At 39.3% G+C, this 105363-nt stretch overlaps 1 protein-coding gene and 1 long non-coding RNA gene across 3 annotated transcripts; one reads left to right on the top strand and one right to left on the bottom strand.

Annotated features, from left to right (window-relative positions):
* Positions 1 to 17751: 17751 nt before the first annotated feature.
* Positions 17752 to 56408, bottom strand: Heca (hdc homolog, cell cycle regulator). Its single transcript, XM_027401964.2, is given in 5 exon segments — positions 17752 to 21200; positions 23894 to 24048; positions 31116 to 32156; positions 55996 to 56053; positions 56055 to 56408. Coding segments are annotated over 5 exon segments (1635 nt in total). The 5' UTR covers positions 56271 to 56408; the 3' UTR covers positions 17752 to 21035.
* Positions 56409 to 56715: 307 nt separating this feature from the next.
* LOC107979524 lies at positions 56716 to 96198 on the top strand. 2 transcript variants are annotated; one of them, XR_003482610.2, is made up of 4 exons: positions 56716 to 56807; positions 85874 to 86169; positions 91770 to 91805; positions 95351 to 96198. It is a non-coding gene; the product is annotated as an uncharacterized LOC107979524 (long non-coding RNA). The 2 variants fall into 2 exon arrangements; XR_004768463.1 differs by having other exon boundaries at positions 56758 to 56884.
* Positions 96199 to 105363: the final 9165 nt, after the last annotated feature.

The following is a 105363-nucleotide window of genomic DNA, read 5'->3' as shown; positions in this document are numbered from 1 at the left end:
TGTTAGTTCTCTAACACACACACACACACACACACACACACACACACACACACACACACACACGGACCCCACAATGGCTCTTAATTTTTCTTCTCCCATATCAGTTATTAATCTGTCCCTGCATTCATGACAATACTTTTACCATGTTCATAAAATCTAATGCAAATCATTGTCAAATTTCTTGTTGAAAGACATATTCAGTATTTATTAACCATACACAAAACCACCTAATTAACAACCTATTAAGAAACAAAGTAAGCCAGGTAGGGTTCCACATACCTTTAATCCCATCACTTAGAGGCAGGCGAATCTATATTTTTGAGGCCAGTCTGGTCTATACAGAGAAACTCTATCTTGAACTAAAATATGAAAAGAAATTTAGTAGTAAGTACCTGCCCAGCATGCACGAGGCTCTAGGCTAAGTTCACAGGACCAACAATACAAAATAAAGTAATAACATGAGAAATAGAATGATGGGCTGGAGAGATGGCTCAGTAGTTAAGCGTGCACACTGCTCCTGCAGAGGACTCACATACTCATGCCCACACAGATACACACACATAATTTAAACTAAAATCTTTTTAAAAATGAAATAGAATGAGATCAACTTTCCATTATTTCTCCTTGAATTCTTCCTGACTACTGGAATTATCAAATATTCACAATTCACTCAGGCAAGGATACCTTTCTATGTTCATCCAGAAGAATGTAAAAGCTGACATATTAATAGCTATTCTATTTCCCACAGGGAGAGAGAAGCATTAGAGCAAAGAATAGTTGTAATAAAAAGCAAGACTTTGAGCCAGATTTGTATAACAGGACAATAAATGAGAACTTTTTTTTGCCCCAATTCCATGTAATGTCTCAAAGCTGATTTTCACACATGCCAAGGTCCAGGCTGCCACATTTTAAAAAGCAGAGTTACAATATTTTCACAGAACTTTTTTGGGTGTCCTTAAATGACTACCAGAAGTCTGTTGAACACCTTTATCCTACACGTGAGGAAAATAGAGTTATGAAGAGAGATAGTCTTGATGGGTGCAAATACCCTGGACTGGAACAAAAAAGGGAAAAAAGAGAGATTCAGCTGCATACCTGCATTTTGCTGGTTATGTATCCTCATCTCCCAGATTAAAGCAAGCAGCCTCACACCTGCCATCATACCTTCCTGCCATAATGGACTATGACATTAAACCATGATTCTTCTCGATTAAGTTGGCTATTTGGTCTTAGCGACGAGAAAAGTAACTAATGTAGTATACCAGGAGCCACTTCTGACTACCCTTAGCTTTTCAGCCTATGGACCAAGCAGGCTGTCTGTCATTCATGCCAGAGACTCCTTAGTTTGTATAAATTGAGATGGTTGAAGTTGAAGGTGGGGGTTCTATCTCCAGTGAGTTGGGGTATGGGAGGGGCAGGTGAATTCTGAGATCTATTACTGGAGGATGTGTCTCAATGCTTTCTGATCCTTTCCTACAGGAGGAAGGATGCTGTGGGTATTGTATAATAAACCCGAGCTTTAGAGTTCTCAGTCCTGTTATTAGAAAACCAGATGGCTTCCTGATGAGTTCAAGCAGTGTCTCAGTTACTTTTCTATTGCTGTGATATAACACCATGGCTAAGGCAACTTACAAAAGAAAGCATTTAATTGGGCTTACAGTTTCAGAGGGTTGAAGTCTATGTTGGCAGAGCAAAGGAATGGCTGCTGAGGGCTTAAACTACAAGGAAGTCAAGACAGACACTAGGAATGGTGCAAATCTTTTCAAACATCAAGCCCACCTCCAGGGACACTTCTCTTCCAAAAAGGCTACATCTCATAATCCTTCTCAAACAGTTCCACCAGCTGGAACACTAGTGTTTAAACATAGACTATGGGGGCCACTATCATTCAAACCATCCCAAACAGTTTTGCTAACCTCTGGCCCAGGGATAGGCAGTTTTCAAAGCAATTGTTCTTTTTCTCTATCAAAGAGGGGGTAGCTACTGACTAATGATCTCTTACTACCCAACCTTCCCACCACCTGAACTTTCCAAGTATTTACATTCAGCCCTCCTCCAGTAGTGAAATCATCATGAAGTCATCCCTCAATCAGGGGCTACATCAGTTACTTTTTAGACTCCCTAGCTTATGAGTGTTCCTTGTCATCAGGTCCCTACAGTATATCAGTCTTAAACAATAGGTTCCCTCCCAAATGGCATGAAGCCATAGCCCTTCCACACATGAGTACCAAAACAAACCTCCTCTCTACTGCTGCCCATCTTTGGATGACTCACCGTCTAAATAGAATTCCCAACAGGATTCTAACCTTAAAGAATTTTGGGCTTACCCTTACTATTCTCTTTTCACTGGGGTCTTTGGCTTACCTCTTGGATAAGTCACAGGACTTTTATTTACTAAAGTTTATCTCCAGTGAATGAGTGGAGGAACTGGCAGGTAATGTTTAAAGTGAACAGAAAGGAGTTAAAAACAAAGACAAAACAAGCTGTGAAGAATAAGAGAAGGAAACAAGTCAAAAGGAGTATGATGTGGTACAGTTATAAATAAAAATGAGATCATGACATTTGTAAGAAAATGGATGCAATTGGAAGCCATTATGTTAAATGAAACAAGTCAGACTCAGAAAGACAAACCACATTTTTCTTTTATATACAGACACTAGATTTACATCTGTGTGAATGTGTAAGTGTGTGTGTGTGTGTGTGTGTGTGTGTGTGTATCTGTCTGTCTGTCTGCAAGCCATAAAAATAGAAGGGGCCATGAGAGAGAAGAAGATATCATAAGCCCCTGTTGCTTTTGCTTGCTCTCAATCTTTCCATGCTGTGTCAACATGTTAGCCTAGTATGGAAATCCTTCAAATATACTGCATAGGACATGCTTCATCCTTCCCTTACTCTTCAGGATGACCTATCTAACATGCCCCAATTAAAAATGCCTCTCTTAAAATATATCAGCCAGATCCTACACGGCCAAACACAAGTAAATATTCAAGGACACTACTAGAAAAATGAGCTCATGGAGAGAACAGGAAGAGGCAGTCAGAAGAGGCCAGGAGAGCTGTCAACCCATGGCACAAGCCTGGTTCCAAGTAAAGGAGAAAGGAAAGGAAGGTGAGTAAAAGTACCCAGAGTTTCACTATGTCAAAGAAAAATAAGATGAGGACACAGGGAAGTGCTTGCACTCCTTGGTAACATCACTGGCTGCAGCTTCTGTGCAAGCCTTATAGCAAACAGCTTGATTCTGAGTAGCTAGCTACTTGGCCCTGGGATGATTAATTTCATTCCTTATCACTAGACATCTGAGTGGCACAGCCCTATGGTTATCACACATAAGTTCCCATAACCCTTTGGCTAAAGTCTAAAATCATTTAAAAAGTCTTATCAATCCTATACACCAGGCCTCTAGATATACAACCCCAGTCTTATTGTAGCCATTTTATTCTGTTCCAAAATTATGAGTTATCTTAATCCCGAAGAAACCTATCACACTCAAGTTTCTCCCACCAAGGTTTTTCATGCTGCATCCCCTGACAGGAACTCACCCAGATACCATCTTTATCATGACCTGTTTGTAAACTCAGCCTTTAATTCATCTGTTTGCTCAATGCCTCTCCCAAGTCTCCTATATTCTCCACCATGGAGTATACGTTGTGGTCAGTTCTTCATTTATTACAGGTTACACTAGTAAAGGTCTGGCTAGTGTTTGACTTCCCTAGTAAATGAGTTAGCATCCTGACAGCAGAGACTGTCTTGCTCTGGACTCTAGGGCCTAACACAGGGTGATGAAGTAACAGAGAGGGGTAAATTTCACCTATGTCATATGCACAAACATCAAAATTAAACTCATTATGCCTTAGTCTATACTGTCAACACACACCATTACTGTTATTCAAATGTCCCCATTAAAAGTTCAATAAGCCATTTTGACTGAGTAGAAAAAGTATATCAGATAGAAGTGGATTGCTGGCAAGAAATTAGTCTCTTAAGTGTAAGATAAGGTTAGAGATTAAGAAGGAAAACTGAGAGACACCTAGAACAAGAGAATTGGGCCTTAAAAAAAAAAAACATTTATTTTGTAGAGGAAAAATTAAGGCAAAGATCAGACTCAAAAAGTGATCATTCTGTGAACTATGTGTAAATCTAAAGTCTAAATATAGTTACTTTTCAAATCACTTGGCTCCTTAGTCTGTCACAGTCAAGATTAAATTTAGCACACAGCAGAGAACCTAAATACAAAGCTCTATTGGTAGGGGATCCCAGCATGACACATATGACGCATTCAAAGGGGTTTAACCAGAGCAAAGTTTTAAGAAGCCACTATTTATAGATGTAGATGATGCTAAAGAAAGCAAGGCAGAGTGGTGGAAGCTCCCTGGAGCTGACCAGCAGGAAGCCATTGCCTCTCCTACCCAGGCTGAAGGGACATAAGGATAGCTTTACTGCCCATCAAGACCTGAAGACTTGCAGAAGGAGCCTCTGGGCAGGCACCTGTGGCCACCAGAGGAACAGAGCTGACAGGCCTGACAGAAACAATGCAATCAGAGGAAGTAGGGGAAATAATCATTCTCACTTCCCAGTGATCCCTGTCAGGTGCCTCATTTGGTCAAATCCAACCAGATGCTAGATAGCAAGCCTAGGTCATGAAAGAGAGGATGAGAGTGGATCTTTGGGAGAGAAGAACAAAAGGGAAAGAATTAGTGCAGTGTGTTGTTTAGCTCACATTATAACAAGTCTAGAGGTAGGCACCCCAGAATTGAGATGCTGCTGCTAGGCATCAGTTCCTTACAGCCATCTCTCATTTCAGAATGACCTCTGGAGCCCTTGCCATCCAAATTTTATTCTAGGACAAAATGAGCAAAGGGAAAATCCCAAAGAGGCACCTTCCAGCTGAGGAACGCCTTTAAGGAGCTGCACAGTAGCCCTGCATGTACTAGTTCCCCAGAGCTGCAAGAGGAGTCAGAAAATGGCTTCCCTCTGTGGTATTTTGCTGAGCATGTGCTTCCCAGAAACAAATCATATAGGGATGGGGTTTGCTTACTTTGTAAAGAAAGTTTGGAATATATAATGAGTGGGCCTCCCTGAAACAAAAACTTAGTCAAGTATGACAAGAGATGGCCTCAATGAAAGATGGGGAAGGGTGGTTATAGCAAAGAGCTAGGTGAAGTCTTCTGAAGTAGCATAAAAGACAGAAAATCCCCCTCACACACAACAAAGGTTTCTATGCCTTTAAACCTCAGCACACGTGAGACTTATTGACACTAAACAATCAGAGGTGTCTCCTGACTGTAGAGGCTTCCCCAGATTCTAGTTAGATAAGTAAGTCAAAACCAAAAGTCAGATTTCATTTATTTTGTTGTTATGTTTAGAATGATTCAATTAGCATTGTAATCTATCAGAACCACTCAACAAGGAAAACTGACCTTGGATTAAGTTCAATAGGTCCAAAAAGGACAACTTTAAAAAGACAACAATATTATATTAAAAGCTGGGTTAATGGTATGCTCAAACCTTTGTAGAAGAGGGCAGATTGAGCAGTTATGTTTAAAATGCTATAGCATAAGGGAGTTACTTTTGGTTGAAAAAGATCTGAATTAACTTCGCATTTCTCCCAAGGTAGATAAGGACCAAATTAAGCCCTTCCCTATTCTGCAAGAAAAACTTAGTATTGTGATTGCACACTTAGTGTCTGAAACAACTGGGCACCTTCATAAGTGTTCTAGGACAACCATGATCTGTGTTTGTTTCCTTTCTATATGTTATAGTAAGAGGATTAACAAAGCAATCTTTAAGGTGTTTTCTGATATTCCATAGTTCATTTAATCTTAACTAAGATAACCCTATACAGAATCTAGATGTTTATGTGATCCTCAAATTCATACTTTGGAACCTAATCTCAATGGTGATAGCATTAAGAGACCTTCAGGATATTATTAGAAAACAGAGGCAGAACCTTCATAAGTGGAATTAGGGCCTTCATAATGCGGTCCATGGGAACTTGTGCACTCCTGCCATCTGTGAAGAACGGGTCCCTACCAGATACCACATCTGATGGCAGCTTGATCCTATATTTAAGCTCTGGAATATAAGCAATAACTTTTATTTATAAATCACACAGTCTAAGGATGGAGAAAGGGCTCAGCAGTTAAAAAAAAAAAAACAGCAGTTAAAAGCATTGCTATTATTCCAGAAGAGCCACATTCAGTTCTCAGCATCCACATGGAAGCACACAACTGTCTAATTCCAGTTCCAGAGATTCTGATACCGTCTTCTGGGCTTCATGAACACCTGGCATGTGCACAGTGCACATACATACATACATAATACATACAGGTATGCACTCTTTTTTTTTACCTTTTCATTCAAATTATTAATCTTTTTTTAATATGGTAATTTCTTTTTAAAATTTTTTATTTATTTTTTATATATTTGAATTACAAACAAGATTGAATTACAAACAAGATTGAATTACATGATGATCCCAGTTCTCCTCACTTTCTCCTCTACCACCCCGCCCAACTAAAATCCTATCTGTCATATGTCCTTTCTTCTAATCTACACCTGACTCAAAATTTCTGCTTCCTCATGACCTCTGCATCCTTCCTTTTCTTCCCTTCTCACTCTCGTAGCTTCCTCCCCCCTCTTCCCATGTTCACAATTTGCTCAGGGGATGGTGACCCTTTCCCCTTCTCCAGGGGACAAAGTTTGTCTCTTTTAGGGTCTTCTTTGCTTACTAGTATCTCTGGCAGTATTGATTGTAGGATGGTAATCCCTTACTCTATGTCTAAAATCCACATATGAGTGAGTACATATCATGTTTGTCTTTTTGTGATTGGGTTACGTCACTCAGAATGGTTTCTTCGAGTTCCATCCATTTTCCTGCAAATTTCAAGATTCCATTGTTTTTTTTTCTGCTAAGTAGTACTCCATTGTGTAAAAGTACCACATTTTCTCTATCCATTCTTCAGTTGAGGGCATCTAGGCTGCTTCCAGTTTCTGGCTATTACAAATAATGCTGCTATGAACATGGTTGAACAGATGTCCTTGTTGTATGAATACAGGCACACACTCTTACACATAAAAATGTTGTCTAATACCAAGATAGTCACCTATTTTAATTGGGTAAGAGATAAAGAGATCTTTACCAATCTCCAAGAATAGTAGTTAGGTCTTATGATTCAGGTATTTTCTTTCCTGTTAGTTACCAATTTGGCACCGGATTTTCTAAAAGAAATCCCCAAAGGAGATTCTAAAGGCACTGACTGCCACAGCTGTGAGAAATCAGGACAGTGGAAAAGAACTGCCCTTAGTGGAGCTCTTCTCCTCCAGAAAGAGTCAAATCACTCTAAGAAATGATGTTCCCACCTCCTGAAGGTAGAATGGGCTTTGCACTCTAGTGATGGCTGTGGTTGAAGACAGCAGCTGCTGAAGGCTTCCTGGTGGATACTCTTTGAGCAACTGTAGACAACCATCTAGGCCTCAGGTAATTCTCATTGTGACAGGGTGAATACAGACCTATCCCAACCAGACTGAAAGAGTTCAAAAGAATGCATGAATTTGGATGCAGTAGTGTATCAACTTCTCTGCACACTACTTTTAAGTGGCCTAATCCCCTACCAAAATTGCAAAGACAGTACAGTTAGTCATCTACATCCATAATTCTACATTCATAGATTCAACCAACTACATATTGAAAATATTCAGGAAAATAATTTGTCTGTACTGAAATAGATTTCCCCTTGTTATTACTTATTATTACCTCAGTAATAAAAAATGACTTCTATTTTCATAGCACTTCTACTGGGCATGCTAAGTGACCAAGAAATGGTTTAAAGTATGCAGAAAGAAGGGGAAGAGACTGCTCAGCAGTTGAGTGCTAGTTGCTCCTACAGAGCACCAGAGTTCACCCACACCAATGCTCACAATCCCGTGACTCCAGCTCCATAGGATCTTATGTCCTTTTCTGGCCTTGGCAGGCAACCAAAACCCCGAGCAAATGTGTATTACTGACAAGGACCCCAATTCCTCAGACCCATGGGTATTTGAAAAGCTTTCCCCAGGTCAGGCTCAGAGAATTGACAAAGCCTCCTGTAGTCAATGTGTGAATATTGACAGCATATACAAAAGCTAGCAACAACAGACTCTTCCTCCAGAATGAGTGCAACTGAAGACTGTTCTTCACAGATTTCCTGCTGAGTCTAGCTAACTTCTTCTTGCATGTATGTAATAAACATACTGAGTTTCCAGGTTGCATGCTGGCATATCAACACAAGAACATGCTCAGCCTTCTTAATCCCAGATTTTCTGTACATGCCTGTGTATCTATCCTTTCTTCATTACCCCGTCTAAGTCATGCTAAACACAGTGCATATTCATACACATATTAAACAAAACACATATGTAAAGCATGAAGTAGGAGCATGTAGAACAGACACATACTATGTGGTTTTGTAAGGACTGGAGCATCTGTGGATTTGGGTACCCACAAAGAGTTCTGGAACCAATGCCCTATAATACACAGGGTTGATTTTATTGTCTTTGAAGGAGTGAAATATACTTCTTTGAGCCAAATCTGGAAGTCTGTATTTTCAAGAGACAAATCGAAACAAGCTGAGAATTACATTTATTTCAAGACCTTTCTGGTTTCCTTTCTTTGATGTTCTGAAATGAATAGTTCTGAAATCTTCAGATTTTGTTATTTAAAAATTGTATATAAACCAAAACTTTCAGCTAAAGTACTTGCTCTAACTTTAAAATACAGGCAATGATAATAAAAAAAATCAATTTGACTATTTTAACAATTATTCTTCTTAGAGAAAAACTGTCACCTCTGAATTTTGATGCTAAGCAGTTTTGAATATACATTCTCATTCACTGTAAGATGACTTGCTAGTGACATGTACTTTTAACCAATGTAACTCAAATGCACAGCATTAAAAGTATCAGGTTTAAAATAGATCATAGTTTTCAGTAACATAATATGCTTATCACCTCCACTGCAACATTTTTACTGTGAAACCTACAGTAAAACATTAATATTTCTTACATGAAATATCATATGAATGCTTAATGTTCAAACCTCAATTTCAAAAGAACATTTGTATATTCTTCACAGCTCATGCTCTACCAACATAGAAGACCAGATTAAAGACATCTGGAAAATAGAGCCGGGCGGTGGTGGCACACGCCTTTAATCCCAGCACTCGGGAGGCAGAGGCAGGCGGATCTCTGAGAGTTCGAGACCAGCCAGCTCTATAAGAGCTAGTTCCAGGACAGCCTCCAAAGCCACAGAGAAACCCTGTCTCGAAAAACGAAAACAAAAAAACAAACAAACAAACAAAAAAAGACATCTGGAAAATAACAGAGATTCCAACATCACTCTTCACAAAGCTCCTGCTTTCCTGCACAGCAAGTGTTACATATTTATCAACAAACCTAACCAAAGGTAATTTAGAGACATGTCTGTCCCGCGCCCGCTCTGTATTCCTCGCCAGCAAGAAATACACGCAGGACACTCGGATCCTTCTGCAGACAAGCTTTAATGCATTTTACCAGAGTGGAGACTGAGCAGAGACTGAGCAGAGACTGAGCAGAGACACTAAACCAAGAAAACCATCCCTATATAAAGGCTGACCAGCCGCCTGGGACGTGTTACCCTAAGAATGGCTTCAGCTCCTCAGGCAAAAATGAGCCACGGGATAGGCAGAGATCAAAGGAATGGAGATTACCCAGCGCCTGTGAAGTAATTCACATCTTGGTGTCTTCAGGCACCATTATAATGTAGGAACCGGCTTCCTACACATGTCAGAAATTAAATAATTCTTTCAGTCAAAAAAATTCTTCTTAACCTAAAAGTAAAAATCTTATAAGTAAAATTTTGGTTAGACATTCAAATAGGTTTTTTTTTAAATGAATCTAATTAAAATTTTCTTTCAGAAAGGAAGATCACAGATGAGCACAGAAATCCCCAGCAAGAACTATGTTAACTCTATACACCTCTGGGAATCTTGAAATCTCTTCAAAGAATTCAGCTATGTCAAGACTAGAATACAACGTACATTCAGGAAATGTTTTTAAAGACAATGAAAATGATAAGCATTCTGAAAAAAATTGGTGTATTTTAACTCTTAGAACTGCAGATAGTATTATATAATGAATTGAAATGCTCAATTGAATAGCATTTGGATTGTTGAGTGTGACATGTGAAAAGAATAATTGGAAAGACAAGCATAAATGTTTAAACCCAAGGGTCAGAAGTATCTGAACCATATGCTACTTTCTAAAAGAGAAATAAAGGGAACAACTAAATTATGTTTTCATAATTCCACTGGTCTATTTCTCATAGCAAGTTAAATCTATTTTTGCCTATGTTTTATGATTCTTTCTGGGAAGTTATGAGCAAATATCTATTCATCTCAAGATAGGGTAGCAACAACATACCAAAGAAACAATTCTACCCAAGCCTAGCTTATTGAACTAGTGAGGGTTTTTTGATGGTACTTTCAGGAGCACTGGTGAGGAGTTAGTTACTTAGAGGTAACATTAGTGATTCAAAAGCAGATGCATCACTGATACAGCATGGGTGATAACCCATGAGTGTTGCATCCTTGGAGCTGCATCTTTGGAACTCCTTATACCACTTTCAGGTAACTTAGGGGGTCCTAACGTCATCTCCTCTTCTCAGCAACTGTTTTTCATAACCTTTGAGAGGGAATTTGTCAACCTATTAATTTCAGGAGCTTCCTGAACCTTGCATGTCTTAATTACTTCTAGAATCTTCCTCCTCCTTCAATTCAGAGGAAATAGCTACAAAAAAGCCTGTGTCTTTACCAGTTAGCCATGCTTGCTCCCAAGTTTATTGATAAGCCAGTTATGCTTGTCATTTCAACAATGAAATGTAATAAAAAATGAATAACCAAAGAAAGAGAAGAATGAAATATTATCAGTGACTCAGTAGGATGCTTTGAATGAATAAAGCAAAACACAGGATTCCATTTATGTAAAACTCGTCAAGCACCTCTAACAAAAGATGCGTACTTGCCTGGAGAAATGATATTAATCTGGACAAGAATTCTTGGGGTTGACTGTTACCAGTCATCTCTGTGGTGATGGTTTCACAAAAATATGCATCTGTCAAAACTTAGGAAATTATTATGTGTCAAACCCTCCATAGAGTAGAATAAATTACCACAGACATTTAAATTTAGCTGGGCAGTAGTGGCCCACATCATTATTCCCAGCACTTGAGAGGCAGAGGCAAGTGGGTCTCTGTGAGCTCTAAGCCAATCTGGTCTACAGAGTGAATTCCAGGACAGCCAGAGAAACCCTATTTTGAAAAACCAACCAACCAAAGAAACAAAAAAACTAAATGTAAATAAATCAGTGATATATAGTGACTGTTTTCATGGTCCTTATATGACCATAATGGCTTTCTTGCAAAATCTTCACTTATGATGCATTTCAAAATATGTTATATCTATGAGTGTGCATATGTGTGCACACATGCCGTGACATGTTTGTGGAGGTCAGAGGAATGAATTCAGGTCATCAGGCTTGACAGCCAGTAGTCCTGTCAGCTGTGCCATTTTGATGGCCCTTAGGCATTTTAAAAGACTATTTCCTGTTTAGTTATCAAGACATGAGAATGGCATTTAAAATGTCTACCTAAATTCCTAGTATTTCTACTGACAAATGTTTTCTCTCCCATTAATTCCACTCCTGTATTGCTTTTACTCCTGTATTGCTACTTTTGGATTCATTCATGTTATTGACCAAGAGCTTGTTTCTTTTTGTTGCTTGGTGCTCTATGTTATGGATATTATACATTTGTTCATTCTTCTGTAGATGAATGCTTGTGTGGTTTCTGCTTGAGATGATTACAAAGTTGCTAGAAATATTTCCATTTTCTCTTGACTAAATCCATGGGTAAAATAGTTGGAGCACAGGTGAGGCCTAATAGTTAAACTTGTTTCCCATTAACAGTACTCTAGCATTCCAGTTACTTTACATCTTTGCCTGCACTTGGTATTCTTAGACTTTTTAGAGAGTGCAAGGTATGTGAGTTATCTCACTATGCTTTAAATTGCATTTCCCTGGTGACTAATTATGTCTAGAATCTCATTTGTAACTGATTTCATTTTGGAAAACTTAAAAAATCATTTTCTACTACTACCTTTAAGTGGGTCATTTTGTCTATTATTACATGTTGGGAGTTATTTGCTATTCTAGATAAAATCCTCTTCCAGTCTGTCTTCATTCTCTTGGTAGTATCTTTCAGGAAGTTAATTTTAATAAAGTCTAATTTTATTTAAGTGTTTTATATCTGTATCTGCATATGATTCTCTTTCACTTATTTTTACTTTAAGTATGGTATATGAATCCAGCACTGGATTTTAATTTTTTGGGTGTATGGATATTAAATAGTTGCAGCACCATCTGTTATATAGCCTTTATCTACTGAATGCTCTTCCTGTGTCTTTAAAACCCCTACTGACAAAGTAAGTGTGTGGGGGTATATTTTATACCTCTTATTCCACTGGTCTTACTTCTTAATTTTAACTAATTTCTTAAAACTTTCTGTCCAACTAACATCTGGTCTTATATTGTACAGCAATTTTCTCTGAGATTAAATCCTTCCATTTTGGAAAGACGCTTCTTAAAACGAGGATATTAAAGCTCAAGTGAAGAAATAGGATATTTTAAGATAGTGTGTTAAAAGGGAAGTCCAAGAGCAGGATGTTCTAAGGATGAAGCTTTTTGAGATGTGTAATATTTACACAGAGGTAAAACAACAAAAATATTCTAAGGTTCTTGGCCTGTCATGACCTCTTGGGATCACATATCTGATATCCTGCATAACAAATACTTATATTATGATTCCTTACAGTAGAAAAATTACAAATATGAAATAGCAATGAAATAATTTTATGGTTGGGTGTTATAACAAAATGAGGAATTATATTAAAGGATCACAGCATTAGGAAGGTTGAGAACCACTGTTCTAAAGGGAGGTGAAACATTCCATCCTGCAAGGAAATTCCTTGAGAACAGAAGGCAAAGTTAAAAGCTTCAGGAACTTGAAGCTGACCCAGATTTGTGTGTGTGTGTGTGGGGGGGGGTCCTCATCCTCTCTTGGCCTGTTGGCCACCAGGCTGAGAGGGGAAAAGAGGCAGAAGGGGAAACAAAAATCTTTGTACATGGCCCATGAGCATGAACAGAGACAGCCCTCTGCGAGACAGACTTCCATGAATCAGCTCAACTTTATTTCAGAGTATGAGGAATATATAGGATTGGAAGCCTGGGGACAAATCTTAATTTACATTAAGTGGCATGTTCCTATCATAAGACTCCTAGTAGGTGAAGAAAAGAAGGCTTCTAGTAGGGAGGGTTCTATGCCAGGGTTCAAGCTAAAGTAAGTCAAGCATCTGGTTTAGAGACAACTTTCAGATAAAGGTCCTCCAGGCCCAGGGACAGTCTCCAGATAAGGGCAGGTAGAGGCAGGCAGGAAGCTTTGCTGGAAAGAGGGAGGAGGGAGGGAGGGAGGGAGGGAGGGAGGGAGGGGGGGAGGGAGGGAGGGAGGGAGGGAGGGAGGGAGGGAGGGAGGAGGGGGAGGGAGGGAGGGAGGCTCATGTTGCAATTGAGATAAGCTGACAGGCCATGGGGAGACTGCAACTTCTACAAGTCAGCAAAAACCTTTCAACACAGAATCACTAGGCCCTTCTATCCCCAAGCATATACAAGTAAGGACAGCTGAGAGAGACTCTCAGACAAAGAAAGTTGCCTAAAAGAAACAGAAACCAGCTGAGCTGTCTGAAAGGGACCCATATCAACTGAACTACTTGGAACGAATACTCTCCAACCTGTAGAACTGCCTTCGTATTGTGCTGTATGCTCTAGGTTTCCAGATTTTGTGAGCTGTCTCACCTATCCTGGGGTGGGCTTTTGGCTTTGCATCACTTTGCTCCTGTAACTCCAATAAAACTCAATGGTTTGCTAAGTTGGACTTGGATGTTATTTGTACTTTGGTTGTCACTGGTTCCCTATTTGGGGTGAGTAGGGGTTTATTCCTGTCTCTTCAGGAATAGTGCCACACAACAGCTTATCTGGGAACTTTTACCATATGCTGAAGATCAGGAAACTTGATGCAACAAGAAAGGAAGGAGAAACGACAGGAGAAAGATGGTAGGTAAGGAAAACATATGATAAACATTTCGATAAATGAAAGGGAGTAGAAAAAAGTGGGAACACAGGAATGGCATTTGTCAACTCTTGCATCAGCAAAACCTATCCTCCCACTCAACATACCATGTTCACATTTTGAAAGGAGAGGTCTACAAAACTATCAGTAATTATTAATAATTTATGTTCTTATATATTATCCATCAAAAGCACTTCTCCCAGTGCTTCTCCACCACTGTAGACAGTCATAGTTGCTATAATCCTTGTGCAAAGTGAAATGACCTTTCAGACATCCTGTGCAGGCCTGTGGTAACCTTATCATCTCCACTAAGCTCTCTAAAATATTCAGTCATCTCGGACTCCTTCCCAAATTACTCTTTTTAGGAGCATGGGGTTCTGAGGCATCAAAGAAATGCTTGTCCATGACCTTCCTCTAGCCTTATTTCCCTAATCAACCTGCTATAATATTGGAGCTTCAGAACAACCGGACTAGTTAATGTGATGAACAAGATACACAACACTGATGGCCACCCCATAGATTTGCAGTTACTAACACTATCAACAATTATTCTCTGGTGGTTTGAATGAGAACAAGTGGGAAGAGATGCCAACAAATTAATCATTGAAAAATAAATAAAAGCCACAATTATCTCAATCATTTTTTGTTTTCCTCTCTAAAACTTCGTACAGAATGTTTTCGAACATGCTTGCTTTATGTGAATATATCAGCCCAAACCTATACGTTAGGTATTTCACCTCATGCAACACTGCTAGAAGGTGGAACTTACCTTACTGAGGTGATCCTCCTATAGGATTAATGCTGCTTTTCACAGTAGGCTCACTTTCTTCGTTTGGAGTTTGCCTGGTTGGTTTTCAGTCTTGCTTTGTTCCAGTATTTTCTATGTTCCCTTTCCTCCCTTTTGGAATGGTAACGTATATATACCCTGTGCCATTGTATCTTTGAAGCATATGATCTTCTTTTTTCCCTCTAGGGGATTACAGTTAAGAGACTGACATGAATCTCAGAAGAAACTTTGGACTTTCAAATAGTGTTGAGACTACTGTAGATCATGGGGACTTTTGAAGTTGGACTGAATGCATTTTTGCATTATGATATGGCTACAAGCCTATGGGGGCCAAGAAGTGGAATGTGGTGGCTTGAACAGGAATGGCCTCCAAGGGCTCATATATTTAATTGCTTGATAATTAGTAAGTAGCACTACTTGAGAGAGATTGAGAGATGTGGCCTTGTTGAAGGAAATGTGTCACTGCGGTTGGGCTTTGGGGATTCCAAAGCTCAAGCCAGGCCTAGTATCTTTCTGCTGCCTGTGGATCCAGTTGTAGAACTCTTAACTCCTCCAGTACCATGTCTTCCTGCTTGCTGTCAGGCTCCCCACCATGATGACAGTGGACCTCTGAAACTGTAAGCAAGCCCAAATTAAAAGCTTTCCTTTATAAGAGTTGGCATGGTTATGGTGTATCTTCACAGTTAATAGGACACTGCTGGTTTATAGGAAGGTGGTTTATATGGTTACAGAAAACAGGAGGAAAAATTGGATATGCCATCTAGACATATGTCAACTTCAAATTCTTTGGGCCTCCATATATCTCTAAAATGAAACACAGGCAATGTCATTTAATAAACAGTGACCACGTACATATAATGAAAAGCCCAGCCCTTGTTCTAAACTCTCACATCTCTAAATTCTATCATTCCTACAGCTATTGACTTTTCCACATCAATAGTAATTGTGTTATGAAAATAATCAAGATAGTTCTACGCTTGATTTCAAGGTATTATCAAGTATTATCAACATTTTAAGTCAAGTACTATCAGAACACTTGATATGGTATCCATAAAGAAATGGGGTCATAACCCACAATTTCACTAACAGTTAAGTGTTAAGTGACCAGTTTTGTACTGAACTCCATGAAACAAATTCCTTTACTTTATTTTGTTTTTGTTATTCTCATGGCTTGACAATACCAGCTCAAGTTTATAAAATTATCAGAAGTATACATTAAAATAAATTATTTCAAATATTACATCTATATAATATTGTCTTTATGCACATTTCACATTCATCAGATTCTCCTACCCCCAGTATGAAAAGCTAAGAGAACAGGAAAACATGAATGCTTAAGACAAGCTTTTTCCTTCTAAATTTAACTCTTTACTAAGCCACGCATATAATGAACAATCTAATTATTTGTAGAATTTGTCAAATTTAAATCAAAACAGCAGGTAAGATTTAAAGTGGTAATCACTGAGAATAGGAAAGAGTTTTCTACTGCTAAACTCAACTGCCACCACTGTGGAACAGCTTTTTTCTCCATTGGAGTAAGAACTGAGGTCCCTACTTTGCTGACATGGGTTCCACACAGCAGAGATCACAGCACCTGGAATCCAGCAAAGATCCAAGAGGAAGTGTAGGAAGGCAGTTCAAAGCCATCACAGCATCTTTTACAGAGCATAATGGTTTTGCCCTCTTGTGTTACTGGTTGTTACACAGTCTTTCTGTGACAGCTGGGTTAATCTCAACCAAGTCATGCTGATGCAGACATAAAGCATGTTTTGTCGTTACAACTAACATTCAGGAAAAACCAAGATAACTTTTAAGTTTTGACTACATGTCTGTGGTGATTTGAGTAACAATGGTCCCGATAGGCTCACATATTTGAATGCTTGGTCACCAAAGAGTAGAACTGTTTGAAAGAATTAGAAGGATTAGGAAGTGTAGCCCTGTTGGAGGAAGTGTGTTACTGGGGTGGGTTTTGAGATTTCACAAGCCCATGCCAGGACCAGTCTCATCTCTTTCTCCCTACCTGCTGCCTGCAGACCGGGGTGTGAAGTTCTCAGCACTGCTCCAGTGCCTGCCTGCCTGCAGCCATGCTCCCAGCCATGGAAACTGTAAACAAGCCTCAATTAAATGCTTTCCTTTATAAAAGCTGCCTTGATCATGGGTCTCTTCATGGCAACAGAGCACTGACTAAGACAATGTCTATGGTGGCTGGTCTGCTGTGTATCAAAACCACTTTCAATTTTTCTTTAACACTCTTTACACTATAGAATTCTTTATAAACAGAACAATAATTTTATACTACCCACATGAGACAAGGGGGAAGGCAGATTTGCTATTATTTGATTGCATGTAATACACACTTGTAAGCAGTGGAAAATTTGTAATTGTGGGTTTCTCCTCCTTTTTTCTTTCTCTTTCTTTCTTTTCTATCTTTCTTCTTTTTTTTTTTTTTTTTTTACATTTATGTATCACATGAGCACACACCACAGCATACATGTTCTGGTCAGAGGACAACTTTCTGGAGTAAGTCTCTCCTTCTACCATGTGTTCTTCAGATAAAACTCAGGTTGTTAAATTTGGTAACAGGTACCTTTGCCTGCTGAGCCATCTCACTAGCCCAGAATTCATAATTTTGATTAGTTAAGTAACTTTGGAATGGTTTTCTGGATATTATTTTAACTCCTAAGAATATCCCTACTTCTTTACTGTCTTTTCTTAGCAAACAACCCCATTCCTCAAAAAATACAACAAAATCTAGTAACACATTAAAGCCAAGTTCAGTGTTTGTTTTTAAAATTTTATTATTTGTAATACATACCTTTCACATATAGAAACCCTCTAATACCACACATGATTCCATAACCCAAATGCTTCAATTTTACCAACATTCTTAAAGTATTTACACCGGCTTCCCTCAACAAAAGTGCAATCCAAACATCTTGACAAGAAATCTTTATAGACAACAACATATTTTTGAGCTGGTTTTCATGGTGTCCATTCATTATATTTTCTTTCAATTACCTGGAAAAATAACAAAGTCAACAAAGCATGAAAGCTAACTGGGCTATGCAGCATCCTGTTATGGGAACCATACCCTAAACAAAAGTGCTTTCTCCTCACCTCTTCCCCAATCTTCCAACTACAATTACTCAACAAGTGCTTCCTAAAAGGAATTCAACAAAAAAAACAAACAGGATAGAAAACAGGCATAGAGCAGACTGCACAGTCAGCACTGGTGTGGTGAGACGACATGAAGAACTCAGAAAGGTCATCTAGCAAGTTATGGGTCAATCTGTTAAGTTTAAGCATTTAAACATGTAATATTCTTCCTCCATAAGTTAATTTCTCCCAGAAAGGTATGGAAATTTCCTTTACTTACAAAAATGAACCCCTTTTACAAAAAAATTGGAAATTACAGGATGCTGGGGAAGCTCCTTTGTATAAAGAACAATCTGCTCATCCCTCCAATTTATAGGATAAAGTCTACCTTTAAAGGAATAAGCCCAAGGTTACCAAGTGCTTCCATGTGATCGGGTGATCAGATGAAAGCGGAGAGTTGAGATGGCCTGAAGAGAAAATGATAAAAAATTAGCTTCTCTCAAGATGGGAACAGGCAGTTTTAATTGCTCAAAGTATGGAACTCTTTAAAAATAAATGATTAAAAATGTTAAAGTAGATAAAAATCACTTTACTACTCATGAGAAAAACAGAAGTTAGATCTCCTGGATGACTGATGCCTTTTAATAAAAGCCCAACTTCAATAAAAACGGTGATCTTTCCTGACACATTCCAATAATAACCAATATGTTCACCCAAAGTTTGGTGAAAACATTAAGGTCAGCAGATTTCCAAACTAAGATTTATCTTTAAAGCAATTACTGTATACTCAACTGTATTTTGTTCTCAAATCAGCCAAGTTTTTCCTTTCAGACAAAAATGTAATCAATGCACTAAAAGGCAAAAAATAATTATTAGAGTACGGGGCTCATGCTTCTCTTTTTATATCACTACATACAACTATAGTCCTCATTTTATCATCAACATAACATCAAAAGCAAATGTTATCCAATTATAGTGAAACTTCTTCATTGGGGAGGGGCAGAAAACAATCTAAGAAACAAGAACAGAATGTGGCTTACAGCCCATAGTGTTTTGGTTTTTTGCTTCTTTTTTCTTTTTCTTTTTAATCTAAAGAACTCACTGGGTGCAATGGCTAGATTGACTTCCGAACAATAATGAAGTTTTATAGAAAATGTCAATAGGTTAAAGAACAGCATTACAAGTATTTATTTTAAAAATCAGAAACAAACAGAAATATGGAATTTGAATAGAAGCTTACCAAAATTTTAACTTGAGTATACAACAGATTCATAGGTGTACAATAGATTCATAGGGAAACAGCTAACTCATAATTGCAGCTTTGTGCATCACAGACAAATTTGCAAGTATTATGTCCTATAGACCTCACGAAATTGCATTAAACACCATCTGACCAATGATGATTTCTGCTTGTCCTAGGCAACCTGAGCATTTCTTGTAGATGTGAAACTTTTCAGATCATCAAACACCAAACCACAAGTTGGTGTAACAAACCAACTGATGAAGAGTTTTAGTTTAGCACAGGTTCTTTAATGCTATGGTTTCAAACAAAACAAGCACTTGTGTAGAACTTAAAACTCATTGGCAATAATGCTTAGACAATTATGAAAAGAAAATCCCCTGGGGGATGGCATAAACCAAGTAATCAATATAAAATATTTACATGAACCCCACATTGCCTACTCATGAAATGATTATTTCATTCTTTTAATGAAATATTAAGTATTCTTTTAATGTGTATTTCTGCATCATACTTGAAATTATCAAATTCCTTCATGAGAAGTAATTCTCTAATTCTAATTCTACAAGGATGTCTTCAGCACATTGAAGCCTCAAGTTCTAGTAAACAGGGGCTGTTTTTGGAATACCTGGTATTCTGTATGTAATTTTAAAAAAACAATAAGAGATTATAGGAATCTTCAGGATAATCTATTTTCAAATATGCTCTTTGCATTACTGCTACCAAAACAAAACGCACTTTTAAAAGAATAAAAGCTGTTCTTCATCATTCTAACCAATTTCCCCTTTCTTCTTCAGGTCAACTCTGATTTTGGAAACTCAGTATTAACTGTGTTTATGTGGCAGTAGATAAATGAGACGTGTGGCCTGACTGGTTCTGTAGCACAGTTAGGCTAGAGGTTTATCTCTGAGAAGATCTGGATACCAAACAATTACTTCAGCCATGCAAGCTGTAAACCATGCCCACCAAAACCACAGCATGTGCAGATTTTCTGTAGGTTTTTTGACTAGTGTCTAGAGAAACAATTCAAATAACCAAGTTCTGTCTTTCTGCTCTCTTGATTCAGTGTGCATCATTTCCAATTTCACTTCATAAGACCTGTTATATTCAGCTCACCTAAAACATTTGCATCAGCAACAGTTTTTTTCAAGTTTCATATAATTTGGATATTACTTTCAGTATGAAAACTGTTAAATTTTATAAACAAAGAAAGAGCACTCAACTTTACTCTCAAATCACTTGTCAGTGGAGTAAATTGCACCTCAACCTGAACTGAAGAACAGAGTCTTCAGGCTCAGACCTACATTCACTTGTCACTCATTTTCCCCAAGGCCCAAGCATCTAACAGCAGGTCTTTACTAGAGAGCTAAGTAAAAGCTTCCTCCCCACTTCCACCACACCTTTAGTCTCACCACAGAACCCACACCTAAATGTCACCCATTCTTCCTACTACCTCAGAACTGTGTCAGAGATTCTGCAGGAGACTGAAACCCTACCAAAATCTGCATGACTTCCCATTTAGGCTCCAGTCTTAACCACACACTGACATTTGGGAATCAAGACAGGGCAAGGGGCAGCCCTCATTTTAGTGGCACAAATATACAAAGTAAACTCTGCTTTAAATTAGAAAAGAAATTAATGTCACAGAATGTTCCCCTATAAAAGATATGTAGTAAAGTAATTATATCAATAAAATAGCTATTACTAAAGCAAAGCTTTCATCAATAAGCTTCGAGAACTTTGAAGGAAGAGAATGGCTTCACAAAATGGTAGTCCAGGTTCCCACAGTGTGGACACTGCTGGACATTGCTGTACTCAGAGAAGTACTGCATCCCGATCCGTACATCGATCACAGGCTTGCCACAATGCTTGCAGTTCAGACGGGCCTGGAGAAACAGACATCATGAGCCACAATGCCATTGGCTTCACAACACTAGTCAAAAACCATCTAATCAAAGTGCTGGGAGCTGATTGAAATTCAGTGATGCATCACTATTTTTAACAGAATAAGGGTATACACATCTAAGACACACACTCTGGCATTCATTATCATCCTTCTAAAGATTACAGTCTCCCAAGTTCTCTCCTAATATGTGGTGCCTATCAATGAGAGAATTCTAAACTGTACCACCTGAACATTTCCACTAGTTACCTAATAGCAACCACCTACCCCCTAGATTTTTAGTAAGTGGCTGAAACTGGCTCCCCCACAGCCAAACCTACATGAAAAACTTCCCTGAAGAGTTCAAGTTATTTCAAAAGCTCATATACACTTTCATTTGATTCCACGTAACACTGTTAGATACAAAAATAAAATTTCTCTAAAATATCCAATCAAAATTGGTTTGGCTATCTAGGCTCGAGTGCTTTGTATATCTTGAGACTTCTGGAACTCACTAGCATATGACACCTTCATCTGTACCTGGGCCTCTCAAAGCATGATCATGGAGCCCTTCAGCAATAGATCTGGGAGTGAAGTGGATAGGCAGAAGTTACAGATCAAACAGTCTTAATTTAGACACTTCCTAAAAATGTGCTAACAAATTTGTCCTCAAAGCATTCCTGTGAGGGAGTATAATCTACATTTCAGATGATGAAAAGGGGCACACAGTGATAAATACCATGCCCAAGAAAACGGAAAGCAGTACAGCTGGGATTTAAACTAAATGTGCTCCAGAGTGCACATTTCAGCAACACAGACTATCTTTCTACAACCTAAAATGAACTCCCGTTTAACTACTTCATCCCTCTCTGCGTCTGGAGTGTAAAGTTCTCTCTAACCTGTTGTTCCTTTCTGATAGCCAATTACTGCTTATTTTTGCCTCAGACTTACCTGGAATCCTTAGTAGTATCTACTACTATATCCCCACAGTGAATACTTTCAATTGATTGATAATAAATAGTAATCAAAGGCTGGGCGTTGGTGGCACACGCCTTTAATCCCAGCACTCAGGAGGCAGAGGCAGGCAGATCTCTGAGTTCAAGGCCAGCCTGGTCTCCAGAGTGAGTGCCAGGATAGGCTCCAAAGGTACACAGAGAAACCCTGTCTCGAAAAACCAAAAAAAAAAAAAAAAAAAAAGTAATCAAACAGGTTTTCCATTTCAGTTGGGGCCATTAACTATAGTCTTGGCATATATCCATATATGCAGTGTATACTAAAGTGCTGGTGGGCAGGATGCCATTATATATTTCTCTTTGAAGATATGGGAATCCTATGTAGTAAAAAGAAGACCAGAAGAGGAATCGCAGCTTTTAGTCACAACTGTGACACAATTTGTAGACCTGAACAAAACATTCAAAAATTTGAGTCATCCATTATAAGGAACAACTCAGCAGGCTGAGTGAGCCATGCAAGGTCCCATGCAACACTAAGTAAGATACCATGAGTTTTAAGAGGCCCAAACCTCTGTTCACTTCTCTATTTCCTTAATTAAAAGGCTAATGCTCATGCAACATCACACATGTGCAGAGAAAGGTGCCACTTCCTTTGGTTTTTCTCATCTTAGAAGTGGACACTAAGGTACACTAGTAACCATAAAACATGATAATGATTAACTAGCTAACACTGAATCTGTAAATGTAGTCAGTATGCCACAAAAGCAGAAAACTAATCAACCTTATCAAAAACCAAAAGACAGAAAAAGAAGACTGTCCACCTCTCTTGTGACCATATTTCTCCTCTGGAAAATACTCAAATGGCTAAAATAAAATAAAATAAAGAGCTGAAGAACTGTCTCTGTCAGCCTTTGAACTCAACAGAAACTGGTCATCTGAACAAACTGGTAATAGAAGAAAATGTCTCTGCTACCCAGGACTACCTATCATGGAATTATGTAGCAAGTTCTTCCTCAAGCATGTGGAATAATAAATTCAGGTTTTACTGGGGATTTTTATCTTAGTTTCTTATTTAATGGGGTTCTGTGTCAACACCTCCCTCCTCTCCTTTTGACAGTTACACTTCAGGTGCTCCTAAGAGTCGGAGAAGAATGTTGCTCTTCAGTACTTTAAGCATTACAAATCTTTCTGGTCAACCTCACACAACTTAAAGAATGAGAGGCTAGTGTTTTGCTAACTCTCACAGACAGTAAGTAAGAGGAAATTTAGTCTGTTCTAGAAAATAAAACTTTCCTTTTCATTTCAAATTGTAACCTTTTGCTACAACTGCAGTACAAATTAGTCACACAAAATGAGACAATTACAAACAAAAAGCAAACTAAAGAAACCACGCATATAAATCGAACCCCCGGCCACCTGACCATCTGCAGAGCTCAGCAGCACTTTTCATGCTTAGTTACAAATGGAAGCAAGGTGTTATGATATTTTTTAGCTTTTTTTTTTTTTTCTGACATAACTCATGGCAAATACTCCAAGTCTATTGTTGTATATATCCCTTTGACTACATAGTGTTCTATCTCAAGGTAACAACTTGGGTACCTGAATTCCTTACCCTCAGAAGAACCTTCTTCAAGCCCTCAAAACTCCCTCAAGAGAACCAAAAGGCAGCCTTTAACTCTCTAAGTTACCTTGGTGACAGAAGCCCAATGTCACCCACTGCACTCTCACTTCAGTTGATACCAACCTGACAGCAGGGAGAGGCAGCCAGGATGTCGTAGGTGTACATGGTACCCAGCTGGTGCCAGCTGCCATCCCACCGGGACTTGCACTTGATGCAGACAATCTTGTGAACCCCTTCCAGGCAGTCCACACACACTGCATACAGATGCATGAGTCTCCCTGCATACAGAAAGCACAAGGCTGAGGGTGGGTATGGCGGAAAGCACCTTAATCTCCAGTGACAATAAAAATTCCCCCATCAACAACAAAAAGCAAACATTTTATCATTTGAATAAATAGAAAAAGCAAGGCAGATGGCTTCTATCATACATCCGTAAGCTGTCCTGTTAGGATAACAGTGAATGATTGCTACCAATATAACAAATTCAAATTTATTCAAAATAGACACTTGCTTTAATTGACTTTTCTAAAATGTGCTGCCCAGCTTACAATGTCTATCCATCCAAATCCAAACAATAAAGCTACATGCTTATAACCAGCCTATAATCACCAGGATTCTCTAGAGTCTATGTGTGGCATAACAACATGAACCAACAACACTGGTCTGATGAGCTGTAACCCAACCAATTTCATCCAAAAATTCCTGACTTTGTATTGATAGCCCAGAATTTTACCAAAGCCATAATTACTATGTTAACTTCCTCATTCCCAAAACTGCTCAGCTATCACCACAACTAATTTAGTAACTAGAATTATATATTACTTGATACGTTAGAAGTCCAACATATTACTTACTGGGCTTTTAAAAGTCACAACCTCATTCCTTCACTGTTTATCAAGGACTTAATATTTATAAAGGAAAGAGGTCATCCAATTGTATGAAAGGGTAAATGTTCAAATAATTGGCATGTGCAGGATGACTAATTCCTGGGCAATATGTAACAGCAACACTGCTGAGAACAGAGAGCACTCTGGAACACCGCTGAGAACAGGGAACAGTACCCCAGAATGCTGCACAGTAGCTTCTTATTCAGAATGTGCTGCTCTCTGCCAAAAGTCAGCTCTTGGTTTTCTAGTGTAAAGGCATCTAATGGTCCTTAGAGGGAACGTTTTCATTGCATTTGCTTACATGAACCTCTTTTTCCTTCAGAGCAGGAACCATACCTGATTCATCCTGTCAACTCGGTGTCCAGCACAATGTCAGGAATGTGAAAAGTTCTATGTGCTAAATGAATGGATGGAGCATGTTAACAGCCAGTGACACTATAAACTGGAGGGGGGGGCAGTTCTAGGCCAAAACCAGGAAGAGAAGGGAGGGCTTCTTGCAATACACCCACCTGTTCTAAAATGGTGAAAACACAGTCTCATACACCTTACCCACTGAGTGCCTGGGACCATATCCAAAAGTTAATTCAATTATCTATGAGCCACTGGCATGTTCAGTCTCCTCCTTGGTCCTACTTGTTACATTCAATGACATCATGCTGCTAGTGGAAGTTAATGCCAGACATAGAAGTTGTCTGTAACAATGGCTGTGATGATGAAGACAAGGAACGTTCACTGTGCACTATCAAGGGTCTGCCCTGTACTGTGAGCGCTCTATCAATTCATTTAACCCTCACTGCAATGCTACAAAGGACTTGTAGCATTGATTGCTATCCCCATTTCAAACAGGAGGCACAGATACTTAAAGAGCCTGAGTGGCTTGTGAAAACTTACAAAGAAAATAAGGAGCCAAGACCAAACCCAATGCATGTCTATCTTGACTCTTACCCTATAGGCAAGCAAACTCTTGGAAGTCTGAGTGCACACTTTAGTTTCTGGACTTGTTTTCCATTACTATTCCACCATGTCCTATCCAGAGAATTTCTGAGCCATAGGAAAGATGATTCTACTAGCAGAGCCCTAATGGGGCAATCACATATAATACACAGCAGTAAAGAAGTTAAACAAGTCCCTCTTAACTACACCAACCTTACTTATGAAGAGCAGAGCAGAGCAGAGCAGAGCAGAGCAGAGCTGGGGAGGGCCAGGAGTAAGGGGCAGAGCAAGGGAATAACAATCCAATAAACACAGCAAACATCTCAGCAACATATAATCAACTGTGAACTGGAGAATCCCATGGCCAAGAATGTGGCCATTCTATTGGAACTGAAAATGCTTTAAAGTGTGGTTGGGATAAGAGTTTGCTATAAATAAGATCACCCAGACTTCTGAGGTGCAGCAATAGAAACACTGACCCATGACTAATGCCTTATTTGTGGTACTGCTGACTTCTCTAGTATTCATTAAACTCCTGACCACAGATTCTAAAACCAGAAGTTGGTTGTCAGTACCTCTGTAGAGTGAACTGAACACAACCATTATCTGTGTATGCTTACATACAGTGTGAGTACAGACTTACAACTAATTCAGGCCTAATTTTTGCCTTTCTCCATCCCCTCCCTGATCAATACCCTCAGGATTTACTTGAACTCTATACAGCCAATTCCTCTTCTCTTTTCATTTAAGAGCTTTTTATTGACAAGATTTAGTCACTGATGTTAAAATAAGTTCCTACATGCTCACCCCAAATGTTTGTTTCTAACAGTGCTTGTTAGACACCTCCATAGAAAATTAAACATATATAAAAGATCTCACCTTCTTTCCTATGAAATCAGGTCTTTTTCCCAACCTCATCTACTCCTGCCTGTGAAAGCATCGTTTATCTGGTCTGGAATCAAGGTGAATTAAAAAAAGACCCTCCATTTTTACAGTCAGAGTCTCCAAATCTGTAATCTCCCTTTTAAAAAGTCTCCTGCAGGTGTCTCTTCCTTTGTATTTTCAGACAATAGTTTTTCATCTTCATGCATACAGCTGTGACAAAGTTTCAACTCTGTCTCTGGGTCCCAAGCCTTTCAAGCAACTTCTTTGGGCATATTGTTTGCTTTTAAATGCTGAAAAAAACCTCAATTCATAATTACATGACAAAGAGTTTCTACAATTGCTTGAAATTATGCACAGCTGGGCATTGGTGGCACACGCCTTTAATCCCAGTACTCGGGAGGCAGAGGCAGCCGGTCTCCAGAACGAGTACCAGGATAGGCTCCAAAGCTACACAGAAAAACCCTGTCTCGGGGAAAAAAAAAGAAAAAAAGAAAAAAAAAGAAAAGAAAGAAAATATGCACACACACCCTGTGCCCCAGCCTGCTCTCCACATCTCCTATTAATTTTCTACTCTACAACATTTCCAACCAAACATCTCCTGATCACAACTTAGTTGGTTTTCTCTTAACTGCTGTCCCTCACACTGCCTTCATCCTGCCTCCTGAACAACCAAGCCCAAGTGGCCCTTTTGTCCTTGAAAATCTCAGAATGTCCAATGTAATACATGTGTTATTTACTAATTCCATGTGTGATGCTATTATTCACAGCCTTGGGCTTAGTACAGTTAGTTACATTTTATAAAATGCATTTTATATACCAATATTTTACATTGGTGACCTCACCTAGCACATGTGCAGAGTTTGATTGACAAATGAATGCTTGATGGACATAAAAATAAATGTGCCCATCATCAGGAACCTAGTTCATTTCTATAAAGTATGGTGCAAGTTTTAAGGTGTAGAAATAAAGGTATTTTTACCCATTTCCTCCTAAAATTACTGGCAATTACGCTAAATGAGAAACAAAAATATAAACTACACCTCTACAAAACAGAAAAAAAATCTAACTCCCATCAAACTGTATTTCTACCATTGACCATTCTCTTTCCTAACCTGGGAAGGGTGTCCCCTACCTTTCCCGATCTTAGTCAAACACCTTCCAATCTATACTTCTGAAAACAGTTGTTTTCAGCTCTGCAGCTGAATGAGATCATATGGTTTCATCTTTCTGTGCTTGGCTTATTTAGTTATGTCCTCCAGCTTCATCCACTTGAGTTAAGTTCAAGGTGAATCTTCACCCACTACCAATGGGATGTAGTACAGCCATGACAGAAAAACTACAGTAGAGTTCCCTCAAAAAAATTAAAAATTGAGCCAGGCATGGTAGCTCACACCTTTAAGTTCAGCACTCTGGAGGCAGAGCTAGCCTAATCTCTGAGGTCCCAGTTCCAGGCCAGCCAAAGCTACACAGTGTTTCAAAAATAAATACATAAACAAAAATTATAAATTACCTAATAATAATAATAATTAATAATAATAATAATAATAGAATATGTGATGACTTGTGTAAAAAATTTTTAATTAAAATTATCATATGATCCAGAAATCACAACAGCCAAAGGAAATGAAATATGTCAGAGGTGCTTGTACTCCCATAGGCACTGCAGCAATACTCGCAACAGCTACAGAATCAAACTAAGAGTCCATCAAAATGATGAATGGACAAAGAAAACACTTTTGTGTATGTACATACAGACACATATTTAGCCAAAAGGAAATTTAATCATACTGCCATAAAATGGATAAGCCTGAACATTGCATTAAGTAATAAAAAAATATGCCAGGGGCAGAAAGACTAATACCATGTGATCCACAAAGCTGTGGCATGTAAAAAGATACTGATAGAAGTACAGAGTAAGAACAATTGTTACCTAAGGCTAGGAAAGGAAGGTAGGGTGGGGTAGGTGTGAAGAAGCTGTTTAAAGGACACACAACTAGTTACAGTTAGGAGGAGTAAAAGTTCTAATGTCTCACTGTTCTGTAGCAACTATAGTCAACAGTATTATGTAGTGGTTTTCAAAGTAACTAGGGTTTTGAATGTTCTTACCAGAGATTATAAATATGAGGTGAATGGTATTTTCAGTACCTTAATTTTATCATTACACAATATAAACAGGCATCAAAACATTACACTACAATCCATAAATATGTACAATTGTGTTTCAATTAAAAACACATCTTTAAAAAATCCCAAATTAACCTAGTAGAAAATGAAAGTGAACATGGGTAATAGAGAGCCCATTCCAGCTAAGGCATCAGAAGCCAACCAGACCCTGTTGGATGTGTAGCAGAAGCCATACTATCTAACCCTGCCCCTACCATGGAACTGTGAAAGGGCTTTAAATCCCATGAGGCCACTAGGCTTTGGGTGTCCCACTTTATAACAAAAGCTCAAGGACTCCAGAGAATCAGGCAAAAAAGACAACTCCTAACTATAGCTCCTTTTTCTTACTCTGAAATCTAACAAAAGAAATTGCATCTGAGAAACAAGGATATGTTACTATTAAAAAGCCCCTGGAACTAGGTTTGGTAGTACAAGCCTTTATACCCAGCATTTGGGGGACAGCCTGATCTACATAGGGAATATATATATATATATGTATATATGTTTATATATATATATGTATATATGTATATATATGTATATATATGAATGACAGAATAATAGAGATGAGTACAGATTAACAAAGGATTTTCTCTCCCATCAAAGGGGAGTCGAGTCGGGAATGTCAACCTAAGAGGTACAGTGTCACATGAACAGGAGTCTCAGTATTTTTTAAGTATAAAGAGAGGAATTTATCAAAGAAATAAAGCAAAAGCAAAGTTTCTCCAAAGTGAGGATCTAAGTTTATATACTCAATGATCCAAGACAGCCCACAGGAAATGAAGGGGGAGGGGCTGAGGAACCACATCATGGTGGGATTTCAGAACACCGGAGATGTTAAGAGAAAAACAAAACCCTTTAGAGAAGATAAAGATGGGGGGATGGATAATAAGAGTATCAGACAGTAACAATGTAAGATAGGAAAAAGTGAAGAAACACTTTACAAGTTTCTAAAGGAAAATATTTGTAATTTAAAGGGCTATATGACCCAGCTAGGTAACAAACAATCTCAAAGTGTGAAGAACAAATAAGGTTATTCTCAAACTTGTAATGTCTAAGCTTCTGAGGATGACTGATGGGGGAAATAAAGAGAAGAAACTATGGGATTAGGAGACAAGACTTAAAACATGGGAAATAACAATAGCTGTCTCCAGCAGGTCCTGAGTGTTTCAGAACAGAATAGAGCATGGGGATGAAAGCCTTCAGAAGTTCACAGAAGGAGAAAAAAAATCTTCAAAAACTATGCTAAGTGCACAGAAGTGGTTTACAAAGCTGCTGGGAGACAGCAATCTTCCAGAGTTAAAACAAAAATTGAAAGCCCCACTCTCAGGCACTCGGACCTTCAGATTCTACACAAACAGCTGGAAATGAACTCTAATTTTAAGTGTCCTTGATAGAATTGTTTCTACAATGGGACTACAAATCCTGGTTCAACACTACTAACACGAAGCAAAAACACTAGGGATTTATCCCCAGAGGGAGATAATGTAGTCACTTACCTTAAATACCAGTCTAGTCAAAAGACAGTACCTGACACTGGAGAATAAAAACAACTATTTAAAATTGTGGTGTCAAAAACCTTGAGGGGAAAAAAAAAAAAAAAACCCAAAACCTTGAGGAATCAGCATTTCTAAGTGCTTGGCTCTTGGGGAGGAGACAGCAGGGTTTAGTGGGAAGACAGGAGTCATTTTTATGTGACATTGTAGCATTTTGTTAAAGTTATAAACTGTTATATATCATGCATTTCTTCCTTTTGGAAATTCAACAGTTTTAGTTTCACACCTATACTGACCAACTCCTTACCATTCAAGTTACGGCTAAAATGTGCTCAAGTCTTTGCCATACACATAAGCTGACCACTACACTCCCCCAACCAAGGTCATGTCTGGGCTTTCAATCATACCCCATTTTCCTTTTCAACAGTCTCATCTTTCACAATTTTAAAATTAATTCAATTAATAAGAAGTCATACAGTCTTGTTCCTGCTTTCCTTGTTTATAAGGATCACAGCCTGCTGGGCACATTAAAGGATTTAAACTAACTATTTCACAGCAAAGACAATAATGTAATTCCTTCTCTTAAATTTTCACCCAGTTGTGAAAAGCTAAACATCAGTGATCCCTTCTTCAAATTATCACAGGACAAAAACACAGAATTACAGAGAGGAAGAAGGAATTGACATGTGAAGCAAGCTTGTTCCTAATTTGAAATAATTAAAAAAAAAAACAACACATAGAATTACCCAACTGTACCCAGTATAGTGACATCAGAGTACAAAAACCACCAGCCCACTGGGTGAAGCTGAAATACTCATGTTACCTAGCCCTTGGCTAGAACAAAAACACATCAGTTACAATTAAATTTAAAAAAAAAAAAAAAAAAAAAAAAAACACAATTCCATCTTGTTTTTTTTTTTTTTTTTTTTTTTTTTTTGTTATAACAAACAGAAAACAGGCAAGGTGAATCAACACCTATACCTTGAAGGTGACAAGGAACATCATATTCAATCTCATCATGTCTTGAGGGACTTAAGAACAGAGTTCCATCCACTAGTGGGAACTGTTCAAACACAGGAAGTGCCCGGTGGCACAAAGCGCAGTTTACAACATTTCTGTGGCTGGCACTGAGGGCTGCAAGAATGAACTTCCTTAGATCCTCGCCTTGGCCTACTTGGGCGTCATCTTCCATCCGAACATGGAAAGTGTTCAGCTTATGCCTGGGGATGTGAGCGAGCAGTTCAGAGAGGTCCAGTCGCCGCAGAAACTGTACAGGGGTGTCAAAGTGCCCTGCCCTGTGTACAGACAGCCCAGCTGAACTGTAATCAAAATGGGCATTTCTGAACACATGGCCCCCAGACATGGCCTTTTTGTGAGGCTCAAGATGAATGGCATTCTTTAAGAACTCTCCAAGGTATCTGGAGGAGCGGGGACCACTAAAGTGGGCTGGGGAAAGGATAGAGTAACCAGAGGGTGGGGACTGGCCAGGGGAGCCACAGGGGGAGCGGGCCCCATAGGCTGCAGCACTGACTGTTTTTTCTTGGGAGTTCTGCCTGTCCATGGAATGCCGCCGGGGAAGGTCATGGTTCAGGCCTTTCTGGGGCTTGTTCAGGGGTCTGCATTTTTTTGCCTCCTCCCCAGCATCTCCTGGAGGCCTTGCTGTGTTCTTCTCTGACCCAGACTTCTTCTTTTTTTCATCTTGCATCCGCTTTACCTGGTACCAGTCTGTGTCCTTTTTTAAGTGGCCCTGCCCACAGCGACAGGAACAGAAGCGGAAGGCCAGGTCGTAGCCCTTCTTGGTCCACATATTCTGGCGGCACTGCTTCTCATTCCAGCTGCGGGCCCTGCCAATGCAGTTGAACTGCACCAGGATGCTGCTCTCCCACTCATAAAAGCACTGCAGGTGCATCCAAGTGCTGCAGGGGCAGTGCTCATTGTTGCATACCACCTTTTGGTAGTCATCCTTCTCCAGGTCCACTGGCCTCCCAAAGCTGCAGATCAGAGGCGTGGCACAGGGAGCTTCTAGAAAAAGAATAAAAGAGAATCAGTACACAGGATATGAGGACTCCAGAGGGCACCCATCCATTCCTGTTGGCTCATTCATGACAGTTATACCACCACTGGAAAAAATATCAGGCAGATTTAGAAACATTCATCATTTTCTTTTAATATGATACAGTCCCAAAGAAATTTATTTTCTATTATTATCTGCTGAAAAACATTCTGGTAAGTTTCAAGAAGTCCAAATCTTCACAGTTCAATTGTGTTTCAGGCCTTATGACAGTATAAATTTTCTCACAATGTGGGTGTAATAACAGGCAGTTCCAGAGTTCCTTTAAAAATGAGTCACTACAGAGCAACTAGGAGTTAATATGAAGCTACTAAACCAACCAGTTCAGGTGGCATCTTTGAATGCTTTATCAGGGATCTTAGATTGTCCTGAAAAGAAATAGCACTGTGAAAATAGACCAGCCTCATCTTAACTTTTCTTCTAGACTCATCAGACACTAATGGCAGAATGTCTGATCAAACTAACTATTGGCCTACACAGAACTCCACTGTCCGGTTGTGAGAGAAACAACCATCTTATTAAAGTAGACCGACAGAAAGCAACAAGGAGGTATTTCTGCAGTCTTGCACATTACCCACACAGGGTCCAAACAGCTAACAGATTCCCAAAATAAAGAAATCAGACCCATTTCTTAAGAGGTAAATGTGTGCAAGGAGACTGACAGACAATGAATTCTTACAGCTTCTCAACAACCACCTAGTATCTGGGCTTAGAATGTTTTTAAAACATCAAGACCACCTGTGATAGAGACACTCAACAAGATCAGTGGCTACCAGGGAAGGGAGGAAGGATGAAAGTGTTTCTAGGATGGTGTAGCTACTCTGTATGATATACTACGACAGAAGTTGTATATCATTACACCCTTGTCAAAATCCACAGCACATAAACACCAGCCGAACCCTAAAGACTAGCTACAGAATTGAGAGCTACTATGTAGCAACAGAGGTTCAGGACCCAATTTATGTGCAGAACCTGCTGAGTTGGGTGATAAGCTCTGTTTAGGGGCAATATAGGGACTATACACAAATTCACTGTACTTTCAATTTTGTTGCAACCAGCTCTAAAAAAAAAAATCTATTTTTTTAATATGGGGGATGAGGAAAATGAGCAAATCTCAATTCCAAGGAATACAAGCCCTGAGAAAGTAGGATGCTATCTTACTTTTATAAATGTGTATAATGTGTATATTTATATAGTATAGGTTATAATTTTTAGTGAGAAATAATGCTTAGAGTTCACAGTATCTAGCACAGAAAGCTTACTAATGTTGTATTATCATTAACAGGGCTCTCTCTACACAGTTTATTACATTTTTATTTGTTAAAGAAGCTTTGTAAGGTAATAGCTGAAGGTCTAAACAAGTAAAATTAGCAAAAAGTGTATCCAAAGTCAGAAATTAAGAGCCTAGCAGGGCAGGAACTATGTACATGCAGTTCTGGCTATATCATAGAAAGAGACACGATGCCACAGGCACAAACCAGCAGCTGCCATTTATGTGGGCAGGGGCTAAGTGTGACTACTTGTCCAGAAAAGACCAGCACAGCAAACAACAAACCAACAGGCTAGCCCAATTGGTCTCTTTGCACTTGTACAATTTTCAACATAATTCATTAACTCCCCCCTCTTAAATTCCAGTCTGCATTTTTATGCATTTCTCTCTTCACTTCCCTAAGTAAAACTAAAAGCAAATTTTGCTATTCTTTAAAAAGGGCACTACCAGCATTTAGATAATTCTTTGTGGAGTGTGACTGTTCAGTGTATTACAGGAAGTTAACATCACTGGATCCTGATCGTTTGATTTGTATAACCACACCCACCTCAACTTCCTATGATTTGGGGGTGGGCTACTGGGGCTAAATTCCAGGCCTTGGTCCATGCTAGCAAATTGTTCTACCAGTGTGATGAACCCCTAGATCTACCCAACTGAGAATCACTAGGCTTGATCACAAAGGTTCCAAGTGCTACACAGAGGCATGTAAAACACATTCTATAAATGAGATTCTAAGGAAGCACTGAGACTCAAAAGTTGTTTTAGATTCCATACCTACGGTGGTGGCACTGTGAAACTTAGGGATAGGGAGGAAAGGAATGTATTGAGCATATGGGAATGTGAGAGCCTAAACTCAGGGAGCAGTGTCAAAAGAACAATGATCTGTCTGATTTCCCTGTTTGGGACCTGATGAGCAGGAAGTACCTGTGTGATGGAGAAAGAAGAATATGACCAGAGCTCCAGAGAGTTCAAACACAGAGTACAGATGGAGTCATACATTCAGAGAAGTGGGTTAAATTCCTGGGACCCAAGAGACATGCAAAGAGAATATGAAACATGAACATAAACTAGGGATTGGGAAGAGAATTGTGAGCAGTAATTACTAGCATCAAGGATGGTACAAAAGAGTTCCAAACAGAGAACAGTAAGGCAGAAACAAAATTTACTGAAGACAAGTCAAGAGAGAATTACACCAAATCAGTCATGAGAAATGTTTAAGAATGGAGGTTAATGGTATATCCTTGAACAAGACCAGTATTTCTCAGCCTGTGCACTACTGATTTGGGGACTAGCTAACTCCTGAGGTAGGAGCTATCCTGTGCTTTATAAAATACCTAGCTACATTCTTGCCTTCCTCCTCAGGGTTACTAGTAGCATTCCTTACCTCAATTTTAAAAACCAGAATGTCTCAGACATCTCCAGATATTCCTTGCAGGGCAAATGGCTGGTTGAGAACTACTAGTAAGGTCAGGCCTAAATGCTTACAGAAGGAACAGTGACTCACACACTGCCATCCCTCAGAGGACTGTCCTCATGGTGTTATGAGGGAGTTGAAAGAGGCAAATGGGGAGCAAATGGTGGGCAAGATAAAAAACAATAGCTACTATGTGCAGATAACTCTCCTAGAAACTTGAGGAGTGTGGACACAAAAGGAAGAAAAGAGAATGGGAATGGTACAGAGGACAGAGAAGGCTGCCAGCAGGGCATTCTAGGAATTTAGGATCCAGCAGCTTGAAAACAACGCAGGGAACAAACAAGGAGAAATCCTATCTTCCTCAGAAGCTTTCACAACCTCACTGCTGACTACTGAGTAACTAATACAACATCCCACCAAATCCAATCGCACAGGTGGACAGACCCTTAAAGCAAGTGCAAATACTAGCTATGTTTGACTCCTGCATTCCAATTATCTCCTTCAAAGTTGGGTGACAAGGCCTCAGCCAAAGACCCAAATGACTACTATGGTTTCTCCATCTGACTCCTAGAAGTCTAAATCCTTAATCATCATTTATCTAAATCCTATTTAGTATAGGAGAGCAAGTCATAGCATTAATTCTGCCACAAGAATGCCTGCATTTCAGTGCCATTTCTTACAGTGTTTCTCAACCTTCCTAATGCTGTGACCCTGTAATACAGTTCCTCATACTGTGGTGATCCCCAACCATAATTTTGCTACTGTTATGAATCATAATGTAAAATCTGTGTTTTCCAATGGTCTTAGGTGACCCCTGTGAAATGGTCATTTGAGTCCCAAAGGAGTTGAAATCCACAAATTGACAACATCTGATTTACAAGTTAGGTACCCTTGGCCAAATTACTTCTTTTCTTATCAGTTTTTTTTTCTGTGAAAAAATGCAGATTAAAAACAATACATTGGTTGTTGATGATGAAAAATACATGCATGTACACATGGTGTTTAAAACAGACAGGGCATGACATCTACTAAACCTTAGTTCCTCCTGCCTGCTACACTTCAAGGCCTACCTCCAGACACCACTGCACCACCTAGCCCACCCAGGTCATTTATAATCAGGAGCTGAATAAAGTTACATTAAAAGACACTGGCATATAAACTCACACATGACAAAATCAAAAGGAAGAGCTGTAATCCTATATGGAAAAAATTTCCAAATATACTAAAGTACACTGAAAAAATTACAAGAATGATTCATACTAAGTAAACTAACTACAGTCACCTGGACTGTGTCCTTTAAATGCTAATTAATCAATTAAACAAGTTCAGTTGCTTTAATCTTTAATTCTTCATATCTCTGAAATATAATAGTAATAATCAAGATATATGAACTCAGAATTAATTAAGGGTGGCTGATCTTTACATTCACAATATTCAGAATGTAAACCCTGAGAACCATTTGCCAAAAAAAAAAAAAAAAGGAAAAAAGAAAAAAAGGACAGACTAAGGTGGACTAATAGGGAGAAATTATATTTACATCATTTTCAAAAGCAGCAGATATACTTAAATCTGAATATCAATCACCTCCTACATAACAGATCCTTGAAGCTGGAATTGTCAGCAAATTGTACTAAGAGCTCAATACAAATAGATGGAAGTCCTAACCTCTGCCCACACATTCCTGTCACTCTAGCACCATCACTCATTACAGCTAGTCTCACCTGTTTTCTACCTCCAAGTTTCTACATTGAAAGCCCTGCCATAGTGTAGACATGGTTGGGTGCTCTCCAAGTATTCATTCATGTGTTGGAGATTGGTATCTTCTAGAGATGGAGCCTAACAGGTGCCCTGTGGAAGGAAACTCTGGTCTCTGGAGCTAGAGTATGGTCACTGGGTTGCTCCCTTTCTTGACTTTGTCTTCAGATCGTTAGGAATACTTCTGAAATGTCATTACAGTAACCTACCTGAATGTTAACCTGTTCCTGTACTATTTCTGCCATTGCCATATGCCATAATGTGATACAGTCCTAAGGGCCCTGCACAGAACTAGGTCCATGCAAGTATCAAGTTTGGCCTGGAACGTCCAAACCTATGAGACAAATAAGTAAGATCTTCCTAAGTAGCCTACCTCAGGTATTTCATTAAAGCAATGAAAACCTAATACAGGTCACCACTCAACCATATCAGTCCTGCATGTTTACACATCTACACATCAGCCACTGTAATGTGGCCTTGTAGCTAGGCCACAAAAACAAACACAAAGTCAAGAGCCTGCTTCATACTGAGTAATAAATTCAGCAGATACTTCACTCGATGACACACCTCCAACCTTAGAGTGAGGAAGGGAGGAAGGTAGGAGATTAAGCAATAGGGTGATTAGAAATAGTGAACGGAAGAGCACATGGAGTGCATGTGCTAATTCTGCTGCTGACCAACACTGAGCCATTCATCATCTGTGAAGATAAAAATATCTGTCTATTTACCTCTAATGAATGTAGACTTTATAAACTATAAAGTTCCACTATATTGTGCATTGTTTTTTATTACTTCTACTATAATTTTTACATGTATGGCTAGCTCCCCAACTAAATGCAAACTGACCCCACTGTATTTCCTACTATTTCTATTTTGGACTTAACAAACAGTAAGTGTGTAGAAATTAATTGGGTGATGCCACACTATTCTCCATTTCCTAGCTAAAACATCTAAGAAAAGATTCTGTGACTCTTAAGAAAACAACACTATAGCATTCTAAATCATATCTACAATAAATTAATTGTATTATAAAATCCCTAACTCTTGAGGCAGGGTCTCACTATGTATCCCTAGCTATCTTGGAACTTGTTACACAAACCAAGGCACGCCTCAAACTCAAGAGATTAAACTCAAACTCAAGAGATGAAAAGGTCTGTGACACTTAAAATATCTAATTCTTAATAGCAGTTCTGCAAAGATATAAATGGGATGAACTAATCAGACACAGCAAAAAAAAAAAAAACCTTTAGTAAAGAAGAGTATCCCTATATTCAGCAAGAGCATGTGTCACAACCATCTCCTGGGACATAAAGTGGAGCCTGATAAAGACTCCCAAGGCTAACTTCTGGCTTCTACATGCACATAGGTGCATACACACAAATTTGTATGTACACATACCACACACACATCACACATCATATATACTACCCCTCACTCCATACACACAACAAAAACACATATATAATCTTCCAGGACTGTTTTCACAGGTTTACCATCAAGTATTCAGGACCCAACTTCTATTTCTCCCTATTCAAAAAAACACATGCAACGGTCAGGTCATTCTGAGCAAAACCCTGAAGAAGTTTCAAGTCTCTACAACAGTAACAGGGCTAAGGTTACTTCACAATCTGTGTTCTCTCCCCAAACTCCTCATCTTATACACTGCCCCTACTTCAGGCCTAACAGTCTTTTAAAGGGTCTGGTAAACTGGTCAAAATGCAGAGAACAGCTGACTCTGTGGTACCCACCCCCAATTAATACATCTACAACACAACTTCTACATCTAAAGGTTGGGAGTACTGTAGATAATAGGGGCAGAAGAGCCAATGAGCAGGATGTCTTCTGTGAAACAGTTTCTTCTATTCTTTATATCCATGAAACCTCAACAATATGGTCCCTAAACAAAACCTACATAATGACAACACTATCTGTCATGCCAATATGGGTGGGGGAAATCTTATAGGCTCCACCCTTAAATGAAAGGCTACAGGCAATCAATGGCTGCTAAGAGCAAGAGAATCCATCTTTGCCAGGCACAAGCCTCCTGATAGATTTATCTAATCCCAAGTGGTCAAGCCTAAATACACATACATGAGAGCAATACTAAATGAACTCAGCAGTCTGTATGTGTTAGTGTATGGTTTCTGTGTGTTAGTGCATGTGCATACACATATATGCATGTTACACAATAATCAATGTATATGTATATATGTATATACATATATATGTAACATAGATGTCTAACAATAATTAAAGAAGTGGTCATGAATGTGAGAGTAGGGGGTACAAAGGAGCAGTTGGAGGGGAGAGAGGCCGGGGTAGAAATGATACAGAACTTATGTATTAGATTCTCAAAAATAAAAACAAATTTAAATTTGAAACAATAAAGTAGTCATTTACTACTCACCTATAAACCCCATCTGACAAAACCTTAAAGCTTCCATTCATACTGTGTCACAAATAAAGCACTACACTGTTTTCAGGATTTTAGCTGTAAAATGAGTTCTCTCCACCACTCTTAAAACAATTTCAAGCATCCAAAGCAGACATACAGCTAGGTGGGTCTGGGTGAGGAAGATCATCTTAAGTTATAAAGGCTTTCTAGACCTTTAAAGTCTCCAGTCAAGACAAGGTCTTATATAACCCTGTATACCTGTGACTACGAAAGTGTAGTGGCTATGCAATAAATGTTCTGTTGATGGAAGGAATAGACCAAGATACAGTACTTGGGAACAGCTGAGGTACTGGTAAACAGAGACAAGAAGGAGAACAGTGTAATACCCTTTGTAGGTGTACATATGTTGGAGCATGCCTGCGAAAGGCATGGTAATTTAAAATTCTCTTTTAGCCTTTACTCCCAGATCCTGCAGAACCTAGAGGTTAGTCTGACAGAATTGGGGCCTTATTTTAAAGGTTTTCAAGACATGCATACTTCCCTGTCCATAGAACGGTTTTCAAGAATTTTAGGATTATACATGAAATCGTAAGATCCCCTAGGGGCACTTCATTCCCCAAATTTTCTTTTTTAAGTTTCATGGACCAATTTTTGTTGGCCCCAACTATTATTATTGCCACCTTCAGCAGCTACAATAATAAATAACTGCTGGCAACTGTTTTCAAAAGACATCTCAAGAACAAGGCTTTTCACTAATGGGTGAACTCTGAGCAGGTCAAGAGAACATGCCCTACCAGACAGCTTCTAGACCAGTAATTCTCAACCTGTGAGTCACCACCCCTCTAAGAGTAGCATATCAGATATCTTGTATCATATATGTACATTATGTTTCATAACAGTAGCAAAATTACAGTTATGAAGTAGCACTGGAATAGTTTTATGATTGGGGATCACCACTGAAGCCCACTGGTGTCCATGCATACCTCAAACTTACTGGTAAGCTTTTGAAAAGTGAAAACTTTAAAACTTAAATTTTAAAAAATAAGTTTGAGTAATCTTTTCTCCACTTAAAAATAAAACACTAAACTTGACACATAAAGGGAAACTAGCAGTTACAAAAATATTTTGTTAATTTGTTTCAATTAGTGTAGGGGCTACAATAAGGCCACTTAAACTATCTGTCTTAGCCTCTGGTTGAGTTTAACCTCTCATGCCATGTTAATATAAGGAAGTGATACAAAGTAGGTAGCAAAATGAATATATAAAATTATGTCTGATAACCATGATTTTTGCTTAGATTTATACAAGGTTATTACTAAAGCAACCGATTCGATACAAATAAACATGGAAGCTTCATATACCAAATAAACAGAAACAAGAAACCTGAGGCCAAGCACATCTTCAACTGTATTTAACATCATAGACTTTTAATGTTATCTCAGTATATCCTCTCTATTCTTTATATAGACCTACTCCTTTCTTAGATTCAATTAAAACCTAAAAGCCAATCTAGCTTCAAATTCAAACTAAATACAGAAAGATATTTTATCCATTTTTAAATTCCCATTTGGGTTCCAACATGCTGACATCAGTAAGAAAGACACATCAATAACCTCCCTATGATGGAAAATTCCAATTTTCTTTTCTAGGATAAGCCCTGTTAAGAACCAAATGGACATAGACCCAAAATATGATCCATGTTTTTTTCTGAATGTTTCTTTAAAAATAACATAGTTCCAAAGAATAGTAATGAGATCCCTTTATGCAGAGTCTACAAACAATTCCTGAACACAGAGAGGACCCTTCCATCATATACTCAAGGGCATTCAGCTTCTCAGTGGCCTTCCTTCTTCCAACACTACACATCAGCACACAGATTAATAAAGAGTATAGATAGAGCTAGGGAATGGGTGTGGCTTAGTGGTAAAATACTTATTATAATGTGCTCATGGCCCTGGTTTGAATCCCCAGCGCCACTTAAAATAAAGAGCACAGAGACAGTGGCCAATAATATTGAGTAACCAGACAGACTATGGTACATAAAGTTCTGTAACTAATAAGTCATTTCAAAATGTTCAGTGTTCATACTTAACACTCAAACTCACTAAACTGCTAAGCTAAGTCACATTAAAGAACTATTTAAACCCAATTACAGCACAAATGCTCCCTGACCTATCCTTTAATTTCATATAAACAAAAAAGACAAGGAGGTAAATCTATGCTAGCTAATAGAGTTCAAAAGACAAGGGGGGGGGGAATTGCAAACAATGGCACTCATCATTCAGTGGAGAGAAAAAGCAATTTTCCTCAGAAAGAAAGTCAAGAAACACCATTCTGTCGGTATGGAGAATATCAAATCAGACACTAGAAAAAAGCAATGGGCACTGAGACCAAGTTTAGCCTCTTTAGGGTGTATCCTGTTGGATTAACACACCAACTCTAAAGATGATTTAAGTTTAAACCAATAAATACAATCTTATCACAACATAGCTAATTTCTTTCCTCTACCCTATACCCATATCCTAAAATAAACAATTTTATTTATTTACTTGTATTTTTGAGCTGAAAGCTCAAAGATAATATACTTTCAACTCCATTTTCCCTTCAGAATAACCTGGTAAGACACTTTTTAGCAATCACCCTAACAGTCATTCTACTAAGATACAGGGAGGATAAGCCTTTGCCTAGAGCCAAACTGAACAGAACAGTTCTCAAAGGCTCTATCAGAAACCAGAAAATTCTATGGAATATGTTACAACAAGAAAAGGCTTGTAGAAATGAGAGGGCATGTCTAAGTCTTAAACATACTTCAATGAATGTGAAAGCAACCCAAGAATCAGTCATGACTATGTCTCCTTGACCTAGCCATTTACCACACACATATACACTGAATGTGGCCAGCTATGATACAAACTTTTAATAGTACCTAAAATGTTCTAAGGAAAACTAAAAGTGCCAGCTTACAGACTCCCACTGATTGTTTAACCTAGGGAGGCTACAATAACTAAACATTGATTTTTCTGACTTCTTCAAAACAGATTTAGTTTGGTGCTATGGCCATTCTCCAACATTCAAAATTATTCATTTCAAAACTGAAGGGAAAAATGAAGTATCATGTATAAACTAATTAAAAAATCTAGAAGTTAAATTATAGCATAAGGTCTTTTGCAGAAATTCTAGAAACTCTCAAGTAACCTGGTTTTGCCTGAGACCAACAGGAAGGTTCTCTAGGGAAATCTACACAATAAGAGCTCTCATACCCAAATCTGTAGAGAAACAAAGTCCCCTTCCCTCCTACAAAAGCAATGCATGAATTTTGAAAGATTAGCATTCCCTGTGAACTCTTTGGAGGAAGGCCAACGTCTGTCCTGGATACGTCCAACAAATCAGAGTATGCATTCATCACTAGTTGGAAAGCAGCCACCCTCCTTCACAAACTGAGAAGGAAAGATCCATCTAGAAAGCACTAAAACCCCAAGTCATGTCACAACAAATTGCTTTTTCAAACAGCTTTATGGTTTGCAGAGAATTCATCCCAAGCAATATCATGTTTCTCTATATAAAATTCGAGTTTAGGATCAGTGAGATAGCTCAGTGGGTAAAGGTGATTGCCACCCAATGATACAAGCCTGATGACCTGAATTTGATCCCAGAAACTAATACAAAGATTTAAGGAGAGAACCCACAGAGTTGTCCTCTGACCTATGTGTGCTATAGAAGAATGCACAACACACTACGCCACATCAGAAAATACACACACACACACACACACACACACACACACACACACACACACACAGAGAGAGAGAGAGAGAGAGAGAGAGAGAGAGAGAGAGAGAGGCATGTACAACTTTAAAAAAAGTAGGGTTGAAAAGGTTCAGTAATCTTTGCAAAGTTTGCAATGGCAAGGTCAACGTACAACTCTAACCTGTACTCTCAATCTTACACTCTTTGAGAATACTCAGTGGGTCTGAGAGCCTTTTCCAAATCCCTGACATTTAAGATGTAGAGCTGCCTGATCAGCATCATGCACAGTGTATGAATAAACCCTAGATTCAACTTAACACATGTTATTATTTTATTAACATACACATGCCATTTCTGTTCAAGTGCCTGAATGAGAAAATTGAAACTTTCTTCTGACTGTGAATTTAAGTTTGTTATCATAACCAAAACAGGCAATTTGGCCTTAAGAGGCCTCAGTTTGCAACCTGGTTCATGAGAAGAGGAAATAGAAGCCTTGATCTACCCACTGCAGCATGCTACTTAGATGGCATAAAACTGCAGCGAATCTGAGAGTCAGGTGTTGAGCACTGAGTTCAGCTGTCCACTAGACTGTAGTGGCCAGGGATGAATAGAATCACAAAGGAGGGCAGTAGGAACTGCAGTCAGATCACTAACTAGCTCGGACATACCCAAAGTATTCAGAAATCCATGAACTTAAAAGCATAACTGTGCGGCCAGTGTCCAAAGGTCTCAAGTGCATTAACTTTATGCACAAATTTTCAAAATTTCCCATTTTTCCAGAGGCTCTGTCTCTATATAAATAGTATATAACCATACAAAAACATTTCTAGCTAGTATAGACCAACTTAAAGCTGAAAGGCAAACAGTAAAAGAGAACAAACATATGTGAAATAAAATCCTGACTATACAAAGACTGTGAAAATCAATAAAACACAAAAACTTGTAAATAAAAGAAAAAAAGCAAACATATCAGAGTATGCATTCAAGGGACTTCATTCACACTCACCCGTGGGGGGAGGGGAAACAAAAAAAATCCTCCTAACAGAAAAAGAGAAATGACCAATATACAGACAAAATGTTCACTCATTGATGATACTACAAATGCAAATGGGATGCGATTTTTTTCATTTATGTGACTGCCAAAGATAAAAATGGTGTTCAAATCTAATTATTAAATTTTGCAGGGCTGGAAACATGGCTCGGTGGTTAAAAGCACTGGTTGCTCTTCCAAAGGATCTGGGTTCAATTCCTAACACCCACATGGCAGCTCACAACTGTCTGTAACCCCAGGTCCAGGGAATTCAACACCCTTACACAGATACACATGCGGTCAGAACAGCAATGCAAATAAAATAAAAATAAATCATTATTTAAAAATTTCCAATCTATGAACAGTGAATGACTTTCACTGTTACTTTTTCACTGTTACTGTTTCACTTTTACTTGTCTTCTTTATCTTTTTTGTAGCAATGTTTAGTGATTTTTTTCAGACTATAATCTTTTATTCTCCTCAGTGAAACTTATTTTATAAATACTGAAATTCTTTTATGGTATTTTAAGTGGATTTTTTTCTTAATTTCCTTTTTAGTTTGTTCATTGCTAGTGTATAAACATGCAAGTATTCAATGTGCTGATCTTATGTTCTGAAACTCTGTTGAATTCATTTACTAACTTTAATTTTTGGTATGTAGTCATTAGGGTTTTCCCATATACAAGGCCATGTTGTCAATGTTCAGGGACATTTTCCCTTCCTTTCCAATTTGGATGACTGTTATTTCTCAAAGTGACTGGAACTCCATGTCAGTGTTGAAAAGTGGTGAAATTTTTAAAACAGTGTTCAAAATTCATGCCAGATAATGCAAAGAAATAAATATTCCACAGACTAGGGTATAGCTTATTGGCACATGGTTACCTTGCAAATATGAGGAGGCATTGGGTTCAATCCCAGCAAGGGAGGAGAGACAGGGGTAGAGAAAGGAGAAAAGACAAGATTCTATTCTCTTGACTGGAAGCTTTCCCTTAATGGACCTTTACTGCCACTTTACCATAAGTACTGCAGGGTAAGAGCACACACATAGAGCTAAAAACCCTTTGGAAGGAGAATTTTGAGCTGCCCTGTATGTTAGATATGCACATTTCTTCTTCAAGCACTGAAGGGCACTTCTACTTCTCAATGTCAGGCTCTCTCTGTGACTTCTGGTATCACTGCTCTAGACTCACCATATTTGTTCATTAACAACTGCTGCCAACTATCCCAGGCTCACTCTCTCAGATTACAGACCACATCTGCTGCCAATAAAAAACAGCTAGAACTTAATTCTGTACATTGCCCAGTTTCCATTTCTGTCCAGACACTGTGTTAGTCATAACAAGTAGTAAGTTTTATTATATAGAATTCTATGAAATGGCACGTCAAAATGATCTTCACACTCAGAAATGCTCACTAAGTAATGTCAAACAGAGCTTGTGATTCCATCTCAACACCAGCAAGGAGCTCCAGATATGTCGTTATAACTTGAAGAACTATGACCTAAAGTATAAACAAACCTGTACTTACCTCTAGGAAAAAACATACATTAAAGTATGCCTTGATTTACAATAGTAATCTGATGCCCTGTTTATTTTTACCAGAATCCATCCTCCTGATTTGTTTTATACAGGCTTATACCTTAAGGCATTCTGCACCTAGTGAATTGTCAATGAAATGAAAGAAATAAAATTATGAATTATAACATATGTGTTATCTTTTACTATCTGTAATTGCTCTTTTTGGAGGGCTGATATAATTTAAGTGCCAATATATTTTGAAAGTCCAGAGTATGCCATTATGGCCAAAAGTTTTTCTTTATGAAAGTATTTTGAGTTGAAAGCTTTCAGTTTTGGAAATCTCTTATCTGCCTAGAAGCAGAGCAATCCCCTTTTCCCACCAAAAGAACTCAATTATAACAATCTCCTTACTGAGACTGATTCTTACTACCAGAAGTGAGAGATCTTTACACCACACAAAAGAGACACATCACAAATCTATGACATCCTCCACATATTGTAAGAGCCCATTTATCATTCTACAAAATACACGACTTCCCCCAGAAGTGCCCCTCCACCACTTACTCCTTTACCATTAAATTGGTAAGTAAGCCTCAAATTCTATCCGTGACTTTGTTCCACATATTTCTGTGACAATCTAGTTTGTAGTCCCTCAAGGCCTGAACCTAAGAAGGTAGAGGAAATGCTTATCCTTCCTAACAATTTCACCCTGAACTGCACTTTATTGAGAACCATGCTAAATTATCAAATGCAGTCTAAGGAATTATATGGTTAACATTTCACACTTCCTTATCAAGTCATCTTCCTAAAGCTCCCTTTCAATATGTTTTCTTAGATTAGTCTCAAGTTTTATTTTCTTTAGTATAACAGTACAAATAATTTGTTTCCCCTTTCCACAACTGATAAATTACAACATAATTTATAAGTATTATAAACACTACCCATTTTACCAGTTTAAAAAAGATCTCAAGCTAAAGCATACTAACGATAAGATAAAATAAACTGCTATTCTACTAAACACAGAAATGGAAGCTTCCAAAATAAAGTTAAAATACATACACACACAAAACCACTCTTTACAAAACAGTGGCACTCCCTCTCACCAGTATTTACTATTTTAGATCTAATAAGATGATAATAAAAATGACAAATTAATCCAACCATTCACAAGTATAACCGCCTTCTAGGAAGGTCAGAAAAACATACACCAAAAGGACAAGCCCCTCCTCTGTGTCCTAGGCTTCTGGCGTTAACCTCAACTAGCTAACCTTTCATGGGTCAGAGAACACAGGGATGTCACAAGTCTACTGCCATTCTGGAAAGTCACAAAGAGCCATGGCAGATTTGACTTCCAAATCCCAACCTATTATATCCACCTTGTTAAAATACACAATTACATATGACCTGTGGTTATGTCTTTCTGCAGCTGTCCCTGGTTAAAATCTTTGGTAGATTCTGGGTAGTTCACTGGCTACCAAATAACCAAATTGACTATTCAGCCCCATACTTTCACAGCCTCATCAAGTGACAGCAAGCAAGGCCTTTCTCAAGATGTTCTCCTACTTGGCACATCTTCAAGAGTATGGTGCTCCCAGGTATAATTCAAGAGTATACTTCCAGTCTTACAATACTGTGTCTAGTAGATGGGTGAATGAACAAAACAATGAGTATGCTAATGGAATGAACTCTGGTTGTTACTTAAATAGATCAGTCTTCATCAACTCCACATGCTCCTTTCACCTCTCCATCTTTACTTCCAGTCCCCATAGTTACAGCAATACTATACTACACATGCTCCTGCTCTTCATTTCACAGCTGCTGCTGTAGTACAATGCAACAACTTACTTGTATTTATTTTTGTGCAAGAAAGATATAACTGTTTCACTAAGTCATCTGATTTGTTTCCAGTTAAACTAGAGAGAAATGATGGCAGAAGGAAAGATTATTTATAGTCAAAGCATTGCTTAAATAAAAACCTATATAATGCCAAAGTCATCTTCAACATTAACATTAGAATGGTGCAAGACATAATTTCATTGTCTGTCCTTGCATCTTCATTATCACCAGTTACTAGTTATCTGCCATTAGTACATAATTTGTTGAATCCCTATAAGCTACTGAATCCCTAACCCCCCCTAAGCAGGTCAGCATCTGTTTTAAGCACTAAGTCCATCCAGCACTCTCCTGTTGTTGAGACCTTCATGGGTATGAGAAATTCTCCAGCATGTTTGTAAAACTAAGAACTAGACTAGAAAGACCACGGAGAAAAGGCATCGTGCAAAGCAATATCAAACTGACACAATTCTACTATGGTAAAATCTGTGTATTAAAATTCATTTAAAAATGGGCTTACTTTGTTTTTAAAGGCTGTGTCTCACTTTATAGCCTGGGCTGGCCTTAAACCCACAGAAATCTGCCTAGCTCTACTCTCTGAGTGCTGGGATTAAAGGTGTGCACCAACATACCTGGAATGATTACCTTGTGACATACCTAGTCCATTAGTAAACCAGAGATGTATTTTAAAAACACAGGTCTCCCCTAAAACTTTTGTTGAAATTTAATTCCCAGTGTATCAGCATTAAGAGGCCTAAGAAGCTGGCTAGTGTTTAGGAGGTGATCAACCATATAGAGGAGATTAATAACTTTAGAAAAATGGCTTTGAATAAGTGTAAAGTGTACCCTTTCTATCTTTTCTGCCCTTTGAGGAGGCTTTGATTTAAAAAAAGCAATCCATAGAGCAGACCCTGGCCAGAAATTATCCAAGAGACTCCCCAAACATTACAAACTGTTGCTATTGCCACTGGTTGTTCCTAGAGGTAGAAGGTTAAGTTCCTATTACTGAAGACACCAGGCATTTCCTGGGCTGGAACTGACCTGAATGCTTCTTCCCTGAGGACTAGTACCAGAAGTCACCATGAAAGCTTCCAAAGGAGCAAAGCAAACAACAGTTATGCCCAGCTATGACATCTATGAATGACATCAACAACCAATATGGCACGATAACCTTAAGGGTCAGTAGTATCACTCATCCCTTGGCAGTAACCAACAGCTCTCAAGTTGGACTTAAGATTTGTTCTTAAGTGAAATCATGCTTGGTATTGGAAACCTAGCCAACTACTCGGGGCTAGTGAAGTCATAGAACTTGGAGAACCTACATCCATCACTTTACTTAATCAGAATAATCTCTAACACATTCTAAATATTTGTCCTTATATCCACAAGTAAGTATAGAGTTTACCCCTCATCAAGGAAACTTCTCTTTGCAATAGATGAAGACCATAACAGAAGTCCACAACCAATCAAAATGCTGTTGTGGAGGCCAGTCCCAGCAGATAGATCAACAAAACAAATCCCACACCTAAGGCTCAGAAGCAGGGGCAGAAAGACAGTAAGAGCCAGAGGATCAGAAAGTTTGCTCTGAAATTGTGTCTCCTAGCAATGTCAGAAACTACACCCATACAATCTCACCAACATGAGCTGAACAAGAACAAGAGATATACCAAAGTGTATGGGGAAGGGTGAGGGCTGATCATAGGGCCTCAGCCCTACATAAAGAACTAAGGAATGCTGAAGTGCAGGAAATAGTCTTTCCTGGGACAGAGTGAACCCAACTGGTTATCCAATTCCAAATGGTCAGTCCTAAAAACATATATACAACTAACATTATACTAAGAAGGTTGTATTAAAGAATATATATGTATATACATATATACAGGATGGGAGATGTCCTTCTGTATATGTTTATCTTAGTGGTTCATGAATAAAACACTGATTGACTGGCCAGGCAGGAAGTACAGGCAGGGCTAGGAGATGAGGAGAATTCTGGGAAATATAGGCAGATGGGATCACCATGTGGAGCCCGGGAGGGTAGGATGCACCAGGTGTTCTCCAGTAAGTTAAGGCCATGTAGGGATACATAGATTAATAGAAATGGGTTAATAATTCAGACAGAGCTAGCCAATAAGAAGCCCTAGACACTGGCCAACAATTTCATAATTAATATAGTGTCTGTGTGTTTATTTGGGGCTGAGAAGGGCAGCAGGACCTGGTGGGACAAAGAACCTCTCGTTACATATGCATGCAACAACAATTACCAATTATTGTTTCATTATTAGATCTTAGACATTTCACATTGGCCAATATCATAAGATAGATTTGTTAATAAATGAGCATTTTTACTAAGCTCCCAGTGAATAGACCCTGATGGCTATACTACTACTTTGAAGAATAACACACAACTATGTGGCACAAAGTTAATATGGTAATTATAGTATGGGTAAATTTGGCTTTCAGAATAATAAGGAACAATAAAGAAACTATATACACAAAAGCTCTTGTTTTCCTTATAAGGGCACAGAAGGATTACTTTGCTGAAGGTAAAACTTACTGGTTTCCTTAGAACTAAAAAAGAAAACAGAATAGTAGTTGACCAATAGTGTTGGAACTTAATGACATTCATCAACTAGTTCTTAGTCCCATAAAATATTTTCTTATGAATTAAGCATTTCATGCAATCACAAACATATTTTGCTTACAAATAAATAAAACAATTGTAGGGTCTGGAGAGATGGCTCAGCTGTTAAGAGCGCCAGCTGCTCTTCCAGAGGTCCCAGATTTGATCTCCAGCACCCACACAGCAGCTCACAACTGTCCTTAACTCCTGTTCCTGAGGATCAAATGACTCTTTTTTGCCATCTTCAGGCACCAGGCATGCAAATGATATACAAACATACACATAAACAAAACATCCATATATGTAAAAATAAAATTTAAATTAAAAAATAAAATCTTGGGGTGAGGATTACACCTGAACACAGACTTATTTTTAAAATGAATTTATAAACCTGAGCCTTTCATTATTGTATTTTTCTTTTTCGTGTATTTAATTTCTGCATTAACCTTCCTAATTCTTCTAATTCTACTATTATTTTTTATGACAGATATGGGATTAAAATGACTTTTGAAAAAATCTTTTAAGAGAAAACTTAAATAGCTCTATCTAGGGAAAAAAACCTGTATGAAAAAAAAAGTAAGCTTGAAAGATATGTCAAAAAAACTAACATTTGTGATCTCTCAGTGGAGGGATTATAAGTTTGATATATGTGAAAAGAATTTGTGAATTCTAGATATGTGAAAAGATAGATATGTGAAAAGAATTTGGAATATCACTTTTTTCTTTCTTAAACTTTTTTTTAGATTTATGTATTTTTAATTTAGTATGTGGGTGTTTGGGTGGCTTGAATGTCTGTGTACCTCATGTATACAGTGGCCACAGAGACCAGAAGAGGGTGTCAGATCCTCTGGAAGTGGAGTTACAGACAGTGGTGGGCCATCATGTGGGTGCTGAGAACCAAAGATAGATCCTTTGCAAGAACAACTTACCCACTAAGTCATCTCTCCAGGCTCTCTTTTCTTTCTTTCTCCTTTTCCCCTTCCTTCCACAGGTGCTCTAGCACTGAGCTACATCCCCAAGCTAGCACAATACTTTAAATCAGTAGTTCTCAACCTGTGAGTCTCAACCCCTTTGGAGGGGTGGGGTCAAATGACCCTTTCACAGGAGTCACATATCAGATATGCTGCATGTAAGATATTTACATTACAATTCAAAACAGTTATGATGTAGCAATAAAAAGAATTTTATAGTTGGGGGTCACCACAACATGAACTGCATTAAAGGGCCACAGCATCAGGAAGGTTGAGAGCAACTGTTTTAAATAATCTTTTCAGAATGTATGGTACATGGTCACCATAATCCTCAGGACAGATTTTCTCCCTCTCTTAACATATTCTTTGGTTACCTTCTGTTCTTTAACTAAATTAATTAGCTGTGCACAGCTAAAAGCTTGAAGTAAATTCATAAGGTGACTAAGCTACAAGATAACTACCATATTTTATCTCCTGATTTTTGGTTTGATTTATGGTTTTGAAACAGATTCTCGTGTAGCTCAGGCTGACTAGAATTTTCCATTCACCTCTGTGCTGCGATTAGTGGCATGTACATATCTGTCTTCAGTTCTTTGAGGAATATTTTATGTTATTAGCCTTATAGGAAATATGACACTCAAAGTTTAATTCCTATAATTTAATCACTGGTTCTGTAACAAGTAAAAATTTGAGCAATCTCTGATGTGTGAGGCAGTATTTCCACCAATCCCACTGCAAAGGTGAACTTCAAAAGCCAATGTCCAGCCAGGTACTGTGATCATGCCTGTTACTCAAGCACTTGGAAACTCAGCAGGCAGAAGCAAGGGAATCACAATTGAGGAAAACCTGGGCTACAAAGCAAGATCGTCTCAAAAAAGTGGCATTAGGGTAAGAAAAAAAAAAAGAAAAACTCCTTATTTTCCTTCTGATTCATACAGATAATTATAAATGTATGAATAAAATGAAAGTCTAAAAGGGACAACCCATTTAAAGTATACTACAAACCTGACTATAAGGTATGTGTATTTACTGATCAAAAAATAAAGCAAGATACAAATCCTGATCATAGAAAAATTGGTGATACTCAAAAAAAGTGTACTTTTAAACTAATACATGATTCAGAAAACCTATCTTCCCATCAAAATAATATTATACAGTGGTTATCCCTCAGGCCCTGAAACCTATTTAACAGTTAGTGAGACACTGCCCTTTGTGAATGGTACTGCTAGTCTAAAGAAGAACCTGGAAAATGACAAGGAAACAAGTTTGTTCCTCTCCACATAAGTTCTCCAGCAGAGAGGCCACCTCAAGGAAGCAACCTAAATCCATATGACCAACAATAGATGTGAGAGGAGGGGAAAGGAGGAAGGAAGGGAGGAAGGGAAGAAGGGAGCTGTCCTTCCAGCTCAAAGTTTAAATACATTGAAAAACCATCCTATCTCTGGTATGCCTACAACACAGGTCAACTATCCCCTCTGCCCAATCCTGCCTCCTTCCCTCTCCCACTAATGAAGAGCACTCCACAATAAACCTCCTGCCCACAAATCACTTTCAAGAGACTACTTCCCAGGATCTAAGAAAAATAACATTATAAACTCCTTGGAACTATTCTAATATACTCTCTTTAATATATAATAGCTATCTTGCTTCATATTTATGGTGGGTTCTATAATCTCATTTTTACATATGCTGAAACTAGACTTAGAGAACTTAAATAACTTGCTCAAGGAAATCTGAGGAACTAAGTTAAAATGGCTCCTAAAATGCAAGGCAAACAATAACTACTACTACACAGAGCTATTAACTGACTTAAGGTAGAGTTAGCTCAAAGGTTGTGTTCAGAAGGAATTATGTGGTGAACCTTGTTCAGTCACAAAACAGGAATTTATAAAAGTACAATTCAGGCTGACTGAAAACTGGATATATCATGGTCAAAGTTTCAAATATTTTTAGAGCTGAAGAAAAAAAGGAGAGGCCTAATGGAGTCAGAATTTCAGAATGAAATCAGTTGTAATCTACTGCCTGATTACTAACTCTAAAAATAATGAAGGATGAATCTTGTCCACCTACAATCATAATGTTCCAGTATGTGCACACAGATGTTTACTATGTGGGAAGAAGATGGCACTTCCTCACATTAGCTTGTTTCCTCCAATCCTTGCAAAAGGCTTTATAAAGTAGGTTCTAAGAAATAAGGGTACAATATCCTTTGCATTCTTATTCAACAACCAGTTCAATTGCCTCAACTCCAACCATACTATACTTTCCCAGGTTCCCTGGCTAGCAATCTTCTCTATAGAGTGAGGAGTTATTTATACTTATAATGGATAATTAAAAGCTAACATTTACCCTGCTCTGGTAACCACAATGCCCTATACCTACAGGACATAAAGCCACTCTATATATTTGAAACAAACACTATTTTTAACTGGTCATTAAGTTCACATGCAAAAAACACATTAAAACTGACTTGACAAACCATTTAAAATTTTAATAGATGTGAAACCTATTTAAGGACAGCCTGAGAGCTATAGAGCTAAGACTTTGTCTCAACAACAAAAGACCAAAAATATTTAGTAATTGCTTTGAAAATTTTATAATAATGAAATCTAGTACCATAAGTAAAAACTTGAAATATATTTAGAAATACTAAAGTAGTCTAACTAATGTAAATTTAAAATTTAAAAATAATTAAGCCTTGAGCCAATAAGATGGCTCAGTGGGTAAGAGCACTTACCACTGACTGAGCCTTACAACCTGAGTTCAATACTCCAAATCCACATGGTAAATGAAAAGAATCAACTCCAGAAAGTTGTTTTCTGACCTGGACAGGTATGCTACTTGAACACACACAAAAGTTAAAAAAAAAAAAAAAAAGCGAACCTTTGTTGATTCTTAATAGTTCATACATGTCTATTGCCCCTTCCTATAAAAATTCACCAGTATCACCTCTCTCCCACACCTACACTAGATATATATACATATATACGCATATATATGCATATTGTGTGTGTTTGTGTTGGTGTGTGTGTGTGTATGTGTGTGTGTGTGTGTGTGTGTATGCCCTGTATCTACAAAACATAAAACCACTCTATAAATTTGAAACTACTAGTTTTAACTGGTCGTGTGTTTGTGTGTGGGGGGGTGGGTGGGTAGGTGGGTGGGTGTAAAATTTCAAAAGCATCTGCAGTTTCCTTATTCATTTTGTGCAGTCCTCAGAACCCTTCTCTTCAGGAGCATAGTGATGGTTCTTCTAGTGAAGGTGAGCTATTCACCAAGGCATCACTCATGTCAGAACCAACAATGTGTGCCATAAAAATCAGCTTACTGCTCTTCTATCTGCAGCTTCTGAGGTTCTGGTTATGACAATGTGGGGGCCCATTTCTTCCTTTATCCGTCTAATAAAATAAAGTCCTAATCAGAAATACATAGCTTTGCACAGGTATACACAGGATTGCTACACCTACCACTTAACTACTTCAAAAGAATAACAGGGCTGTCTTAATGTTTTCAAGTCAGGAGGCATCACCTACCAAAGAAAAACTTCCACAACCACTTTAAAACACTCAAATCTTTCAGTGTGGAAAACCAGTACAGGAACGAAGTCTTTGTGAGAACTAAGGATGTCCTAACTTGTAACCACCTGCATAGTCCCTATTTAATATGCAGTACTACTAACACTACAAATCATTAATATTTCTAAATGAATAACTAATAGCTATTATTCATCAATCATCTATTATTTGCAATTAGCTTTACTGACCTTTACATAATAAGCCTTTAAAATAACAAGGACCGGGAAGTTGATAGTAAAGGGCCACTCTAAGGTTCTCTCCCAATAACCCTCTAAGTGTAACTAACTCCCCTACTCTAATCAAGTTTGTACGTGAAGAAACTGATTCAGAAAAACTGGCCTTTCTCCAGTTGTCAAAGCTCTGAAAGGTTAAGGCAGAGTCGACACTATGTATCCAGAGCCTAAATACCTTCCTCTCTGCCACATCGGTCGGAGCTAGGAAAGCAAGAACGTGCACAGGCTAGCCAAGCCTATTATCAAACATTCACAAACATGAAAGTTTGCGCCTGGTAATAAATAAATAAAGCTCCCTATTTCAAAACTGCAGAGGCACAGCAAGGGGGCTCGACTCCAACAGCCTGTAGTCTCCTACAGAAGCACCGTGGAGTTCTTCTAAGGACAGTACTTGTTTAAGGGAAGACCATCTACCCAGCGAATGGCTTCAGCTACTGAAAATTGTGTTAAAGAACAGATAGATGTCACTATTACAACTATTCTCATCTATCCACGTTAAAATATACATTGTCTTCCCTGGAGAACTGCCTGACAAGGAAAAGTTTAAAAGCTGTCCAAATGTCAAGCACCTGGTCATGAAAATCCGATTACATGTTAGCTAGTACCTACATGTCCTCTTCTAAAGAACCATTCTGGTGCTCATAAGATTATCAGGCTTCTTTCGAAAACCAAATGTGAAACAATTATACAGGGGGGGACTTTTTTTTTTTTTTTTAAACTCCAGGCTGGGAACGGAAGTCAAGTTCAGACTCTCTTCCTTCCTCAAGCGAGTCAGAGAATTAAAAGAACACTCCCCACAAGACACACACACACACACACACACACAGAGAGAGAGAGAGAGAGAGAGAGAGAGAGAGAGAGAGAGAGAGAGAGAGAGAGAGAGAGAGAGAGAGAGAAAGAGAGAGAGAGAGAGAGAGAGAGGTGCACACTTCTTGCAATCAAGATCTCTGGCCTCTCCACCTGTGGCAATTCCGAAGGCATGGTTAGATCTGTTGGGAATTAAGGCTTTTCCTCATTGGGGGCAAAGGTGGGTGGGTCAGGGGTGAGCAGGAAGTTTTCACTCCGATCACTCTAACTTGGACACCTTCCCTCGGTCGCTCGCTCACTGTCTCGCACTAGCCCGGGACACTCCGGGACTCAGGCTGCGCAGACACCACACCACGAGGAGCAAGCACTAAGCAGAGCTCCGCCCCAGAACCCTGGGCGTCCCTCCAAACCCGGAGTCCCGCAAGGTCCACAGCCTGGTCCACGCCGCTCCGCGTGGGGACCGCGAGGGGACAGCCACGGCGGGGCGGAGGGGCGGGGCGAGCACTTCCTGACTCGCATTGTCCACGCGCCGCCTGTGCCACCCAGGGCCCCGCCACCGCGCCCGCCCGCCCGTCCGTCCGTCGGGGAGGAAGTTGGCGCTCGCCCCGCCGCTGTCGTCTTACCATTCTTGGCGTCTCCCGCGGCTGCAGCCCCCGCAGCGATGGTGGCGTTGGCGGCGCCCCGTGCCCGCACCTCCCGGGCCCGCCGCGCTGCCGGTGCCCACCGCGCCCGGTGACAGCGTCCCGCAGCCCGCCGCCGCCGCCGCCAGGGCCCCTCCGGCCGCCGCGCCTGTCGCACCCGCCGCCGCCAAGGCCCCGGCTCCATTTTCCTGCTCGTCCCCGCTGCTGTTGGCGCGCTTGTTTTTGCGGCCGCCTTTGCTGTTCTTGGGGTTGGGCATCTCCCCGGTCCCCTCGAGGGTGTCCCGGTACCCGGCGCCCACGGAGGCTGCTCCCCGCGGCGCCCGGGGCGGCTGAGGAGAGCGCGGGCCGGCCGCTCTCCTCAGGCGCCCGCCCCGCCGTGCGGCCCGCGCCGCGCCATCCCGGCCGCCGCGCCCTCCCCGGCTTCCTGGAGCCGGCGCGGCCACGCGAGGCCACCCGAGGCTCGCAGCCGCGCGGGCGCAACGGGCCCGCAAGCGGAGCGAGACGCTCGGGGAGCCTGAGGGAAAAGGCGGGTCTCGGGCTTGTTTTGATTCGGCTGCGCTGACACGCTAGAGGCCCGCCCCCGCCCGTGACGACACTGGGGCTTGAGCCTGGCCCCGCCCACCAGGTGACCTCACCTCGGGGCGCCACGCCCTCCAGAGTGACGCCACGTTCAGCACGACCCGCCCTCCATGGTGACGTCATCAGGCGCCTGCGGGCGGGGTGGTGGGGGCGCGTGGAGGGGAAGCTCCGGGGCTTCCAGTGCGTGCGGAAGGCCCTGTCTTGAGACGTGCCAGGTAACGTGTTGGTGAAGTTGTCAGGTGACCTTCTGACCTTCCTGGAACTCAGGAACACGGTCTGGAAAAATAAGCAGGTGACTAGAACAGGAGAGGAAAGCACATTTCGGGTTAATAATTGGTTCAGTGGCTCCGCGGTTCAGTAGTGATGCAGATGCAGGGAGTTCCTGGACAGTGCAGGGAGCTCCTGCGTGGGGGATTCCTCGGGCTTGTGGTGGGAAACTCATTTCACACAGGCTTACAAACCAGAGTGTTCCTTCTGTCAGAAGCAGAGTCTGCCTGGAGGAGCCGGGCCACACACAGACAACAGAGTTGTCTTGAGAGAGCGGCCCCTTTGTAAGGAAGACATTAGAAGGAGAAGTTGTGAGGGCAGGGCCAACAGTAGATGGCCAACACAAAACGAACTCAGTGGACTCTTTGGAGGTTCTTTGTTTCATAATGTTTTGTCAGAGTTTGGTTTGGTTTGGTTTTTTAACCTTGCAGGTCCTTCGTGTATGTATTATGGATTCCGGTTTTCTGTTTTTATAGGATTCTTGGCTATATGAAAGTGTGTGTGTGTTTGTGTGTGTGTGTGTGCACTAGCATCTATATGTGTTTGTCATGCTTTTTCTTTTGGCTGTTTTTTCTTCTGTTTTGTCCTGTTGGTTTGTTTTCATTTTATCTTACTTTTTATTATTACTTAGATGCAGGTTTCTTCCTATAGTGTGATCTTTAATTAACTCAGCTGTTGAGTAGGCATTGTGGCTGTTGCAGCTTTCAACCTGTGGGTCACAACCCCTTTGGAGGTTGAACAACTCTTTCACAGGGGTCACCTAAGACAATTAGAAAACACACATTTGCATAACAGTGGCAAAGTTTCAGTTATGAAGTAGTAACAAATTATTTTATGGGTGGGGGTCACCACAATATTAAGAACTGTATTAAAGGGTCACCGCATTAGGAAGGTTGAGAACTACTGGCTAGAGAGACTGCCAAGGAATTGCTGAGAGAAGGAATTGCTGAGAGAAGGGCCATCTGTGTGGTTTCCTAGCCAGGATTCTGGAAGGCAGAGCCTGGAGCAACAAGGGCAGCACTGTATACTTCAGAGCAATTGCTAATTGGACTTTTTGTTTTGTTTGGTTTTTCAAGACAAGGTTTCTCTGCATAGCCCTGGCTGTCCTGAAACTCTGTAAACCAGGTTGACCTTGAACTCAGAGATCTACGTGCTTTTGCCTCCTAAGTGCTGGGATCAAAGGTATCACCACCACCACCACCACCACTACCCCTATCCCCAGCAACTAGTTGGATATTTTAAGTAGGAAAATTATGAACGTTTTAGTCCTCAATATACTATATGTGTATTATAGATTTACATATGTATATAGAATGTAATTTAGATTACATTCTAAAGGAATGTAATCCTTTAGAAGACCCAAATGATAGCTAAAATAGATGATAGGTAGGTAGGTAGATGATAGATGGATGGATATAGATAGATAGATAGATAGATAGATAGATAGATAGATATGTATGTTTGCCAGAGATTCCTTTATTCCTTTCAATCTTAGTTTTTGAGGCAGGGTTACTTATTGAACCTGGAGCTCACTGACAGATTGGCTGGCCAGCTAGTGAGCTCCAGGGATCCACCCATTTGTCTTCCCAGTTCTAGGACTATAGATATGTGACTCTGTGCCCAGTTTTTACATGGGCGCTAGAGATCCAATCCAGGTTCACATGCTGGTACAACACACAATCTCCCCAGCTAGAGAATAGATACTTTGTGCTTAAATTTTCATGTCACACATTCACACATCACACACACAAATGTATCCTGTAAGTACCAGCAGAGGAGGGCAGAGTGTCTCTCGAATTCTATAGTCTAATATAAAGCCTACTCCTTAGATTTTTGTTAGGTAAAACAAAAAAAAAATGTATGATATGTGTGAAATACAAATTTAAAAATTGTATGAAATACAAGGACTCTTCCTATATTTTTCTGAACCTTAATATGTCCACTAAGCTATTAATGACTAAGAAGCCTTCTCTGCTAACCCAAATTAAACTTGTCTCATGGACTCCCTAATCCTTCTTCACCAGAATGACTTACATGTTTAGTAGGAAATTGTTTAGTCCCTTGCCCCTTGTCTGAAGCTCACTATAATGGCAGCACTCTGTCTGTCTTCCTCACTATACACACTGTGCTTACCACGGTGTATTGTACATGCTACATAACAGGAAAAATAAATGAACTGAAGGACAGATGACTTAGAGGTAGATGAAGAAAGATTTGGTAGACACTTAAAAGTCGGAGACTAAGGAGTGCAGTCAAGACAGTCTACTGAGCAAAATTGTGATGTAATTAAGTGGAGGCATCAGCAGGAGGACAGCAGAACTGTGGATAAAAAAAGAGTAAATAGGGTCCATTTAGAGTTTTATTAACTTCATTACTGTTATGCCTCTCTAGCAGTCGTTAAGAGAGTTCAAAATATTTTTGGTGACATTACTTTTGGCCTGTTTGGGGTTTTTGTTATTTTTAATTGGTGAAGATGAAGTCTTAGGCTAGAACCTAAGAAAATTGAGATAATTAATTTCTTGAATAAGCACCCTGCTGCCGTGCCATGTTGATCAGAGTTAACATGTGCATACATACCCTGCAGACAGGCATCTACACCAGCTGCCTGCCACCTCTACATAACTGAAACTTAAGAACTGCACACTTTCACACAGAAATGTAGTTGGCTCAAAGCACACAGACACCCAGCTAGTTGCAGTTCTAGTTGTGTGAGCCACCTTCTCTTTATTCAAGCTGCAAGAAAATGAAACAGAGGAAGGAAAAGCTGGGCATTTCCATGTTCAACCTTCATATCTAATTTTGGTCTTAGTCAAATTTGACACAGAGGCTGTAGTTCCTGTTTTATTGCTACAAAGGCAAGACACTAAAATGAAGATGTTTGAGACAAAATTCAGGTGATATTCAAGGCCCTGTTTTTAGCATTCCGTATTCTGCAGAATTTCACCAGAATTCTGACATCCCAACCTTTTCCCTTTTTCCTACAATGGGGGGTTGCATACAGAGGGAGAGAGAATGAGGCAAATCCCTCCCTTTAGATGCTTCTAGAAAGCTACCAAGGTTGTTGTGCTGTATACATCTCACTTGACATTTTAATCTTAATTTTCCTCATCAACTCAGGTGCTCTGAAATATACTTCAAAGAATTATAACTTCCTTCCACTCAGTTGTCCCTCGAATATCATGGGCCCTGTCATACAGTTCTCCGCAAATATTAAAAAAAAAAACAGCAATAAATCAAGTCTTTTGAAGATAAGCAGTTTATATCTTTGAGAAAACGAATGAACAAATCATCAGGACTAGGTTTGAATAAAAGGTCTTGCTTCCATGTTGTAATTTTGTTGACCTTTTGTGTCTGTCTTTTGAGCTTTTGGCATTAGCCAAATTTGGGCTAGGGTTAGACTATAGAAAGTATGTTAATAATATTTATAAATAGAACGAGAAATAAAGAAGCTGAGTATTTTTTAAAAAATCAGTTTGGTCCAAAAGATTATAGAGGGACTCAGAATTCCAGAGATCATGCAGTAATTAATGTACACAAAAGTCAAGGTGCTACAGTGATCTGCTAAAAGTCACTTAATATATGCCTTGAGTACTATATATGATCTGTGTGATCAGTGCCCTGTGGAGAAAGCCTCCTCTATGCATGCAGGTTTCCTTTGAGGAATATCAACTTGTGTGTGTGTGTGTGTGTGTGTGTGTGTGTGTGTGTGTGTTTAATAAGATTTGTTTGCGTATTATTTTGTATATTTTTTATGTATGTGTATGTTTATATGTGTGTACCTGTGTGAATATACTCTGTGTGTGTTCACATGCAGACTCAAGAAAGAAAGAAGAAAACATATGATCCTCTAGAGCTAGAGTTACACATGTTGTGGGTGCTGGGGAAATGAACTCTGGTCCTCTGGAAGAGCAGCAAGTGCTTTTAACTGCTGAGCCATCTCTCCAGCCCCTTAAAATCATATTAATAGAATAGTAATACAAATACTACACTGATTATTAAATGACAAAATCTGTTCTCCCATAAGATTGTTCTCAATAATACTAATATTGTTCTCAAATCTTTGCTTCAAAATCTCATCAGTCTCTTAGTTACAATTTTTATATTATTTCCATGATTTTACTACAAGGTCAGAATTCTATTCCCCATAACACCCAAACATGATTGTTTTTCTAACTTCTGAGCTTTCTTTGTTCATAGTGTTGTCTCACCTTGGCTTCAGCATTGTCTTAGACCTCAGTAATCCCAAGAGGACATTTTGTTCAAGAAAGAGATGATGAATAGCCTTTTCCATGACAGTCTTTCCTGGACACTGTCACTCTACTCTCCTTCACGATACACACCCTGTACTCCACACCTGGCTTCACCGATGTCTTCCGAACTCTGGGTTATCTTTTATTGACAGGGTATTAATTCATAGGATTCCTATCAGTATTTTTGGAAAATGTGAACAGAACAGAAAATATCTATTCTATATTTAGAGTTTTGCTTGCAGATATTTTTTATAAAATACAAGTACTATAAAATCTAGGCCCCATAGCTAGCTAGTAGATTCCTATTAGCTTTACTAGCCATAATTCCTCTGCTGTAAGGTAACAGTGAAATGCTCCTCCAATAGTTTTCAAAAATCTGGAGGTTAGCCAGGTGTTGGTGGTGCATTCCTTTAATCCCAGCACTCGGGAGGCAGAGGCAGGCGGATCTCTGTGAGTTCGAGACCAGCCTTTTCTCCAGAGGGAGTGCCAGGATAGGCTCCAAAGCTACACAGAGAAACCCTGTCTCAGAAAAACAAAACAAAAGAAAAAAAAAGAAAGAAAGAAAAGAAAAGAAAATATTCTGGAGGTTGCTTGTTATTGCAACCAGTTGAAATCACTAACTAAATCAAAACTTTCACTTGGGCGTATTGCAGTGACCATAGAATTAATGTTTCCACAGCTTAAATGTTGGACATCTACTTTAAAAGTATCAGTGAAAACTCAAAGATTTTTGTCACCTACATTTCATTTGAAAGATCTAGGGGCTTTTTGTCACAATTAAACCACTGTCTTTCTAATATTGCATTGCATGCATGATTTAACCTCGGTGTTTTAGTTCTTCCTTAGGCAAGACATTATTAGCCTTCTCTGAATACTTTTTTGAATACTGCAGTAGTCATTATATATTGATATTTAAGAAAAGGCTCCCTCAAATCAGTAGCTGAAAACAACGGTGTTCTGGGATTCAGTTACCTAGGCATGGCTTAGCTGGACCCTCTAAACTCAAGGTCTCTCCAAAGGCTGTACTGTTATAAACTGGATAAGGATTGCTTCCATACTCATTCAAGAGATTGTGCATTCAACCCCTCAAGGGGTTCTGGCCAGGAATTCTCTCAGTACCTTGCCACCTGACATAAAGTGCATAACAAGAAGGCAGCAAGCAAGAGAGTCAGTGAGGACAAATCAGCCAAAAGTCACTTCATTTTTTAAAAGTTTATTTGATTTTTAAATAATACTTATTGGAAAGCATCATATGCATGCTACAGCACAAGTGTGGCTATCAGAGGACAACTTGTGGGAGTCAGTTCTCTCCTACTATATGGGTCCCAGGGATTAATCAAACTGCGGTTTGGGGTTTGTTTGGTGGTTGGTTGGTTGTTTTTTGGTTTTTCAAGACAGGGTTTCTCTGTGTAGCTTTGGAGCCTATCCTGACACTCGCTCTGGAGACCAGGCTGGCCTCGAACTCACAGAGATCCACCTGCCTCTGCCTCCAGAGTACTGGGATTAAAGGCGTGCACCACTAACGCCTGGCCAAACTTGGGTTTTTAGGCTTGGTGGCAAGCACCCTGGAGCTATCTCTTAGGTAACCTAATATTGGAAGCAACATCCATTTTTTTTCATAACTTTACTTTTTTCAAGGTGATTAGGTTTAGTCCAACTTCAAAGGGAGATTATATAAGGAGATGAGTATTGGGGGATGTAGACAATTAAAACTCATCTTAGGAGCTATCTACCATAAATACACTAATATTACCTATAATCTAAATTGTGCTTTTTAAGGTTCAACTCTTAAATTCCCGCCAGTGGCTCATATGCTGAAATCTTGGTCATGAACCTGTGACTCTGTTGGGAGGTGGTAAAACTTAGGGTATGGAGTCTAACTGATAGAAGTTAGCGGTGGTGTGCCCCAGAAGGAGAAATCACAGCACTCTGTATCTCTGTCTATCTCTCTCTATTTCTATCTCTCCCTCTAGCTCTACCCTCCCCTCTACCTCTCTCTATCCCCCCTCTCTCTCTGCTTCCTAGCCCCACAAAATGAACAGAGTGCCCAACACACTCTCCCTACCATGATATGCCTACTAACCACAGGCCCCAAATCCACAGAGCAAAGTGAGACTACAGATGGCTACCTTTACAACTATGAGTCAGAACAATTTCCCTCCTTATTTCCTCAGGATTATCATGGCAATAGAAGACTTAACAATACACTAATTCCCAAGGACTTTAAATTTAGTTTGGAGAGGAAAACAGTAAGAGATTATTCTGCCTCTTTATTTTGAAATTGTTGCTTAAGCTTATCAATCACTGATGATTTGAGATAATTAAATCTCAAGCATTATTAACTGTTATAAAAGATCATTGCCTAAAGTGTTTTAAGCCCATGTATTCAGAGCACTGTTGACTTTTAAAATAATCACTATCAGTGTTCCGCAGTGTTGGGTCTGAAGGTCTGCTCCAAGGATACCCATTTTCTTAAGCGCTAAGGATGCTGCTGTGCTTGTTTCTAGAATTAACTGTCAAGAACACTTTTCCTTCTTTGTGTCCATTTGGAACAATTTCTATGAAGAATAGCTTAGGGATACTAATTATAAGAGAGATCCTTCCCTTTATGTGGCTAAGTAAATCTAAAAGCACTGTATATTTTAAGAGTCACAATATGCATTACTATAGTAATCAGGGACAATATGTATTAGTATAGTAATAGCATTCTCAGTTGGCCATGGTATGTATTCTTAATGTGGTAATATAGGCCTTGCAACCCAAGGAGCCATTGAATCCAGGTAGGACACAGGCTTTACTATTGGCTTGCATGAGCCTGTAGGAGTAGACTAGATAACATATTTACTAGATAACATAAGGAACAAGCCAGATATAGTGTTGTTTTACATTTGAAGCACTGGGCATGGATATTTTCTGTCTTCTGTTGAGCTTCTGGTCTGTTCTCTACTTACATATTGTGGTTGCATTTATCAGAAACTTCCCTTTTAAATACTGAGACATTGATTGTTCTCATGGTCTTTCAGGCTTTGGCTGTTATTTTAGACCATTGAAATCTTCTAGTTTGGTTTAAGACATTCCCAAGGCATTCATAGCAAGTACCCCACTCCTCACTAATTCTACAACATTTTCAGGTGTTTATTCATGAAATGAATGGTCTGCCTTGAGATAAAATGTTGCTCCATTAGCGTGAATGGTTTGTTTTTGTTTTGTTTTGTGTGAAATGGGCTGATTGAGAAGGACCTATCTAGGTAACATGTTGTCTTTGTCGTGTTTGGGCTAGAACATCATTCTGTTTAGAAAAAATAATCTGTCTCAAATAGAGGCAATTCCTTCTCGTACATAAGTCCAGAACAGTCCTCATTATTTCCTAGAGCAGTGTTTCTCAACCTTCCTAATGTTGTGACCCTTTAATACAGTTCCTCATGTTGTGGTGACTACCACCCCCAACCATAAAATTATTTTCATTGCTACTTCATAACTGTAATTTTGCTACTGTTATAAATCATAATGTAAAAGTCTGATATGCAGGGTATCTGATATGCAACACTTGTGGAAAGGTCTTTCAACCCCCAAAGGGGACAAAACCCACAGGTTGAGAACTGCTGTCCTAGAGCAATTATTTTTAAGTCTTCTGAACTGAACATTGATTTTAAGTTCCATCTCAAATTATTGATTTTGTGGTTTAAAACCCATGTATGGAGCCAGACTGCCTGTTTCAATCTTAATAGCTATATGATCTTGGACAAGGTACTTACAAAATGGAAATAATAATGATATTTATTTGGAGTTCAGATAGTCAATGAGATTTTTGTTGATGATGATGATGTTTGTGCTTTTGAGACAGATTTTCAGGCTTCAAATACACAATTCTCCTGCCTAAGTCTCCAGAGTACTAGAACTATAGGATGAGCCACTATGCAGATGAGATATATTTGTGTAGTACTAGCATATACTAAGCTCCCAAAAATAATAGTTATTATTATCCGGAATGTTTCGAGTTTATTTCTACTACCAGTTGCTATTTACCTGTCTTCCTTTCTTCTTTTTAGCATAAACAGCCACTCTTCCCTAAAAGTGAACAAAAAGCAGTACTGGTTGTGGGTCAAGGTTAAATTGTTCCAGCGTACAGCAAAATAGTTTTATTTCTATCCAAAACCAAACTACACCCCAAGTCCTGTGGCAAAGTTGGCAGATTCTCAGCTATGAGAAGTTACTATAAGTCTCTTGTCCTTTCTCTAAGGTAAGAACTGACAAGATGGAAACAATGCTGGAAGGATAGTCTGACAAGGTCAACTCGATACGAAAAGTAGAAAAAGGGAGGCTGGCTATAAATGTGTTGTATTGTTGGGTGAGATCATGTGACTTTGTTCCTACAATGTTTGAAGTGGAAATAAGAGAAAAGGGATGAATATGGAAGATATTTTGAAGAAAGAAATCACAGACTGAACTAAAAGAAAAAAATGGTCATAAAAAGGCCTTCCTATCAAAATCTTACTTTATTTACATCTTATCCTAAATTTCAATACCCACATAGAACTTGGTAGAATTTTGTATTCTAGTAAATCCCATGAGGGTAAAAACGAATGTGGTATTCGCTGTGTTGGTTTGTTTGCCTTTATGAAATAAATAGTATGTTACCATGGTCCCTTATTTATTGTGAATCAAGACTTGGAAGTTCTAGGTGGAGTGTGTCACTGAAAGACATTGCCCATGTAGTTAGATATTGTTTTGTACCACACTGGTTTAAGTCAGTGAGCTCAATGGCTTCCTGGCATGTTTTCATGTTTCAGTCTGGCATTTCCTGCCAAACATTCTAGATCACTTTGGTTTAAGAGAGCAATTTTGAATTCAGTGGCATGTTTTTAAATTTTAGACTGAGAAAAATGGCAGCTTCAGAGCATCCCTGCCAAACATTCTAAATTAGTTTCTCCACATAGGACCTAGAAAGGCAGACTTAATTAAACGTAAATTCATCTAGTAACAATTATATACAAAAGCCTATGATAGATAAATAATAAGCATCTTTATTCCTTAGTTTATAAACCATGAAAGCGGCCTGCATGGTAGTACATGCCTATAGCCCCAGGTGGAGGCAGGCAGAAGGATCAGAAGTTCAAGGCCATTTTAGGGTTACTCAGCTTTAAAAAGATATTACACACACACACACACACACACACACACACACACACACACACACACACACACACACAATGAATATGCTGAGTACAGTCAGCATCAGTGGGATTAAAAATTTAAAAAAGGAACTTTGTCGAGTTATTTAGTCCTCCTAAGTACACATAAGGAGTATCTTCTCCCTTCTTGTCTACAGCTAACACTTTTAGTCTTTTCTTTTCCCCCACCATCAAGAGAAAAGAAGCATTGCTCAAATCACCAGATGGTTCCTTTCAATTATATAATAGTGAGCCTACTTGGTTTCTTTGAGAAGTATTTATCAAGTATATAATGAAATCCTTGCGAGATCTAAGTGCAAAGTGGTAAAGAAACAATCCCAGTCTACTCCCAAGGAGTTCTTAGCTGATGGGAGACAAATGCCTTCATATTCAGGACTTTATTCAGAAGAACTTTCAGAAGGGAATAAAAAGAAGTACAATGTGAGAAATAAAGTCCACTGGACGTGAGTGAGAAAGAGAAAGCATGATGGAACCATACAGTGAGAAAACGAGAGAAAAATATTACCTGCATATATCTGCATCGGTGCACCAGGAATTTAGCTCTCTGGTTTTTGTCAGAAATGGGAGAAATATCATTAATTAAACAATTCACAAATTCTATCAGATAAAAGCACACTAATTATTTAGGAAAAAAAATAAAGCCAACTTATATTCCTGATACAAGGCCAAACAAACAAACAAAACCCTTTGGGGGGTCTCCAAAGGCAACACTATATGAGTATTGAAGAACTTACTATATAATAGCCTTACTAGTGGAGTGGGGCTACTTCAGGCATACCTCAGTGGAAGTTGGATGGATTATCACTAAAACCAGTGCAGTAACATTAGTTTACAGGGCTGCACTTAAACAGGTGATTCTGTAACTTTAAGTGTGGGATAAAAACTGTGCCTGCAGTTCTCTGTGACAACAGAGGGGATGTGGCTGCAGTTTTGTCATTCAAAGTAGGAACAGACAGAACTCATCACTGAGGAGATACTCTGAGAACTTGCATTCAGTTTGCAAAGGAAATATGCAGGTTCAGTTGCAAACACCTAACTCTTTTGGATACAGATACTTATTACAGATGGAAGCAATTTGAAAAATAGTGTCAACATTGAAAAATCAACAATGTCTTATTTTTCAAAAATACATGCCTTACATGTTTCAGTTCATCCTTAATACTTAACATACTGAATAAACTATAATAAATTAAGAAAATAGACTGTCTACCATGGAGTGGGAGTCCACAGAATCAGTGCATATTTAGACTTTCAAGTTTCAAGCAGATGTCCCCAGGAATCAGACCACAGAAGTTGTTCTTTGAATATTAGTTCTGATTCCATATTTATTTGTATTTTAAAAGAAATTGTGTTCAAAATTATTGTTTTTACTTAGTAAGAGAAAAGATGAGCAAAACATAAAAGGCTGTTCTGAGTATAAAATAATCTACACATCTAATATCCAATAAAAGACCATAGATTTCTAAATTATTCAATAAATGGAGGGTAATAAGATTTGATTTAAAGAGAAAGAATTGGAATATAGCACATTTCTAATATTGACTTTATGAAGGTAGTATTTTTCATCAGGATTCAGCCAGGTACCAAAGGGGAGGAGGAAAAAAGACCTTCCCTGTCTCTTCAGACCCTAACTAGCTTTCCTATCATGAATAATAATCTCACCTCTATGAGCTGGATGGGTGCCTGACAGACGCATTCTCAGTAATGATGTGGTTGGAACTGACACTTGACAACTACGAATAATGTCAAATTTCCACAGATGAAAATTCAGAGCATGAAAATGATGGACAGGGAGGAGCCATCTCAGTTATTGCTTGGATGCCCATGCAAGTCTTCAAAAATGTTGACATCCACATTTCTCTTAGGGTGATAAGGGAATCTTTAGTTAGATTATGAAACCATGTTTAAAGTTTTTAACCAATAGAGCATTTAGATGTGAGGCCAATATTTGGTGTTTCCCAGTAAAAACATCAAATACTTAAAATCCATCTAGAAAGAATAGGTATTTTCATAAAAGTTTTTTTTTTTTTGGTTGCTGAAAGCATATGTCAACTTCAGTACTACAGATAATTGAAGACAGAATTAAGTGATGAGTGAAGAGGTAAGGGAGAGGTAGGTATGAGGGAACCAAGAAGAGAAAGAAACGAGCTTTTTGTAGGCAGAGTGGGCTGGGAAGAAGAAAAGCGCTTTGGAGGAAGAGATGTGTCTTACACAGTGAAATAACTGTAACAACCTCCACCTACCAGGTTCCATACACACAGGAGAATCACAGATAAAATGCCAACATTTAAACATTGGCATGGGACAGGTTTTATTAGAGGATCAATAGTATTTAATTCCACACACTGGTTCTTTGCTTTTACATCTTTACAAATAATTAAAAGATAAACTTGAATGAGGCCAAAAGGATAGGGGAAAAACAGAAAAGTATGAGGGACGGGAGCGTTTTCACAAGGTTGCACACACACACACACACACACACACACACAGAGAGAGAGAGAGAGAGAGAGAGAGAGAGAGAGAGAGAGAGAGAGAAGAGAGTTCTATTTTCACTGCCATCTTTTAATCATTTATAAAGATGTATTTCTGAGCTATTTAAACTTGTAACCTTGACCAGGTCTTAGACATCTTCATGTAGCTACATGAAAACAATTAAGAGAAAGGGAAAACAGGATCTAAACAGGAACAGGAACAGAAAGGATTGGAATAAAAAGGAGAAAAAAGAGGACTAAAAGAAACCCTGTAGTATCTTTAAATGTAGATAATATAATAAGCCCTCATGACAACTTTGTTTCCTTTCAAAATAAGTTTTCTATACTCTTTAAATAACTAGGTCTCTACTTCATTTGGAATGAGTATCTGCTATACACTTTAAGAATTTAAGTCATGTATGGCAAATGAGTGGAATATGTTAATACACTATTGGATTTTTTATTTCCTGTTTTGATTTCAGCTTATGCCCTGGCTGGAAAACCTAAATTTATGTTCATGACAGTGGGATTTTTTTAAAATGTCTACGTTCTTTCTAATAAACTGTTGGAAGATTTGAAAAAAAAAAAGAACTTAAGTCACACAGAATTTATACATATCCAAATATCAGTGTTTTGGGTGTGCACGTGTATGGGGTGACTTACATACTCATTTGCATAGGGTTGTGGATATCTGTGCAAACATGCATGAGTGGCGGGCCGAGATGTCAGCATTGATGTCTTTCTCAGTCTTTCTCCACATTATAGTTTTGAAGCCAAGTCTTTTTCTGAACCTGGAGCTCACTGGTTGGGTGGCCTGCCTGAGAATCATTTGTGTCTGCCTCCCCAGCCCCAAGTTTATCACATGCTGTACCAGCCAGCTGTTACAATAGTGCTGAGATCCAAAAACATAGGTCCTCGTGATTGCCCATTGGGCACTGCACCAACCAAACCATCACCCAAGCCCCAAACTCCAATGTTTAGACCCATGGTTTGCTCTAAATCAAATATCTCTTTATTTTCTTAATAATCCCCAGTTTGTTTCTATTATTATTAAGGTGATACCAAAGTGAACTAAGTTGTCTGAATATCATTCGGCATATGTTTATTTTCCCATTTATATGATTTCTCCTTTCTGAACATCTAAAATAACTCATGAAGATGAGTATATCATCTGTCTAAAATGATCATCTAAATGCTTCAAAGGGATCTGACAACCTGTTCAGTTGCACTGCTTATAGTTTCAGACTGTGATTCCCAGTCATGTACAAGGACAATGGCTGGCTATTAATATGCCAAGACCCCCTGTTACTCCAACATGGGCATCCTGGGAAACTCTAGGTTATCTACAGCATCCTCTGTTTCATTAAGGGAGAAACTTTGCTTTTAGATAACTCTTAATGAGTTAAAGATGATGTGTTTATGCAATGCATTTTTTCATTCAAGACACCGAGGCTTACCCTTTTGGACCATCCTGATGTTTGAAGTATACACTGAGCAGGGGCTATCCAGATGAAAGGTTTATTACTGAGATGATTATGTGATTTCACTCAGGTCTGCAGTGGAAATCAACGTGCCATGAAAACACCCTGCAATCTGGTACAGTTGACATGATAACTATCCAGAACACATTGGCTAGTTTGAAGTAAAGAACATTATGGGAACATATGGGAAAGGAACCCAAGGACACAAAATGGGTGATAAGTGGGATTGGTTTTTGTTTGTTGTTATGTTGGGATGGAGCCCAGGGACTTAAGAATTCTAGATTTGCATTTTGTCACTGAGTGACAGTTTTCAAAAGCGCTAATAGAGTACCCTAAGAAAACCTTCCATCCAGAATAATGGTGTTCTCTAGTTTATGAATCACTCAAACTCTTTTTTTCTCTCACTTGAAAATTAGTGCCTTGTTGATAAAGTTCTGGCGAATTATCATCTGAAAACAGAAGTGCAAGATTATTCACTGCTGGTTGTATTTAGTCCTATAGTCTTACGCTGTGAGGAGACCACTGCAGGAGTTTTCCATGTAGAGGCCCTTCAAGACATCCTCACCAGATGATCACTTAGTCTTGGCTTAACTTATCTACAACTAACACTGCATTACACAGTCTACTACACTGTAGGATTTTGGGGGTTCTAAGAAAGTTACTTTAAAATATTTAGCATTTTTTTATGTATATACGTGTTTTACTTACATGTGTGTAATTGCACCAGATGTATGTCTGATTCCTGTGAAGGGGCCAGAAAAGGGCATTGGATTCCCTGCAGCTGGTGTTTTGGATGGTTATGAGTCCCCTGGAAACTAAATCTGGGTCCTCTGCAAGAGCAGCAAGTGCTTGTAACAACTGAGCAACCTCTTCAGACACAAAGTTTATTTTTCTGGTAAAGATAGTCTTATAATTTGTACCCATTGATCCTGGTTTTGCTCTCTGGAAGATGCTATGTGATAATTTACAGAGAAAGCTTTAGGTATGTAGAGTGATGATTTAGATCCAAAAAGCAGGAATTGAGAGAGGCGAATAAGGTTCTGCTGTTGTTTGGATCTAATTGTTCCCCAGAGGTTCATGTGTTGACAGATTTGGGGTATGCTTAGGTAATGGGAACCCAGATTCTTCCCATGAATCTCTTTTACTTCCTGGCCCTGAGGCAAGCAGCTTTGCTCTGCTGTACATGACCACCATGACATCATGCCTTTCTAGAGTCCCAAAGCAATGGAATGAAACAGTCATGGACTGAAGCCTCCAGAACTATAAGCCAAATAACTCTTTTTTTTTTCTTTGTAAGATATTTATCCCATGTATTTATTATAGTGGTAGTGAGATGATTTACACCAATACATACTTTATTCCAGCAATTTATGAGATTTGTATAGCTTGTTAGTATATGTAGAAGACATGAAATAGTGTCTTTTCTCAAATCACATTCACCTATTACCATTTGTTTTCCTGTGTTGACTTCATCCCTAGAGCCTCCCTCACGGGACTTGAAGCAGAGAGCTTTGGGGGTAGAAGACTTAGGGAAATTTTCCTCTCAGTATTTTTTAAAGTATTAAAGGGCAGGACTTGTTTTTAGTTAAACTTCTTGTCAAAATTGTTGCTTATAATCAAAGGTCTTGGGAGATGTGTGCATTGTTTCAGCCTTGGGTAGAACCTCGATTTTTGAAAGCAACACTCTGAAATTCTACCATTTCCCCTGCTTTTGAGGTTAGAAGCAAGTGTCTGCTCTCATGATGATCATAGTTAAGATCTTATCTTCTCTTGTTTTTCTACTTCTAATTAGCTGTCCCACTGCTTATCCTTATAGAATAGAAAAATGATTGGTAATTGTTCTTTTCCTGGCTCCAACTAAAAAAAGCAGCAGGAACACACACACATACACAAACCACCAGTCTTTCTGATATTTTTGAAGTTCATACAGCCGTTACATTTCTAACTCTTCCTATGTGATCAGAAACTCACCAGTTTCTCTATCTGCTTTGTATTTTTCCAACTGTACATTTGTGAGATAGATTGTTCACTTTAGTTAGTTAGCTCATAGTTTGCTAACATGATGGGTTCCTTTGGGATAACTAGAGCTTGCATTTCTTTCCTTTGTTTAAAGGCTGTAACGGAATGAGCAATGAGTGCTAGAAAGTACTTGGGAAATATATGTTACTCCAAATGGCCACGTTCATCCAACTTATACCAGGGAAAGAGATTTAAAAATAATTAACAAGCTAGTTCAGTGATAAAGGTGCTTACTGAGCAAGCCTGACCACCTGAGCTTGAGCCTCGAGACCTCTGGTAAAAGAGAACCAACTCCCAAAAGTTGCCCTCTGAATTTTACAGGCAGGCCTGTGTGCACCTGTGTCCCCACACACTCATCATACAGACAAATACACAGTAAAATAATTAACAAAAATCATTAGACCTGAAAGAGTGAGAATGCACTTAAATGAAAAAAAAAATGCTTTTCTTTTTACTTGTCCAATAGTGAAAGAAGGCTCTCATAACAACTTTGTGAAATTTAAACTAGTAAGTCTCACTTGCTTTCATAAATATTTACCCAATTTAATGGAGTATTACAGGAGCTAACCTTGACAGACTTCATGACTTCAGAGCAGAGCATGCCCACTATATTATGGCTGTTTGAGAGATCTGTGGCCTTGCTCTGATATGCTATTCAAAATAAAAGAGGTCCTTTTGTTTATTTTCTAGTATATTCCAAATACCTTGAGTAAGTAGACATTTTCTTCATGGTTCTCAATCTATGAGCTGTATAAGTCAAATCCTTTGTAGCCAATTTGCACAAACAATTGACTAGAAATGATCTTTTATGTTTCAGCTCCTAGAATGGTAAATGTTGTGATGTCAACCTGAATTGGTTCAGAACTGCTTAGATAGATGGTAAAATATTGTTTCCGGTCTGAGAGAGTGTCTGCAGCATATATTAACATCTAACCCTGCCAACTTGGCAACACAGATCAGTCTCAATAATGTGGCTGTCCTCACCAATCTGGAGGGTCTGAACTGGGTTTAAAAGGTTAGATTTGATCTGTGCTTGACTGGGAATGTCCGTCTTCTACTGAGGGAATGAGTAGGCATAGATTTGGGCATCAGGGACTCAGATTTATATCACTAATGTATCTTTCCCTGGCCATCACACCACTAACTTTCCTGCAGGTATGGGACTTCTCTCTCTCTCTCTACCGCACGAACCACTCTCCTTTATAGATACATAGGGTACATGTGTCCTGTTGACTGTTTCTCTGGAGAATCCTGACTAATATAGCTGTGGTTCTGTGAGCTCCCCCATATCAAAAAGAAAACAAAGAGAAAAAATGCATACATTTTTAAGACCCCAGTGACTATCTAAAACCATGTATAATATTTATCCCTACATTAATTTAGAAAGTAGGCATGGTAAAATTAATGATAATAAAACATTAAAAGTGTATTTTAATTAAAATTATATCACCCTTTCTGTTTTCCCCTCTCTCCTTTCTACCACCTTATTATATTGTTTTGTACTGTATTTTCAGGCCAAAACTGACCATGGTTAACTGAAAACATGAAGAATAAAATCACACATAAAAGAGAGATACACACACACAGTATATTTAAATACACTTGGAGTAAGAATGTGAGAATCTGGTGAAAGAACAAAATGTAAGGATCCTCACCTCTAGTGACTATAATTAGTTAACCTGGAAGATAGCTCAATCTTCAACTTTTTCAAAATAACTTCTTAGAGCAGGAATTGTAGCTTAGTGCTGGAAGCCTGCCCAGTATGCACAGGCCCTGAATGCTTTATCCCAGAGGACACTTGCTGACATGTTTCTCTCTGTCTCTGTCTCTGTCTCTCTCTCTCTGTTTATATTTATTTGCGTTTGTGAGAAAGAGAATGAGAGGAAAAAGAAGAAACTAGGTGGGGGAGAGAGAGAGAATGCACATGCTCAAAAATCTCCCCAGGTGTCTATGATGAAGGTGAAGAACCACTGACTTGGAGCAATTAGAGAGCCCTGGGGCAGTTTTGAGAAAGTTTTGTAAAATAGTAGAATACAATTTTATGTAAGTAAAAAAGATTAGGTCAAGAACTGAGAAGTAGGAGAATGGATTATGTTCGGAGCTGTAACAAAGCTTTTAACCAAGAACAGTTTAAAAATATCAAGAAACTCATGATCCAGACTGTGTTTCTTCTAGACACTCAATAAGCAATAATTAAATTACATTGTAATTGAGTTGAAATAATCCTAATAGAAAAATGTTAACTTATCTCAGATAAGTTCTGTGCTTACCAATGGATCTGTTTACTCCTAGTCTCCTCCCTGCACTGAGACCCACTGAGCCTCAGGGATCATTCTGTCCACTCTCCCTCCCCCTCCACATCATCCTTCAGGTAGCACAAAAGTGGAAGCATGCTATTAGCAACTTATGCTTCTTATTCTAAGCAGACTAAATGTCACCCCAACCCCATGCACTAAAAGATAACTTTGAAGGGGCTGGTAAGGTGGCTCAGTGGATAAAATTGCCTGCCACCAATCCCGATGACCTGGGTTTGATCCCCTGAGATCTCACATGGTAGATGGAGAGAACTGACTCCCACAAGTTGTCCTCTGGCCTCCACTCAAGCGTATGCACACAAAACAAATAAGCAAAAACGTAATTTAAAACATCACTTTGAGATCTTTTAATACTACCCAAACATAGAGGACCAGTCTTAAGAGTTCTGTGGAGGGGCCAGGGAAGTCACTGACTCAGCGGGAAGGAACAATTGTTCCACAAACATGATGAGGTGAGTTTCAATCCCCAGTGCCTGCAGAAAAACCAAGGCATGACTGTGCCTTGTTGGGCAGAGACAAGCAAATCCCGAGAACTGATTGGACAGCCAGCCTAGCCAAAATTATGAGTCTCTGGTTCAGGGAGAGACACTGTCTAAAAGCAATAAGGTCGAGAGCAACAAATAAAGATCCCCTATGTCCTGCCTCTGGCCTGCAAAGCCATGTGCACACAACACACACACACACACACATACACCAGTCCCCTGGAAATGGGAAGAAAGGAATTAAGGTATAATAAAACACGGGTACTAAACTTTAGACTCCAATTGTACCTAAAAAGTCATGCCTGGTTCCATTTTAAGAAACTGAAAAACATCTTTGCCTTGTTTTAAACGTCATCTCCTCCCCCCTGTAGAGAGAAAAGTCAGATATTGATATAGAGAAGATAGACAACAGCTGGCTGATTTAGAGTGAAATGTTGAGACTTGCTTGAAAGTACAACCTGTAAAATATTTCTTCAAGACCATGTGATCACCACTTGAAAATAGCCACTGTATCCCTAACATCAAGTGAAAGCACCAATGTTGTATTAATAGTCATCACCCATACATAGCCAGGAAAGGCCAAGCCAAGCAACGCCCTTCTTAACACCAGTGTTGGTTTGAGTGAGAGTGCCCCACATTGGCTCATGCATTGAACACTTGATCCCCACTGGTAATGCTACTTAAGGAGATTTAGGAAGAGTGGCCTTGCCAGAGAAAAGTATGTCACTAAGGGGTGAGCTTTAAGAGTTTAAAGACCCCTGCCATTTCTAGTTGTTTCCTGTGCTTGATGTTCAAGATGTGCACTCTCAGCATCCTATTGAGCTGCCACACCAGCTGCTTGTTACCACTCCTCCGCTCTACCATCATTGACTCCTCTCCTCACCAGCCAAAATAAACTCTTCTAAGTTTCCTTGGCTGTGATGCTTTATCACAGCAACAGAAAAATAACTGACACAACACCTTTACGTGGAAATATTTCGTAATGTATGCTGGCCTCATTTACAGAATCTGCAGGCATTGTGCAGTTTCTGACCTTGAAAAAATGTTGAAGCAGGAACAGTGTGTCGTTAGTACCACCATCCCTCAATCATGAATTCATTCATCTAACTACACATTCATTCACCAAATGCCATGGCCACACTATGTAGCAGACACAGAATGGAACAGGCTGTTCTCTGCTGTCATGGAGTTCAGTGAACAAACATTAGCAACAAATAAGTAGACAAACTCTAAGCAATTAAGGCTCCTGCCTTAATCTTGGACTTCTAGCCTCCAAACTTCAAGTCAACATATTTCTGTAGTTTTAGCTGCATAATCTGCTCTACTTTGTTATGAAATACTGAGCAAACTAACACAAACTATTTTATTTGAAATTTCAGAACAAATGAAAAAGCAATTTCCTGTGTGCCAATTATTTTAAAATAAAAAGTTACCAGAACTGGAGAGATGACTCAGTTAAGGGCACTGGCTACTCTTCCAGAGGAACTGTATTTATTAAATCACAGAGTGACTAACAACCATCTGTAACTACTCCCGTTCCAAGGTATCCAGTGTTCTCTTTTGGCCTCCCAGGGAACTACACACATGTGGTACACAGACATGCATGCAGGCAAAACACCCGTATACATAAGATAAAAATAAATGCTTTTTTAAAATAAGCTTAAAGTGTAGAGTGCATTCTTACCACTTCTCAAACTTTTAGCTAAGATAAAGTGTAAAAGTTAAGGTTTGGCTGTGGCTCCATTGATAATGTATTTTCCTGGCATGCATAAACTCTGGGTTCACATAAAGCCAGGATTGATGTGACTGTCATCCCAGCACTCGGGATGTAAAAGTTGGAAATCAGAAGTGCAAGTTCATCCTTAGCTACATAGCCAGTTTGAGGATAGCCTGGAGTACAAGACACCATGCCTAAAGCAATTAAAATACTTAATATAATTTGAAACTATGTGTTGTAGTCCATCCTGGAATTTAGTGCAAATTTAGTGTTGTAGCAAGAGGCTATTCCTCTGCTATACAGTACATCTGAGAGTCACTGCTCTAGCTTCACAGATGTATACAGGAGTGGAAAAGGAAAGTTTAGGTACAAGCCAAACCTGTTAGCCCAGGGTGAGGTCTCCATTCACCAAAGTGTAACTCTGGTGGACACATATTCAATGTCCTCTCTGTGATCTCTACCTGATGAAGCCCATACAATATAGCAACAAAATTCTGGACAATTCTGGCCCCCTAGACCTAGAGCCCTAGGAAAGTGCTCAGTTTAACAGAGAAGGGAACCAGGAAGAGCTCACCTTCAACCAGTTTGGCCTCAGTCCTAGTATATAATGACATAGGGAATTTCATCTGTCCTCTAAACAAATATCATGTGTACACTATTGGTTTTCTATAACTGCCAAAATCAAGTACTACATATGAATAACAACTGAAAGTGACATCATAATTCTGAAGTCATATTTCCAAAATCAAAGCTTTGGGAGTTGCTTCTTTCTGAGGGCTGTAAAGGAGAATCTGTCCCCTGCCTTCTACCCAATTTCATAATTGTCAGGGGCACAGCATCTGCCACTGTCAATTCAGTCCTGTCTCTTCACATGGCATCTTCCCTGTGTGACTATATCTATGCCCACATATTCCCTTTTAATAAGAACACAAGCCAAATTGAATCAAAGACTACTCTCAATAACCTCATTCTAAGTTGATCATCTGTTTTCAAATAAGACTTCATTCGCAGATAAAAAGGTTGGGACTTCAATATATTTGGGGAGAAAGAGGGGGCAACTGAGCCCATAACAAATGTCAACTTGTCAGCCCATCCTTACTCTTAAAGACTCAGTGGTTCTGGGCCAGAACTTTAATCCAGCAGGCCCAACACTCTCCCACTCTAAAATCTCTAGAAAGATGGAGCTTTTCCATCTGTGCTGTCTGCTAGCAATGTTATGTTCAGCTCACATGTCCAGTTGCACTTGTGCCTGTGTCCCCAGGTAAAATCAGCCACTCATTTTCTGTTCTTGGTCACTCCTTAGAACCAAAGTCGTGTTGTTCTCACACCGTGAATGGGTAGATTGTTCCTTTTCATGACTTATATGTTCAGTTTCTTTTTTGAGCTACTTTTAGTACAATATGTTTTTCCAGAAAATTGACATTTAATCTGTTTTCATAATTACAGCATATACTTCTTCATCATGTTCTGTTGGGATTTTTAAAATTATCTACCATATGTGGATTATGCTGATTTTATTTAATTTTTGTGACACCAGTTCTCCTTCTCACCAACAATTAATTTTGCTAACTTCGTTAAATAATTAGGTTATAATCTGTGGTTTTTTTTCTGTCTGCTACATAGGTTTTATTTTTCACGTGCTGTTTTCATATGTATTATTAGCTTCCTTCTAGTTTCTTTGGTTTATTATTTTGCCCAACTACTACAAAGATGAAAAATTTTGATGTTAATTTATAGATTTGTATAATCCTCATCATCACTGTAGTGAAAAAAATGAAAAAGGTCTCCAAATGATTCTAAATTTTCTCTAGAGAAAGAAATGAGTGAGGTTAGGGTTTTTATGAAAATAGAGTCGTCTGCATGAAACAGCAGGAAGATCTAGTCAGGGGGAAAATAGAGGAGAGCAAGAAGAGGATACCATAATAGAGGGAGCTCTTATAGGTTTACAGAGAAATCTGGCACTAGGGAAATGTCCAGAGATCTACAAGGTTGGCCCCAACTAACAATCTAAGCAATAGTCAAGAGGCTACCTTAAATGCCCTTCTCCGATAATGAGATTGATCGATACCTTATATGCCATCCTAGAGCCTTCATCCAGTAGCTGATGTAAGCAGAAGCAGACACCCACAGCTAAACACTGAGATGAACTCTGGAATCCAGATGCAGAGAGGGAGGAGTGATGAGCAAAGGGTTAAGACCAGGCTGGAGAAACACACAGAAACAACTGACCTGAACAAGGGGTTGCTCATGGACCCCAGACTGATAGCTGGGAAACCAGCATAGGACTGTTTCAGACCCCCTGAACAAGGATGTTAGTTTGGAGGTCTGATTAATCTATGGAGCCTCTGGTAGTGGATCAGTATTTATCCCTAGTACACAAATGAACTTTGGGAGTATAGAGGTATACTCTCTCAGCCTAGACATACGGGGGAGGTTCTAGACCCTGCTCCAAATGATGACAGACTTTGAGGATTCTCCCATGGAAGGACTCACCCTCCCTGGGAAGCAGAAAGGGGATGGGATAGGGGGTTGGCGGGGTACATGGGAGGAGGGGAGGGAGAGGGAACTGGGATTGACATGTAAAAGAAGCTTGTTTCTCTAGTAAACAAGGAGGATCCTAAAAGAGACAAACTTTGTCCCCTGGAGAAGGGGAAAGGGTCACCATCCCCTGAGCAAATTTGAGAGCATGGGAAGAGGGGGGAGCTACAAGAATGAGAAGGGAAGAGGAAGGATGCAGAGGTCATGAGGGAGCAGAAAGGTTGAGTCAGGTGTAGATTAGAAGAAAGGATATGTGATAGGTAGGGTTTTAGTTGTGGGGGGTGGTAGGGGAGGAAGGGAGGGAAAAGGGAACTGGGATTGTCATGTAATTCAATCTTGTTCATAATTCAAATAAAAAAAACTAAAAAAAAAAGCTTGTTTCTAATTTAAATTTAAAATGGGGAGAAAGAAAATTAGAGTCATCTGAAGAAACTAGACTTTTCAGCTCTTGAAAATATATTCAATTATATTTAGATTTGTACAAGAAAAACAGATCATGGAAGATCAATGTCCAAAACAGCCAAGAATAACCAAGATAATTTCCTTTGGTCTTTTTTAAAGAATGTGTCTGGTGTTTATGAAGACATTAAAATTTAAGTTTGTTCCTCCTGAGGGCTATGAAGGGAAGAGCTATTCTAGACTCTCTCCCTGGTTTATAGGTGGCCAATTTAATGTTTACTTGACATTGTCCCTGGCTTACTGCTGTGTCCCAAATGTACCTTAAAAAGCAAAGATTTGTTTATGTGTGTGTTGGGGGTGGTGCTGAATCACTCTGAGCCAGAGTTACAGGAGTTTGGGGGGCACTTGCCCAGTTTGTCATATGGATGCTGGGATCCAAACTATTACTTGATTGACCCCCAAAATTTCACCTTTAAAAAAGGATATCAATCCTGCTGGACTATGACCCATCCCAGTGATCTTATGTTAGCTCCTCCATGACCTCCATAAAGACCCTATCTCCAAATGTGGTACATTCTAAGAATGTGGAGGTGAGAAATTTATGAAATGAATGTGGGGGGCTGGGGATGCTATTCTGCCTATACCAGACAGATGTTGATAGGAGGCTGGGGATGCTATTCCATTTTGATAGATACTACTGGTTTTGCCTGGTTAGTCTCATTGCACTTTCTCCCTGAACTGAAATCTTTGCACCACTACTCCCAAAACTTCTAGTACTCTTGAAGTTTTGTTTCTGTGGGGTTTTAGAAAATGTAAATGCCTTTATTAAAAAAAAACATAGCCATGTGTATTGCAAGCACGATAGGATTAGCATTTACTCTAAATCTTCCAAAACAAAAAGTAGATTTAGCAAGATCACAAAATACAAGATCAACATAGAAAATAAATATATTTTTATGTACTAGTAACAAGTAATTAGAAAACAAAATCTGGCAATTTATACATTGATATAATTACAGTAACATTTAACATTTAAAAGCTATTCTGAAATTAAAGAACAATATTGAGAGAAATTAAGAGGAAATATAAGTGTTCCATGCTTCTATATAAAGGCATACCTTTTTCACTGGGAGTGTATCATTTTGAGCTCCTCTCATTTTCACCAAAAGGGATTCGTTACAACTCATGGGATGCAAGTTGCAGAAGTAACCCTTGTGTGATCAGCAGTGGAGTGCCTAGACCTTAATTCAGCAGACATTGTAGAGCATCCAAAGACATCTAATTCATGCCTTGTTCTATTCCAGGCAATAGAATATGGAAGTGCAATATTCAGAATTACTCCCATCAACATTTGTTACAGAATGAGAAAGGGCCCATTAGGCAATACCCTTCCCTTGAAGGACTACTAGCTGTTAATGGTGTCTGAGGGAAGGGATTGCTTTCTTTTACAGTGTGACCACTGACAAGTTATCCATGCTCCAGTAAATAACCTCTCTCCCATAATCATGCAGACAACCCCAAATAAAATCAGTGGGCCACATGCAATAAAAAAGACATGAGGGTAGAAGGGAAGAAAAGGTTTGAGCAGGAGAAAGGGTAGTTGAGAAAGAAAAATGGGCTGTGGAAATGACTAAAATCATTATACACCTATATGTACTGTCAAAGAATTTTTAAAAATTAGAAAATTCATCATTCATGTTTTCAGAGAATTTCATGTTCGTGGAAAAAATAGAAAATGATCAAGGGAGAATTCCAGCTGTTTTAAGTAAATATTACTCATCCAAACTCAGACTTTAGGGACGGAATGCCACTGGAACTAGCAGATTAAATGGCATTACATTGGAGCATAAGAGGCCATTCCCAGGCTGTGTACCAATGTATCTACCATTTAAAATCATCTACAGGAGCCAGACATGGTAACACATACCTATAGTCCAAGCCCTTGGGTGCCTAAAGTAAGAGGATTGTGAATTCAAGCACAGGTGCCTAAACTAAATTAAATAACAAGATCCTGTCTCAGAAACAGGTTGTCTTTAAAAAAATAAATAAGGACAAGGAAGGGCCTTGCAGTTAATAATATGTGCCTTTCAGTATAACCTTTAGCCAAGACCAGCTAAGAAAAACTCCTAACTACAGCAGCTCTTACCCCTGGAATGTTGTTTCCTGGGCTTCACCTCAGTCCCACTGTTTCCCTATCATCCCAAGTGCCTTTGTGAAATATGAGCACTCATCTCACCCTGTGAAGTGGTTATCACCATCTACTTTGATATGTAGGAGAGCTAAGTCACAGAGAAGAGAAATAACTCCTCCAAGGTCATAACACTGAGAAGTTCTGAGACTTGACAAGCCTGACTTGAGACCTTAGCTCTCTCTGGTAGCCTGAATAGCCTAGCCTAGCACTACTTGACCATGGGCCATGCCTGGCAGGGGTAATGGCTGGGTCCGTATTTTGACAGTGCCAAAGTCATGAGGAAAGGGAATAACATGTATCAGACACATGACTTACGCTACTAAATACTTTTATAGATAAGGTCATTTGATGTTTTTATACACACAAACCTTTTATTCATCATTGTACCTTTCCTACCTACCCATGAGTAAATAGTGCAAATACATTTTAAAAATGAGTCCCTGTCCTCTAACTGTGGCTAGAGATGGGTCTCAGACTGGATTCTGCCTGACTCCAAAGCATGTACTCTTCTTTAAACTGCAATTAAATATGTTCTTTTTCCAAGTAAATGGTTTTCTGCACCCCGGGTGTCAATTAGTTGTTTTCACTCAATTTCCTCTTTAGTAACATTCAGACACAATTCTTTGTCTTAGAAATTGAGAGTTTAAAGAGATTGACTGAGAGGAATCCAGAGTACACTATGGTTTTGCCAAGCTTTTAATTTGGGCAAACACTTGTTTCCTACTCTCAATAATGAATAACACTTAGGATGGTTTCCACACAGGCACCATGTGGTTTCTCATTAAGGGACTTGGCAGATGGCTCCAGCCACAGGCATGTGAGTGCACACTCCCATTCGGTTCTCTCACCACAAAACATACCACACATATCACCAATTTTCCTCTCACCCCAGTTCTAGGTTTGACTTCTCCAGCTTATTTTAAAAGGAGCTGGCACTACACTAGGTTCTCACTAGATATCCTTGGACTCAGCCTTTCTCTGGTGATCATGGTACTTGCGGTGCAGTAACTTTGTGGCTCATCACTGCCAGCGTTTGTACTCATTCACCACATTAAACTCTTCCCTATGAACAGGACCCTTCTCTGTTGGGCTCTCTAAAAGCAGGACTCCTGGTTTGACCTGAGATCTTTGTTCATCTCAAAGCTATGATTTCTCTCAGCCCACAAAGACCTGAAGCAGTCTCTCATGGAAGCATTCTTTGGCTCCAGGGCCAAAAATCAGTAATCTCTTTCTGTCCCTCTTCACCCTTCTTAATGTTTGGTTATCTAGTATCTGGCTGGCTATCTATGGTCACTAAGCATCTGAGCTCTCAAGGTTCTCTTATCTTCCTCAGCCATGAGTTTTTTCTCACTGCACCCTGGGAAGAACCTCTGGCATCATTCTTTTGTTGTTTTGTTTTGTTTTGTTTTTTGGGGTGTGTGTGTGTGTGTGTGTGTGTGTGTGTGTGTGTGTGTGTGTGTGTGTGTGCGTGTTGCTTTTTTGTTTTTGGGGTTTTTTTGGTGAGGAAGATCAAGTTCTTTGGGAATGGATATTTCCTTCTCTGTAGTTGCTCCCTAGGTCCCCTTTGAAAAGGTCTTCCTTGTAATGTTGCTTCAGGAAAAGAGACAAAAAGATGTGTGCTAACATACAGACCTTTCAGCCATCTCTCTAGCTACTTTTCCTGCAGAAAACCCTTCCCATACCTAAAAACTCTTTTACTTTGCCATGTTTTGTTCCCTTACATACGGGCTATGCATTTTTATCAGCATAGTGTCATCAACTAAATATCATGTAACTTTTAATAGATTTAACAGTGTACCAAAAGAGTTCATTCTGCCCCTTGAGCATCTAAGTTAAATTATAAAATGTAGACTTGAACTTTGGAGCTAATAGTAAACACTATTTTCCCATTATTTCATCATAAGATATTTATAAGTGATCTGATAATATATTGGCATACACCTATATGAATGTCATTTTCCCCAAAATAAACTCTTTAAAAATTTAAACAAAAATTCAATTCATTAAAAATGCATGATGTGGCTAAGAATAAAAGGAATAGTTTCATTTAATGAACAGTTACTATGTGCTATGATCTATGCTAATCACTTTAAGGACATTATCTCACTTAGACCCTTAGTGACCCCAAGAGGCTGATATACGAGAGTAATTGCCAGTGAGCTAGCTGAAGCTCAGAGAAGCTAAATAACTTTAGAGTCCCAGAGCTAGGTCACAGTGGTGTTTGATTCAAACTTCAGACATAAGCCATGAAGTCACATTGCCTCTCAAATCTAGAAAAGGATGAAAATTGTGTGTGTGTGTGTGTGTGTGTGTGTGTGTGTGTGTGTGTGTGTGTGTGTGTGCAGGATAGCAGGCAGATCAGACACACATAATGATGAATTACAAAATTTCACCAGAATAGTTTATAGGGAAGAAACACTCATTCTAGGCTCAAAATACATACAGTAATCTTAAAAAATATGCTGGTACTTTTGTAATGCATAACCTATCATTTATATAGTTTCCCATACAAGAGTCACAAGAGAAGTTCTCAAGACACAGCACTGACCATCAGACAGGTTTTGACTGTTTAAATGTGGCCTGTGAGAAACCAAAAACAAATGAGCCAGATACTTAAGTCTAAATCATGTGTTAACCATAGGGTATCCAAGAAGTCAAACTAAGATTTTCCATCTTTCAAAATTGCCATTTAGTGTATTTCAACGTCAGAGCAACAAATAGGCACCACTTTGCATGGATCTCATTTTAAAGTGGAGTGGGGTGTTAATGATAGCCTCCCTCCACAGTGAGTCATTCCTGCAGAAGCAGCAGAGATAGCTGTGATGGTTAGGATGTAGAGAGGGTGTTATGATGACAAAGGCAGATCATAGCACACTCATCTTGCAGTTTTGCTCCTTATCTAAAAAGAGGCAAACAATTTCTGCTTAGCCCAAACAGGAAGATTCAGGAGGCCTTAATTTTCCTTAAATCTGATGGTTAAGGTGATAGGGTCCCTTTAATCCCTTTCCCGTTTTCTGGCTTTGGTCCATACTGACCCTTAAGGATTGCATCCACCTCCTTGCTAGAAGTCTTACAGACATCAACTACTGTATATTAACATTCACAAAAGTTCCCTTTGAGAATGCAAATGGGATCCAGACTACAGAGAGAGAGAGAGAGAGAGAGAGAGAGAGAGAGAGAGAGAGAGAGAGAGAGAGAGCTACTTGGGACTTTAAGACCTTACTGAACCTCAATATCTGCTAAATTAGTATCACTGAGATAGCAAACTTTCTTTTTTGTGTATGTGCATATGTGCTGATGCATGTATATGCATGCATGTGTGTATGAGTGTGGAGGCAAGAAGACAGACAACCTTATGTTGTTCCTAAGGAGATAGCCACCTTGTGGTTTTTGTTTTGGTTTGTTTTTGCAGTGTTGGGAATTGATCTTACAACCTCAGGTATGCTAGCAAGAGCTCTACCACTGAGCTTCAGCTCTAGCCCTCTCTTTGTTTTTTGAAATAAGAGTCTCTCACTGGCCTGGAGCTTGCCAAATATGTTATACTGATTGGCCAACAAGTTCCAGGGATCTATGTGTCTCTGCCTCCCTAGTACGGGGAATTACAAGTACCATCACATCCAGTATTTTGGTTTGTTTTAATGTGGGTTCTGAGAATTAAATTCAACTCCTCATGCTTGTGATGTAAAGATATTATGGGCCCCCAAGAAAGTGAACTTCCTAATCAAAGTGATGTACTCTCTTATATACCTTGTGATGGGTATTCTGGACTGGCAAATTCAACACACAACCTATTCTCTTCCTGCTTAAAGGACAGGAACTCTAGCAATGACCTTTACTGATGGGGTTCCCTATGGTTCATCTGCTATGACATACAGTCTCACAAGAAGAAGAAAGCAGAATGAGAGAGGGGGGCCTTCCAATGATCCTTCCAATATTTTGGTGATTTTTTTTTCCTGCAGCAATGTCTAAGAGTCTGTTTGGAGCTTCCTAGAAGTTGAGGGCAATCGGAAGATCAAGAGTCATGTTTGAGTCTATCTTCCAGATGACTAGAACACATCTGTGCAGGTAAAACTGTAATAGCAACTGAGGGAGAGACCTGGTCAGAGTGCAGAGTGTGAGACCCATATTGGTCTTAGACTCCTGAAGGAACCTGGGCCTTTAAACATGTCCTGCCATCTGTACGAGTTGTCTGCCCCAGAGGAAACCTCCCAGCACCCACCTCACATGCCAGCAGTTGTAGAGAAATAAACACAAGGTAAAATTTAACCACAACTATCTGTTCTTGCTGCTCTGTTCTTTGTTCTGTGTTTGCCTCAAAAGATGGAGGGCCTGAATTTGAACCGACATAGGGTTCAAAGAGGCTAAGATACCACAAAAGCAAAGGAGCCATAGAGAGTAATGGCCAGCAAGGCTCCTTCCAGATAGCAGATCCAGGTCTAACTGTGCCCTTGGATTCATCATCAGAACCTAGATTTCATTACTTCCTCCTGGAAGGAATTAATTCCCATCAGCTCATGACTACTACATATTTCAGTCCTCTCTATGACGAATCAGGGTATTGAGGTATTTTTACTGCTGTTATTTTGAGCATGAGGTGCAGGCCAGGATACTTTTTTAACTTACGGGCCAGCAGGGCAAATGATTGACAGTCCTGCTGATAAGGGCCATTGCACATCAGAGATCTTGAGTTTTGAACCAGCATAGTAATAGGTAATGTGCTTGAACTGCATCCTTTAAGGGAAGAAGTGAATGGGATGGATGTGTAGGAAGAACAGTACCTATATTCAGAAACCCTGAGGGGAGGATTGTAACAGACTAACTTTAGTCCACTAAAATCCATTACTCTCTTTAATGACAGAATTAAAACTCCCACACTGTAGGTAGCATATGGCTGCCAAAATATCAGATGTGTCTCTTAACGCCCATGCAGTTAATGCTATGTTACTAACTTCTAGCCCACGTGATACACGTGACTAGAAGTGATTCTGTCTCCAGAGTGGTAACCCCCACAATGAAGGCATGTATGCTGTGTGTGGTGTAGGAGCTTTGGGAAAGAAATGGTAATTACTGAGGATGACAGAGCTTCATCCTGGCTCTAACTGATTCTTCACAGAACTACATCGCTGTCTTACCTGAGTTGTTATATACCTCAGGTAGCTTTGCCACAAGATTTCCTTGAACTTGTGTGTTTTGCTATGATGATACATAAACAAATGAAAAATCATGACCAGCTGAACCAACAGCAAAATCTGGCTTCCCAGTTGTAACCTTTAAAACCCATGGAAACTTGTATTTCTTTTTTTTTTTTTTTTTTTTGTTTGAACATGTGTTTTCATGTGGGGGATGCATGTGTGTGCATGTGGAGGCCAGAGGGTAACCTTGGGTGTCATCCTCAGGGAGAGCCATCCATTCTTTTGAGACAGGATCTCTCAATGACCTGGAGCTCACCGACTAGGCTAGATTGGCTGGCTAGTGGGCCCCATGGAGCTCTTGTCTCCGCCTCTCTAGTGCTGGGATTACATGCATGTGCCATGGCAAATGACATTTTTATGTGGGTTCCAACTCAGGCCCTCAAGCTTTTGAGGCAGCACTTTATCAGCTAAGCTGTCTTCCCTAGCCTGGAACCTTGCATTTCTGTGGTATCTTTTCTTGCATCTGCCTCCTCTATTTTTGGATGCTGGTGATCTTCCCATTGTTCCCTTCTCTGAAGTCACCTGGATAAATGGAGAATTGAGTGTGAACACTTTCTTCATACCTAAGATTTTCAATGGTATGATATGAGGTATGACTAGCATTATCACTAATTTTCTTATGAGAGGAGTTCTATCTAATGGATTTATTGACTTCCTTTAAGGTACCTATCTAATATCTGGTGGGATCTTGCTGACAATCAGCCCCTCTGAATTCAGTCTTAGAGCTATACAATTATACATGCCCACTACCAGTCTAATCTCAGATATCCCTGAGTTAGACAGAAAAGTGAGTTTCCTGTTTGTGTTCTGTGTGGAGTCTCTGAACACATAACTATTCATATACTCCAGGAAACATATTAACACCTCCACTCACCTTCTAGGGCAAGTCTAGAGCCTGGCACTGACCCCAGCTCACAGAAGCACCATGTGTGTGGACTATGCCTACTGACTCTGGGCCTGGTGCCCAGGATAATTGAAAGAGCCAGCTTCCATGGTAGCAATCTTCACACTACATTCTACTCCACAACTTTCTAAGACTCCATAAAACTATATTTATTGTAATTTTAAATGCTTACATTGGACATAATTTCTAGTGTGTGTTAAATGCTGAAGTATCCATTAAGACTCACCCTATTTTTTTGTTGTTGTTTTTTGTTTTGTTTTGGTTTGGTTTGGTTTGTTTTCTTGTTTTTCAAGACAGGGTTTCTCTGTGTAGCTTTGGAGCCTATCCTGGCACTCGTTCTGGAGACCAGGCCAGCCTCGAACTCACAGAGATCAGCCTGCCTCTGCCTCCTGAGTGCTGGGATTAAAGGCGTGCGCCACCAACGCCCAGCTTCACCCTGTTTTTTACCAGCTTATGCTATCTAAATGTCTTAGCAGTTTGATAACTGCTTTTTAGAGATCTGACAAAAATTTATTTTTAGCAGTCAGAATTTTACTAATTTAACTTCAGAGTCTTCATATAGGTATGTCCAAATTTAGCATCCTACATTTGAATGTTTAACAAATATAATATCTGAATGGTCATTTAAATATATATGACACAATTATGCATTTCTAATGAATTTTTAAGTGCCATGATTGATAGTATCTTCTATCATTACAAGTACTGTTGGTCTAAACATCAATATTACTAACTTTTTAAGTTTTTAAAAATTTTACAATTTCATACAGACATACAAAGTATCATGGTATATTCATCCCCACTATTCTCTATTATCCATTTGCTAATACTTTGAACATTATTAAATACAAAGAATTTTTCATTAGAAGTACAATTATTAATGAGAGGAATAATAATGGTTCATCCTCAAAATTAGTTCAATCATAAATCCACAAATACTACTTATCATTAATATGAGAAAAGTTTAGTTTCATTTCTCCCTATTTTTAACTTTATAATATGCAGATTAAGAAATCTTGTTTATGTTAGCAGTGTGAGGGTATAGAAAAGGTTTTGCTAAAACAAAGTCACACAATTCCTTGCCCTCCTTCTAAATTTTGTAGCATAAATCATCTAGTGGCTTGTCATACATTATTTTCATATTGTATCAGATGAATTGAATAGGCATGTCTTCAGTTTTGCTGGGATAAAAGAATTGGAAGCTATCTGACTTACAAGTAAATTTTTTATCCAGATAATGTGACTTCTCAAAAAAACTACAAGACTTATCAATTGATTAGTTATTAGATATTATTTTTAGAGGAGGTAAGATCTCATTACAAAGTCATGGCTGGAATTCACTGCATAGTGAAGGCTGGCCTCAAACTCTTGACAGCTTTTCTGCGTCTGTGTCTGTGTGCATGTGTGTGAAAAATAATTGTTTTACTGTGTAGTTCAGGATGGCCTGGAACTAATGATGGGATTGCAGGCAAGTGTCACCACACCTAGCCCAATTTATGATTTTTAACACATTTTATTATCATATTGTTTTCAATGTTTTGCTTTGTTTTTTATCAAACTGTAAATGGGATAAGACAACAAATTTAACTCACCAAATCCATAGAAAATGTTTGTCATCTCAACTAACTAGCAAAGGCAGTCATAAGAGGTTTTCTTTCTTAGGAAAATTCCTCCTTTCATTTCCAACTCAAGTAAATAAATTAATGTGGCTACCTGGAATTCACTGCATAGTGAAGGCTGGAATATTTTGAAAACCATTGAAAGACAAAAAACAAAGCACATCCTATGAGACAGATAGCTGGAAGAATCAAAGTCAAGAAGTCCCATATAGTCAGTTTTCCCATTACTCATTTTCATAATAAATTATAAAAGTAAACAGCACTGTTTTTTAAAACAAACTGATAATTATATATTATAATATGAAATTATGGCTGAGTCTTTCATCTTTAAATTGGAGAAGGATTTTTGGAAAGTAGATACCAGAATGAGTGATCTTTCTAAGCATGCAGGCTGGGTGTCAGGCAGACCAGTCTGTATGGGACTCAACAGCCGAGGAGTTGACTCCCACAAAACTGTGCTCGAGTGACCCTTAGAATGTTTTCCCACACCTGTAGATATACTCCAGTTTGAAGGTCACTGCTCCTGAGAACCAAGTAACTGACTGGCTTAGACCTTAAAGGAAAGACACATTGACAATACTGTGATGAGAAGGGTCAAAGTTGTCTCCAGCCTTGCTTCTTCGACAAAGGACCTTAGCTACTTGTTACCATCAACATAACACCTGAGTTCACTAGATTTCAACTGAGACCTGCTACTCATCCTGCATTACTTGCACCAAAATATGAAACTAGAATTCATCTTATTACCTCTAGAAAGACCTTCTTTTTCTACACATTATTCATTCATCACTAACCAACCCATTATTTAATCCAGAGAGGCCATCTACCCAGCTTAAAAACACCTGTACAAAGACATAAAACAAATGATCATCTCATTAGATGCAGAAAAGGCCTTTGACAAAATTCCACATCCCTTCATGATAAAAGTCCTGGAAAGACTAGGGATACAAGGGACATTCCTAAACATAATAAAGTAGTTTACAGCAAGCCCACAGCCAACATCGAATTAAATGGAGAGAAATTCAAAGAAATCCCACTAAAATTCAGGAACAAGACAAGGTTGTTCATTATCTCCATGTGTATTTGATATAGTACTTTAAGTCCCACTAAAATTCAGGAACAAGACAAGGTTGTTCATTATCTCCATGTGTATTTGATATAGTACTTTAAGTTTTAGCTAAAGCAACAAGACAACTAACTGAAGGAGATCAAGGGGATACAAATTGGAAGGGAAGAAATCACAGTATTTTTTTCCAGATGATTTGATTTTATATGTAAATGATCCTAAAAACTCCACTAGGAAACGTCTACAGCTGATACTTCCAGCAAAGTAGCTGGATACAAAATTAACTTACAATAATCAGTAGCCTTCATATTATTATTCTTGATATGTCATGTAACACATGAACTTTATGAATGAATTTTATCAATTTATATCACATAATGTATATTAATAATAACCCAAACCATAATTTCATAGTTGATATAATTACAAGTGGATTCTGTAGCTTTGTTAGCCTCAAAAGAAAACCACATTATAATTTAAAATTGTAAAAATTTAATCTGCACACACACAAAAAAAAGTCTGCAAAATAGGAGACCTCAAACCCAAACCAGTAAGAACTTGACTCACATTACCACATTGTTTATAAATCAAGGAAACAGTTTGACCTTTTCCATGATTGGCTCTTGCACTTTAAAAGTCTTCAAGGCAAGCTGACTTAGTGGTTTATAAAGGGAAAGGGGAAACCTGGTGTTAGGATGAGGTTTTTAATTTTAACTGGTCATGTTAATTTGGTGAGCCAAAGGGGGCTTTTGGTTGCTGGACTTTGGTAGTCAGCCTCGGGAGGAGGAAGTGATCAAATAAGGGAGTAGACCTTGGTGGCTAGCTTTAGGAATATAATCTAATAGTTTTTAGCAAGGCAGAGGAAATGAGAGAGAAGGACAGGCCTGCCAGAGCCACATGTTCAAGTGGTTTAGTGTCTCAACTACAGCTTCCTTTTTGCTGCTCTTTGTATTTAGCCTCTCCCTCTCCTCAGTGCTAAAGAAGCCAATGGCTTAAGTGTGTTAGATAAGTGCTCTACCATAGAGCTGTATCCTCTCCCAATTTTTGCTTTTTACTCTTTTCTTTTTCATCCAGGACTGGAAGTTGAACTGAGTGTCTTCTACCCGCCAGGTTAGTAGACACCTCTGAGTTATATCTCCAGCTCTCTTTTTCACTTTTTATTTTTATATAGGAGCTCTCTATATAAGAGAGAGCTCAGGCTGACCTTGAACTCACTGTAGCCCAGGCAAGTCTTGGGCTTGGAATCCTACTGTGTTAGCCTCCATGTACCTAGGATTACAGGCCTGTGCCACCAGGCCCAGACTTTTTTTTCTTCCTTAACAGCTGAAATTAACATTTTCAGAGAATCTATCTACTGGTAAAAACAGGTAATTTCTAAAACATGCCTATTATATTGCAATAGGCCCCCAGATCTTAGCATAACTGATGTCATGTTAGAGCCCAGTAAGTAGGATTCAATACCTGCCTAAATGAGAACAAAGACCTATACCACCAAAGTTCATAGTTTGGGAATGTCCCTAGGTATACTAACATTGCTTTTTGACTTCCATAGTTTTGCTTCTGGCTGATCTTGCTAACTGAAGTGTGGCAACCCAGGGTATGTTTTTTGTGTTTAAAAGCTCACCCTGAGAAAGATTCAGGACTTCAGTTGGGTCCCAGTGTAGTCACCTGCCAGCTAATAAAGACTTTCTATTGACTTGAACCCATGTTCAAGTGGTCTTCTCTGATGGATACCTCATCACAATATTAGTGTCATTCTTTTGTGTGCATTGCTGTTGATTTTATAGAGTGACTGTTGTCTGGATGGTACTCTGGTTAGTTTCCACTATGTAGTGGCTAATCACAATTCCTTCAATATGTCAGCATTTAATAAGTATTTAACCATCATGATACAGACACTGTCTGGTTTTACGTGTTGATTATGTACTAAGCATTGAGGAGAGATGATGATACCCAGATTTTTGTTGGACTTGTTATTGACCCTGAAACATCTGTTCAGTCTCTTCTGCTCTTTCTATCAAATACAGTGGTTGGTACTATTTAAATTTTTACTTGTACATTTATGTGTGCCTGTGGGTGAGTGCATGTGCATATGTATATGTATGTACACACCCTGCAGCTCACACATGAAGGTCGGATATCAGCTTTCAGGAATTGGTTCTCCTTCCATCATGTGGGTCTTTGGATCTAATTCAGGTGGTTCAGCTTAGGGACAAGTACCTTTACCTGCTGAGCCATCTGGACAACCCTAGTATATATTTTAAGGTCCTTTCTTTAATTTCTAAATTAAATCCCTGGCATGGTGTATTAACTTGTGGGGGATCATGGTGTACTAATTTGTAGGGGATCGCTCTTAAGAACCTCCTTCCTTAACTTGGTTGAGCACTGAATTTTTAACTATCATATAACTTACTTAATTAAGATGTACCTGCCAAAATGTGCACTGTGCCAGGAATGTGGCATAAATACATAAAGAAACTGAAAGCATTTGACTTCACACTCTTGGTGCAAATAATACCTTCGTCTGGTTGGGTTGGCTCAGAGAGGACTTTGTCTTTCCATGCCTGGTGGAACTTTCTCATCCTCCTGCCTTCCAGAGCCCCCTGCACCACACTCCCCCCACTTAGCATGGCCCCCGCTTTCAATCCCTGCAACCTCCTGTCTGGGAACAAGATTCACAAGATTACTGGAAAGCAGGGAGGGGACAATGGGCAGGAAGAAGTAGAGTGAGCTGCTCTAGAAAGCTGGAAGGGAGAAGGAGAGGGTCACCCACATGCTAAGTGGTCCTCCTTGTCCACCTTCTGTATGAAGAGAGGGGATCTGAAAGAGGAGGGGAAGTGGCTTCTGGTTCCCTCATTCCCCACATCTTCCAGTCATGACAACACTGGCCCTGCCCAGCTCCACTTCAGCATACTCTTCTAGGAGTGAGGAGGCTAAGAGGCCTGCTGTCTCTGCCTTGCCGGTGAGACAACCCTGAAGCCAGGACGACAATAAGGAGGGGAAAATGGAGAAAAGGAGGAAGGGGAAGAAATGAGATAAGAGAAAGGAACAGGAGGGAAAAGCAAAGGAAAAGAAGGAAGAAGGAAAATGGAAACAGGAGAAAGGAAGAAGTAAACTGATAGAGAAGAGAGGAAAAGACTACTGACCCCTGATGGGGATGGAGCTCTCTCCTCCAAACCCTGTGGGAATGGTTGGATAACTCCACTCATATACTTGGCAGTCCCAGTCCTTTGGATCAGGGACTGTACAATGCTGTATAAGCTGTGTCTTGATGTCTATCAGGATGACAGAAAGAAAGTCCGTCAAGCCCAAATTGCAGATGCTGGATCATAGCCCTGGCCAGATGACAGCTGCAAGCTGTGTCAGAGATTATAATTTAGTTTACAGGACAGCACTGGTGACATTACAGAGAAGCCAGACAGTGGGTGGCTCCTGTGACCTGGGAAACACATGACAAGGACTACCACTACTTTCTAGGAAGAAAGTGTTTATCATGCATAATCCTGTCCTAGTATTACCAGACCTCTGATTGGTTTACAATTTTAGAAAATCCAGAAATCCTTTTTTAAAGGTCTTGCAACTTTAATTTTTTATTTTATCAATTATTTATTTTTAATAATTTATTCAAATTTTATTTAATTCAAGGAATTTTAATTGCTTCAGAAACCATAAAACAAAATGCAGTACACACAGAAGAAGCATGTGAAGTGATAAGGGAGCAGCAGGGGTCCTTGAACTCTGGCAGATTGTGCTAGCATAGACCCAGGTGGCATAAGTCATACCATAGGGATTGGATCCTTCCTGCCACTCTGAGGCTATGAGGGGGCAGGACTCGACTGGGAATGAAAGAGGAACACAGAATTAGTAAGTGCAGGTGTTAGGGGGACTGTTTCAGAGAAGCTCTTTCCCACAGCAAGGTAGACACTAGCAGGTTGGGACCCACAGAAGGAGAATGGGATGCTGCAGGGAATGGATGAGCTCAAGAAGATGTCATCTAATGTGGCTATGTCCTTAAACTGGGAAGAGGACAAAGGGTAAGAACTGATAGTCTTGGACATATGACACAAACTTGGGCTAGGGAAACAGGAATGGATCCTTTGGGTGTTTGAATGAAAATGGCCCCCATAGATTCACAGGGAGTGGCACAATTAGGAGGTGTGTCCCTGTTGGAGAAAGTGTGTCACTAGGGGTGGGCTTTGATGTTTCAAGTGCTCAAGTCAGGCCCAGTGTCACTCTCTCTTCCGGCTGCCTGCCAATCCAGATATAGACCTCTCAGCTACCTCTCCAGCATCATGTCTGCCTGTATGCCACCATGCTTCCTGCCATGACAATGACTGAACCTCTGAACCTGTAAGCCAGCCTCAATTAAATGCCTTCCTTTATAAGATTTGCCATGTTCATGGTGTCTCTTCACAACAATAGAAACTCTAAATAAAACAAGGAGGTAGTGCTGGACTAGAAATCCAGACCAGGCAGCTCTGAAGAAGGACCGGCTGGCCAGGGATGATGAGGACCAAGAATGCAGAAAGTCAGAGAGAGGGAAAGAGAAGGACTTCTGTCTAGGGACAACCACCACAGCACAAAATTTCCTGTATTTTGAAAAGAAATCTTCTGCTTTCTACATGTCAACATTAATACTGTTTTTAAACCTATAGATCAAAATGAAGAGTCAGATGTAATCCATGGTCCATCTTCCAGGTAATTTTATTTTAATTCATTGGACATTGCTACTTAAGTATGGCAAAAAGACCTGATCACTCATTTCTAATGTTTTAGGAAGGGTAGGAAGTAGAAGAGGCAATCAGGCCATTATTTGTGAAATCATGCAATTAAATGGGTAAAATGTACAAATAAAGATAATATCCATGGTTTCTGGGTACCTGCCATCAATGACATTATTTGGAAGAAAGACATCACAAGCATCGATAGCAACATTCAGCCCCTCACTGATTGAAGCACACTACCTTATCTGCTGTTTTGATAAGAGAGGCTTTTCTTTGAGATATGATTTAATGAGATTTGGAGACTTCCCAAAGACTTAGCCAGCTGACTCTCCTGATACAACATCAATATCTAATCTCCTTTATAATTTAAGATTCTTCAACCAAGACTAGTAGCACTATCTGTGGCCCATGTGACACTAAACCCTGAGATCATGCATCACTTGAAACACAATAAATATACCTTTCAAAGATTAATAGGCTCTCAGTGAATAGGTAATCAGGACTGTTTTAGCCAAGCATAAATCTAGCTTTAAACACAATGGTGTCTAATTTATGCATCAACTTGATTAGGCTATAGCATTTAACATCAGTTTAGAGGCAGCTATGAAGGTGTTTTGATATGACTAACACACACATTCAGCTTTAAGTAAAGAAGATTACCTTTCATAATGTGTGGGTCTCATCCAATTATTGAGGGTCTTAAGATTGAGAAATGAGGAAAAATTTTGCCTCAAGACTTTTAGAATTCTGCCTGAATTTCTGGTCCACATATTTGTGTGTGTGTGTGTGTGTGTGTGTGTGTGTGTGTGTGTGTGTGTGTGTGTGTATACATATATATATATATACATATATACATATATACATATATTATATATATAATATATATATATATATATATATCTCCAGCATGCTTCTGCTGCACAACTCTGCTAATATAATGGAGCAGGGTGGTGGTGGTGGCAGTGGTGGTGGCGGCGGCAGCAGCAGCAGCAGCAGCAGCGCACATCTTTAATCCCAGTACTCAGGAGGCAGAGGCAGGTGGATCTCTGTGAGTTCGAGACCAGCCTGATCTACAAGAGCTGGTTCCAGGACAGGCTCTAAAGCCACAGAGAAACCCTGTCTTGAAAAGCAAACAAACAAAAAACAAACAAACAAACAAACAAACAAAGATCTAATGGTTGAGGAGATGGGTCAGTGGTAAGAGTACTTGCTGAGCAAGCATGAGGACTTGAATGCAAATCCTGTGTGTACCTCTATCCCTGGTGCATGGACAGGGGTAGACAAGAGATTTCCAGGGGGTTGCTGGCCACCCCTATCCAGGTTCAGTGAAATACTATCTGAAAGAAACAAGACAGAGAATGACAGCACAGGATACTAATGTCCTCTGGTGTTGGGTACAGTGTACACACATGTGTGCAAACAATACACACATATAATACAAACACAAATAGGATACATAGGCGTCTGGAAAATCCTCCCAGTCTGCAGTCTCTCCCACCTACTCATTATTTCTGCTCTGAAGCATTTCTTTACTGTAGGGCTTGCCTCTGGTAAATATGAACATAAATAAGCCAGTGTTTCATAAGTAGCTAAATTCATATGGCAAGTTCTAAGTCTACCATGGGTTGTATCTCGGGGAAACAGGATTTGACAACTGCTATAGACCACAGTCCTCTGAGCAAAATAGACACCATCTTCATCAGAACAGCTCTGCCTACCCCTCCAGAGGCCATCAAAAGCAGGCCTGTTGACTGTTGATAGTCCCTCAGAGGAGAAGTATGGGGAGCATCACTGGACCCCCACCTAGAATTCCAGCCATTCCTCCCAACCATTTATATGCAGTTCTGCCCTAATTGCATGTGGCTTCCTGGGGATGTTGGGAAGTGCTAGCTTATGTAGATTGGGAAAGGTTAACTGACAGGCACAATCTGTGTGACTGTAGGAAGTGGATATGAAAATGTTTAGGTCATGCAATGGTGAAGATTAATGTTTTTACATATGTTAGGAAAAATGACTAAATATATAAAATCCACAATAGAAGTTGCTTTATAAAAATATAGTTCCAGCGCTATACACACCTACTATATGATCCAGCAATGACTTCTAGGTACATAGCAATCATACATAGCAATCATAAGCATAAGTTGTAGTAATGGTTGTTAAATTGTGGACTTTCTAAATTTTGATCAGCCATACAATGCATAAATAAGCTGTATAATATCAATAGAATGGAATTCTACATGCTAATAAAAACAGCTAGTGTTGCAGTTATCAACTATGTGGACAAATCTCTCGGGCATTGTGACAGTAAATATGGTAGATGCAAAGGAATACATGATATATGGTACCATTTTTAGGAATTTTAAGAACAGGCAAAACTAAAATGTGAGTGGTAGGTATTAGCATGCTGGTGACTTGGGAGAGTGACATTTACCGGTAAGAGGGATGAGGAAACATTCTGCAGCCAGGGATAAAGAAATTCTCACTGTGTCCTGTGGCAGGTGCCGGAGCCTCAGGTGAGTCTGGTCTCTGCTCTGCCCCCCTCAAACTGCCCCATCAACCCCTGCTCGCTTCTGGCTGAGCCCACCCAGGCAAGAGTGGACCTGCCCAGACAGGAATGCCCACCCCGAGTCGGGACATACCCCACCCTTGTCCACCCACCACTCTCAGCCATCCAGCTGCCACTGGAGTCTGAGCCCTCTGCCTACCACCAGAGAGAGGGAGAGACCCCACCTGCACTCACTGGAAGAAGGGATGGGAAGAAGACAGAGTAAGAACACATTCAACAACAGAAAGCCAATATGACACCACCAGAATCTCGGGACTCCACACCAGCAAGATCTGAGAAGCCCAACAAAGAGGATGGGCTGGAGAAGCCCAAAATTATCTTAGGATGGGCTGGAGAGATGGCTCAGAGGTTAAGAGCACTGACTGTTCCTCCAGAGGTCCTGAGTTCAATTCCCAGCAACTACATGGTGGCTCACAACCATCCGTTATGAGATCTGGTGCCCCCTTCTGGTGTGCAGATATACATGGAAGTAGAATGTTGTATACATAATAAATAAATCTTTTAAAAAATTATCTTAGGAAGATGATAGAGACCTTTAAAGAGGAAACAAGAAAATCCCATAAAGAAATAGAAGAAAAAACAAGCAAAAAATTGCATGAAATGGAGGAAAAGACAAACCAAAAAATTCAAGAAGTAAACAAATCTCTTAAAGAATCTAAAGAAAGCCAAGAAAAAAAAAACAACCAAACAAGTGAAGGAAGCACTCAAAACAGTTCAAGGCATGAAAGCTGAAATAGACACAATAAAGAAAACACAGAATGAGGCAATGCTGGAAATAGAAAGGCTGGATAAACGATTAGGAACTAAAGACTTGAGTATAACCAGTAGAATTCAAGAGATGGAAGAGAGAATCTCAGTTGTTGAAGACTCGATATAGGATATACAGTCATTGACCAAAGAAAATCTCAAGTCCAACAAATCCCTAACACAAAATATCCAGGAAATATGGGACACCGTGAAAAGGCTTAACCTAAGAATAATAGGTATAGAAGAAGGTAAAGAAATACAGCTCAAAGGTACAGAAAACATATTCAACAAAATTATAGAAGAAAACTTCCCCGACCTACAGAAGTATATGCCTATGAAAGTACAAGAAGCTTATAGAACACCAAACAGACTGGAGCACCAAAAGAAGTCCCCTCGACACATAATAATCAAAACACCAAACCTACAGAATAAAGAGAAAATATTAAGAGCAGCAAAGGAAAAGGGCCAAGTAACATATAAAGGCAGACCTATCAGAATCACACCTGACTTCTCAATGGAAACTTTGAAAGCCAGAAGGTCCTGGATAGATATCCTACAAACACTAAGGGAGCATGGATGCCAACCCAGACTACTGTACCCAGCAAAACTTTCAATCACTATAGATGGAGAAAACAAGATATTCCATGACAAAACCAGACTTAAACAATACATATCCACAAATCCAGCACTAGAGAAAGTTCTGGAAGGAAAACTGCAACCCAATGAAGATAACTACACTCACAAAAACACAGGCAATAGATAATCCAATTTTACCAAACACGAAAAGAAACAGGAGGGCAAAATACACACACAATGACACCACCAACAATAAATCCAAAACAAACAAGAACCAACAATCAATGGACATTAATATCCCTCAATGTCAATGGTCTTAACCTGCCCATAAAAAGATACAGGCTAACGGAATGGATACGAATACAGAATCAGTCCTTCTGCTGTATACAAGAAACACACCTCAACTTCAAAGACAGGAGTTACCTCAGAGTAAAGGATTGGGAAAAGATTTTCCAATCAAATGGGCCCAAGAAACAAGCTGGTGTAGCAATCCTAATATCTAACAAATTAGACTTCAAACTAAAATCAATCAAAAGAGATGAAGAAGGGCATTTCATACTCATCACAGGAAAAGTCCATCAAGATGAAGTCTCAATCCTGAACATCTATGCCCCAAATATGAAGGCACCCACATTTGCAAAAGAAACATTACTAAAGCTCAAACCACACATAAAACCACACACACTTATAGTAGGAGACTTCAACACCCAGCTTTCACCACTAAACAGGACCACCAGACAGAAATTTAACAAAGAAACAAAGGATCTAACAGAAGTTATGACCTAAAAACAGGGTAGGAAGTTGTTTAGGAGAGGGTATCTTTTTCTAATCTTTCCTTTTCTCCTCCCTCTTCCATGAGTCTTCATTTAAAAAAAAAAAAGACACAGCTAGACAGGGTTGGTACACATCTGTAATCCAGCAGTCAAGCAAATCTCCAAGTTGTAGTCCAGACTGACTTAGAATTTAATGTCTAGCCTAGGCTTGCCTAGAACTTGCAATCCTCCTGTTGCAGCCTTCAGAGTTCTGCAATAACAGGTGTATACCACCGTTCCTGAATAAATATATGTATTTTATGTATAATTCTGTAGCAATAGATGAATTATTTGTGTTTCAGAGTGCAGATGTGTAAAACTACTTGCAAATATTCTAATTCTACAATCTATAAACTTTGACTAATGAAGCCAAATGTATAGTTATTAGATAACTAGAATTCCAGCAACTGAAAATCATGAACCATTCATAGACACTGATTATATGCCGTTCCCAAGAATTCCTTCAAAAATACATCTGGAAATTCCACCATCACCATGTGCTATGTAATGCCAGCTCTACAACATACAAGTAGTATGTTAAGAATCAACCTCATATGTCAGATGAACTAGGTTTTTCATCAACTGTAATATCTTTGAATTTAGCTTGTAAGTAAAGCCTTGGCTTTCTGCTGGGTTACTAGTAAAGCCCTTCTTAGCCCCATATAAATGGAAATCAATGAAGAAATACCTTAATTCAGTGAATAAGAGTGTTTGCAGCTCAGGGATGAAGAACTACATTCAAATATCCAGCACAAATATGACAATCTTGGGTGGCCTCACACATGTGTAGCTGCAGTGCTTCGGGGGCAGAGACCGATGGATAGATAAGACTGTCTCGCTGTCCAAAGAATGAAGAGAAGAGTAGTAAAGCAGGATACCCAATGTTCTCCTCTGACTTTTGCAAGCACATGCACTTTAGTGGCACACACACACACACACACACACACACACACACACTACCATTCATATACACACTCAAAAATAACAAACACTGTGAAGGCTAAATTATGTTTTAAGTTTTAATTACTGTGCTTAAGAGATCTAAAAGTAACCCCACTTGCCCAAGGACAGACAACTTTCTAGAATTCTGGGGGCTGATGTTCATGTAAGATAACAAGCCACATGTTTTCTCTTTTGTGAACAAATTGGTTGCCCCGACTTCACAGGATATGCTTGATCTCATGTAGGCGGGAGGTACATAGGCAGGAGGTGCGTAGGCAGGAAGTACTTCAGGATGTAAGCTTGCTCCCAATTTGATGAAGGCAAGAAGTATGTAACCTAGTGGGATTTGCCTTTATAAGCCTCTGACTAATTTGTGGCCATTCTCTGGGAATCCCAGATATGGACCTGGCTAGTGTTCATCATCCTGGCCAGTGTTTAATAAAGCTTGCTTCAAACTTGACTATAAAATTACAGTAGTGGTCTTCTTCTTGGCCAGTGGGATTAACAACACCTTGTTTCTTAGATCATATTTGGAATCCCAAAGAGAAAATAACAGTGGAATTCATTTTAAAAATCATGACACAGGTCTAGTACAGTCAGACAAATTACTATATTGGGCTATATAGCCTTCTTTACCCCTTTATTGCTCTCTCTGCCCCCACCCCACTCTCTCCTCCCATTCTGAATTCTACATTCTGGTTCTCTCATTCCCTGTTTCTCAACTCCCTCTCCAAAATTTACCTTTATCCAAATCTGCCTTCCTTGCTCTTATTCTCTAAGCACATGGGAACTTTCTACCCAATAGCAAACCTCCCCAGGTAGGTCTGTGCCATGGTTGACACCTCTGGACACAACTGCTGTCCTCTCTCTTATAACACACTTCCTGTAAGGTGACCTGTTATACACCACCTGTGGCTAGATCACATTAGCTTCATCCATAATTTTCCACTTTCAGCACAACCTTGCAAAGGCTCATTTGATCTGCAAATATAAAACATAATCTAAAAGTCCAGACATGAAACAATTTGTTGTTTCATAAAATAAAGGAATTTTATATTACCTATCTGTAAGTAAATATCCATTTGTCATCCAAACACTGTATAATAAAAACTGCCAAAATGCTGATTTTTAAAAATCCTGTAACTTGTTTCCCAATCATATAAATACAATTACTACCCTCATATACTCCCTTATTATTTTGTTTTAAGTAATCAAGGTACATGAGACTTTAGTGCTAATAGTAGCAACAACGCTCTATTAAATTCATCTACCCATCCATCCATCATCCAACTCACTCACCCATATATTCACCCCTCTTTCCATCCACCCATCCAGCCATAAACCCAACCATCCACCTATCCAACCATCAACCCAACCATCCCACTCATTCACTCATGCATCTACTCCTTTTTCCATCCAGCCAACCAGACAGCCATCCATCCATCCATCCACCCATCCAACAGTTAGTTATTACACACCTATTAATGTGTTGGTGCTGTTGTAGTCATGTAGATTTGTGGTTGAGCCCAGATCCAAAGAGCCTTTCCTTTATCATGGATGCTCTATGAATGCTCTTTTCTCCTCTCAGAGCCAGCTATAAGGAGGCTCCTTTCCTCTGATTAGAACATCAACAGACAAATATTGAATACATGTGGAGAGTGTTTACTATTCTAATCAACTTTCTGCATTTCACAAAGTTAATTTGATACCTATTTAAGATGACACATAATTGTCACTGAATTGCCTTGCAATTAGGTAAAATTGTACCAATAAATCTGTAATCAGCCCCCACATTGTTTTCTGTGTTGTGTGTTTTTTCCTCAGGATCTGTCATTTACTGCTAGCATACTATTCTTTTTCCTTTGCTTCTTACACTTCATTTTCTTCAGAACCCAAGTGAAATAAATTATAAGCCTAGACTAAGTTTTTCATAGGCCCGATTCCCATATTCCTCAAGGCCCAGATCTTTCTGGGACTTTCCTAATGTGCCAACCCACCTTCCATGATTCTCTTCTCTTTCTGGAGGCAGAACACTGAGAGAACACAAGTCAGGTGTTTCGGGTTCATCATATGCTGGGGAGTCAATTGACAGTGACCTCCACCACAGGTGATGACACAGCTTGAGAGTGAGCTCTGAATTTCCTGCATTTGCAATTTGAGAGTCTTAGAGAAAAAACAAATAGAGCAAAAAAAAAAAAAAAAAAAAAAGATAAAGAGGGGAGTTTCCCAGTCACATATGAAGAAACCAACAACTTGTAAAAATATCCATATTCCTGAACCCATTCTCAAGTGCAGTAAATAAAATCACAAATTCACAAGAACAAAGAGTATGAAATTTCCTCACAGAAATTGGCAAGCAGACAGTGGAGAAGTAACCACTGAGAAAGCTTGCCCTGCAGGAGTTCACCAGTCTCTGATTGCAGGGGCTGGAGAGGCTCAAAAGGACATGGCTGTTCCTTTAAGAGAACAATATAGATGTGAGAGTGGGGCAGTCATCAGTCCACTAAACTGATGACAAATCTAGAAAAGGACTTTTCTGCACTATATACACACAAGCAAGGTCTCTGAAACCCTGGAGAGAAAGATACACCAGAGAATCTCAAGCATTATGGGCAAGTGTGAAGAGCAGAACTGAACATAGAGGAGGGAGACTGGAGCAGGACCCTAGTCACTTTTTTTAGTGCTTCCAGAATCTTCCCAGGAGAAACTGAATGGCTTCAGAGAAGCATGGGTGTATGGGCGGGGGTGAGGGGACCACAGAATGTTGGGGATTTTCAACGATGAAAACTTACCTACAATCTGATTACTCTATATTACAACTCAAGGGATTGGAGAGGTGCCTGGTTTGGTAAAGTGCTTGCCACGGAAACATGAGGACTTGGGTTCCAGTCCCCAGCACCCACACAAAGTAGTGTGTGTGGCAGAGAATGTCTGCAATGCCAGCACTAAGGAAACAAAGACAGGTGGATCTTTAGAGCTTGCTGGGTAGCCAAGCTGGCCTAATCACTGAAGCTCCAGGTTCAAAGAGAGATCCTGTCTCAAAAAAACAAGGTGGCGCCGGGCATTGGTGGCTCACACCTTTAATCCCAGCACTCGGGAGGCAGAGGCAGGCAGATCTCCGTTAGTTCGAGGCCAGCCTGGTCTCCAGAGCGAGTGCCAGGATAGGCTCCAAAGCTGCACAGAGAAACCCTGTCTCGGAAAAAAAAAAAAAAAAAAAAAAAAAAAAAAAAACCAAGGTGGACAGCAAGGGAGTGTGTCACATGATGTTGACTTCTGGCCTTCATACTCACACTCCTGTATACATGCATGTACATGTGTACACACATAAACATGTACACAAATTCCCTCTTTCCCTCCTCTTCTCCTCCTCCCCCCTTCCCTTCCCTTCCTCCTCCATTTTTATGCAAAGAGTCACATTTCCCTAAATGTTGTTGGCAGCTATTTTTTTTTTCTGACCAGGAAGAAAATCGACTTAGAAATAAATGAAACTGACATTGCAGAAGGTGAAATGAAAAAAGAGAAGCTGGGCATTCTTGATGAAGTATACCTATTAATACAAGCACTTAGGAGGACACAACAGAAGAGTTCCTGCTGTGTGAGGCCAGGCTGGGGTATAGAGTGAAGCCCTGTCTCAAACAAACAGCAAACAATTGAAGAACATAAGAAAGAGGAAAAGGGGGCTGGAGAGATGGCTCAGCGGTTAAGAGCACTGACTGCTCTTCCAGAGGTCCTGAGTTCAATTCCCAGCAACCACATGGTGGCTCACAACCACCTTGAATGAGATCTGGTGCCCTCTGCTGGAATGCGGGCAGAAGACTGTATATATAATAAATAAATAAAAATCTTAAAGAAGGAAGAAAGAAAGAAAGAAAGAAAGAGGAGAAAGGGATTTCTTTACCAAATCATCCCCAAAGACCTCCCTCACTTTCTTCATTCCGTTCCATGTGCCTCATAGCCATTTATGAATTAGTCTCAGAAATCACTGGACATTCTAGCCTTTTCTTTTGAAGTAGTTTAAGTCTGCTGTCTTAGTCAGGGTTCCTATTGCTACAATGAGTCACCATGACTAAAAAGCCAGTAGAGATCGAAAGGGTTTATTTGGCTTTCACTTCAGCATTGGCTGTTCGTCATCAAAGAGGTCAGGGGCAGGAACTCAAAGAGGGCAGGAACCTGGAGGCAGGAGCTGATGCAGAGGTCATGGAGAGGTGCTATTTTTGGATTGTTCCCCATGGCTTGTTCAGCCTGCTATCTTATAGAACCAAGGCCTAACAGTTCAGGGATGGCCCTACCCACCATGT

This window comes from Cricetulus griseus, chromosome 2, assembly GCF_003668045.3.
Source record: "Cricetulus griseus strain 17A/GY chromosome 2, alternate assembly CriGri-PICRH-1.0, whole genome shotgun sequence".
Classification (NCBI taxonomy): Eukaryota; Metazoa; Chordata; class Mammalia; order Rodentia; family Cricetidae; genus Cricetulus; species Cricetulus griseus.
Note: the sequence above shows the minus strand (reverse complement) of the source record. Positions and strands in the feature narration are given on the sequence as shown.